Genomic DNA, 121,651 nt, shown 5'->3' with positions numbered 1-121,651 from the left:
GCAAGATAAAGGGAGAGCACAGTAGTCACAGCAGCCAGAGAGGGACAGCACAGACCACAGGTGCCACAGGAGCCACAGGAGGGACAGCACAGACCACAGCTGCAACAGGAGCCACGGGAGGGACAGCACAGACCACAGCTGCCACAGGAGCCACGGGAGGGACAGCACAGACCACAGCTGCCACAGGAGCCATGGGAGGGACAGCACAGACCACAACTGCCACAGGAGCCATGGGAGGGACAGCACAGACCACAGCTGCCACAGGAGCCATGGGAGGGACAGCACAGACCACAACTGCCACAGGAGCCATGGGAGGGACAGCACAGACCACAGCTGCCACAGGAGCCATGGGAGGGACAGCACGGACCACAGCTGTCACAGGAGCCACGGGAGGGACAGCACGGACCACAGCTGCCACAGGAGCCACGGGAGGGACAGCATGGACCACAGCTGCCACAGGAGCCACAGGAGGGACAGCACGGACCACAGCTGCAACAGGAGCCACAGGAGGGACAGCACAGACCACAGCTGCCACAGGATCCAGAGAGGGACAGCACAGACCACAGGAGCCACAGGAGGGACAGCACAGACCACAGCTGCCACAGGAGCCATGGGAGGGACAGCACAGACCACAGCTGCCACAGGAGCCACAGGAGGGACAGCACGGACCACAACTGCCACAGGAGCCATGGGAGGGACAGCACAGACCACAGCTGCCACAGGAGCCATGGGAGGGACAGCACAGACCACAGCTGCCACAGGAGCCATGGGAGGAACAGCACAGACCACAGCTGCCACAGGAGCCACAGGAGGGACAGCATGGACCACAGCTGCCACAGGAGCCATGGGAGGGACAGCACAGACCACAGCTGCCACAGGAGCCACGGGAGGGACAGTTCTGGCTCCCCACATTACAGTTTGCCCTCCCCCACGACACACCTGAACCTTACATTGTAAGGGGAAAAGCTCCCCACACAAGGGCAGAAGGAGACAACCTTGCCTTTGGTTAAAAAGGAAAGAGACAACCTCATACAGGAGGAAAGCCCAGACAGGGACAAAAATAGAAACCCTCAGAGACCCCAGCCGCAGTCTGCAAAGAGACCCCAGCCTCAGTTTGCAAAGAGACCCCAGCCGCAGTCTGCTCAGACGTGTGCCCACTGTTACCTCCTGTTAGAATGGACTTTTGCTCTAATGAAGTTGGCTGCTTGCTGCTTTAAATCTGCCTCTTGCTTTTATTCTCTGATCTAAAGAAGCTAAGAACCAAGGAATCCATAGCCAATCACAGCCCCACCCTCAGGCCTGAAGCTTGCTCTGGGAACTGGCTTCTCCTTTTCTGAGTAGTTTTATAGACCTATCTCTGCGTGTGGAATTTTGAGTATCTCACAGTCTTCTTTTATCTTGCCCTCACTCTGTCCATTTCAGTGCAAGTTGGCGGTTTCTGCTGGTATAACAGTGTTAAGAACCAGTGGGTCACCTATATATATAACAGAAATTCATCCCTTAGGCCAGAGCCTTTATAGATCCTTCCTGACTAGTCCTATCTCTGTTCCCGGCTTCCACTCAGGTGGATAAAGGGATCCAAGAGTCACGCTGCTAATTTCTTCAAAGAAACACCCTGTGTGATTGTGACTGAACATTCCAACTTTATGTTCCTTTTGAGACACTAGGGAAAGCTATCTAGTTATATCCTTACCTTTCTCTCCAGATCATGCTTTCCTGACAATGAAATTTTAGTGTCTTTTGCAAATTGAATAAGATGAGAATTTCCCAAATCATTAAGCCCTGGTGTAGCAGCCCATGCAGCCCATGGCTAGGAGGAGTGAGAGTTATAAGAAATACCTGTATAGCTCAATAATGGAACACCTTGGTGAAAAGGGCATGGAGAGGGATTTAGGTCTCCTAACAAGCATGAGAGCTCACGAGATGAGAGCAGTGGTGAATTGGCCGTCTCTACACCTGTGGTGTTAAGAGGCACGAGATCAGCCTTATATTAGGCTGGAGGAGAAGGCAGTCGGGAGCATGTGCATTCTATCATGAACCTGCTTCCTCTGACTCTTGTCTATTTTCCTGCCTGCAGAGCGACAGCACAGCATCGCTCTGCTGAAGATCACCAAGCTCTGCTAAAGACTAAGATCTATCTTTCTAAGAAGACTGCTTTACTCTAAGACACACTCTCTCTCTTTCCAGTTAAAGTAGGTAGCCCTCAGGCACCTACGTGACCTGCATCTGGAAGCTAGTTAAGCTGGGCCTGAGACCTGGCCAGTCCCAGGCCCTGACAAGTGATGTAAGGAGTGGGATAGTGAACACCACTCACACCCTGGCCCTCTTCGCTTAACAGTTCTCCCCTCAATTTATCTTTTCTCTCTTGCCTTTTACTATAAGTGGCATGATGAAACCAGGATTTATCTTTAACCTTTGACTCAGAAATCTCCTTAGCTAAGTATTAAAATATGTTGCTTGCAGATTTTGCTTTCTACATAACCGGGACAAAATTCACCTAAGCTTTCTGCCACTGTACGACAAGGGCCCTCTTCCCCAGTTTCTAGTGACAGCTCCTCATCCCAACAGGACCTTCACCTGCCTCTACTGCCCACATTCCTGCCAGCCGTGTGGTCCTGACGCTGCAGGCATTCCCTGAGACATGCCTCTGTCAGGCTTCTCACTTCCTTCTGAGTCCGCGCTAACAGTTGCTAACATCCACACTCCCACCAAGAGGCTGCTCAAGGCAAGCTGGTGGTATTCTACCTCGCACCTCAGCCCTCTTCCAGCCTCTGCCCAGTTTCACATTTTTTAGGTATTGTTTTTTTGTTTTTATTTTATTTATTTCTTTTATTGTTAAATCATAGCTACGTACATTAGTGCAGTCAAGGGGTACAATGTGCTGGTTTCATACACAATCTGAAATAATCTCATCAAACTGCAGCATTTTCTTAGTTATTGTATGTAGACATTTGTATTCTGCATTAAATTTTGCCTGTACCCATTCTAAGATGCACCTATCACCTTCCCTCCACCCTAAACTCCCCCCTCCCTTCCCCTCCCTTGGCCCTTTCCCCATAGTCTTGTGCTATAGTTGGGTTATAGCCTTCATGTGAAAGCTATAAATTAGCTTCATAGTAGGGCTGAGTACATTGGATACTTTTTCTTCCATTCCTGAGATACTTTGCTAAGAAGAATATGTTCCAGCTCCATCCATGTAAACATGAAAGAGGTAAAGTCTCCATCTTTCTTTAAGGCTGCATAATATTCCATGGTATACATGTACCACAATTTGCTACTCCATTCGTGGGTTGATGGGCATTTGGGCTTCTTCCATGACTTAGCGATTATGAATTGGGCTTCAATAAACATTCTGGTACAGATGTCTTTGTTATATTGTGATTTTTGGTCTTCTGGGTATATACCTAGTAGGGGAATTATAGGATTGAATGGCATGTCTATTTTTAGGTCTCTAAGTATTCTCCAAACATCCTTCCAAAAGGAACGTATTAGTGCGCATTCCCACCAGCAGTGTAGAAGTGTGCCCTTTTCTCCACATCCACGCCAACATCTCTGGTTTTGAAATTTTGTTATGTGGGCTACTCTTACTGGGGTTAGGTGGTATCTCAAAGTAGTTTTGATTTGCATTTCTCTGATGATTAAGGATGATGAGCTTTTTTTCATGTGTTTGTAGATCGTGCATTTGTCTTCTTTTTTTTTTTTTTTTTTTGTAGAGACAGAGTCTCACCTTATGGCCCTCAGTAGAGTGCCGTGGCCTCACACAGCTCACAGCAACCTCCAACTCCTGGGCTTCAGCGATTCTCTTGCCTCAGCCTCCCAAGCAGCTGGGACTACAGGCACCCACCACAACGCCCGGCTATTTTTTGGTTGCAGTTTGGCCGGGGCCGGGTTTGAACCTGTCACCCTCAGAATATGGGGCCGGTGCCCCACCGACTGAGCCACAGGCGCCGCCTGCATTTGTCTTCTTTAGAGAAGTTTCTCTTCAAGTCCTTTGCCCACCCTAAGATGGGATCGCTTGTTCTTTTCTTGCTAATACGTTTGAGTTCTCTGTGGGTTCTAGTTATTAGACCTTTATTGGAGGTATAAACTGCAAATATTTTCTCCCATTCTGAGGGCTGTCTGCTTGCTTTACTTAGTATGTTCTTGGCTGTGCAGAAGCTTTTTAGTTTGATCAGGTCCCAGTAGTGTATTTTTGATACTGCTTCAGTTGCCTGGGGAGTCCTCCTCATAAAGTATTCACCCAGGCCGATTCCTTCAAGACTTTTCCTTGTACTTTCTTCAAGTATTTTTATAGTTTCATGTCTTAAGTTTAAATCTTTTATCCAGTGAGAGTCTGTCTTAGTTAATGCTGAAAGGTGTGGGTCCAGTTTCAGTCTTTTACAGATCACCAGCCAATTCACCCAGCACCATTTGTTAAATAGGGAATCTTTTCCCAACTGAATGTTTTTAATTGGCTTGTCAAAGATCAAATAATGGTAAGTGGCTGGATTCATCTCTTGGTTCTCTATTCTGTTCCAGATATCTACTTCTCTGTTTTTGTGCCAGTACCATGCTGTTTTGATCACTATCAATTTATAGTATAGTCTCAGGACTGGTAGTGTGATTCCTCCTGCTGTGTTTTTATTGCTGAATAATGTTTTGGATGTTTGAGGATTTTTCTGATTCCATATAAAAAAAAGTATTATTTTTTCAAGATCTTTAAAATATGACAATGGAGCTTTAATAGGAATTGCATTAAAATTATATATTGCTTTGGGTAGTATAGACTGTTAACAATGTTGATTCTTCCCAGCCATAGCATGGTATGTTTTTCCATTTGTTAACATATTCAGCTATTTCTTTTCTTAAAGTTTCATAGTTATCTTTATAGAGATCTTTCACATCCTTTGTTAGGTATACTCCCAAATATTTCATCTTCTTTGGCACTACTATGAAAGGAATAGAGTCCTTGACTGTTTTTTCAGCTTGGTTATTGTTGGTATATATAAAGGCTACAGATTTATGGGTATTGATTTTGTAGCCTGAGACATTGCTGTATTCCTTGATCACTTCTAAAAGTTTTGTAGTAGAATCCCTAGTTTTCCAGATACATGATCATATCATCTGCGAAGAGTGAAAGTTTGATCTCTTCTGACCCTATGTGGAGACCCTCGATCGCCTTTTCTTCCCTAATTGCAATGGATTAAACTTCCATTACAATGTTAAATAGCAATGGAGACAATGGGCAACCTTGCCTGGTTCCTGATCTAAGTGGAAATGATTTCAATTTAACTCCATTCAATACAATATTGTCTGTGGGTTTGCTGTAGATGGCCTCTATCAGTTTAAGAAATGTCCCTTCTATACCAATTTTCTTAAGTGTTCTGATCATGAAGGGATGCTGGATATTATCAAAAGCTTTTTCTGCATCAATTGAGAGAATCATACGGTCTTTATTTTTTAGTTTGTTTATGTGCTGAATTACATTTATAGATTTACGTATGTTGAACCAGCCTTTAGAGCCTGGGATAAATCCCACTTGGTCATGGTGTATAATTTTTTTGATGTGTTTTCGGATTCTGTTTGTTAAGATCTTATTGAATATTTTTGTATGAATATTCATTAGTGATATTGGTCTCTAATTTTCTTTTCTTGTTGGGTCTTTCCCTGGTTTAGGGATCAAGGTGATGTTAGCTTCGTAGAATGTGTTGGGTAGTATTCCTTCTTTTTCTATATTTTGGAAGAGGTTTAGTAATATAGGTACTAGTTCTTCTTTAAAGGTTTGGTAGAATTCTGATGTAAAGCCATCTGGTCCTGGGCTTTGCTTTTAAGGGAGATTTCGTATAGTTGATGCTATTTCAGAACTTGATATAGGCCTGTTCAACATTTCCACTTTGTTCTGGCTAAGTCTTGGTAGGTGGCGTCCTTCCAAGCATTGGTCGATTTCCTTCAGATTTTCGTATTTCTGAGAGTAGAGTTTCTTGTAATATTCATTAAGGATTTTTTGAATTTCTGAGGGGTCTGTTGTTATTTCATCTTTGTCATTTCTGATTGATGAGATTAGAGATTTTACTCTTTTTTTCCTGCTTAGGTTGGCCAAAGGTTGATCTATTTTATTGATCTTTTCAAAAAACCAACTTTTTGATTTATTGATCTGTTGTATAATTGTTTTGTTTTGAATTTCATTTAATTCTGCTCTGATTTTAGTTATTTCTTTTCTTCTACTGGGTTTGGGGTTGGAATGTTCTTCCTTCTCCAGTTGCTTAAGATGTCCCATTAAGTTATTAATTTCCTCTCTTTCCATTTTCTTGAGGAAGGCTTGCAGTGCTATAAATTTCCCTCTTAGGACTGCCTTTGCAGTATCCCAGAGGTTCTGATAATTCATGTCTTCATTGTTGTTTTGTTCCAAAAATTTGGTGATTTCCTTCTTAATCTCGTCGTCTATAACCCATCTATCCTTCAGCATAAGGTTATTTAGCTTCCATGCTTTTGTATGGGTATGCAGATTCCTGTTGTTACTGAGTTCAACTTTTATTCCATGATGGTCTGAGAAGATGCAAGGAATAATTTCTATTTTTTTTTAATTTGTTGAGTTTGGATTTGTGGCCTAGTATGTGGTCAATTTTGAAATATGTTCCGAGGGCTGATGAGAAGAATGTGTATTCAGTTTTGTTGGGATGAAATGTTCTGTAGATGTCTGTTAAGTCCAGATGTTGAATGGTTAAGCTTAAATCTAAAATTTCTTTGCTTAGCTTGTTTTTGGAGGATCTATCCAGCACTGCTAGAGGGGTGTTAAAATCTCCAACTACTATGGAACTGGAGGAAATCAAGTTGCTCATGTCTGTTAGAGTTTCTCTTATAAATTGAGGTGCATTCGGTTGGATGCATAAATATTAATAATTGAATTAATAATTGAAGTATCCATCCTTATCCTTCTTTATTTTGGTTGGTTTAAAGCCTATTGCATCTGCGAATAAGATTACAATGCCTGCTTTTTTCTGCTTTCCATTCTCTTGGAGTACAGATGGACATCCCTTCACCTTGAGTCTATATTTGTCTTTTAATTTAAGATGCGATTCTTGTGTGCAGCAGATATCGGCTTGAATTTTTGTATCTAGCAGTCTGCGGCCAGGAGAGGAGCTCTGCACAGGGGCAGGAGGGTTCCAGAGGGCACACGGCTACCAGAGTCCCTGGCCAGATGAGCTGCCGGTGGGGAGTCAGGGAGGGTACAGGAGGGAGGAAGCGGGGTTGTGCGGCTCCCGCAGTTCCTGGTCAGGGTGTGTGGAGGCTCAGCAGGTGTAGCTCTTACCAGGGTCTGGGTGGGGGCAGATCGCTGATTGTGTGCAGCTCTTACCGAGGTCCCGGCGCCTACTGCTGGTTGTGCGCAGCTCTTACGGAGGTCTGGGCGCAGCTCTTACCGAGGTCCGGGCCTGATCGCTGATCATGGGCAGCTCTTACCGAGGTCCAGGCCCTATCAACGATCGTGCGCAGCTCTTACCGAGGTCCTGGCGCCTATCGCTGATCATGGGCAACTCTTACCAAGGTCCGGGCCTGATCACTGATCATGGGTAACTCTTACCAAGGTCCGGGCCTGATCGCTGATCGTGGGCAGCTCTTACGGAGGTCTGGTGCTGATCGCTGATCGTGCGCAGCTCTTACCGAGGTCCGGGCCTGATCGTTGATGGTGGGCAGCTCTTACAGAGGTCCGGTCCTGATCGCCGATCGTGGGCAGCTCTTACCGAGGTCCGGCACTGATCGCTGATCGTGCGCAGCTCTTACCGAGGTCCGGCGCTGATCGCTGATCGTGCGCAGCTCTTACGGAGGTCCAGTCCTGATCGCCGATCGTGGGCAGCTCTTACCGAGGTCCAGGCCCTATCGACGATCGTGGGCAGCTCTTACCAAGGTCCGGGCCTGATCGCTGATCGTGGGCATCTCTTACCGAGGTCCGGGCCTGATTGCTGATCATGTGCAGCTCTTAACGGAGGTCTGGCACTGATCACTGATTGTGCGCAGCTCTTACCGAGGTCCGGGCCTGATCGTTGATGGTGGGCAGCTCTTACAGAGGTCTGGTCCTGATCGCCGATCGTGGGCAGCTCTTACCGAGGTCCAGGCCCTATGGACGATCGTGGGCAGCTCTTACCAAGGTCCGGGCCTGATCGCTGATCGTGGGCATCTCTTACCGAGGTCCGGGCCTGATTGCTGATCATGCGCAGCTCTTACGGAGGTCTGGCACTGATCACTGATTGTGCGCAGCTCTTACAGAGGTCCGGGGGCAGATCCTGCGTGGGCACCACTGTGAATGGCCGCTTACCGCACTGTTCCATTTTTAGGTATTGTTAATCAGCAATAGGAAACTAAGATATTTCCCCTTCGCACCAAGTCTCTGAGGGGGAACCATGGTGGGAACAGGTGGGTACACAGCTCACAGTGGATAGCCTGGAGGCAGAGAGCTTAGGGCTCTCAGGTTGACAAGAGCTGCAGGGAAACCTGCTGACCTTTGCCCTGAAGGAGACAGTGTCTTTGGTGTACTGAACAGCAAGCAAGCCTGTTCTCTGCCCGGGAGGGAGACAGTATCTCCATCCTCCAGGCTGTTCGCTCTCCAAACAGTGCTGACCAGACAGTGAGACAGAAGCCATCAGGGCCTCTGCTCATAACACATACAGGGACACAGAGGTCCTGGGAGAGCAGCCCCCCAGACCTGGAATGATCAAAGAGTTTACTGTCTAAGTCATCTGGGAAGTTTTAAAAAGAGAAAACTTTAAAGAAATTGCAAAAGAATTAAGGTGATTTAAAACATGCCAGGATTCCTCTTGTAGAGGTGTACAACCAGCTCAGGTTAAATTCAATGAATTTTTTTTCCTTCTGAGAACTGCTGAGAAATTTCCAAAACATACACTGTGTATGTGAGCATTTTATCACCCTCAGAAATACCATTCATTAGTGGCAGAACAACAATTCATCTTGCCACCCAGCAAGTGTATGGTAGGAAGACCAGCTTCGCGCCAGGCCAGGCCTGTGGGCAGCTGCGGAGAGGACACTTCGGGCAGCCTGTGGTCAGAGGCAGTCTCTGCTGGTTCTTGTGACAGACTTGGCATGTACAGAAAAAAATTCCTTTTTTAAAATAGAATTGTGCTTTTGACTGAATTTTGCTGAATACATGCAATTGTGGTGAACAGCAAGGCTTGGGAGTTAATTTACAAATGTGTAGCTAGTGAGGGAACCCCAGAGAAACACGCCTGGCTCTGCAGGTGTGTGTTTACATGCCAGCACCTTGGAGACGGCTCTAGATCATAAAACCCAAAGACACGTGGGAGAGATGTATTTGTGTTCCCAGGATCCTTTCCATCTGGTCTCTGTGGAGCAAAGGTTTCCTTCCCCCTATTTTGCTTTTTCTCTTATACGTAAGCACAACCATTCCTCACCTAGAATGTGGATTTTGCATGTGTAGATTTTGACCCGGTTTGCAACGTTCCTTCATGGGTAGGAATTGGGATGTGAGGGACTGTGTGGTTATGTTTTGCTTTTAAAATGAATCATGAAAATCTGATTGACCCTGGTGTGTACTCATGATCAAATTAACGAAGATAAGCATTGAAAGTTCAATATGGCGCATGTTAGGCCACATTCCAAACCCACCTTCTCAGATAGCAGAGTTGCATCAAGGGACGTTTACACATGTGAGTCTGTCCCTGGGGTGCCCTTGGAGCCTGTGAGCTGCCCAGGTGAGTTGGGAGCCCCAGCCTCTGCGTTCAGGTGAGGTGCGTGAGGATGAATTGCACTACCGCAGTGGTGAGTTGAGAGGCAGCCATGACAGCAATAGTGTCTTAAGTCAGGTTCCACAGGAGCAGAGGCTGAGATGAGGACTCTTGAAGTGATTGTAGAAGCAACCATCAGAAGAAGGGGCGTGACGGAAGCAGTGAGGGCAGGGAAGCTGGCCGGGCACTGTCTCCAGGAGGAGCCCTGGGCGCTGTGGTGGGAGCGTAATTCAGCACAATCATGATGGAAAACAGTGTGCGGCTCCTCACAAAACTGAGAATAGAACCACCATGTGACCCGGCAACCCCGCTGCTGTGTGTATCCAAACGGGGGGATTCAGTTACTGAAAAGACACCTGCACATGTCCACTGCAGCGCTGTTCACAGTAGCCACGATTTGGAATCAACCTGTGTAAAGAAATCATGGTACACACACAGGGGAGTCTCACAGCCACAAAGAGGAGCCATTTGCATCAGCAAGGACAGAACCGGAGAACATCACGTGAAGTGAATGAGCCACATACAGAAGGGCACATCTCACCCGTTCTCACTCCTGTGTGGGGGCTTAATGGTAAAACAGACACGGAGACAGACAGTAGAGTGATGGTTACCAGAAGCTGGGAAGGGAGCGGGGCGGGGATAAAGTGGGGTGGTTAATGGGTGAAAAAACAGACAGAATGAACAGTAACACAACCAAGTGACTATAATCAAAAAAGAGAGTATACTTTAGACCAGGGGTCCTCTAACTTTTTAAATAGGGGACCAGTTCACTGTCCCACAGACGGTTGGAGGGCTGGACTATAGTTTAAAAAAAAAAAAAGCTATGAACAAATTCCTATGCACATTGCACATATCTTATTTTGAAGTAAAAAACAAAACAAAACAGGAACAAATACAGTGTTTAAAATGAAGAACAACTAAAGTTAAATCAACAAACTTACCAGTATTTCAATGGGAACTATGGGCCTGCTTTTGGCTAATGAGATGGTCAATGTCCGGTTCCATATTTGTCACTGCTAGTCGTAACAAGTGATGCAAGTGTGCATCAGTTAGTACCGAGACTGAAAGGAGGAGTCGAGAGACAGAGAGGAGGGGAGTCGGAGAGTGCGGCGCACATTCCACACATGCGCACTCTAGCAGGACAGGCAGCGGTGGCAAAAACACCCAGAGGGCCGGATCAGTGTCCTTGGTGAGCTGCAGTTTGAGGACCCCTGCTTTAGGCTAACAGAACTGGAGTGCTCCTGGTTGCCCCGATTACCCTGATTTGACCGATGCACACTGTAGGCCTCTGTCAAAACATCACACGCACCCTATAAAGATATTACATTTTTAAAAAATTAAAAAATAGTTTTAAAAGAGAATGCATCAGTGTGAGGAGGGCTGGACTCATGCTGGTCTCCCCCGAACCTAGGAGGGAGGTCACTTGGCTTGCTGCTATGCTGGGCAGGGGAGGTGGCACAGGTCACACAGAGCCTGAAGTCACGACTGGGGCACAAATACTCCATGAACTCAGTCCCTCTTGGAGGCAGGGGCAGGACCTTTGTACCTTCAAGCCAGTGAGAGTAAGGTGGTTTCTGCTTTGACCAAGGGAGATTCTTAAGAGGAGGGGGCACCAGCCACGGCCTCCCAGCTGGGCGTGGGTGCGGCTGGCAGAGGACTCTGTGACAGAAGATGATGATGGTGCACTTATTAGGTGCTGAGTGGCCCCTCTGCTGAGTTACTTTTGTGACCCTGCTATAAGAACTCTCAACACAGAGGCCCAAGTGATTCTTTTAAACGTAACTCGCCAGGTTTCTCCCTTCTTCAGATTTCTGCACTGGCTTCTCGTGTCACTCAGTGAAGGAGTCAGGGCCTCGGGGCTCTGTGTGACCTGTGCCACCCCCCACCCAGCACAGCCGAGGCAGCCCCTCCCAGCGAGCCAGGTGACCTCCCTTTTCTGAATGGACATTACGACCCCCCCAGGGCACCGCCACACGCACTGGATCAGCTCACCATTCTGGCTTTAAGCTTCCTCTCTACTGTGGCCCCCTGGGCACTTCTCTGTCCTTTCAGCTTGTCCTGCAGTTCACCCACTCTAACATGCATGTGTGCAAGTCTCTCACTGAGCTTTTTAATGCGTCTGTAATGGTGCTCAGCATCTTTGCTTGTTTTCCTTTGTGTAGTGTCTTTTCCAGTCTTCGCCCACTGCTCTGTCAGGGAGTCTGCTTTATCGCTGAATTGCGGGTGTAAGTCCTTTATCAGATTCCTCCCTGCAGGTCCTTTCTCTGTCTGTGGCTCATCTTTTTATTTGGAGAGCAGAGGGTCCTTGTTCATATGAAGTCCACTCCAACTCCCTTCTTAATAGGTCAGGCTCCTAGTGTCACCGCGAGGGCTGAACCAAAGTCAGAAAGGACTCATCCTGTCTAGAAGTGTTATACTTTCAGGTTCTCCGTGAGGTTTATGCTGAATTTGGAAGGGTTTTTGGTGTATGGTGGACATCTAATCATTCAGCACTATTTGTTGAACAGATCCCTTCTCCACCAAATTGCCTTTGCGTCTTTACTGGAACTCAGTTTGTCACAGAGGTGTTGCCTTTTTCTGGACACGTTCTCTCCTGGTCCGTTGTTCTCCCGGCCTGTTCTACACCAATCCCATACCTCTTCTTGAATAGCTTTATACGTCTTGAAATCTGAGGGGGTGAGTCCTCTAACTTTGTCCTTTATTTATAGTTGTTTTGGGTATTTGGCGTCCTTTGCATTTCTATGTGAATTTTAAAATCAATTTTTAAATTTCCTTTCTGACAGCCAGTTCTCCCCAAATCCCACCCATTTCCTAAGAGTCCCCCCCCCCAAGCAGTTTCCAGCTCCCGGGGCCTGTTCTCACCCCAGGTGGCTCTCCTCGTAGTTACCCGCATCTGGGTGCGTGCATATGCCGTGGAGTAAACCTGTGTCTGCTGAAATAAAGTTTTATACTTTGCAGGAGTGAGCCTGCGTTCAGAGACCCAGGGGAGACCTCAGTCTAACTCGTTCCTGCATGTCCCAGGAGTCCAGCAGTTAGAACTGTTCATCTCACTGCTCTGTATCTCCAAGATCTCACAGTCTTTATTTTCCTTTAATTTTCCAATATTTTATTAGGCAATTTTTCAAACATACAGGACAGTTGAAAGATTATGCAGTGATCACGCAAAGACCCACCACAAATGTTTCTCATTTTCTTCTTCACACGTAGGGAGGCCACAAGCTTTGTGCCCCTCATCACAGTGACCCCGATTCCTGTTGGGCGTGTCATAAACTGGGGAACCACCCTTCAGGCCTCCACTCTGCAGCCTTTATCATTTCTGTCAACACCTGTATTTCCCTGCCCTGGAACATACTTGTGATAATTCCATGCACATGTCTCAAACATCCACGTATTACCCACATCCTCTCTGATCACTAAATTCTTGGGGGCTGTCAGACCCTTAAGACATTAGCAATACCTTTAGTTGCCACCGTAGCAGTGCCTGGCTCACACCTGCTGTGTGTCCCCTGGCCCTCTTCACCCTATTCCAGCCCACTCGGGGCGACTGCTGTGTCCTTGTGCCCTGAAGCCTGTCACTCTCTGAGGACTTCTGTGGGCAGCGTTACCATGTCCTTTGTGAGAGGGGATTCTGCCCGGGGCCCTGGCAGCATGGGAACAGGTTTTGTCTGCTGTTTTAAGGAGCACAACTCTTCATACTTACCAGAAACAAAGGCTTTAGCACCTGGCACAGCAGCAGCGTAACTATATGAGCAGGAAACCAGCTTTCCCGTCACCCGCCTTGTGCCCAGGTGACCCTCGCCTGGGGTAATGGGCTCTCTTGTGAGCAGTTTAAGGCTCAGGACACTTGAGAATGGGTTTTTGTTTTTCTTCCTTAGTCTTGCCACATTTATTACACCTGGTGAGATTATATAATCTTGTTTATCTGCAGCACAGCAATTATCTTTACTAAAGTATGTTTAAAAGCTAGTAGACAGTTTGTCAGAAGATAGAAATGCTTTCGGATTTTCGTCCTAAAGTAGAATTTTGATTAAAGAAAATTCACATTAAAATTTAAAGTACGATGAAATGAAATTTAATAATGACTGTTAGTTGATCCCCCTAACCATGACCGCAGCCACGGTTGGCCATGACCCCCTCCTTCTCAGGGTGCCTGAAAGGCCTGTGTCCTGGTCCTCACCTGCAGCATCAACGCCCATCGCAGAACTGACTCCCCTGGAATATCCTGGGGAAACAGCCAGACGGACACACACGGGCTGTGAGCCTATGTATGCGTGTACAGAAGACAACAACTGCGTGAGCATAAAAACCCAGTGTGGCGGCCGGTGCAGCAGCTCACACCTGTGGTCCTGCACTTTGGGAGGCTGAGGCGGGAGGATCCCTTGAGCTCAGAAGACTAAGACCAGCCTGAGCAAGAACGAGATCCCATCTCTACTAAACATAAGAAAAACTAGCTGGGTGTTGTGGCAGGTACTGGGGAGGCAGAGGCAGGAAGGTCACCTGAGCCCAGGAGTTTGAGGTTGCAGTGAGCTGTGATGCCACAGCACTCTATCCATGGTGACGGAGTGAGACTCTGCCTCCAACAGACAAAACACCTGTTGTGAAAAATGAGTGTGGTAAGAGTGAGCTGGCCACGGGGGGTAGGGTGGGGAGCAGGGTGGCAGCAGAGATGGCCGTGAGAAGAGTCACAATTGGGTTAGAAGGAGGTGGAGCACGGTGGGCAGGTTACCTCTCCCCTCCCCCAAGATGTCCAGAAGAGGGTTTTTGCAGATGTGGTAAGTTAAAGGCCTTGATCTGGGGCGATGAAGGAGGCAGGTGCAGCACTAACCTGGGAGTTGTGTTTGGAGTGGAGGGAGCCAGCTGGGGAGGGTGAATACCCAGAGGGCGGGTTGCAGGTGTGAGGAGGGCGGGGTGGGGAGCCAGGAGCACAGGCTGGAAAGGGTGAGGAAGCGCCTCACCTGGAGCTGCAGCGAACCCACGGTCCTGCTGGTACCTCAGTTTAGCCCAGCAGGCATGGCGTGGTGCTGGCTGTCACCTCAGTATCCTTCCCCAGAGTCTTCCTCAGACCCCTCTCCTAAGCAGAGTCGCCCTGATCATCACTGTTTCCGCCCTTCATCTGCTCTTGGGGGGGGGGTTCTTATTTTAGGAGCAGTGCGGGGAGGTGGGGACCGTGGTGTGGGGACTGTGGTGTGGGGACAGTGGTGGGGGGCTCGGTGCCAGGTGTGCTCAGCCGAGACGAGCCCGGCCAGGCCCCGTCCTGCTCCCCCAGCCCTTAACGAACATGCACCTGCAGGTTCCTTCTGCTCTCATCTGCTTCTCTATAGAGTCTGTTTCCTTTTTACCTGAACTCACTGACGACTGATTTATTCTATAGTGAAACCTGTTGCCCCCTTTCCCCGATAGGTTTCCCCTCTGATTGATGCCGGGTCTCACCAAACTTAATCCTTAAAACCCTCAAAGTGGATATCAGCCGGGAAGATGTGTTTCTCCCATTGGTACTACTCAGGTGGTTGTTAGCGAAGCTTTCAGAAAACCTAGAAAGAGGAAAATGGAGCTTCTAGGGGGTAACAGGTTAATTAGGGCTAGGACCGAATTCCTTATCAGGCCGGACAGGCACTAAGAAAAACGTGGTTTCATTAAATACTCTTCTGTGGAAACTGAAAGGGGAGGCTGGTAATGGGTCCGAATCCTAAAACAGAGTTATCAGTAACATGGAAGGATTAGAAAACTCAAACTTCACTTTCCACCATTCACTGCAAAGGACTTCTTCAAAGTAGGATGACTATTGAATAGTCATATAGTTGCAAAATGTCTATTTTTCTCTGAGTAAAATTACGTTGATCAAATGCCTGCAGATCCAGGCCCTGATGAGAGCCCGGTGGGTGGGTGGGAAGGAGGAATATACTCAGTGTTTAGTAATGTCTTTGTTTTCTGTTGCCTTTAACTGAATACCTGAAACTGGGAGATTTACAAAGGAAAGAAAACTTTTTTCTTACAGTCATGGGGGCTGAGAAGTCCAAGGTCGAGGGCCCACATCTTAGCAGAGCTTTCCTGGTGGTGGGAACTCTGAAGCGTCTCTGGGAGGGGCAGGACACATGTGGTGAGGGCCGAGTGTCCTCTGATTGAAGCCACAGCCCTACCCCTGAGCTGTCAGTCCACAGTCATGAGGCCCAGCCCTCCTGGTAGGGTCACCTTGTCAAGACCCAGTTCTCAGCGTCACCACATTGGGAATTAAATTTCAGCACAAGTTGTGGTGAGGACACACATTCAAACCGTACCAAGTAACAGATTGGAATAGGATCCCAGTGCTAAATCCTAGACTTCTGGGGCTTGAGAGTAGATGTTGGTTACAGAAGGCTGGGCTCACGGGTAGTGGATCAAATCAGCAGTGGCTCTGACACCTGAAGGAGGTGTTGGTAGGAAGCCATCTGTCCCCAAAAAGCTCCTGAAAGGAAGTGCTGTGGGGATGTGGATAGGTTAGGAGTTGGCCGTGGAGACGAGCATGGTGGGCTTGTTAGTCAGGGGTATCCAAGAAGCAAAGCAAATAGGGTTGTAGTGTATGTAAATTACTCATGATGTCATGAAGGCAAGAAGTCCCTTTGATATGTGGTGTTTGCAAACTGAAGAACCAGGAAACCCAGGAGTAGTTCTCTCCACTCAACAGCCTGAAAACCAGGGGAGCTTAACTCTCACTTCAGGCCAAAGGCTGAGAACTTCGGGGCCCCTGGTGAAAGGCCTGGAGTCTTAAGGCCGGAGAAGTTGGAGGCTGATGTCTCAGTGCAGGAGAAGATGGGGTTCTAGTTCCGGCAGAGAGACAGCATGCATCTTTCCTCTGCCATATTGCTCTGTTTGGACGGCACCCCAAGGTGAGTAAGGACGATTCTTTAATCAGTCCACTGTTTCAAATGTCCAGGCATACTCAGAAACCCGTTATCTGGGTATCCCTTAACCCAGATTCTACGTGTCTGGTTGATATCTACAATTAACTCTCACAGGTATATCGCCCGTCAACTTGGGTACATATCTCCTTAAGTTGTGCTTAACCTCCAGATAAAGGCAACACAAGCTCGTAGCTCCTGCCTACAGCCCAAAAGGCACCAGCCCCTTCCCCAGAGAAGGAGGGAAAGCGCTCGACAATCTGTAACTTAGATTCTAAATTGCAGCCTGGGCCTGGTGGCTCACACCTGTAATCTCAATGCTCTGGAAGGGAAGGTGGGAGGATCACTTGAGGCCAGGAGTTTGGCACCACCTTGGGCAACATAGCACGACTATTATCTAGGCGTGGTGATGTCAGTTTGTGATCCCAGCTACTTGGGACGCTGAGGCAGGAGGATCACTAGAGCCCAGGAGTTCAAGGCTGCAGTGAACTGTGATTGCATCTCTGCACCTGGGGGACAGCGAGACCCTATCTGAAGAAAAAAAAATCCTAAGGTGTAAAGCCAAACGAGAAAGAGGAAAGAAAAGGTACTTGTTTAATGTATGCGCATAGACACACAAATGTATTCTTTACAAAATAGGGGAGAGCGCTCATGACACGGGTGGTTCCCGTCTCTGTGAGGGGCCGCTGCTGTTGGTGACTCCCTTCTGCCATCGCCGGCCCCAACTGCCCTGCACCCCGCACAGCTCTGCTGGCTGTGGTTCTTTGCCCAGCGGGGTCTGGCCATTCAGAGTCCTGCCTAGACTGAGCTTTGCAGTTGCCCACTGACCTCAGTCACAAAGCGCGGTAGCCCTAAGAGATGCCCTAAGGGAGCCCCTCATTCCAGAGCTTTCTTTTCTCCCCGTGGAGCAGAGGTCCAATGTCCCCTTGGTGGTCTGGCGGCACAGTGATCCAGCCAACACCCTAACTCCGGTCTTGGTCTGTCACCTCAAAGATGTGCATTGCCTAAATTGGTTGGTGGGTCTTAATGTCCAGTCTGATGAAATCAGTGCTGTCCCCTGGTGGAAACATCCCTCCCCCAGAAATAAGACCTCTAATGTGACAGAGTGTAAAGTCACAGTGACAGAAAGTGGAGGGTCCCTCAGGGTAAGGGTGAGTGGTGTCACTCCCATGTCCACAGGGCCCATAAGTCCCAAATATGGGACAAACAGCATCAACTACTGGGTGCTGATCCTGAGCACACACGGCCTTCTGGGGACCTTCTGTAAGGTCCCGTCACCTCACTGCTCTGTAACTGCGTCTTCAGAGGCACCTCTCATTCCGTCAGTCCAGCTGCTTCAGATGCTAGGGTCGGGAAACAAGTGGCTTCCACAGTCTCAGCCCATCACCACACTTTGGCCTGCAGTGAGCTTTCTGGTCTGTAAGTCCATGGATGGTAGTTTTGGCAGAAACAATGACTGCAGGGTAGGAATTCCATATCCAAAGTGTCAAAATACTGTTCCTTGGTGGAGTGGCCCCAAACTGCTACTGGGCGGCCCGAGGCGTGGTACCCTGGAGCTCAGCATTGGCCTCTGTTGCTGGCATGCTGGGCACTGGGCAGTGGCTGTAGCCAGGTCAGCCTTGGTGAGGGGACGTCCATCCTTGTTGCTGGCTGAGTTCATGTTGTTGTCCTCAGAACTAGATGCTCAGAGACTCAGAGATAAGCACTGCACTCAGAACGATGATTATGAGAGGGAGACCAAGGCGCGCTCAGGCCATTGGTAACTTCTCACATTTATTGAGTGTTTTTATACACAGCACTAGTCAAAAGAAAAAAGAAGGTATAGAAATAGAAAAGGAACATATAATGGAGAAATCATAAATACGGCTAAGAAATTCTTTGTTCAGCACACATGCTGCTGGACACACAGCTAGTTCTAAATCGAGAACCTTTGCTCAACACTTTGCTGAAAGCTTAACCACAACGGCTTCTAGCTGTCTTGTTCTTTATTGATTTGTTCCCTAAAACTTAAGAAAGAATAATTTGCTAAAAGGAGAATAGAGCAGAGCACTCTCTCCACAACCTCCACAGGTGCCCAGCCCCCAGCTGCAACCGTGCAAAGCCCTCAGTAACTTTCCTTTCTGTGAACATTTAACCGATTGTTCTTACTAGCCCAGGTATGTCCACAAAGAAAGGAGTTTTTCCATCTTAGGGCAACATTCCTCGGGGAGCACGTGAGGCCATGTCACTTGCTTTGGTTGGGGGGCCAGTACCTCTGCAAGTTCATGCACAACCTCCCGGCTGGCCACCAGGGCCACTTTGCTCATGAGCCATTGTGCGATGACAAAGGTAGCTGGGGAGAGAGGCTGGCTGGAGTCCACAGAACCACCAGAGCTCACTGCAGCCTTGAGCTCCTGGGCTCAAGCGATTCTCCTGCCTCAAGTAGATGGGACCACGGGTGTGTGGCAACACGCCCAGCTAATTTTTGTTTCTTAGAGTCTCACTTTATTGCCAAGGCTGGTTTTGAACTTCTGAGCTCAGGAGATCCTCCCACTTCAGTCTCCCAAGTGTTGGGATTACAGGTGTGAGCTAATGTCCCCAGCCCCAATCCCGCTCCACTGAGGTCAGTCTTGGTGAGCATTCACAGGGGAGGCAGGTATCTTCCCATTTTGTGCCCACTCAGAAGTATACCCACTTCCCCAAATTTCATCACCAGTCTCCAGCAATGCCCAGTAGCAGCCCAGGGCTCGTTCTCAGAGGGAAAGTAGGTGTCTGGCAATGGTGGCAGGGCTGGCCCCAAACTCCTGAAGGCCGAGCTACAGTTCATCTATAGGTCCTAACAGGTTCCAAACGTCACTCCTGTCTTCCACTGACACCTCAGGACTGCTGGGCCATGTGGCCTGAGTAGCAAAGCGGCCAGCACGTGGACAGGACCCGCTGCAGGGCTTCTCTGGGCCACTCAGAATGGCAGCTGTCTGGGTGACTTGGTGAATGAGCCAAGTGGGGACGTGCTGCCTGCAAATGCAGACAGGTCTGCTGGGTGCTGACCCCTCACTTCCCGGCTGTAGGTGGGGCCAGACCAGCGACTTGTCCACCTTAGTAGGAAGGGGTGTCTCAGCACATCCCCAGTGCTGGGCCCCTAAACTTCAGCTGGATTAGTTCCCATCCTCGGACTCGAGATGTCTGAACAACATGTCTGGGGGAGCTGCTCCTTGCCCCCAGGTCCAGTCAGCATAGTGTCATCAGGGTAAGGGCACAGTCACCCTGGTAAAGGGCCACCTGTCTCTTTGGGAAACTCTAGGAAAAAGATTGGCAGCTTAGATTCTCGGCAGTTGCTGGAGGCTTTCTTCAAAGGGTTCTGGGCCTGTAAACTGGCTCAAGCCTGGAAATGGGTTGAGGGGCCTTGATTCTGTGCTTATAATTCCAGCGATACTTTTGTTCATGTGACCTGGAAATTTCTGCTTACGCAGATTGAGTAAGAATTTAGAACCTGCCTCCGTATTGTCCTTCCAGGACACCGTGACTAGGTGGCCAGCAGGTCTGTGAGTCAGAGCGCTCTGCAGGTGGCTTTGCTGCCGTCCCTGTGGCAGCCGTGCCCACCTGCCTGGGTGGCTGAGTGCTGCCACCTGGCCCTGGTCCCATAGCGTTTGAGTTCCCCACCTGAGACACTGTAGTTCTGGCTGTAGGTCAGGTGTGGGCTGCAGATAAGAGCAGCCGGAGCTCCATGAACACACTGGGCCCCTTGGCTCAGTTTCTCACAGTATTGGACAGAGGCTCACCTCCTGGACCCTCTCTGCGGGGGTGAGTAGGTCTTAATCAGCCCTCTCATTCCTGTCTCCTGAAGCCTCTTACTGCCTCTGCTGTGTTACACCAAGGGAGACCTGGTTTGGCCAGCATGTTTTCCGCACCATCTTTTGATTGTGCCCCAGCCAGCCACTTACAGCCCTTTCTGAACCTGCACATGTGACAAGAACTCTCGGTGGTGGGCCCATGTCAACACATTGACCTGATTTGACGGTCCGTTCCTTTCCCCCTCATTCCACTGCTCGTCCCACACGTCCCCCAGACTTCTTGTGTAAGTAAGAAAACACAAGCAGTTTTGGAGTACCCTGCACGCCTCACAGGCCAGGATCTGCACCTCACCATTTGGGGCCTGCGGGACTTGAGTCCAGTTACAGGTCAAGGAGCAGAGAGGGCGGAAAGGGTGTGTCCTGAGAGAATCAGCTGTCTGCTAACGGCTGCCTGGGGGCCCATCGCTGATTCCTCAGCTCATGAAAGGAGGTTAACCCTTCAGACAGGTGGAGAGGCCGCCTGAGCTGGCAGGACAAATAGAGGCAGACAGAACTCATCAGAATTTAGAAGCCCAGCGTCTCCAGCTTCATCAGGGTCCTCCTGTATGTTCCATTCCAAATGACAGGATTTTACTCTTTCTCAATGTCCTCATTTATTTCATTTTTAATTGAAAAATTACATTAATGGGGAACACTGTGATGTTGTATATATACAATGTGTGAATAAATCAAGCTAACACATCTCTTATTTTTGTGGTGAGACTTGAAATTTACACTCAGCAATTCTGAAATATCCCTTATTTCTAACAACAGTCACCTGCTATGCAGATCTCAAAGATGTATTCCTCCTCCCGAGACTCTGCCCTCTGACCATGACTTTCCTATTCCTTCCCCTCCCCTGTCCTGACCCAGCATCAGGTGACAACCATTCTATTCTCCATGGAGTTTGGCTTTTTTGATGGCATACAGAGGACGTCAAAAGCATGTATATGCATTTTAAGAAATGAAAAACCATATTAAAATTGTAATACTCAATATAGACTGAAAACATTTATCTTGTGAATTATATTTTGTATCTCTTGTAATCGCAGAAGTCAAACCTGGCTGGAGAATGACAACTTTAATACAGTTTTGTCTTTTCTTAAAATGTGTATGCACTCTGGGTGCCCCTGTCTGTAGGTGGGTCCTGCAAAATTTGTCTTTCTAAGCCTGGCTTATTTTACTCAGCTTACTGTTCTCCAGGCTCATCCATGTTGCTGCAAATGCTAGAATTTTCTTCTTTCTTAAAGCTGAATGGTGTTCCACTTTGTGTAAAGCATATTTTCTTCCCCCGCCCACCCTTCAGAGCTCAGCTGAACTCATCTTGGCTACAGTGATTGCTGCACTGGATGTGGGATGAGATGTCTCCTTGACGTACCAAATTTAATTCCCTGGGCTATACACCCAGAGCTGGGATTGCTGGGTCACACGGAAGCTCTGTTTTTAGGTGTTTTAGGAACTTCCACACCACTTTCCATAATGGCTGTACAGATCTACATTCCCATCAGCAGCACACAGGGCTGTCCTCTCTCTAGGTCCCCACCAAAGTCTCTCCCGTCTTTTTGATAACAGCCTTTAACAGGCAAGAGGGAGAATCCCCTCGTGGTTTTAGTTCCCACACCCTGGTGCTGGGTGATGCTGAGCGTCTGCCCCCTGGACCTGTTGGACGTTTGCATTTGGATGTGGCTGTTTGAATCAGGCTTTCCTCCTGCTCCTGAGTGCTGGAGCCCCGTGAGCAGCGCGGTCTGGTCTGCGGCGTTCTTACTCCCAGGGTCCCTCTCCCCTCCGTCTCCTTTGCTGTGCAGCATTTTACTTTCATGCAATCCCATTTGTCTTTGTTGTTTGTGATTTGGTTGCCTAGACCAATATTGTGGAGTTTTGCCTTGTGCTTCCTTTCAGCAGTTTCAGAGTTTTGGGCATTCTACGTAAGCCTGTGATCCGTGTGTGTGGTGGGAGGTGAAGACCCCGTCTCCCCTCTGCGTGTGGCTGTCTGGTTTTCCTGACTGTGCTTACGCAAGACACTGTTCCCCGGTTGTGTTCTGGGCACTTTTACCAAGTCAGCTGTCTGGGCTTATTTTTGGACACTCCATCCTGCATTGTTGGCTGTCTCTGTACCCAGGCTGCGCCCGCACGTTGTGATGTCAGGGAGAGTGAGGCCCCCCAGGCTGTGCCCGCACGTTGTGATGTCAGGGAGAGTGAGGCCCCCCAGGCTGTGCCCGCACGTTGTGATGTCAGGGAGAGTGACGCCCCCAGGCTGCGCCTGCACATTATGACGTCAGGGAGAGTGAGGCCCCCAGGCTGTGCCCATATGTTGTGCTGTCAGGGAGTGTGACACCCCCAGGCTGCGCCTGTACGTTGTGATGTCAGGGAGTGACGTCCCCAGCTCTGCACTCTGTGCTCAAGATCGCTTTGGCCACTTGGGGTCTGTTTGTGGCTCTGTACATACTTTAGGATTTTTTTCCCCCTACTTTTGTGAAAAATATCGTTGGAATTTCAATAGGGAAAAACTATTCAAAACTATAATATTGACATCTTAAACTCTTCCAATTTATGAACATGCAGTATCTGTTTGTGTTTTCTTCCATTTCTTTTGATATTTTAGTTTTCACTATACAGGACTTTAACCTCCTTGGTTAAATTTATACCTATTTTTGTTGTCACTGTTGCTACTCACATTTTCACTCTAACAGTAGGCACCCGGAGACGGGGAACTCCTGGTGTCCGGCTCACAGCAGCCTCAGGCTCCTGTGCTCAAGGATCCTCCTGCCTCAGCCTCCCTAGTAGCTGGGACTACACGTAGGTCTTATTCATTCTGTTTCTCTGGGGAACCATAATACAGCTCAGTGGTGGTTCTAGAGCAGTGATTTTCAACTAGTGTGAGATCCTCTCATGGCACTCTAGCTTGGGCGGCCGAGTGAGACTGTCTCAGAAAAAAAAAAGAGATGGATGGATAAGAGAAATTTTTATGTGGGCATCAGCACATGTGCTTAGAGGCTGAGCTGCCCCTGCAAGCTGGAGGGCAGGGAAATGGTGTGTAGCTCCACCCACGGCCTATGGCCAAGAAACTGGGTCAAGTGTGGAGTTCGAAAGCCGGTACCTGGGGCTCTGATGTCCTGGGGCAGGAGAAGACGAGGCTCGCTCCAGAAGAAAGAGTACACTCACCTTTCTTCTGCCTCTTTGTTCCATCTGGGCCCTCGACCCTTTGGATGGTGCTCACCTGCTGGGCTATCGTCCTCCTGCAGTCCCTCCTGGAGCCAACCTCATGGACTCACCCAGAAATGACTTTACCGCTACCTGAGTACTTAAACCAGTCAAGCTGACACCTAAAATTAACTGTGACAGTGGGAGAGGGTCCATCGTTCCTGGAGCTCACATCTTCACAAATCCCTCCTGCTCAACACAGCCTGACCCTCTTTGGGGCTGTCTCCCGGCCCCCCACCCCCAATGGGGCGTGGCTATTTCATGCAGCTTGATGCTACTTTTGGACCTTTAATCTGTGAAAAGCAGGCCTGCCACCTTATACCACAATGAACACACAACCCTTGTCCAAACAGGACGTACTTTTTCTGTAAGGAACTGTTGGATGTGGACATCATCCTGTTGTGGACCGGCCAGGTCTGTGTTTGGGACAGATGGCTCATTCACATAAAAAATACACAACACACTAGAATAATAACCAAAATATCATTTATATAATTTAGAATTTCTTTCATGTAAAAAAAAATAGCAAACTTTAATGCTTTTACTATCCTTTTTAGAAAAGGAACATTACAAAACGCTGGACATTAAAACAATTGCATTTCTCGTATTTAACGACTCCCATGTCTTACGTTTGCTGCCCTGATATCACCTAGACCTAGTTTGCCTGTCCTTTGTCAAGTGACGAGGTAATTACAATTTACCTTGTAATTATCACCTCAGAACTACACTCACTGGCAGGTGGGTGGCTCCTGAGCACTTGAGAAAATGGCTGGTCCCGACTGAGGTGCTTGAACCTGATACTTCAGTGACCTAACTGTGAAAAATGCAAACACTCAATTTGTGTATAGACACTAAAATTTTAGGTACATTAGGTGATATAACTATATTATCAAAATTCTTTTCAATTGTTTCTTACCTCTTTAGACGTAGCTAGTAGAAAATTAAAAACTCTGTGGCTCATCAGACTTTCATCAGACATTGCCAGGCTAGAACATGCGGAAACAAAGCAGAACCTTGACTTTATCTGAAAACCTGCTGTCTGCTTTTGGAAATGGGATTGTAAAATAAAATAAACCAGCTACTTGTATGCATATTTGTAATTATTTTTAATCTGCCACTTTTAAAGTAAAACATATACATGTTGTGATATTCTGTTTAATTTTAAAGTTATAAAAAAGTAAAATTGAGATTTAAGAGATGCAGCTTGAAAGTTTTAAAATTGGATGAATCAAATTCCCCTACTGGCTTGGTGCCTGTAGCTCAGCAGTTAGGGCACCGGCCATGTACACTGGAGGTGGCAGTTTCAAATCCAGCCTGGGCCTGCCAAACAACGACAACTACAACAAAAGATAGCCGGGCGTTGTGGCAGGTGCCCATAGTCCCAGCTACTTGGGAGGCTGAGGCAAGAGAATTGCTTACGCCCAAGAGTTTGAGGTTGCTGTGAGCTGTGACTCCCTGGCACTCTACCGAGGGCGACATAGTGAGACTCTGTCTAAAAAAACAAACAGCAACAACAAAAACTCCCCCACTGCTTGTGAAATGTACTTTTCATCTTCCATCAGGTCTAAAAATGAGCCACCTATAGGAAGGAGCAGAAAGTGGGGAGAAAAGGGAACCCAGTGTTCACCTGCACAGGGAGCTACAGCTGTCGGCTATGTCACCGAGTCACTAGGACACCTCCCTCCCAGTCCACTGTCCCCAGCACTGCACGTTCCTCTGCCCGCTTCTCTGAGAAGGAGGATCAAATTACCAGCCCACGCCTGGAGCCAGGGGGAAAATAACAGGATAGGCCTGGTCAGAAAAGGACAGGGCCAAGTACACGTAATTTCCTCCTTTCCCCTTGTAGCACACAAATGAGGCCTCCTACAGTGAATCTTACTAGTTATGGTCATCTGACACACAGAAACCTGTCCACAAGTCATCTTGTGACTGGCTAGTGACTTTCAGTAAAATATACCATGATGCCATTTTTCCATATTGGTTAAGCCTAATTTATTTGGAAATGTCTTAAGTCTGCTTTCTGGTGACATGCTGGAACCTCGTGCCGGTGGTACGATCCACCGCCAGGCCCTTCATGGAGGTCAGTGCAACGGGCTCCTCTCGTACTCAGGGGCGCTCAGGTCCTCGGCGAGGGCAGCAGGCACCACCACGCCCTGCCGCTGCAGCTCCCGCAGCACGTCCAGAATGGAGTCCAGCTCCACGCGGAACTGGTCCACCTCTCGGTTCTTCAGCTGTGCGAGTCTTTTCCATTTCTCAACTTCTCTGTTTTGTTCAGTTTCTACTGCCTGCTGTGTGTGCTGAATTATCTGCAGATACAAAGACCCACACGCTGTTACAGGTCATGGGGGGCTGAGGACGCTTAATCTCAAGGAGCAGAAGTGGGACGGTGCCAAGCAAGGGAACTGGGGGTTCCTTTTGGGTCCACAGGCAGCCTCAGGTCTGCAGAGCACCCCGACTTCTGTCCTCAGACAGGACAGATTGGCTGGCTGTCACGCCAGTTAATTCACATGTTGAAGCCCTAACCCCTGGTGTGGCTCTATGTGGAGTAAGGAAGTAATTAGGGAAGTACTTTCACAAGTAATTAATAAGGTCATAAGGGTGGGGCCCTGATCTCAGAAGGTGGAGACCAGCCTGAGCAAGAGCAAGACCCATTCTCTAAAAAATAGCCAGGCATTGTGGCCGGCACCAATCACTGATCTGATAGGATCAGTGTCCTCACAGGAGACATCAGAAAGATCTCCCACCTTTGGGCTTCTGCTCTGAGAATTGATGTGAATGTGGCCGACTGCAGGCAGGAAGACCACCTGCCAGAAACAAAATTCACCAGGACTTTGATCTTGGAATTCTGGCTTCCAGAATTAGGGGAAAATATCTGTTTTAGCCCCAATCTATGATATTTTCTTATTGAAGCCCAAACTTCAGCACCAAAGCAAGTGCCTAAAAATACAGGTCCTTACTTCTGCTTTTTAATTTCTATTTATGTTTGTAATTCAGTATAATGATAATATTACTCCTACTAGGTCTATAATACTTTAAATAATATTTTATTTATTTACTTATTTATTTATTCTTTTTTTGAGACAGTCTCACTTTGGTGCCCTCGGTAGAGTGCCGTGGTATCTTAGCTCACAGCTACTTCAAACTCTTGGGCTCAAGGGATCCCCTTGTCTCAGCCTCCCAAGGAGGTGGGACTAGAGTCACCGCCACAACCCCTGGCTATTTTTAGAGACGGGATCTTGCTCTTGCTCAGGCTTGTTTCCAACTCCTGAGCTCAAGTGGTCCACCCACCTCAGCCCCCTCAAAGTGCTGGGATTACAGGAGTAAGACTAAATAATATTTCAATAACAATTTCTTATAGACATTTATTGAACTGACTTGGATATGAACATAACTCACAAAGTCCTGTTCCCAGGGTAAGATGCCTAATTCTTCAGGTGCTCATCAATAATTAGGAATATGGCAAAATTTCTTACTTCTAGATCTAAGGGTAAGCAATCAAATATTTGAGCTAAAAAGTCTTATTTTCCTTGCACAGACAGCACAGACGGGCGGGTGTGAGTCACCGGGGATGACAACACTGCACAGAAGGGCAGGTGTGAGTCACCGGGGATGACAACACTGCACAGACGGGCGGGTGTGAGTCACCGGGGATGACAACACTGCACAGATGGGCGGGTGTGAGTCACCGGGGATGACAACACTGCACTGACGGGCTGGTGTGAGTCACCAGGGATGACAACACTGCACTGACAGGCTGGTGTGAGTCAACGGGGATGACTACACTGCACAGATGGGTGGGTGTGAGTCACCGGGGATGACTACAATGCACTGACAGGCTGGTGTGAGTCACCGGGGATGACTACACTGCACAGACGGGCGGGTGTGAGTCACTGGGGATGACTACACTGCACTGATGGGCGGGTGTGAGTCACTGGGGATGACAACACTGCACAGATGGGTGTGAGTCACTGGGGATGACTACACTGCACAGATAGGTGGGTGTGAGTCACCGGGATGACTACACTGCACTGACAGGCGGGTGTGAGTCACTGGGGATGACAACACTGCACAGATGGGTGTGAGTCACTGGGGATGACTACACTGCACAGATGGGCGGGTGTGAGTCACTGGGGATGACAACACTGCACAGATGGGTGTGAGTCACTGGGGATGACTACACTGCACAGACGGGTGTGAGTCACTGGGGATGACAACACTGCACAGACGGGCGGGTGTGAGTCACCGGGGATGACAACACTGCACAGATGGGCGGGTGTGAGACACCGGGATGACTACACTGCACTGACAGGCGGGTGTGAGTCACTGGGGATGACAACACTGCACAGATGGGTGTGAGTCACTGGGGATGACTACACTGCACAGACGGGTGTGAGTCACTGGGGATGACAACACTGCACAGACGGGCGGGTGTGAGTCACCGGGGATGACAACACTGCACAGACGGGCGGGTGTGAGTCACCGGGGATGACAACACTGCACAGACGGGCGGGTGTGAGTCACCGGGGATGACAACACTGCACAGACGGGCGGGTGTGAGTCACCGGGGATGACTACACTGCACAGATGGGCGGGTGTGAGTCACCGGGGATGACTACACTGCACAGATGGGCGGGTGTGAGTCACCGGGATGACAACACTGCACAGATGGGCGGGTGTGAGTCACCGGGGATGACAACACTGCACAGACGGGTGTGAGTCACCGGGGATGACTACACTGCACAGATGGGCGGGTGTGAGTCACTGGGGATGACAACACTGCACAGATGGGTGGGTGTGAGTCACCGGGATGACTACACTGCACTGACAGGCGGGTGTGAGTCACTGGGGATGACAACACTGCACAGATGGGTGTGAGTCACTGGGGATGACAACACTGCACAGATGGGCGGGTGTGAGTCACCGGGGATGACTACACTGCACAGACGGGCGGGTGTGAGTCACCGGGGATGACAACACTGCACAGACGGGCGGGTGTGAGTCACCGGGGATGACAACATTGCACAGACGGGCGTGTGTGAGTCACCGGGGATGACTACACTGCACAGACGGGCGGGTGTGAGTCACCGGGGATGACAACACTGCACTGACGGGCTGGTGTGAGTCACCGGGGATGACTACACTGCACAGATGGGCGGGTGTGAGTCACCGGGGATGACAACACTGCACTGACGGGCTGGTGTGAGTCACCGGGGATGATTACACTGCACAGATGGGCGGGTGTGAGTCACCGGGGATGACTAACTGCACTGACCCGTGGGTGTGAGTCACCGGGGATGACTACACTGCACAGATGGGCGGGTGTGAGTCACCGGGGATGACTAACTGCACTGACCCGTGGGTGTGAGTCACCGGGGATGACTACACTGCACTGACCCGTGGGTGTGAGTCACCGGGGATGACTACACTGCACTGACCCGTGGGTGTGAGTCACCGGGGATGACTAACTGCACTGACCCATGGGTGTGAGTCACCGGGGATGACTAACTGCACTGACCCATGGGTGTGAGTCACCGGGGATGACTACACTGCACTGACCCGTGGGTGTGAGTCACCGGGGATGACTAACTGCACTGGCCCGTGGGTGTGAGTCACCGGGGATGACTACACTGCACTGACGGGCTGGTGTGAGTCACCGGGGATGACTACACTGCACAGATGGGCGGGTGTGAGTCACCGGGGATGACAACACTGCACTGACGGGCTGGTGTGAGTCACCGGGGATGATTACACTGCACAGATGGGCGGGTGTGAGTCACCGGGGATGACTAACTGCACTGACCCGTGGGTGTGAGTCACCGGGGATGACTAACTGCACTGACCCGTGGGTGTGAGTCACCGGGGATGACTACACTGCACTGACCCGTGGGTGTGAGTCACCGGGGATGACTACACTGCACTGACCCGTGGGTGTGAGTCACCGGGGATGACTAACTGCACTGACCCATGGGTGTGAGTCACCGGGGATGACTAACTGCACTGACCCATGGGTGTGAGTCACCGGGGATGACTACACTGCACTGACCCGTGGGTGTGAGTCACCGGGGATGACTAACTGCACTGGCCCGTGGGTGTGAGTCACCGGGGATGACTAACTGCACTGACCCGTGGGTGTGAGTCACCGGGGATGACTACACTGCACTGACCCGTGGGTGTGAGTCACCGGGGATGACTAACTGCACTGACCCGTGGGTGTGAGTCACTGGGGATGACTAACTGCACTGACCCGTGGGTGTGAGTCACCGGGGATGACTACACTGCACTGACCCGTGGGTGTGAGTCACCGGGGATGACTACACTGCACTGACCCGTGGGTGTGAGTCACCGGGGATGACTACACTGCACTGACCCGTGGGTGTGAGTCACCGGGGATGACTAACTGCACTGACCCTTGGGTGTGAGTCACCGGGGATGACTAACTGCACTGACCCGTGGGTGTGAGTCACCGGGGATGACTACACCGCACTGACCCGTGGGTGTGAGTCACCGGGGATGACTACACTGCACTGACCCGTGGGTGTGAGTCACCGGGGATGACTAACTGCACTGACCCGTGGGTGTGAGTCACTGGGGATGACTACACTGCACTGACCCGTGGGTGTGAGTCACTGGGGATGACTACACTGCACTGACTCGTGGTGTGCGCTGCGGCCTTACCTGCTGGAGTTCTTGTTCTCTTTGCTCGTGTCTCTTTTCCATCTGTTCAATTTTCTTTTCTAAGTCCGTGAAATGCTTCATCTCTGGAGTATGGTTTTCTTTGGCTTTTTTTAATTCTTCTAAGAGTTTTGTGATCTAAAATAGAAGTATGATGTAAATGGAAAACTACGATCAGTAGGAAATAAATAATTTTTTTAACAGGTAATCCTAAAAACCATGATTATCTGTACAAAACTTCCCTAGATTAGTGGCATCTCTCTTGGGTTGTTAATTAATAGTGTTCAATCACAAGTGATGATGTGTCCTAGCTCTTCTGAGTGGACCTCAGGGTTACAGGTGAATGGGCCACCCACCCACGCACCTGCTCCCTCCCACTTGTGCCAGTCTGGGGTGGGGCTCAAAATACAGCTGGCACTTTCTTTAAGGCACTCAGCTTTGCTACCAGGTATTTAATAAGGTTATCACTTTAAGGATAAAAAGAACACACTTAAAGCACCCAACACAGTAGAATAGTATTCCCCAACCTTTTTGGCACCAGGGATCGTTTTCATGGAAGACAAATTTTCCACAGAGCAGAAATGGGTGTTAGATTCTCATAAAGGAGTGCAACTCTGATCCCCCAAGTGCACACTTTGACGGTGGGGCTCCAGCTCTGGTGAGGACCTAAAGCTGCTACTGGTGACGGGGTGGAGGTCAGGCGGTGATGTGAGCGACACAGAGTGGCTGTGAGTCAGAGGAAGCTTTGCTGGCTTGCCAGAGGGTCACTGCCTGCTGTGCGGCGCGGCTCCTGACAGGCTGTGGACTGGTCAGCAGCCCCGGCGGGGCCCACAGCAATACATGCCCAGTGCACAGAGCTCAGTTAATATGCATGTATCTTCTGGAGGGGATTTGAGAGAATTTTATACTTGCATACTGGGCTTAGTGAAAAAATTAATTTCATTTTCTTTATACCATATCACCTTGAAAAGAAATTCCATCAGGAATCATGTTTTGCTAAATTGTTAACATTACCTAACTTGAGGACATGGGCTGTGGGGTTCCCAAGGCAGCTGTGTCTGGGCCAAGTCTAAACACGTGGCAGGGGCAGCGCCTGTGGCTCAGTGAGTAGGGTGCCGGACCCATATGCCGAGGGTGGTGGGTTCAAACCCAGCCCCAGCCAAACTGCAACAAAATAATAGCTGGGTGTTGTGGCGGGCGCCTGTAGTCCCAGCTCCTCGGGAGGCTGAGGCAGGAGAATCGCGTAAGCCCAGGAGTTGGAGGTTGCTGTGAGCTGTGAGGCCACGGCACTCTACCGAGGGTGATAAAGTGAGGCTCTGTCTCTAAAACAGGAGAACACGCAGCAAAGTTACATCGTGGTCACGTCCTGTGGGCTTCAGAGTTCTGTGTGCAGTTGGGCCCCTCTCAACTTCCTTGGCTCAGTATTCACTACTTGGTTTCTTTTAACATAATTTTTAGTCATCACTGTTTTACTAATAACATGTAAGGTTTTTGTGACCAGGCCCTGCCAGGCCTCCCCTGAGCTTGACAGACTGTCCTGTTGCAGTCTGCACAGTTCTCTGGCCAATGATGACATTGCTGTGATGTTCCACATTTAAAATATTTAGAATACCTCTCATTTAATTTGCATTTTCACTTTTACTCAACTAATTTAAGGTAGGAATGTTTTTATTATCATCATTGTTATTAGGTAACACTGTTTCCATATAAAACATGGTTGAATTTGTAAATTTTATCCATTTTCATTTGCTTGTTTTTTGAGCAGTTAGACAACAAATACAAGTTTTAATAAAATTAAGTGAGGCAATATGAAGTGTTTAGCACAGTGCCCAGTACGTGGACCATTATGAAAGTTGTAAGATAGATGAAAGCAAGAAATGTACAATTCGTGCAGCTGTAAACAAATGAAGCCCTCTGAGCAACGCCGCTGAGTTCAACGTGCCCAGGTGAGTCAGCGAGGATGCGGCTGCTGTTTCTTGGGAGTGAAATCGTGGACTGTAACACGGTGTCTCAAAACTTCTGTAGTGACCCATGTATTACAAAAGATGATTTTTCTGGAAACCTACCATTTTTATTATTTCTAGGATCCCTTTATTCTACAAAGTGTGAAAAACCAGAAAAACCTGTATATTTATTCTCTACCATTTATTATCCAAGGATTTATTAAATCACACAAGTAAAACAGACCTAACTGCATTATGAAAAGATCAGTGTAGAGATGCCGTAATCATGCAACCGTCTATTTCTTCAGTCTTGTTCTCGCAGTGTTTTAGCAAGGGTAGTTTGCCCCCACCACTAACATTCTTACTAGGACCCTCCCTGATGCCCTGCGGGTTCTGAGCCCTTCCTTCCAGGCTGCCCACCTGCCAGAGCTCCAGGCGAGGCTCAGCTGGAGTGAAACCTGTGGTCTCCAAACCTGCTGGACAGCGACTGCTCTCACTTCTCAGAAAGCTCTGTCCTGTGGTGCTGTTATCCAGAGTCTGAAATAGCTGTTTCATGCATTTCTCCTAATTCTCTGATTAATGAACTGAGGTGAATCTGTCCCTTTTATTCCAAATGATCACAAGTGAAAGCACAGTATACATTTTAAATCAAAGATAAGTTCTATTACAGTTTTGATTGCTTGTTTTAAAAATAACTTTTTAAGAGTCATAAAACAGTGATGATTTAGAAGTTTTCAGCATAGTTAAATATCTCAGCGTTACCGGAAAACGAACCATCTCCCACTCGGCACGGTCATCACGGAAGTCTGAAAGGGCTTTTCTGCATTTTGTTCTATGCCTTTGTTGCCTAAAATGCTCTCAAACCGCAGCCCTGTGAAGTCTCGTCTGGTGGACGGGGCGAGTCTCGCACGAGCCCAGGGCACCTGCTTTCGCCCCTGCTGGCTCAGGCACGTGCCACCCACTGCTGCTTCCAGCACTCTGACGAGGAGGTTAATCTCACGTTTTAGTGCTCACCACAGATTTTCAAACTTATTACTTCCACTTTCAACTGACTGCAGAAATCTTCAAGTTTGTTTCCTATATCCTAAAGCTGTAAAGAAAGGACTTACATCTTTATTAAGATTCTGTAAGACAACCAGAGAGTTGCTTACTATTTTCATATTTTGCAGTTGGTATACGCATTTTACTCATCATAGATTCTTTTCCATTAGTGAAGTTTTATTTTGTTTTTCAATCTGTATAAATATTTTATAAAAACCGTTTAAGGCTGTCCTATAGGCTCAGTGACTGCCGTGGCCTCGTCATAAAAATTATCAAAATTCTCATTGTAACTTATCTCAAATATTCTGTAACTGGTTGCTATTAGTTTATAAGGAAATAGTGGAATGATCATGGGGTTTATGGTCTAGGTTTAAATTCCTGGCTTGCCACTGTAAACTCACTAGCAGGGTTAAGTAAACATCTAGATCCAGGCAATGCACAGCCTCAGCTGTACATTTTAATGATATTCTTCCAAGTGGGTTTCAGGGAGGCACAAACAAAAGGAAATTCTCTCTTGGTCTACAACCGTATTTCTGATTTTATGTTTTATGCAATTTAGATGTTTCTTTAATCGTTGAGAAATCACCGCACTAATTCAGGAGCAGCCGTCACACACCTACTCTGCTGTGCAACCTGTGAGGAGAAGCAGGGAGGAGAACCCCTGCTCCTGGGGGCTGACACTTTATTTCAGAAGTCACACAAAACAAATATAAGGCTTGATAAAATCAGATGAGGCCACATGTGCAGAGTGCCCAGCACATGACAATGCTGTGACTCGTCACCACGTGTCCTTTAAGACTTGACTTTAACACAGCTGTCCGAGGAACCCATAGCCCACCTCAGGTTTGGGGTTCTCACTTCCCACGTCACTGCTCCTCGGCCATCTCCCCAGAGTACAACACACAGAATTCCCATCCTCATGACTACATCTTTCCCTAGACCAGAACTTTCTCGCTGGTGTGCCAGGAACAGGTCGGGGGGTATCACAAGATACAAATGGCTAGAAATGTTGGGTAATGACAAAAAGCTCAAAATCATTCATCGGCCATTAAAAAGTATATAGAAATTGAAATGATATGTGAGTTGCTGCCAACTGTATTTCTTAGAAGTTAAATAACAGACCAGAACCCAGTTGATGGTTGCCTTATCTATTTCTTTTCTTTTTTCCTCTTTCTTTCTCTCTGACAGGGTCATGCTCTGTTGCCTGGGTAGAGTGTGGTGATGTCATCATAGCGCACTGCAACCTTGAACTCCTGGGCTCCTGTCATCCTCCCATGTCAGCCTCTGGACTGGGTGCAGGCGTGCACCCGCACAGCTGCTGATGTCTCTTAGTAGAGATGGGGTCTCGCTCTTGCTCAGGCTGGTCTTGAACACCTGAGCTCAAGGGATCCTCTTGCCTCAGCCTCCCAGAGTGCTGGGATTACAGGAGTGAGACACTACCTCTGGCCCTGTTTCTTAATAATTAAATAGTATTAGGACTGAAGGAGAGAGAAGTATATTGCCCCAAACATGCCTCCTTGACATAAGAATCATTTCTGAGCTAAAGGCCATAAGACACAGCAGGTGCAGGGAAAGCCCTGTATCCTCTCCTCTACCTACAGGCAGGACGTGAGTACCTTGCACTGGAGACAACTCTAGACTTGCTTCAGCCCGGAGACGGCACCACAGAGGCTAACAAACCAATCTCCCTCCACTAGTTTCCTCTCACACATGACCTACCTAAAACCGCTTTCTTTTGTCCTGATGTGTGTCTGCACACGTGCTGTGCTCTGCTGAGCTGCTACATAAGCCAGTGGCCGTGCCGTGTGCCGTGTGCCGTGTGCTGACACAGCCAGCCCCTGCATCCATGTATGCTGACACAGCCAGCCCCTGCGTGCCGTGTGCTGACACGGCCAGCCCCTGCGTCCGCGTGTGCTGACACGGCCAGCCCCTGCGTCCGTGTGTGCTGACACAGCCAGCCCCTGCGTGCTGTGTGCCGTGTGTGATAATGCACTGGCTTGCTTTCCCACTGTTGTTCTGACTTTTGTTACAGCAGTCCATCCTAAGTAATGACTCATGAGGGCTGACAAAAATTTTTCCTTCTCAACAGTTGCTGGAAACTCAGATGGGACTTTCTGGGACACCCCCACTGCAGCACCTGAAGGTGGGATCCTGGGAAAACTGCCAGAAGCTGGTAGAGGTGAGTGTTCCTATCGAATCAGCTCTCTGGACCTGTCCACTCAGTCAAGACAGGAAGGCAAGAGTTTTCTTTGTCCCTTTCCTTCCAGATTCAGATTGGCAGGAGATTAAAATCTGTGAAAATTCTTTAAGTTGTGACTTTGCAGATGGGGTCTGGTGCTTGTTGGAGGCTGATGTCAGCCTTCCAGGGACATCCTTGTTTTCCTCTGTCTTTTGTGCCATTTGTTGTAAGAAGGAGATTTGTAGACACTGGTCTTCTCAGCCTGCTGTCCCAGCCAGCCTCACAGACTGGCGACTTCAGTTCTCACCAGACATGTGTCTATTTAGACAAACTTTGTAGATCTCTAAGAAAAAAAGAAAGATGAGGTTTCTTTTGTCTCATGTCCTGAGATGGCTGCAGGAAAGCAAGCCAGTGCATTAGCACATCTCTGGACTCTGCTAGCGGAGGCGCAAATACTGACTTGCAGGAGGCGGCCAGCTGAGTGGGGTGTGGCCGAGTGACAGGCGTCTTCCCCTGTCTGCCTGTGCTGGCTCTCAGGGCCTCTGGCATCTCCAGCCTCGCCGTGTGGTCAGTGCCGGGTGAACCTGCCCTGGCGGTGCGCACCTGGTGTCGCGGTCAGCAGGTCTGTGACGGACAGCTGTGGGAGACGTGAAGGATCGTTTCACAAACACTGATCTGTGGCTCCAGCAGCAGTGGAGGGCTCTGCTCTCTTAGGCTGCCTGTGGGAGAAACTCGGATCTTGAGGGGGCCTGCGTCTTTCCTAGCCTTTGTGAGGAAGCTGTTAGCATCTGTGACTAAGTAGTCAATAGCTTACTGATCTAGAATAGTGATTTTCAACTGGTGTGCTGTGAAAATTTTAAAGATCATTAATTATTTTTGAAAGAAGTTTAAAAACACAGTAAGTATATTCCTTTTTTTGACTCTTTTTTTGATTAACATAATTTAAGTGTGCTGTGGAAGTTTAACCTATAGGGTCAAGTGTGGTGTGAGATAAAAAAGGTGGAAAACCACTGGTCTAGTGTCACACTGAAATGAGTGAACCTTCAAAGGTTTGGGCTACCATGTCAAAAAATATTTCTTTTTGTGAAAGAGAGGACTTACCCTAAACAAATGTCCTACTGGGACCTATGATAACATAAGACATAAAAGAAGACACAGAGTGTCAAGGTCAATTAACAACAATCCAAAACAAAGGCCCCCCGTCAGAGCCCACAGGCTGCGACTCCTCCTACCACAGCTGCAACTCCTCCCACCATGGCTGCGACTCCTCCCACCATGGCTGCGACTCCTCCCACCACAGCTGCGACTCCTCCCACCAACAGGGTCTGGATCAAGACTCCTGGGCCCTGCCTTAAACCCCCTTCCTTAAAACCCAGCCTCATCCTCTGAACTAATTCCTTTACGTACTAAAACTGTTCCGATTTTTCCAGGAAATCCTTTACCTGCCCAGCTGCTTACTTTAATTTCCCTTCCCAGGAAGATTTACAAAGAGCACTCCTGCCTCCTCTCCAGGCCCAGGTACATGGGTTACCTGTGTACACTCTGACCCTGGACATCTCGTGCACACAGGCCCAGGTACACTGGTTGTGTGTGCAGATGCTGACACCAGACATCACGTGCACACAGGCCCAGGTACACTGGTTGTGTGTGCAGATGCTGACCCCGGACATCATGTGCACACAGGCCCAGGTACACCAGTTGTGTGTGCAGATGCTGACCTGGGACGTCACGTACAGATGCTGACCTGGGACCTCACGTACACAAAGGCCTAGGGGCTCGCAGCTGAGTGGGCCTTGCCACAGCATGCAACACCTTCTGCTTCCTGGGGCTCCCTGAGCAAAATCTGCCTGTTCTAGGCTTTCCCATAGTTTGGGCTCTTAATTTCAAAAATTCCTCAGGCTGTCCTCTGCTTCAGGAAAAGAAAAACTTAAACCCTAGGTCTCTCGTAATAACAACATACCCTAAAACTCCTGGGAGAAAATGTCCATGGCTAGCTCTCTCAATCTCCTGGAAATGTAGATCTTACCATGGCTTTGAAATGCAAACATCCAAGTAGTTAGCTAAAACAACTCCATAACCATTTGACATAGAATACAAACAAAAAACCCCCAAACTCCACATCCATGCAACATCTGCAGTTTTGGAATTTTGTGACATGGGCTAATTTTACTGCAGTTAGATGATATCTCAAAGTGGTTTTGATCTGCATTTCTCTGATGATTAAAGATGATGAGCATTTTTCATGTGGTTGTAGGCCATGCGTCTGTCTTTAGAGAAGTTTCTGGTCAAGTCTCTTGCCTACATTGAAATGGGGTTATTTGTTCTTTTCTTATTGATTAGTTTGAGTTCTCTGTGGATTTAGTTATCAGACCTTTGTCCGAAGCATAACCTGCAAAAATCTTCTCCCATTCTGAGGGCTGTCTGTTTTCTTTACTTACTGTGCTCTTGGCTGTGCAGAAGCTTTTTAGTTTGATCAGATTCCAGTAATATATTTTTGGTGTTGCTTCAATTCTGTGTGTGTGTGGGTGTCCTCTTCATAAAATATTTTCCCCGGATGATTTCTTCAAGTGTTTTCCCTGCACTCTCTTCTAGTATTTTTATACTTCCATATCTCAAGTTTAAATCTTTTATGCAGTTGAGAATCTACTATGAAATCAATATACAATCACCTACACATTCATGCAAATGGTAAAACATAACTATAGTCCAGAAAGAAGGGAAAAGGGGGGAGAGGGGAGGCCGGGAGGAGGGAGACTATTTCGTGGGACTTCACCTAATGTGCATAATGCAATGGTACATTTCAAAACTATTAAGAGTAGAGTATAAATATCTTACCATAACAAGAAAGTGCAGTTATGGTTATGTAATCAGTTCAATGTAAGCATTCCACGTTATACCCCATAAATGCATTTAATAAAGGAAAAAAAAAAACCCAAACTGCTACCCTTAACTCCTTTACCCAAAATTTAGTCCACAGCCTCAATAAAACTGCTTATGAAGGGAAAATAAAAAATGTTGTCTTCTCCACAAATACTGATACTAAGTCTAGCTATCTGAGCAGGTTACCTGAAATTATTCCACGTGACAAAACCACAATTTGCATCCAGCTGCTCTTTTACAATTTGCTGAGTTTCACATTAGTGTTCCCATCTGTTGACTGCAGGTTTAAAAGGCAGGCTACAGGGTCTCTGTTTGCACCTATGTTTATGTACAACTCTGTCTGCATATGTGAGTTTTCTACCTTCGGGTGGTACTGCCAAAGTAATTTGTGAAAGAACTCTACTTAGTTGTTTTAAAGAAAAAGAAGCACTTACATAAATTAAGAATTGAAGAATTCCTAAAACTTGAAAGTATAGAAACTAACCCCAATATTGTCAAGTTCACATGACTCCTTTGTATGTAAGATTAGTTTAAAACAGGCGTGTCTTCAGAGTTGTCAACACTCAATATAGCGCGTACACACAACTCTGATTCTCCCTGGGTTTACTAGTCACATTTGTTATTTCTATTAGGTGTTTGAGTTATAGAACTGGGGGTTTAACCTCAGGTCAGAAGTGCAAGTGTTAGCACGGCATCCGTTGCTCTGTGTGAATGGGGCACAGCAGTGAGGAGAGCGTGCAGCCTGCCGACATACCTGTGCTGGAGACTCCAACAGGGGTGGTTGCAGCTCCTTAAATTAGCCCACGAAACTCCTATGGCAATCCCAGCATAATTGTTTAGAACACATGAGTTAAGTAAATGCTAGTGGGATACAAATTTATAAATGAAATTTTCACTGATTATGTTTTATACTATGTTTGCAAAAAAGGTTTCCCTTTGGTAACTTACATACTTTGGGTTTTGCTCAGCTGAGTAATGGACATTCACTGGCTACATCATTTCCAAATATACTGAAGCATCAATTGCTGAACACAGTCTATCTACTTTGGATTCTTAATTTTTACAGAGAAACAAGAGATGTTTGGGTCCCTTAGTCACATGTTCTTGCCACGCTAAAAACTACTATAAAAAACGTGCTTCTAGAAATTATGAAATGGTGTTAATCTACAGAACGTCGGTATACGACAGGCCACAACTGATTAGTCTGTAGTTTTCACAAGAAATTAAAGTCAAAGGATTAAAACTTCTAATACATATAATTAAAACTATTAGAAATGATAGAGGAAGGAACTCTGTATACAAAATATGTAAGTCAAATAAGATGTATTTTAACTAACGGAACTGTGAGGTGTGACCGTGCTAACACAGAGTGTCAGGTTGTTCCAGATCAGCGGTTCTCAAGCTGTAGGTTGTGACCCATAGGAACTGTGTTAAAGGGTCACGGCATCAGGAAGGTTGAGAACCATTGTCCTAGGTGACAAGGGAGATGGAAGTCGGAGAGAAAGGGAACGAAGTATTAGCTGGTGAACCCGATCTGGCTAAATTTGAGTGCATTTATTAAAGGTGTTTTTATTATTTTTTATATATTTTTTACTGTTGAGGATTCATTGAGGGTACAAGAAACCAGGTAAAGATGTTTTTAAATTAAGCAGTCTTTCACCATCTCTTAAGTAATCTGCCTAGCAAATAAAGATTTTGTGCTTTACCAAGATAATTTCCTGTGTTTTGTGTGGTCTCTCTCAGGTCTTTTGACTACCTGGGAAGACTGGTTCTTACTATGTAACCTTCTGTATTTGCCTTTAGAACTTTTTTTTTTTTTTAAACAGTCCTACTTTGTCTCCATGGGTAGAATACAGTGATGTCACAGCTCACAGCAACCTCAAACTCTTGGTCTCAAGTGATCCTCCTGTCTCAGCCTCCCGAGTAGCTGGGACTATAGGTGCCCACCACAACGGTGGGTTTTTACTCATTTTTTACTATTTTTGGTAGAGACAGGGTCTCACTCTTGCTCAGGCTGATCTCAAAGTCTTGAGCTCAAGGTATTCGCCTGCCTTGGCCTCCCAGAGTGTTGGGATCACAGGCGTGAGCCACCCCTAGGGGAAAGGGACCCTCAAACCTTAGCTCCCCGCTTAGCATAAGGTGTGGCCATTTAAGGCAGGTAGCCATTTAGAGGAACTGGGCCGAGAAGTAGAATGAATTAAGCCAAGATTCAAACTGCAGACCAATGGCCAGGCTGCAGGTCTGGAGGTCAAACCACAGAAGGACAGTCATAGGCTGTCTCCGCACTGCTGCGGGCAGTAACTCGTGGATGTTGGGGAATGTGGACTCCACCCTGGCTAGCAGCCTCTCCGCAGGTTTAGAAGGCTCTGGGCTGTTCCTTCTAGGCTTTCCTATAGGTCCCGGGACAATGTAGGAAGAAGTGTAAGGAGGACCCTAAGCCCCCAAATCCTGCCCAATGCCCAGCTGGCTGAATGTGGGTCTTTCCCTGGCTCGGGGATGTTGATTAGGCACAGAACACAACTCTTCACTTTCCTAGCGGATGACCTGTGACCTCTGTCATGGCTCCACCGCCTCCGGAGCTACACTCCACCACACCCCGAATTGCTTAGAAAGAGCCCCCTGTCCAACATGGGGTGGTGGCCTTTTCCCATTTTTGGTGGCCACACGTCTGCCTGTAGACGCCACTGCTAACGCCAGCTGGCCTGGTTCTCTGAGCCGCCTTCTACCTTTCCACATCTAACAGCCACATCTGGTGCCTTTAGAATCTTTTAATTATTACTTCAGATAACTTGTTTCACAGTGACTTGTGAATCTATTTAACTGAATGTTTTAAACCTTGTTAACATTTTTGACAACTTCCCAAAATCAATTCTAAATTAAATTCTTCTGACTTAAAACTAATTTTGGGATGTTTCAGAGGGTCCCTGGAATATCTCAAAAGAACCTGTTCTCCTTATTTAAAGAAGAAAAAAAGAGAGAGAGAGACATTAAACTAATTAGGCATATTTAGTATGTGAAAATTGCCTGGGAATCATTGTCAAATAAAGATATTTAATCTTCTTTGAGTTATATTTGTATGGATATTTTATTAAACATTCCTCATGTTATGTAAATGATTCCTAAAAATCTGGTATGTCTTCATATTATCTCAGTAATAATTCTAGTTATTATCTTAAAATGTACATTACAGAAATAACTAAATTTCCATGTCCATTGCATTATAATGAACTCGCATCATGTATGTATGGAGGGAAATATTTTTCTTCCTGACAGTACTTAATCTAGAAATGGATTCAATTATCTATTCAATTTTATCTCCAAAACAAACAAACTATTCAATTTTATCTCCAAAACAAACAAAAACCCAACATCTCCCATCCAATTCCCAACAGCAAATAAAACATATAAACAACTTAATGCCTTAATACTTTATCTGGCAAAAGCAGACTTTATATAAAGCAAGTTATTAATGTTTTCTTGATGTGAGATTTTCAGGTTATGTCTATTTGTACATTTAAGTTAAATTTACACAAACATATGACTATGATTGAAATGCCTAAGAAAAGCTTATTTAAGCATAATATTTTGGTAATTTCTTACCTGTTTCTGCAGGATTTCTTCTCGAACTTGAGAAAGTTCATGAGATGCTTGTATGCGCTGTAGCTCGTTAACTTGATTCTGGAAATGCTTTACGAGTACCTAGGAAATTGTCAGAAGTACTCAGTAAAGCTTCTCCTTGAACACTATTTGCAAAATTTAACAAAGCCAAGTTGAGATTGGCATTTCTGACAACTTCTCAATTAAATTCTTCAAACTAATTTTGGGATGTTCCAGAGGATCCCTGGAATATCCAAAACAATCTGTTCTTACTCTCAAGTAAACCTCTCAAGAGGTAAACCTCTATAAAGTCTGAGCATTTGGAAAAAGGTAGGGACAATATTATCTTTACATTTTGTGATTAGTTTTAGTAGGGTAATAGTTTTTATTAAAGAGCTATTGGGTGGTGCCTGTAGCTCAGTGGTAGGGTGCCGGCCACATACACCGAGGCTGCCGGGTTCGAACCCAGCCTGGACCTGCTAAAACAACAGTGACAACCGCAACAAAAAAATAGCCGGGCGTTGTGGCGGGCGCCTGTAGTCCCAGCTACTTGGGAGGCTGAGGCAAGAGAATCGCTTAAACCCAAAGGTTTGAGGTGCTGTGAGTTTTGACACCACAGCATTCTACCGAGGGCGACATAGTGAGACTCTGTTTCCAAAAAAAGAGCTATTGACTATAACACACACGTCTGTGAGATGTCAGCCTCACATTTTTAGACAAAGCAACCAAATACATAAGCAGATACTTCCCAGAAGCAGCCCTGAGAACTTGGGGAAAACTTCTCTTTCTTGTTCACTTCTACCATGTTCAAGATCAGACTGTAACTGGCAACTTCCATTTAGCTCCCAATTTTAAAGTATATCACACTTGTAACTCTGGGGAAGTAAGATTTACCCTGGATGACACTGCTTTCCCCACTTCTACACTATTCCTTGTTACACAGTCACTTGATATAATGCTTACGACTGCCTTCTGATACCGTATTCCTATGGGGTGAACAAGCTAGACAGATTACCTATAAAGCTATATGAATTGTTTCTTTTGAAAAGCACTCTAAATATTTTTTCATTGATGTATTAACATTTTTCTGAACAACCTGAAATTAAGTTACAGCTCATTATATTTTACCCCTTAAATATTTTTCAATATGTCTATCTTTACAAGCATGTAATAAGGCATTTCTCAAAAAGCCACAATCCCATTTTATACCTAAGAAAACTTACAATTTCTTAGTATCTAGAAATCGATGTTCAAAATTCCCTAATTGAGGGATTTAAAAAAATCTAATTAGTGTAGATGCATAATCGTCGTGTTTGTTGATGGGGGGCACATGATGTTTCCACATAGCCACATAATGTCTAACAACCAAACCAGGGTAAATAGGGCATCTGTCACCTCAAGCACCGAAGGATTTGTCTTTAATTAAGATGGTGTCAAGAGAGGATAGTGAAATAATTCTTAAAGATTTCCCCCCAAGTTTTTAAAAATTAAAACCTACAGAAAAGATGAAGGGCATATCATAGATTCTTCAACTTGATTCACCACCGAACATTTTGCCACTTTTTTTCTTAGATATAACATTTGAAAATAAGTTGCAGATGAAAGTTCTACCCTTTTAATGCTGTTTTTTCAACCAACTAACAACCACAGAAGACAGGCCATGTGAAGTTTTTGTGGGTACACTCCCCCCAACAGGATACAAACCCCTCCCCGCAGGGTCCACCCCCACCTGTCATTCAAAAAGGAAGAGGCATTTATCTGAGGAGATGCTGACCAGCTGCCCACGTCCCCCATCGTAGCCCTTGGAAGACGGAGCTTCACGAGGCTAGAGCCGGAACCTCAGCTGGTTACTTCATTCCCAGGGCCTGAATGTCACAGATTTGAGTCACCATATTTTCAGTGAATGGAATGTAATGGCAGGAAGACGGCTGGAGGGTGAGCACTGGCCAACTGTGACTTGGGAACCACGGCACACGTAAGCTTCAAGAATCCGCTGCGATGTAGGCAGAGGAAGATTTGAGAAGTGCCGGTAAAAACCATAAAAAGGCTTATTTACATGGTAGAGTTTTAATACATGGTAATGGTATCTTATGTCAAAAACATCCATCCGATAATTTCCCATTTTTTTATCACTAACCTGAAAAACTTAACATTTCCACTTCCATCCAGGTTAATACGAAGGATGTAAAGTCTCCATTTTTTTTTTAATGGCTGAATAAGTATTCCATGGTATACATATACCACAGCTTGGAAGTGGAAGACATTATTCTTAGTAAAGGATCACAAGAATGGAGAAGCATGAATCCTATGTACTCAATTCTGATATGAGGACAATTAATGACAATTAAGGTTATGGGGGGGGAGGAAAAGCAGAAAGAGGGAAGGAGGGAGGGGGGTGGGGCCTTGGTGTGTGTCACACTTTATGGGGGCAAGACATGATTGCAAGAGGGACTTTACCTAACAATTGCAATCAGTGTAACCTGGCTTATTGTACCCTCAATGAATCCCCAACAATAAAAAAAAAAAAAAGGTAGAAAATGTATTGATAGGAATAAGTCAAAGTAAATAAGTTTTCTTCAAAAAAAGAAAAACTTAACATTTCAAAATGACTGCTCAGTTAAAAGTCCCCTTCCCTAAAAAAATCTCGTTAAAGTCAAAGATCAAAACAAATTGTTATTTACCTCTTGAGTTGCTATTTTACGATTTAGCTCAGCGATTTTGGAAGAAGAATTTTCCACTGCATTTTGGCAGAGGAGTTTCTCTATTTCCCTCTGATGCGCAGCTTTGAGGGAGGCAACGTGTGCGGCAGCGTCTTCCCTGACCCTGCAGAGGGAGGAACCACAGGTCAGTCAGAGTTAGCACAAACATGGGTCAGTAGGCTGGACGTTAAAGCAGCAGAGGGAGAGAGGGCACCGCTGCAACCTGCATCCTGTTAGGGCCTTGTACGTTACTGCCTGTGAGTTCTTATGACCATCCGTGAGCTGCTGTGCACCTGAGTTCAGAAGAGAGCGCTGCATCCAGGTCCCGCGTCAATTAGCAGGTGGTTAAGCTGGACCTCAAGGTCCAGGCCGCCACTCTACCCCCAGCCGATGGCTACACTGTCTGAGGGAGTCTAAGATTCCAGAATATCTGATTGAATTTAAAGCAAATACTTAACATTTTACCTTTTGAGATAAACTCAGACTTTTTGCCCAGATTCTCATCTAGGTGATCCCAGCTGCTCCCTCTGGACTCATCAGCGCTTTGTGTCTGGGCCCCACTGACTGACTTCTAATCCATAAATGACTCCAGGTTTAGCTGTGTGTTGTGGGAACAAGGTGATGTTAACGGTGATTCTCAACACACAGGGGCAGCTGATTAACTTGGATTGTAGGTATGAGTGACTATTCAGTTGTCTCTGTGATAAAATTTCTATATTCAGAGGCAGTTTAGTAAATGGAAAGTTACAAAATAAAGATTTGATATATTTCATATATTTCAAATATATTACATATATTTGATATATATGTAATAAGGATTACATATATTTGATATGTCTCTCATTGGAAAGAGTATTCAAAAATGACATGATTTTGTTCAAAGCAGACATTTTAGTAAATCGCTGTTGATTTACTACATTAGTATATTAACATAGTACTTCCCAAACCATAGACAAATTTGCCAGTTGCTTATTTCACTTTATAATATATTTCTGTGGAAACAGTGTGATGAGGATAAAAACCTAAAGCACCTGTGATATATCTGAATTGTTATAAAAAAAGAGCCTAAATCTGGGACTGGTAAGATTACTTCTCGGGCCTAGAGCTGAGAAACAGGCTGATGATACTAGAAAATTTTAAATCATATACAGGCAAATTCATGGGATAGACTTGAATTTTAAATTATTTCTAGGAAAAAAAAATGTGATTCTTCCCAAATAGCTTCATACTACTGCCATATTCAGAACTAAAGAAACAAAGTTTCCATTTGGAACCTGGCTGCCACGGCTGCGAAGGCCACCGCCACTTGGCCAGCTCGCCTTTGCAGGGTGCTCCCCAGGCTCACGCTACTCCTACGCAGGCTGCTGTGAGGACACAGAACAAGCTTCATCTTGTACCAGCTCGCAAGGACCTACGAGGCTGCTTCTGACTCACGCTTTCTTGGTACATACTAGTTAGGAGGAGCTGGGGTGGGTGCAGCACTTTCCCGGACTTGAGACACCAGGAAGACAATTCCGTGTTGGGAGGGCAGAGTAGTTACGGGATCCTAGTCGGTTTTACGCAGGATGACTGGGGAGGAACAGGAGTGGGGGGACTAAGTGGAGCAGGTGGGAAGGAAGCAAGCGACCCGAGAAGGACTCACAAGGAAGCACCCTGCAGGCCGGGACCCCGGTACAGAGGGGGTGAGGCTGGGCCTGACAATGGAAACAAGCCGTGTGTGCCACAGACAAGCTGGGGAAGTAGGCAGGGAACCTAGTTTATGGGTAAAAAAGAGAGAACTTGAGGTATTGTGGACCCCAAAAGAGGATCCTAATAAATAGTTGTAGGTTTAATCAGAATTCAGGGAAGAGAAAAAGTCTATAGAAGTGGCTCTAGGAGTCCCAGCTCACAGGCGCCACGGGAGTGGCAGAGTCCAGCGAGGGCCAAAACAGAGAGCGGACAGGGAGCCAAGGAGCTGACGCTGGTAGACAGAGAGCTGACCTTCAGAGAGGGGAAAGGGAAGTCACAAGTCTACAGAAGAGCAAAAGGAGTTTAGTCAGAGCTGCCAGGCACGGAGGTGGAGGGAGGACGAGGTTCGGGAAGGCAGCATGGCCAGCACTGTTGGGAGGGAGATGGGGACTGTCACTGTGCCAGGAGGGTCACTGCTCAGAGACCAGGCCTCAGGTGGGGACGGCGGGGTCACGTTTAAGAGGAAGCTTGAGAGAAACAGAAGAGGCTTCTTGTAGAAACTGGCATTGTAAGACAGAGAGGACTGGAACTCGGGCGGATCGGGTGAAAACACACAAGGATGTCAGGACTCCAGGGGAACGACAGCAGACAGGAGCTGCAGATGCCCCAGGGAGAAGGGGTAAGCACACGGGTTCTGCACGGCGGGAAGGAGCGAGGAGACACCCTGAGGAGAAGGAGTGAGAGCTCAAGGTCAGTCTGAAGAGTTATTTTTGGGATGGCAACCTTTTTCTCTTGGACTAGTCTAATATGGTTGTTTTCTGATAGTAGTCTGCCTTCCACAGTTATAAATGATGACATTCCTTTGCAAGAAGGGCCCAACAAAACATCGTGCTAACACCCTGGGGACACGCAGACAGGCAGGACTGTAAGAGGAGGACGGGGCTGGCTGCGTGTTCAGGCTCCAGGGTCCCGGCCTGACGCAGCCCAGGCTCAGCAGTGTAACGTACCTTCCTAAAGTTCACTAATAAATTCAGTTCAGGGTCAAACTAATTTTCTGAAGAAATACATCTTAAAATTTTTCAACTTTTTCCTTCTATTTCCCCATATATTTACAAATAGTTACAAATTTTACCTTTTCATGGAATTTTCAAACTGGTTCACTGCTGCTTCAGATTTCCTCTTCAGCTCATCCCTCTCCAAAATTAATCCCTCTCGCTCACTTTTCAACCTGTAGTTCTCCTGTAGAACCTCAGAGACGTGGGCATCAGTGAATGTGTGTGGGGTCCCGCGGACTGCACAGGCTCTGACTTTGCCTGTGTGCAGAACATCTTTCCTCGCCCTTTTGGCAGACGAGTCCTCCCTGTCTGCAGAGCTCTGATTAGACAGCATTGCTCTTCTTTCCTTCTGGAGCCTTTCCACGGTCTTGGAAAGGTCTTGTATTTCCCTCTTCTTTGCAGCCAGCTCTTCATTGAGTCTCACCAGTTTAGCTTTAGCGTGAGCCTGTTCCACCTGGAATTCTATAGACTGAAGATCTTTGTCATCTCTGTTGTTTTTCTTGAGTTCCAATTCAGCATTCCGATGTTTAAAAGAATCAGTTTCGGCCTCCAGGCCCCTTACAGGGACCTGATGGGCTTCCTTGGTGCCGTGGAGCCCCTGCCCAGGCGGCTTCACCCTAGAGGGCCCGTCCTGCAGGCTCTGGGGGGCCTCCTTGGACCTGCAGGCCAACAGCTGCTGCTGCTGCTCCTCCAGCCTCTGTTCATACTGGATCTGAAAGGAAAGAGTCCACGTGAGGCCGACCTGGGAGATGCTGCAGAGCTGACGGAGCCTGCATCCCCGGTCCCACCCAGCCTGCGTCCGGCCCTCGTCACACCCTCCGCTGGCAACCTTGTGCTTCCTGAGGGAGGCAAACGTGTCAGGTCCTACTCCTCGACTCTCTGAAGGGCATAACGTTCCGTATTCTTGATATATGTCATCTGATTTCATAACTGATATGCTGCTTCATAAGTTTTAACCTACATGTGTTCTTATACACCCAAAATTTACTTTAGCCCCGACAGTCCACTCACTAGAAGCGCCCTTCTCTGTGCAAACTGTCAGACACATTCTTTGAGGACAAACAGGCAGAGCAGTCAGGGTATGGGAGTCTCTGAGAAACATTTTCATCCTTCCAAGATCAAGTAATTAATCTCACAGAGTAAAGTGGCTTGGAATTTGTTTACTGGAGCTTTATTATTTCATTTGGTTTCTAATAAGTGAAAAATAATTTCCCCTGTGAACGGAGGCAGCTGCTCCCTGAGCTATGACAGCCGCACGTGGGGTTCCAGAGATGAGGAGACTCGGTTCTTTGACTACCTTGTAGCCTGGTGAGGAAAGCTTCCTGTGACAGCTGTGGCAATGGGCCTGTGCACATGGTGGGGGTGGGATGGGAGGGGACCACACAGACAGCACACTCTGAAGAGTGATGTAAACACGACTGAATGCCCGGTGTCCTGGGGACCAGAAGTGGACGGAGCAGGTGGCAGGCGGCAGGCAGGGAGCAGGGGAGGGGACCACAAAAAGGAACAAGTCGGGGCAGGTGGATTTGGACACAACATGGGATGGGCACGGAGTTCATGCCTGAGTGCCACTACTCGTTCAGTGAAATACTAGTAATAACTATAAGCATTTACTGAGTGTTCGCTGTACTCCGGGCATAGTACCAGGGCTTTGTTATATACTTTGACACTCAATCCTAATATCCTATGGAATAAGCATTCATTAATTAAAATATTTATTGAGTATCTACTTTGTGCCGGCCACCTCATGGTGAGTAAAAACAGACAGTCCCAGCCATCTTGGGAGTCCAGTCTAGATGGGGACAGGGGGAGAGGGACACCCCTGGTGACCTCATCTCATCAACATGGCTGCAGCTATGGTGTCCACCATGAAGCAGAGCTGGGGGCCGAGCGCCCCAGGGGACATCTGTGAGCAGGACCCCCAGGCTGCTGTGCTGGCCGCCTTTACACTCACTTTCATTTTCTGAAACTCTTGTTCCATGGTTCGAAGACTTTTCTTTGCTTCTTCATCTTTGCCCTCTAGATCAGCTTCTAGCTTTTTTATCCTTTTTTCCATAAATTCCACTGTGTTTCTATCTGCTGGGTCCCCAGCTGCTGATGCAGCCAGTATCAAAGCAGGTAACGAGTTGGGATATCTCCGCCTTAGAATCCCTTCCATTTCCTTGACCTAGGGAGATACTTTTGAACATAAGTAAGGTCACAAACATATGTAAAATCAGCTTTTTGTATAAACTTAGATTATGCTACATTAGTCACATCTAGAGTTCAGGACTGTTTATAGCGCGTCTCTGGACTGCATCTAAATGCACAGAAGCACAAATAAATTTTAAGTTTTACATACCTAGATCTCCTAATTATAAAAAGAAAACCTAACACAATAACGTCTAATAGCTGCTGGTTAATTCACAGAAACCCTCCCCTGTCCATCTGAAAGCATCTTTGGGCTTCTCTGACTGGCACAGATGTATAAACTCTTTGCAGTAAGCACAAAGCTTCCCAAGCAGCTGCCCTGCCTGCAGCAATTTTCACTTCTCTCCAACCCTCTACAAAGGCCTCCTTCCAAAGTTTATTTTAAAATAACTTCTTTCAATTGGCAATTAGCAATAGCATTTAATGAAGTCTTCATAAAAGATTGAAAACTTTTCACTGGGTCGGACAGGTAATCTTTCTGCAGGAGAGAAATGCACTGGGGTCCATGGAAGTTTCAGCTTTATATTATACATGCCTATGTGTGTGTACTTGCTTTTTAACAGATTTCATGATGAAGATACATTTCAAAAACATAAATACAGACGCTATATTCCTTGTTTAACACTTCTGTGGCCTGTGGGCACACAGCCAAATAGCGCAGAGCCCCCGGATCCAGTGCCTACAGCGGGTCTGGTGGGGCCGTCAACAGCGATAGGGCCTTGAGACAACTCCTCACCCTCAATCCTTCTGCCTCGTGGTAGGATGGGATGATAAAAGAATCAGCTTCAGGAGGTTGATATAGTTGGGGATGCAATGACTTTCTTCATGGTAATATTTGGCGAGTGCCCAGCATCCAGTGAGGGCTTGGTGTTATAATAAAAGTGTTAGCTTTTATTATAATTCCATCTGAAAAACTACTTTCCCAAGGTAAAATGGTTTGCTGGTGTTCAAAACCTTATTTATGGACCAAATATTATTCATTTTAGGCATTTAAGGGTCGTATCATTTGCAAAGTACCAGTAAGTACTTCCATTTGTGAAAACTGCTTATATATGCAGTGATATTCCATAAATTGGGATATGGCCAGATACAAATAGTAATAATTTTTTTCACTTGGAAAAATTTTAAAGGCTTGTTTCCCCTGGCGTTACAAATCTAGCGTGCACACGAATGTACGCATTTTCGCAGTAAACATACGGCTAGCTGGTTGTCTGTGGAGTCTGCGCATGCACATACATTACATACCTTAAAGGGAGAACCGGATTTTTAAAAACTTATTTTAACATTTTCAATTAATACATTAATTTAAAATTTAAGAAGTACTTTCAATTTAATTTTGATATCCTGATATATTACATTTTTGGGGAAATAATAGGTTTTATTTGTCTCTAATTTCCCTTTTTAACATTATTCTTCAGTCAGTGATTCCAAGTATGACTGGTGTATGAAGTAAAAAATTTTCAACAGTAATTGAAAATTAGACTATGAAATATTCTATTAAATAAAAAAGCATGAACAAATGCACACAATCTGAAATTTTCATTATAATAGTCATCTAATTGCCTCCATTTTTACTTATGTTGTATTTAGAAACAGTCATTTTATTTGTAATTAATATATTTCAGAATATGGCTGCAGAATGATTCTGAATGTATTGTAACATACCTTGATTACGAAAGATATATTAAGGTTTAAAACCATTAGGATAGAGATGCTCATGGAGACAGACTAAGATCTAAAATGTACATGCAGCAATCCAAGTACAGGAGACGCTCTCGCCTGACGAGCAGAAAGACGGGACTTGGGGTGGAAACCAGGAAGGAGGAGGGTCGCGTCTATAAAGCGGTGCACGCCTGCTCAGCTCTTGGAGTTCCATTCTGCTCCTAACAAAGCTTTACTTTTCACTCTCACACGTTTAGTCCCGTGTTACTGCTCTTAAAACAAGTCGTCTAACAGAGAAGTAGTTCCTGTGGTCTTTTTTCTCTCATTAATGCTGGATGGCTTCTTAGAACAGCTAATCTTAACCTTAAATGCTGACGAACACCCAGACAGTTCCAGACCACACTCATTTTAGAATATTTCCAGCTCTTCAAAGCACCTCTCTCCTGTTCCTTTCTTGGCCCCTGAACCAAACTCCCAAGCCACACCTTTTAACGTAGAAGCAGGTGCCGTAAAAGAGACAAAGGTGATTTCTGGCTTAGCTTCCCTTCTTCTCATGAAACTGAGATGATTCTCATCCCAGGGATGACCTCGGAGTTTTGGATTTGTGATGAAATAATAGCTGTCTGTTTAGGAATCATGCCCTGACTGTTCTAGAATCAGGCTCCCTTATGAAATGGGAATTCTTAATATTTACTTATGAATACAAATGCTACAATAAGGAGAGCTTTAAAAATAGAAAGAAAAAAATTACAATTCCACTTCCCAAAAGAATTGTTTCAGTGAAAAGATCTTTATTCTAATAAGCTTCACTCTGCGATTTTAGTAGAACTCTCCAGCCACACTGATGACAAAATATTTCTAAACAGTAGGCATGAGCTCAGTGAGATGGCCACTCTTTGGGAGACTGGAAGTTCGCGTTTCTGGGTGTTTGCAATGCTTCCCCGGCATTACTGCTCTGTTTCCCACTCAGGGGTCTCCCTTTTTGTACTTCTCGCTCCCCTATCTTTGTCCAGGAAGAATCCCAACTTTCTACCCAGAGTTTCAAAATCCTGCTTCCTTCTTCCCTGATGTCTAGTAGAGCTGGGGCACAAAATAACCTTTGGTTAGGGGGTCTACCTTCTTATAAATGAGGCACAATAGTCCAAGATTATTTACAAAGCTGTAGATTATATAAAATGATATTGTTGTTGCTTTTACCAATGTTACATTAAGACAAGAATTTCCAGGTTGACCACATCTTATGTGAGCTCTGAGAGCAAAAATGTGCTGTATATGAAATATTTCAATGAAAATTTACTTTAATAACCACATACTTGTCGCTCCAGATCCTGAATTTTTTTGGCATCGACTGCTTTATCTTTTAAGTGTATCTTCTGCTGAGCAGACGGATTCCCAGATTCAGCTTTTACTTTCTCAATCTGTCAATATACAAGTAACATGTTAAGAAGCATTTTTTTATTTTTGCAGTTTTTGGCGGGGGCCAGGTTTGAACCCACGACCTCCATATTTGGGGCCAGCACCCTACTCCTTTGAGCCACAGGCACCGCCCTAAGCATTTTTTTTTTTTTTTGAGACAGAGTTGCCCACAATAGAGTGCTGTGGCATCACAACTCACAGCAACCTCAAACTCTTGGGCTCAAGTGATCCTCCTGCCTCAGCCTCCCACATAGATGGTACTACAAGCACCTGCCACAACTCCTGGATAGTTTTTAGAGATGGGGTCTCGCTCTTGTTCAGGGTGGTCTTGAACACCTGAGCTCAGACAATCCACCTGCCTTGGCCTCCTGGAGTGGTGGGATTACAGACACGAGCCACAGTGCCCACCCTAAGAAGCATGTTTAAAACATAAAGCAAACTTCACGGTTTCACTCATACGTGGGAGCTAAAAATTGAAAGAATTGATCTCATGGAGACAGAGAGTAGAGTGATGGTTAACAGCTGGTGAGGATAGCAGGGGTAGGGCATAAAGTGGGGATGGTTAGTGGGTGCAAAAATATACTCACATAAAACGAACAAGGTCTAGATCTCATAGCACAACAGGGTGACTGTAGTTAACAATAAGTTATAGCGAATTTAAAAATAGCGAAAAAGAGTGGAATGGGAATGTTCCCAACACACAGAAATGACAAATGCTTGAAATGATGTATAAATGGACACGCTGATTATCCTGATTTGATTACTACACATTCTATGCCTGTATAAAACATCACACGTACCCTGTACATATATATACACCTATTATGTATCCAAAATAATTAAAAATAAATTTCAAAAACATAATGGAAAAGCACAGGGGGAGCATAATGTTGGATCATTCACTCCCTCCCTCCCTCACAGCAGACCCTCACTGAGCCCCTCCAGGGTCCAGCACCGCCCAGGGCTGCAGACAACAGCGGGTGGGGGACAGGACAGGTGGGTCCCCTCCCACAGTGCTTATGCCTAGCGAAGGGAGAGCTCTGATAAGTTACTAAGTAAAGTCAGTCGATCAATAAATGACTTCAGAGGGCGACACGTGCCAGGCTAGGAGAAGGAACTGTGAAGAAGCGGGGACCGGGAGCCATGGGGCTGGACAGGGTCGGGCGGCTGCCTCGGAAGGTCTTCCTGGACTGAGACTGGAGCTGAGACTTGAACAAGAAGGAGATGGGGCAAGCGTAGGGTCAGAGCAGTCCAGGCCAAGGGACCAGTGGACTGAGCTTCGCGTGTTCAAGATCAGAGGAGCCTGGTGTGGCTGGAGGAAGGTGGTGTGTGTGTGTGAGGGGGTGGGGGTGAGAGGTAGGCGGGGCGGGACCCCGGGGGCCTGATGTGTCGTGACAAGGAGCTTGCGTTTGGGCCCCGTCTGAGCTCACAGGGACTCTATACCCAAATGCACACCAAACCCAAACGAGTTACTCTAATGAACAGAGTTCAGAGGAATGATGCAATGACACAGCTGACTCAGAACTGTCACTGAGGACAACAGGTGCACTAACACACTCTGCAGTGGCCATTACCTCCAGTTTGAGCTGCTCAATTTCCTCGTTTGCTTCTTTAAGCCGAATTGCATCTTTGTCGAGCAGCTCCTGGTTCTCAGCATACCACTGCAACCTCTTCTGCAGGCGGCTGATTTCTTGTTTATGTGTTTCTTCTAAAATTTTTATTTCATATAATTTTTCACCTATAAGATAAAGTCACTCAATTTGTAATTATTCAAGATAAGAAAGTAAACCAAACTAAAAGATTTTAAATAAAAATCAATGTTTGCTGAAAGTATTATGTAAAAAAAAAAAAAAAAAAAGAGGCACAAAACAACTGGCGCCCAGAGCACCATGGACTTGGGTCTGCAGTCGGCAGGGACGAGGGGCCGCACGCACAGCCCAGACCCAGAGCACCATGGACTTGTGTCTGCAGCCAGCAGGGACGAGGGGTCACACGCACAGCCCAGACCCAGAGCACCATGGACTTGTGTCTGCAGCCGGCAGGGACGAGGGGCCGCTCGCACAGCCCAGACCCAGAGCACCATGGACTTGTGTCTGCAGCCGGCAGGGACGAGGGGTCGCACGCACAGCCCAGACCCAGAGCACCATGGACTTGGGTCTGCAGCCGGCAGGGACGAGGGGCCGCACGCACAGCCCAGACCCAGAGCACCATGGACTTGTGTCTGCAGCCGGCAGGGACGAGGGGCCGCAAGCACAGCCCAGACCCAGAGCACCATGGACTTGTGTCTGCAGTCGGCAGGGACGAGGGGCCGCACGCACAGCCCAGACCCAGAGCACCTTGGACTTGTGTCTGCAGCCGGCAGGGACGAGGGGCCGCACGCACAGCCCAGAGCACCATGGACTTGTGTCTGCAGCCGGCAGGGACGAGGGGCCGCACGCACAGCCCAGACCCAGAGCACCATGGACTTGTGTCTGCAGCCGGCAGGGACGAGGGGCCGCACGCACAGCCCAGACCCAGAGCACCATGGACTTGTGTCTGCAGCCGGCAGGGACGAGGGGCCGCACGCACAGCCCAGACCCAGAGCACCATGGACTTGTGTCTGCAGCCGGCAGGGACGAGGGGCCGCACGCACAGCCCAGACCCAGAGCACCATGGACTTGTGTCTGCAGCCGGCAGGGACGAGGGGCCGCACGCACAGCCCAGACCCAGAGCACCATGGACTTGTGTCTGCAGCCGGCAGGGACGAGGGGCCGCACGCACAGCCCAGACCCAGAGCACCATGGACTTGTGTCTGCAGCCGGCAGGGACGAGGGGCCGCACGCACAGCCCAGACCCTTCACCTTCTGGCAGAGTTGGAAGTGAAGACAGTTCTGATAAATCGATCATTTTCCTGCTGACTTTCATTACTCAAGTTTCCAGGGGAAAATAAATGTTGGATTCAAGAGATGAAAAAAATGCAAGCCTATAATTATATTACAAAGTAACAATGGCAAATACCTAATTACTATGTATTATTTTATTTACCACAACAAACTCTCATCTTGGATACTGTTATCACTGTTTTACAGATGAGGAAAGCAGCACCATCTTGTCTGTAAGTAGCAGGGATGAGTGTCTCTGCACACCTTCCACTGCAGCTCACCAGTCACAGAGCAGGTCCCCCCTGGGCACACAGGGCTCTGCTCTCCGACCTTTCTGGCCTGTGTCCGGCCACCGCACGTCATGGACGCCTGGAGCAGGCTCCTTCTACCCTTCATTTTCACGTCTTACGAGATGGCAAGGCCACCATACCCTGAACCCTTGTTTAACACCCATCTCCTCTCAGGTTTGTGATTTTTTTCTTATATTAAAGCTGCCCCCGCTATTGCCCTGGTGGGGACTGTGCCATCTTTATTTTTCTGCTCTCTGTAAAGCACAATGCGGTGGTGTTTATTCATTTGGCAAATACTTCAGAATTCACAAGGTTTCAGACCCACGGATAAAAAGACAGACCCTGCTCTCAGGAAGGTTAGAGTCCAGCAGGGGTGACAGCTATGTGAACAATTAGACATAAAATGCTATGAATCAAAATAATCCTTGATTTTCATTAATCTTGCAATTATTCCTATTAAAACCAATCCAATGCCTACACTTTTAATCCCTTTTTAGTAACCCAAAACATTTCTCAGATACTTTAAGGAACAGCATTTTGACTATATATTTAATTACTGTGCCTTGAATCCAGTGCTGGACACATGTGTGGGAGCTGAGCCCGCTGGGCTGCGACCCTACCTGTGGCCTGAGCAACCTCGGCCCCGGCCCGCTCCTTTTCCTTCTTCATCTTCTCCAAGTCGACCTCCAGACCTTGCTTGTCTTGCTTCAGCCTTTTGATCTCTTCCAATAAACCATTTTTTTCTTTCTTGACATTCAAAGAAGTACAACAGCAAGTTATTTCCAACCATGATAAACTGTGGTCCAGTCTCTCCTCCAGCCACCATAGATCTTGCTGTGAAACAGCTCCGAGTCTCAGCTCTGCTGCCACCGAGTGCCACCCACCCTGCCCAGAACCGTCAGTGGCTCCCACAGCCTCCTGGAGTTGGTCCCAACCACCTCGGCACAGCACTGAGGACCTGCAGCCCCCTGCCCAGCTTCTTCTGTGAACTGACTGTACTGATGACTCGTGAACTCTCTCCCCTGGACTGCTGCCATAGCCCTTCCCTGGTCTGTCTCTCCTCCCTTCAGCCCTTCGCGTGTGTTCTCCTCACAACACCCAGAGGGTTGACTGCCGAGTCAGCCAACATCACACCTGTGTCCGAGACACTGCTGGCTCCTATCAGGTTAACCCAAAGTCCTTACCATGACCTCCAGTGCCCTCCCAGGACTGGCTGCATCCCTGTTAACCCACCCCCATTCCACTTTAGCCAGAGGCTTCAGGACTGTGCTCTGGACGCCCAGCAGGCTGCTGCCTTCAATGCTCTGCTCCTGGGCAACCTGGCAGCTGCTCCAGCTGGTCATCTGGATTTCTGCTCAAATAAAGCCAGGAAGCCTTCCTGACTGCCCTGACTAGACCAGCAGACCATCCTGGCCACCGGCATGCTGTTTCATCTTCTTTACTCACCACCACCCCATAGGTCACCTGTTAACTTGGAAGCAGGATTTAATTTCACAGACTATGCACAAAAATGCTTCAGACCAAAAAAGGTAAAAGGTTTCTCAATATGCCCCACATTCCACACTACTGTGGCCTGTTCCTCTTCTTGGCAAAAATCATATTTAAACTTTGAAGCTCAGTTAAATTAAGCTGAGCTCCTCCTGACACCCCGAGCCCACGCCTGCTGCCTCTCTGTGCGGGGCATCGCTACTTACTGTCCCATGCACCCTGATTCACACTCGCCCCTTCTCTTCATTAGACCCAATGCTCTGTGATGCCCAGACTGATTCGTTACCTTCTGTTTACATTACTGAGCGCATGGTGTGTACTCAGGAGATGGCCCTGAAAGCCTTGGCCCCGTGGCCTTACACTTGGTGTAGTTAAGTTTCACAACGGCAAATTCTTACAAATTCTATATCATACTATGTTACAACTTAAAATTCAGTCTTAAAAAGACTGAAAAGAGTATTCCTAGCACACTGTGCAATTTTGGTATCAGGCTGCAGCACAGACTTAACTGCATCATTCTAGTGTGGGACCTGGGAACTCCTGTAGGTTTATTTTTTCAGAAAAGCACTGACTTTCCAGTTTTTGAATTTTCAGGTATCTTTCTGTGAACACCTTCTGCTTATTAATTCAATCAGTTTAGAAATGCTCTATAAGCCAGGTGCAGTGGCTCATACCTGTAATCCCAGCACTCTGGGAACCTGAGTGAGGAGGATCCCTTGAGCTCAGGATTTAAGACCAGCCTGAGCAAGAGTGAGACCCTGTCTCCACTAAAAATAGAAAAAATAGCTGGGCATTGTGGCAGAAGCCTGTAGTCCCAGCTACTCGGGAAGCTGAGGCAGGAGGATCACTTGAGCCCAAGAGTTAGAGGTTGCTGTGAACTGTGACACTACGGCATTCTACCCAGGGCCACAGAGTGAAACTCCATCTCAAAAAAAAAAAAAAAAAAACAACAAACAAACAGAAATGGTCTCCAGCAGTGCCTCCTTCATGAATTACAGAATTTCCATATTCAGAGAAACTTTAAACATCTTGTGTTCATGCTATCGATGTGTAAATGGACGTCCACTCTAGGCTTGTACATGTCTAGGAACTGAGACGGTCCCTTTCTAGGAAAGCCAGAATGCCCTGTCAGTCCTGAAGCACCAGCTGTGGCCGTCCGGACAGCTGTCCCTGGCAGGTCACTGTGCAGACATTCAAAAAGGTCTCTGCCTGCCTCTGATCTCACCTTCCACTACTCCTGGCTTCATGCACCTCTGCCCCAGAGGCCTCTGCTCCCAGGGAATACACACCCTGACTTGGGGCTCCTGCGTCTGCTTTCCCCAGTGGCTGAAGCCCTGCGGTGCCAGCCGCTGCTTCTCAGTTCTCACTCCAACACCTCCTGCAGAAGGAGCTCCCCCGTCCATCTGTGTAAATGCAGCCCTGCTTCTGCCTGCCTTCCATTACCCCCTACTTTTATTTTCTTTGAAGCATTTACTTCCATCTGTAGTTATGAATTTGGCTATTAACTGCCTGTCTCCCTGGGCACAGGGCAGGTGCTCCCTAAAGGCTCACAGGTGGATGTGGGGATGTAGACTGCTCTCCTCCCAGCCCTGCAACACTGGCAGGAGACGGCTCAGGATGTGGGCTTTTAGTATGTTTCCATCCATATTTTATAAAGTGCTAACTGACATTTTAAGAAAACACTAATAGGTACTAATTTTTTTTTTTTTTTTTTTTTTGGTTTTTGGCCAGGGCTGGGTTTGAACTCGCCACCTCCGGCACATGGGACCGGCGCCCAATAGGTACTAATTTTTAAGGCTCATTACACTGTATACAAATACGCTTGATATGATAATTATTTTATAGATTATGTCAAGAAGAATAATTTTCTTCTGAAACTATTTGACTTCAGAGTATCAACGTAAATGAAAAGATATATTATTTGTAATCCATCTTTCAGTATGTGCACACAAAAAAATCTCCAAATAATTTTTATGATGATCTTAAATTAACACTTTGTTTTCTTCTGATTTCTTTCAAGTTTTCTCGCCTTTGCTGCTGCTCTGTGTGGGGCCTCCATGGGGGTTTTCACTCTTTGTCCTGAGTAGGAGTTACTGTGCTCCTGAATATGAGACACATCTCTTATCACTTCTGGAAAATTCTCCTTATTATCTATCAAAATACTTAGACAGGTGTTAGCAGACTCATATCCTCAACATTTCTGGCATCTCCCTGTGCTCCACTCTCAGTCCCTGAGACCTGCCTCTCAGTCTGCCACCTTTTCTCCTGGTTGTTTATGATCATCTATTTAACTCTTCCACTTAGTTTTTAAGTTCCAGAATCCTATTTCACTCCCGGAGTTCTGTTTACTGTACCTTGAATTTTCCTGATCTGTTTGGTTCTCTTCTCACCTTTTCTCATTTGTTTTTTATATGTAATCATTTAAGTGTACTTACTGTACTGCTGCTATTCAATACTCCATTGAGGTTCTGATCCTGCTGTGAACCACTTCATGTCCTGGTGGGGGACTGTTTCTCTGGGCTTTGCACTTCACATTGTGACACTGTGAGCTGGGTGAAGGGCACAGACCTCAGAACTGGGGAACCTTTGGCTGTGGGACCTCATGTGGCCTTCTGGACCCTGAGTGCAGCCTTTTGACCGAATCCACACTTTATAGAACACATCTTTTTCCATAAAGAAATTTGTTTTGAAGTTTGGAAATCAGTTGTGGGGCTGCTCTTGGGAACACTGGAGGGCCACACGCAGCCTCGAGGCTGCAGGTCCCCAGTCCAGCGTCAGAACCAGTTTATTTTCTTGAGCACTGCAGGCAGGGTCAACTCAAACACTGAAACACAGACGCAGGCAGAGGAGGTGGCGTTCACCAGGGACCAGGAAAGCAGGTGCACCGAGCAGGAGAGGTCGTCCCCTCCGTGCTCAGAGGCCAAGCAGCACAGAAACGCCTGCTCGGCACCTCAGCTTCCCCTGAAGGCAGATGGAGGTTCTGCTGGAGGACAAGGGCCTTGGAAGACGCCATCTACACCTTGCTGTCTTGCTGTTAAAGCTCAGGCCTCATGGTTACTACCCTGGTGGACTGAGCGGAAGGTGTTTACTGCTGTTTTTATCTCTCCTTATTTTTAGCTCATAAAGATTTCTCTTAATTTCTTAAGAGCTCAGTTATCCAAGTACAAGATGCTTATTATATTTTATCTGTTTTTTTATGTGTGTATTTTAGTGGAAGTTTCCAAATTGATTTGTCATAATACTATATTCAAATTACAACTTTCAAAAGGTCCCTAATAGCAGCCTAGGAATAGAACTAATGCTATGCTTGAAAGCTGACCAGGTTCTCCCAAACCTTCCATAAAATACAGCAAGCAAAATAGATCTGTTTTAACTTGCTAATTTTTGAGACCTACTGATAACGGAGGATTCAAACATTCATTTATTCCTTCTATCTCCCTATGTGCCTATAATTCACGTGTCGCACGCACTCTCTCACACACTCACGCATTCACTCACACACTCACGCACTCTCAAGCACTCTCTCACACTCTCACACACTCACACACACTCTCACACACTCACGTACTCACACACACGCACTCTCACACACGCACTCACACTCTCTCACACGCACTCACGCACTCACACGCACACACTCGCACTCTCACACTCTCAAACACTCACACACTCACGCACTCTCTCACATGCTCACGCACTCTCTCATGCACTCTCACACACACTCATGCACACAGACACACGTATACAAACACACACACCTCCCAAAGAAAGTTCCCTAATGAATTCAGATATAAAGCTGCATTTTATATGCAAAAATCTGTTAATCATCAGCTGTTATACTATAGTATGTTTAGATTTCTATGAAACCTAACTTCATATAGAAAATTTCTTATTAAAAGTGGTAAATAACTGGAATAACAGACTGGAAGGGCTTTCCATTTAGTGCTGTGGTTCTTGGGGGAGGCGGTGGGAGAGTAACAGCCCCGGGGTCTGTGTGGAAGGCACCAGAGTAGCCCTGAGGTCACTGGGACTGGTCAGTGTGGCAGCTCGAGTCATTTCTGCTTAAAACCCAGTTAACCTGCCCCCGAATTCTACAGCTCCTCCCACTGATAAATACTGCTTTAGGAAATTCCGGGCCCTATTCTTTACGATGAAATTTAATAAAAACAAGGAAAGAACTCAGGGAGCAGCATTGCATCTCCCGTGTTAGGTTCTGGATTCAAATATTTATAGACTATGGAGTCTCTGTTCCCTGGAAGTACACAGCCTGTTTCAGGAGGCAGGTAAAAAGCAACTAACTTAGAAAGGTGAGCAGTCACCTCCAAATGATCCATCCTGCTTTCGCTGTACGCTATCCACTGAGGAGTCTGTCTAAAGAAGGGATACAAACCCCAAATAAAGCTGTGCCTGATGGCTCCACAGGGCAAGCCGAGGGAGGGACTGAGTTACCAGCCCTCTCCCCTCCCCAGGCATCCAGCAAATTACATGAGGATTTTTCTGCTTATCTGTGGTGGGGGATGTCATGGAGATTATGCACGAACCTTTTTCTTTTTTTTTTTTTGGCTGCCAGCTTTCGTTAGTGTTTATGTATTTAATGTGAGGCCCAACACCACACCTCTTCTGCCAGTGGGGTGCAGAGAAACCAGAAGGCTGGACACACCTGTGTGAGGTCTTGCATATACTAAATGCAGATCTTAGAGATGACTTCTCAATTTTTAAATGGTATGAATTTTATAAACAGATCTTATTTACAGACAATATGAGAAATATGTTTTTTATACATACAAGGTTTTTACAGTCATCTTTACTATGCTGAATAGTTAAAATCCTTACACACTTACCTGTACCACCCGCAGCTCTGCTAACAGATCCGTGAAACTCTGGTCTCTGGTGGGCTCTGAATCTTCACCTGCTTGAGCTCGGAAATTACTTTTGTGCATCTGTTCTCTGATTTATTTTGAAAAGAAAAAGGTTTTTTTTTTTTTTTTTTTTAAACAAAGTATTTTCAATACAATTGTTTAATGGTAGCTTAGGAAATAGTTAAGGATGTCAGGTTTAATGACTAATCAAAAGGAATACTGTATATTCAATTTCCTGAAAGTGATGTTTGAATCACTTACAAATACAAATTCATATGAGTTCAAATGTAAGTATGTTGAAAATATGTAAGTATGTACTAGTCACCTGACACTGAAAGGACAATCCACTGAACATTACATAACCTAAAAGTTACTAAACTAGAAATCAGTGTACAAATGAAAATACATAAATGTAAAATTAAAGGTTTATAGTTTCTAACAAAAAATAATAACAATAAAATGCTTGGAAATAGTCTAAGTATATTTGATGGTTAGGACTTCAAAAGGACTTACTTTAAGGAGGCTAACTCACTGAATAAACTTTGGTTTTCCTTAAACATTCGCTCCTCATTTTTCTTGTTTTGTTCTTGGAGGTCTTTTACTTGATAATACAATCTTTCATTTTCCTTTTTAAAAACAGAAAAAATTACATGTTAGTTAAAAGTCAGAGGTACTCAGATGACAGTATGATATATATGCTCAGAGTAAATATATCCTTTAAACATTTGTTTTTTCCTTTTTCCTGGAGACAGGGTCTCACTCTGTCGCCCAGGCTGGAGTGCAGTGGTCTAATTATAGCTCACTGCAGCCTCCAGGTCTTGGGGCCAAGCAATGCTCTCACTTCAGCTTCCTGAGTAGCTAGGACTATAGGCACATGCTATTGCATTCAACTCATTTTTCTTCTTTTTCTTATATTTTTTATAAGGACAGAGTTTTTCTATGTTGCTCAGGCTGGTCTTGAACTCCGGGCCGCAAGCAATCTTCTTGCCTTTAGCCTCCCAAAGTGCTGAGATTATAGGCATCGAGCCACTGCACCTGGCCTCTTCAAACATTTTTAAGGTCTTTTAAATTTGACTGCGCAAAATCTTTTTCAAACTTTTCATATTATCTCAGAAGAAAACTTGGCATTTAACAATAGTGCTTTCCAAAATGCTTAAAAAATTTCTTTCCAAAATGCTTCAGATGCTTACTTGAAAAAACAATTTGCAAAAATCCCCAAAGGCAAAGAGCCTCCTGTCAGCACAGCAAGCTGCACTTCAGTGAGGCAGGGAGTGGCTTAAGAAATCACCATATTGTGACCTCCTGGACCAGCTGTAGAAAGGCCCAATGGCACTTTTTATACCCTCTTCTGTGGCTGGCCTGGGAGAAGAAAAAATACCACTGCTGGAAGAAACTTCTAGAAGCCCAGCCTACAGCAGTGAGGTAATGAGATGTGGCTGTAATTGGTGGTCATGCCTGTATCTGACTGACTGTCAGCAGGGAGCGGAAGACCTGGCATCTCTGAAAGTCATCGGGAGGAGACCGAGCAGAGCACAGACCTGGCGCACCCCAGGCTCAAGCTGAAGTGTGACTCAGACCCGCTGAGATCAGCGGCAGAAGAGAAGGCGCCCATGTGTGCTTAGATACTCTGGCTTATCAACCTCGCCAAATTTAAGGATCTGATGAAAATGAAGGGCTTCTGAGGATCTAATGGAAACTCGAGTTTCACCACACCTGGACTAGTGCCCGGCAGACGGTCTGCACTTAAACACACGCAGAATTAACAGTTCCCCCCCCAACTACTCAGATACAGACATCTTTTTTTTTTGGGTGGGTGGGGGGGAACGGCATACTTATGGGTCTGGGAAATCTCCTGGAAAACTCCTGTTCTCTATGGCAAGATTCGAGTGGCAGGAGAAGAGCAGAAGGTCCTCTCTAACTCAAGGGCAGTGTGTTCTGCAAGGCCAGTCTGTGTCATTTAGAGCCGACATTGTGACACCCCGTGGTGAGCCTTTCTCTGGACTCCCGGCTGACAACATGTGCTGCCAGCAGGCTCCGTACTCAGGCTGGAGCTCTCAACAGAGAAGCAGTAACGAGAGGAGAGGAGAAGGGGAGAGAAGCAAGAAATAAGACAAAGTCTGATGCTGCAGGGGAGCGGCCCGTCCAGGCTGACAGAGGCTGCATAGTCCAGATTCTGCCACACACTTCAGGAATCTGCAAACACCCAGATCTTCTTACATTAAATTAAAAAAAAATGTTTTAACATTCAGAGCATTGTCAATTGATTTCAGATTCATATTCTGAACATGATAGCAAACTAGCCACTATTATCTACTAAAAAGGATTATAGAAAACTGATAAAGAAAAACAGGGCCATCACTAAGGAAGGTGGCTACTAAAAATAGAAACCGGTAACACTGACTGACTGGTCTTCGTGTGCTAGCTTAAGATGTACAGATGCTCCCTGACTTCATGGTGGGGCTACATACAGATAAACCCACCCCAAGTCAAAACTATCCTAAGTCAGAAAGGCATTTAATACCCTGGTAAACCCAATGCAAAGTCACAAACTTAAGGTGAACCCACCGTAAGTCCAGATGCGCCCACCTGTATTAGTACCCCCATTTCACAGGTGCAGAAATGGCTGAAGAGGTGAAGTGACCTGCCCAGCCACACTGCAGGTTGGAAAGCAAAGTCTTCAGACCACAGCCCGCCCGGCCTGGACAGTCACACCTGCTGATTGATAGACCACAGCCCACCTAGCCTGGACAGCCGCACCTGCTAATTGATAGACCACAGCCTGCCAGGCCTGGACAGCCGCACCTACTGATAGACCACAGCCCGCCTGGCCTGGACAGCCGCACCTGCTGATTGATAGACCACAGCCTGCCGGGCCTGGACAGCTGCACCTACTGATAGACCACAGCCTGCCGGGCCTGGACAGCCGCACCTACTGATAGACCACAGCCTGCCTGGCCTGGACAGCTGCACCTGCTGATTGATAGACCACAGCCCGCCCGGCCTGGACAGCCGCACCTACTGATAGACCACAGCCTGCCGGGCCTGGACAGCCGCACCTACTGATAGACCACAGCCCGCCCGGCCTGGACAGCCGCACCTGCTGATTGATAGACCACAGCCTGCCCGGCCTGGACAGCCACACCTGCTGATTGATAGACCACAGCCTGCCCGGTCTGGACAGCCGCACCTGCTGATTGATAGACCAGAGCCCGCCTGGCCTGGACAGCCGCACCTGCTGATAGACCACAGCCCGCCCAGCCTGGACAGCCGCACCTGCTGATAGACCACAACCCACCCGGCCTGGACAGCCGCACCTGCTGATAGCCCTGAAGAAGCGTCTCCTGTTCCTGGATTTCTTTTTGGATTTGCTTCAATTTTTCTCCAGTGATTGGATCAGTTATTTCTCCAAAACGTAACCACTTTTGTTTTTTGTTCATTTCTTCAAAGCTACTTAACTGAGAAAATGTAGAAATTGTTTTACTAGGGGACGAAGACACTGCAGTGAGAATAATGGAAATAGAAGAATAATAGAAAACTCAGGGTACTGAGACGCAAACCGTCTCGCAGCCGTGAGCACACCGGACTGTCCGTGACCCGCAGTCGGATCACGGCAGTGAGCACACCGGACTGTCCGTGACCTGCACTCAGATCAGCACTTGGGGTCTTGTGCTGGTGGCTCTGGTTAGTGAAGTGACTCAGAACCACTGCTCAGTGACACCGCTGATAGACCACAGCCCGCCTGGCCTGGACAGCTGCCCCTGCTGATAGACCACTGCCTGCCTGGCCTGGACAGCCACACCTGCTGATTGATAGAGCACTGCCTGTCCGGCCTGGACAGCCTCACCTGCTGATAGACCAGCAGGTCTGAACGTGTGCCTTTCATTTGTCAAAATGAGCCAGTTTAAATTTAGAATCCGCCCCCCCCATCCCCCCACCCCACCCACTGAGGGTTCAATTTTAGGCTCTCAGGCAGGGAGGCACTCTTGAAGCCATGTCTTTAATTTTAAAAATACATATAGTCAAACATCTCTAGGGATCAAGGATGGCAACGTTAGCAGGAACTATAGGACTTTTTTTTTTTTCAATAAATAAAAAGGAATACAGAACAATGTGTCCGGTACCTTGGTTTGAAGGAGATAATTATCTTGATTCAGTTTGAAGAGCTCTCTCTCCTGCTGTCTTTGTAACTCTTCCAGCTTACTCTCTAGCACTTTCTCTTTCTCGGAGAAAGTGACTTTAATTTGCTCAATCAGGGCTTGAGCGCCCCTCCATCTTTCCTCTGCTTCCTGGACTCTTCTAATCAGAAGCAATTCTTTCTCCTTATTCCCATCACAGTATCCTGTAGAATCCTTTCAATGAAAAGCATTATTTAATGGCAGTAGATTTATACACAAGACTCAAACATTGGTAGTTAAAAAACAAAACAAAATGCTAAAAGAATAAAAATGATGTGGTTAACAATATTCCAGTATGTAAAAAAACTAGTAAGTGTTCTCACTCTTGAAGGAAAGGGAATTTCACATATTTATTATATTTTATTTATAATTTAGTTTTAATATTTTAGAATATAAAAATTACAAACATTAATTTGAAACTTAATACCTACAGTCTGAAACTGAAGGCAAGCATCAGCTTCTGCGGGATCTCCAGACTTCTCAGGAGTAGCCAGACAACTTTCAATTTTGGGAACTGGTTTATTCAAAGCTGCAGGCTTGATGAGTTTTGTTCCTGATAAGATTTCTAAAATATTGTAAAAATAGATAAAAGCACCACAAATACAAAGTTGAATGTACAATCAAAATTTAGTAACAATGAGTACAAATAAAATGGGAATATTCAGCTAACACAAGGATCCCAGAATGGGCTGACCGTCACACTGTCACACAGACCTCTTGCCATGACTTTCATTGTGCTCAGAAGAACGGTCACTCTGGTGGACATCCACTCACCTTGAAACGAGTGGCTAACTGACCTCAGACTTATGTCCAATGACACATGGAGCTGAAGAAATGCAAGGAGATTGTGCATTGACATAACTTCAAATTTTGTTACTTTTTTTTTTTTTTTTGAGACAGAGTCTCACTATGTCACCCTGGGTAGAGTGCTATGGCATCACAGCTCACAGCAACCTCAAACTCTTGGGCTTAAACAATTCTCTTGCTTCAGCCTCCCAAGTAGCTGGGACTACAGGCGCCAACTACAATGCCCAGCTATTTTTTGTTGTTGTTGCAGTTGTCGTTGTTTAGCTGGCCCGGGCTGGGTTTGAACCTGCCACCCTCAGTATATGTGGCTGGCGCCGGAACCACTGTGCTATGGGTGCCGAGCATAAATTTTGTTACTTTTAATCAATTATTCTTCTAAATGTTCACATCAACAAATAAGAATTTCTAAGAAACAAGTGAAAGAGCAGCTGATGAATTTCCACAGCATTTCAGTCCAGAGGAAGTGTGCTTTCCAGAGACACTATTTATAAACAATGCACAGCAAGGTACCACCACGGGAATAATAACGAACCACGTGGAAGACTTTATAACAGCTGATCTACATCTGGTTTTGAAAGCTTAGCAATGGCTGGCATAGGATTCCCTTTGGGATGAGGCAGGTGGGGGCAGGTCAAGCATCGCAAACCTGAAAGCCCAAAACCTCGACATCCCCAGAATCTGACACTCAAAGGAAATGCTTAATGGAGCCTTTCAAAATTTGGATTTTTGGATTTAGCATGCCAACTGGCAAGTACAATGCAAATATTCCAAAATACCAACCCCCTGACATCTGAAGCCCTTCTGGTCCCAGGAATTTCAGGAAAGGCAGGTCTGACCAGCGGCATGTTGAGTTCGTGGCTGTGCCCTGCCAGTCTTCTCACACTGCAATTCTCTCAGTTAACAGGTGGGCCTTTCCACACTCTGCCTTCTGGTTCCGCGAATTCCTCCCCAGCTCAGGCTTCCAACCCGGGCAGTGTCTAGGCCTATCCCCTGCTGGGTCCTCAGACTGAGGTGCACTCTGGGACCCTCACCCCCTGCACCACGCACCCTCGGTGCTGGATTCCAGCAAGCCTGTGATTCTGCTAGGACTCAGGTCCCACCCGTCTGCTCCACTCTGTGCCATACCCCTGAGGTCTTTCTTCCTTCATGACACAATTTAAATTTCACAGTGAACCATTTTAATCACTGTTCCATCATCAGCCCCCTTCTTATAAATCAGCTCATTGTACTCACTTGATAAACCCAACTATACAACTCAGGTTAAACTCATGACCACTGATTTTGTGTGGACCCTCAGGACGGCCACTTCCCATCTGCTCTGCTCTCCTGTACCCTCCAGCGCCTCTGGCCTCCTTGCTCTGGCCCACTGGCACTGCTCTGGGAGGGCCCACTCTCCCTCCCTACATCTATCTCCCAAGCCAGCACGCGTCCCCCTTCCTAGCTGCCTCCACTGCTCCCAGTGTGGGAACAGTCCTGCCCTCCCACTGCCGCCCCCTCCACGCATCCCCGTCACTGTGCTTCTCCTTGAGAACGTGCTCCAGCAGGTCTTCCCTCCCTGTCTTCAGGTTCCGCACTTTGCTTTCTCCTGGGTCTTTAACTTCGTGCACACTGTCACTTCCCCCACTAAAAACCCGCAGAGCAGAAAAGCTTCTCAGGCCCCACCTCCCATGTCAGCTACTGCCCCACTATTCTGCTGCCTTTTACAGCGACTTTCCAGTTCCAGGGGAGTCTGTCTCTCAACCCACCAGTTCCTTTCCTCTTCCCTTCTTCTCCAGTAAACTGCCTTTACAGCCACCTCCCCATGGAAACTCCTGCTGCTCTGCTGATGCCTCCACCTTGCCAGACCCCAGACTACTGTCCTCACCTTTCTCCCAGACCCCAGAGCACTCTCTGTCCTCACCTTTCTCCCAGACCCCAGAGCACTCTCTGTCCTCACCTTTCTCCCAGACCCCAGAGCACTCTCTGTCCTCACCTTTCTCCCAGACCCCAGAGCACTCTCTGTCCTCACCTTTCTCCCAGACTCTACAGCAGACTCTGTCCTCACCTTTCTCTCCTCAGCAGCACACGAGAATGGGCTCTTCTTACCCACTCCTTTCACTGGGCTTTCAGGAGCCCACGTGCTCACGTTTCCCCAACCTCAGTCTCCTTTGCGAGTCCAGCCCCCTCTGCCTGCCCTCTACCGGCCGCAAGCCCAGGACTCGGGCATGGTTTGCTTTTCCTCAAGCCATGCTCCCTTCCTTGGCAGGCTCAGTCTTACGGCTGAGAAAGCGTCTTTACCAGTCTCTCTCGGCTCCCTAGTGACACCTGCAACCCCTGCCTCCCTTGTGAACTCCAGACTTCCATGTCCAGTTGCCCCCTTGTCATCTCCACTTGTGTGCTGAATCGATAACTCAAAATTATTGCCTCTCAAACTAAACCCCTCTTCCCCCATATGTTGTGCGTTCCCGTCTGTCCAGCTGGGACAACCCCATCTTCCAGTTCCTCCAGCCCCAGACCCAAGCAACCCAAAGCTAATTCTTTACATGTTGGTGTTGCCTTTTAAGCACATCCTTACTCAACCTCCTTGCCACCAACTGGACTAAGCCCTGTCCCCTGTGAACTGCACCTTTCAAAAAGGAAATACAGTCCTGTAACATTGATCCTCTTCCCTAAAGACAAAGACAGTAAAATAATCTGTGAATCCTGTATGTGCAGCATTCCATCATAAAAGGAGGCTATGATCACCTTTATTTCTAGTTTGACTTGAGGTGGGCAAGGATCTCAAATTTTTGCTCTTTATAGCAGCCCTGGAAGTTTTCTTTTCAAGAGTAGAGCACGTGTTGAGCGGCGAGCTGGGTCTGCCGTAGCCTGAGCTCCTGACAGACGCGTACAGTCCGCGTTGGGGCTTCTTCCGGAGCAGAGGCGGTGCGCTTCTGGCCTTCTTGTGGGATGCCAGCTGACCTGTCACCGCCCCTGCCTCTCCAGCTCCGAGCTGAGGCTGGTGAGTCTGCACACAACAAGCACAGCTCGTTAATATCTAAAGGAGTCTCCACTGTTACTGTAAATGAAGATTTAGCAGATGGCAAAAAACCAGTGATTATCAAATAATGCAGTTTTTCAAGGACAACTACTACAGCAAAGTCTTCTGAGTCAAGTGCATGTGAATTTTACTATTTTGAAGCACAGCTTCAAAGTCAGCACTGACACAAAGTAAAGCGAAATCACAAAGCACAACAGGCTTGCCAGACAGCAAGACGGGTCGTCACCAGGAGGAGCAGAGCAGGGCACAGAAGAAGAGATCTGAAATGACACAGAATCGTATCTTTCTTCCTCTGGACTTCTCAAGATGCTTAAAAAATGTATTAACACCTATCTTATTTCACAAAGAACTGGCAATGACTTCCAGTAACACATAATTCAAAATTACAACAGAGAACATTTGCATCATGGGAACAAGAAAGCAGAAGTGATAAAGGGCAGAGGAAAAGGGAACAGCAGGGTGCAGGTTCCCCGGGTCCCGACAGTCTCCCCTGGAAGGTTCCCCACGTCCCGACAGTAGCCTCCAAAGGACAGCTTGCCTGTGACACGGACTGCTGGGGAGGCTAACGGTGAGCCTGCAACCACAAATGAACATCTAGCACGTACAACTGACACCACTGGTTTACGTCTAGTGTGGAGGTCAGCATACAACTGACACCATTGGTTTATGTCTAGTGCGGAGGTGAGCGTACAACCGACCCCGCTGGTTTATGTCTAGTGCGGAGGTGAGTGTACAACCGAGCCCGCTGGTTTACGTCTAGTGCGGAGGTCAGCGTACAACCGACCCCGCTGGTTTACGTCTAGTGCGGAGGTGAGTGTACAACCGACCCCGCTGGTTTATGTCTAGTGTGGAGGTGAGCGTACAACCGACCCCGCTGGTTTATGTCTAGTGCGGAGGTCAGCGTACAACCGACCCCGCTGGTTTATGTCTAGTGCGGAGGTCAGCGTACAACCGACCCCGCTGGTTTATGTCTAGTGTGGAGGTGAGTGTACAACCGACCCCGCTGGTTTATGTCTAGTGTGGAGGTGAGTGTACAACCGACCCCGCTGGTTTATGTCTAGTGCGGAGGTGAGCGTACAACCGACCCCGCTGGTTTATGTCTAGTGCGGAGGTGAGCGTACAACCGACCCCGCTGGTTTACGTCTAGTGCGCAGGTGAGCGTACAACCGACCCCGCTGGTTTATGTCTAGTGTGGAGGTGAGCGTACAACCGACCCCGCTGGTTTACGTCTAGTGCGGAGGTGAGCGTACAACCGACCCCGCTGGTTTATGTCTAGTGCGGAGGTGAGCGTACAACCGACCCCGCTGGTTTATGTCTAGTGTGGAGGTCAGCGTACAACCGACCCCGCTGGTTTATGTCTAGTGCGGAGGTGAGCGTACAACCGACCCCGCTGGTTTACGTCTAGTGCGGAGGTGAGCGTACAACCGACCCCGCTGGTTTACGTCTAGTGCGGAGGTGAGCGTACAACCGACCCCGCTGGTTTACGTCTAGTGCGGAGGTCAGCGTACAACCGACCCCGCTGGTTTACGTCTAGTGCGGAGGTGAGCGTACAACCGACCCCGCTGGTTTATGTCTAGTGCGGAGGTCAGCGTACAACCGACCCCGCTGGTTTACGTCTAGTGCGGAGGTCAGCGTACAACCGACCCCGCTGGTTTATGTCTAGTGCGGAGGTGAGCGTACAACCGACCCCGCTGGTTTATGTCTAGTGTGGAGGTGAGTGTACAACCGACCCCGCTGGTTTATGTCTAGTGCGGAGGTGAGCGTACAACCGACCCCGCTGGTTTATGTCTAGTGCGGAGGTGAGCGTACAACCGACCCCGCTGGTTTACGTCTAGTGCGCAGGTGAGCGTACAACCGACCCCGCTGGTTTATGTCTAGTGTGGAGGTGAGCGTACAACCGACCCCGCTGGTTTACGTCTAGTGCGGAGGTGAGCGTACAACCGACCCCGCTGGTTTATGTCTAGTGCGGAGGTGAGCGTACAACCGACCCCGCTGGTTTATGTCTAGTGTGGAGGTCAGCGTACAACCGACCCCGCTGGTTTATGTCTAGTGCGGAGGTGAGCGTACAACCGACCCCGCTGGTTTACGTCTAGTGCGGAGGTGAGCGTACAACCGACCCCGCTGGTTTACGTCTAGTGTGGAGGTGAGCGTACAACCGACCCCGCTGGTTTACGTCTAGTGCGGAGGTGAGCGTACAACCGACCCCGCTGGTTTACGTCTAGTGCGGAGGTGAGCGTACAACCGACCCCGCTGGTTTACGTCTAGTGCGGAGGTGAGCGTACAACCGACCCCGCTGGTTTACGTCTAGTGCGGAGGTGAGCGTACAACCGACCCCGCTGGTTTACGTCTAGTGCGGAGGTGAGCGTACAACCGACCTCGCTGGTTTATGTCTAGTGCGGAGGTGAGTGTACAACCGACCCCGCTGGTTTATGTCTAGTGCGGAGGTGAGTGTACAACCGACCCCGCTGGTTTATGTCTAGTGCGGAGGTGAGTGTACAACCGAGCCCGCTGGTTTATGTCTAGTGTGGAGGTGAGCGTACAACCGACCCCGCTGGTTTATGTCTAGTGCGGAGGTGAGCGTACAACCGACCCCGCTGGTTTATGTCTAGTGCGGAGGTGAGTGTACAACCGACCCCGCTGGTTTATGTCTAGTGCGGAGGTGAGCGTACAACCGAGCCCGCTGGTTTATGTCTAGTGCGGAGGTGAACGTACAACCGACCCCACTGGTTTATGTCTAGTGCGTAGGTGAGTGTACAACCGAGCCTGCTGGTTTACGTCTAGTGTGGAGGTCAGCGTACAACCGACCCCGCTGGTTTATGTCTAGTGCGGAGGTGAGCGTACAACCGAGCCCGCTGGTTTATGTCTAGTGCGGAGGTGAGTGTACAACCAACCCCGCTGGTTTACGTCTAGTGCGGAGGTCAGCGTACAACCGACCCCGCTGGTTTATGTCTAGTGCGGAGGTGAACGTACAACCGACCCCACTGGTTTATGTCTAGTGCGGAGGTGAGTGTACAACCGAGCCCGCTGGTTTATGTCTAGTGCGGAGGTGAGTGTACAACCAACCCCGCTGGTTTACGTCTAGTGCGGAGGTCAGCGTACAACCGACCCCGCTGGTTTATGTCTAGTGTGGAGGTCAGCGTACAACCGAGCCTGCTGGTTTACGTCTAGTGCGGAGGTCAGCGTACAACTGACCCCGCTGGTTTATGTCTAGTGTGGAGGTCAGCGTACAACCGACCCCTGCTGGTTTACATCTTACAACCGACCCCGCTGGTTTACATCTAGTGTGGAGGTGAACATACAACTGATCACACTAGTTTAAGAAGCACACACCCTAATAGTACCTATATTCTACACATCATTTCAGTTCTCAACATGTCAAATCAATTTAGGTTATAAATACTTACTTTATTGATTTTGTCATCCTGAGGGAACAAGGAAGGACTAGCAGATATCTTTCTCCTCAGGATATCAAGGTACATTTTATCTACACGATCTTCTGTGGCCGGTGCCCCTGGGCAGCTACTTTCCAAACCCTTTGTTGTGTTTTGTAAAATCACATTCTCATCATTGTTGTCAAAAAATTGGTTAACAAGTTGTGGGTCTTGAGATATAACACTTGGGCTCCTATTAAGAGGCAAGGGGCTCACAAATTCAGCCACTTTCTTCGAGCTATAAAACAAATCAGGACACAGATCATGAACTCTCTATAACGACTCCTCAAATATCCGTTATACACACATGCGCTAATGACTCAGACTGAGTTACTAATGTAACATGAATTATGATTCTGGTTATCAGAGTATATTCATGTAGCATCATGTAACTGTTCCTAACTTCAGATAATAATTTTAGTACAGTATATACAAAGGGTGACACAGGTAACTCTGAGGCTGACTTTAAAGAGACACCAAACCAAATAACACTGGCTTGCTTTTGCAGACATGGTGAGAGGGGTGTGACAGCTCACAGGGGCTCAGATGCTGCTCCTCACTCGTCAGGAAAGGTCACATCAAACAGTTGACCATAAACATTTCCAGTGACAAAACAATAAACAAACGAAATCCCCAACAGCTAATCAACCTGTCTGATATACTCCAAAAAACTCATACCTGACAGGTTGTAAATCAAAACCACTGACCCCCAAGGAGTCTCTCCTGAGGGGTCTCATCAGTTCCTCTATCGTGGGCAGATCTAAGGGGGGAAAGCAGAATCCAAAAGGTTACATGTTATTCACCTTACACGGCTAATACCACCAGAATTATACCTCCTTTAACAACATAGTTAACAAAATGGCACGGGTGATAAACCTAATTTCCCATGGCAAATCTTCCCGCACCAGCAAAACCTCCTTTGATAGTTATCAAATATCAGATATATCATCTATATCGCTCAAATGTCAGTATCAAATATATTTCAAAGAATATCTATATACACATTTGCTAAGCATGCAGTTGATCTCAAAACACTGTTCTCCATCGAAAAACCCTAATAGCCTTAATGTATCTACACACAAAAGAGTAAAAAATGTCAACTTCAGTGACATCTTGATTTGGTGCAGGTATATTAGAGGAACTGAAATTTTATTCTATTTGACTCAAATTTCATAGTTAAACCATGAATTCTTATATTTCATTTAAATAACCCTTGAAGTTCGGAGATTGAGGAACACTCATCACAGCAAAGTGTATTTAAATTATACCACACTGAAAACTCTCCAGAGAGACTCGGCTGAGCGCAGGCTACCCGCCCATCTGTGCTTGTGTCTGTGCCGCAGCTTTACCAGACTCAGCAGTAGAGACGTTTCTGGAAGACGCTTCATTTTCCCGAGGGTGATCTCCCACTGAGCTCTGGGTATCTCCCACCGCGTGGCTTTCACTTTGCTCGTCTGTGTCCCCCACAGAACGGGCTACACGGCAGTAAGCCTGGTGCAGAGCTTCCGTGTCCCCACTGCTTTGTCCGTAAGAAACACCTGCTGAGATAAATGTAATCCCTAGGAATAATTATATCACAAATACATGAGCAATACAAAACACTAGCGTCAGTCCTCATATGTCAGGAAGGAAATCAGGCCGCAGGGGACCATGCCCCACACCGTAGAGAAGCATAAGCGGGGGCCTCGCAGCCACTGCCACCAATGTGGAGTCCCCCGTGTCCTCACGGGAAGCTGTGAGGCTGACTTCACTGGTCAGTGCCCTCCTCCCTACTACTTTTCACTAATACCTCTACATTGCAAAAACTGGTTTTAAATTCCTAAAATTTTAAGCAATCATTAACATGGGTGTCAGGAAGGGAGACTGGCCACCCTGCTTCTCACCAGACCAGTCTCCCGTCCTTCTCACCACTGCTGCTCTCTTGCTTCCTCCCTCGTCTCTAGGCCACTTGCAGTGTGCATTTTTTTTTATTCCTCTCACTTTGCAGTTCAGTATATCTGGTTAAAGCCTGCTCTAATCAAAAGCAGCATCCTGGCGGCTGCACCTCCCACCTGCTGCTCTTCCCAGCTTTGTGAGACGCCTGACGCTGATCCTCTCTGCCCACTGCTTGTTATTCCCACCACTTTGACGGCGACTTCTCCATCTCTTACTGTCTATGGCACAGATTTAGTCCTAGTTTTTGAACCTCTCACTATTTTCTGAGAGGCCTAATTCCATCAAGATGCTTAGCTTCAACTATCACCCATGTGCTCATGACTCCCAAATCTACTTCTTTTTTTTTTGAGACAGAGCTTCAAGCTGTCACCCTCGGTAGAGTGCTGAAGATTCACGGCTCACAGCAACCTCCAACTCCTGGGCTTAAATGATTCTCTTGCCTCAGCCTCATATGTAGCTGGGACTATAGGCACCTGCCACAACGCCTGGCTATGTTTTGGTTGTAGTTGTCATTGTTGTTTGGCAGGCCTGGGCTGGATTCAAACCTGCCAGCTCTGGTGTAGGTGGCTGGCACCTTAGCCGCTTGAGCTACAGGTGCTGAGCCAAAGCTACGTCTTTTGTCCATTTAACTTTTTCCTATCAAACTCTCTAACAGGCATTTAGATTGTCCTATAAGTAAATCACATCTAACATATTCATCACTGAATTCATTACATTCCCCACTAAAACGTGCTCATTACCAGTACTTCCTGTTTAATCTAATGCTCAGTCACCCAGCACAGGAACCTCGACATCACCACTCACTCCCCTTCCCTATTAACCTCTTTCCATCAAAACACAAATTCTAGAAAATAGAATTCAAAGAATCTAATGACAATAATAATCTCCTATTTTTAGGAGTATTTTCTTACATATTTTGTAACCTTCATTACTAACAAGCAGAATTTTCAAAATTAGAATGAGTCATAAAGAGTGGGGGAAAGAAGAGAAGCAGGGTGACCAGTCTCTTCCTGACACCCACGTTAATACTGCTTAAAAACAAAGTAGCATATACAGCCCCGTCTTCCTATATACAGAGAGTACCAATAAATGTATACACATTTTAAGAACGGAAAAACTGTATTAAAATTGTAATATTTGATATATAACAATGACAAAAGATGAATACAAGTCACATTTGAGCACTTCTTACAACTGTATAAGTCAAATGTGATTTGAGTATTACATTTTTAATACAGCTTTTTTCTTTCTTAAAACATGTATGCATTTTTTGGCGCTGTCTGCATACACTGTGAGTGGTCCTGCGTGCAGCTCTACGGGCTGAGCTGCACCAGTGCCTTGCAGTGAGAGCTTTCCAGCTGGTGTTTCAGGTCACCCTGGCCATTTAGAGCACACGCAGTAAATACTCATTGTTTAAATAAACTAAAAAAAAGGACTGGGGGACTGTTGGAGAATTGCCAGCAGTCACAGGTAGGGACTCTTCACGAGACACGAGGGAACCTCTTGCCTGTTAAGGTGAGCCTGCCTTTCCCCTGAGCACCTGCCGACTCAGAGCAGCCTGACTGAAAGAGGGAATGGACTTTCATGGTAAAGGAAAAGCACAGGGTGTTTTTTTACTCTACAAAAATATAGTCTGTGCAAGTACCTTCTAAGTATACACAGAAGATTTTGATGGTAAATAGCAGAGTCGCATTGAAGGCGCACACCTGACCTAGCAGGTGTGGGATACCACAAAAAGGAGGCACTTGGCTTTAAAGCAACAATAGAGCAAATATGCAAAAAGAAAAAAAATGACGTAAAAGTTTTTGTTTTTTTTTTTTGAGACAGAGTGTCACTATGTCGCCCTTGGTAGAGTGCTGTGGCGTCACAGCTCACAGCAACCTCAAACTCCTGGGCTCAATCAATTCTCTTGCCTCAGCCTCCCAAGTAGCCAGGACTACAGGTGCCCGCCACAATGCCCGGCTAAAATGATGTAAAAGTTAAGAATTAGAAACAAAGGATACAGAAGTATTAGGGGCTGCTCAGAAAACAGAGCAGGGAAAGGCAATTATTTTCTAACTTGAGCCATTAACCTAACTCATATTGAAAATAATTCCATGGTCATATATGAAACTTTTTTCATGCATTTTTTGAAGAGAAAAAGCTTTACTTCTCTTCCTTTACATTATAAAGAGAGCACTCTGTGCAGTTATTTTATGTATTATCACGAGTCAAAAGATCCCTGTATTTTTCAACTCTAGAAAGTTGAGAAGTGTCAAACCCCATTCTGCAGAGGAAAGGGTCTAACGTCACGGAGCATCAGTGTCATTCTGCGACTGTCCCAGTGACACAGCCACAGCACAGACGGCTCTTCCTCCCGAGACAAACACAAACAAGAGCAGGGCTGGACCTGGCCCAGTGTTAGGAAAACCTCGCTCTTGCACTTACTAACCTCTTTAACCCAAGAGAGCACAGAGAATTTCATAAACGAAACTATTCACAAAAGGGAATCTTTGATGTTTCACCTAAACCTTGCCAGCTTAATACTAGAAGAAACTTGGTACAAAAATACCAGGAAAAAAAACACTGAACGTTTCGGTTTAAATCAAGCACAGATGCTCATCTGTAAGACTTTCGAGAATATTTTTGAAATGCTAAGAAACGAAATTCAGCACCCCACAGGCAACGGTATTTCCGGTGTGACTCAGGCTCATCACTGTGGCTGTGCTCCTGCTTTCTGCACCTCCACGTACATCCCCATGTCGTATTCTCTCAGCCGAGCATCACGAGGCCTCACTTTCAGGCACCGGGTACCCAGCGCCACACAGCCGACGCACAGCAAGGCTGGGAGCAGAGTCCCAGGGCTGTGGCAGGAAGTTCACACTATACTACCTTCTAGTAATTAACTAATCCAATTATGTTAGAATCAAGAACATTTAAGAAACAGTACCAAAAAACTACAGCTTTATGTTACTGCTTGGATTATCTTAATAGGAATTTTACTTTTAGTAATAGGGTTTTTGTTTTGTTTTGTTTTTTGCCGGGGCTGGATTTGAACCTGCCACCTCTGGTATATGGGGCCGGCACCCTACTCCTTTAAGCCACAAGCACCGCCCAGTAATAGGTTTTTTATTTCTGAATTTTTCTTATAACATATAGCAGAGGTGCTCATCCTGTTTTACAAAATCATAGCTTTTCAGAGAAAATCATGGGTTCCAAAGATGTTTGACTGAAATTCCATTTTAAATCAAGCTTTAAACTTTAAAATTGTAATACAATCTAAAAGCAGCACAAATATACAACTTATGTAATGGTGACATTCTGAAGACATCACGTGATCACAATATTTTCGACAACTTTTGCTTCTCTTTTCCTTGTTCTCACGCACATCTCAAGAACAGTTTCTCTGGCCATCCTACTTGTAATGAACTTTTACGTACACACAAAACACGCTGATCACAAAAGTTGTAGCTTTGCCCTGTTAAAGAGCTCGAGCCACACATTGAAAACTGCAAACAGAATGTCAGAGCAAACGGACTCGGTCACCAAGTCAGCAGCAGGGCTGAGGGACGAGATCGGCACGTGCCTTCACCAGTCAGAGTTGGTGACTGTCTTAATGGAGAAATTACGTCTTACACTTGCAATCATTTAATTTTTACATTTAAAATGGAAGTTGACACAGTAAGTCAGAATAGTGGTAATACTTGGGAAGATGGTGACCAGACATGGGATACAGGCTGTGGGACACTGTGGTCTGGATGTGAGAGACAGGCGGGGGGACACTGTGGTCTGGACGTGAGAGGCAGGCAGGAGGACACTGTGGTCTGGACGTGAGAGGCAGGCGGGAGGACACTGTGGTATGGACGTGAGAGACAAGTGGGGGGACACTGTGGTCTGGATGTGAGAGACAGGTGGGGGGACACTGTGATCTGGACCTGAGAGACAGGCAGGAGGACACTGTGGTCTGGACGTGAGAGACACGCGGGGGGACACTGTGGTCTGGTCCTGAGAGACAGGCGGGGGGACACTGTGGTCTGGACTTGAGAGACAGGTGGGGGGACACCGTGATCTGGACGTGAGAGACAGGCGGGGGGACACTGTGATCTGGACCTGAGAGACAGGCGGGGGGACACTGTGATCTGGACGTGAGAGACAGGCGGGGGGACACTGTGATCTGGACCTGAGAGACAGGCGGGGGGACACTGTGGTCTGGACCTGAGAGACAGGTGGGGGGACACTGTGGTCTGGAGGTGAGAGACAGGCGGGGGGACACTGTGGTCTGGAGGTGAGAGAAAGGCGGGGGACACTGTGGTCTGGAGGTGAGAGACAAGTAGGGGGACACTGTGGTCTGGACGTGAGAGACAGGCGGGGACACTGTGGTCTGGATGTGAGAGACAGGCGGGGGACACTGTGGTCTGGACGTGAGAGACAGGCGGGGGGACACTGTGGTCTGGATGTGAGAGACAGGCGGGGGACACTGTGGTCTGGACATGAGAGACAGGCGGGGGGACACTGTGGTCTGGATGTGAGAGACAGGCGGGGGACACTGTGGTCTGGAGGTGAGAGACAAGTAGGGGGACACTGTGGTCTGGACGTGAGAGACAGGCGGGGACACTGTGGTCTGGATGTGAGAGACAGGCGGGGGACACTGTGGTCTGGACGTGAGAGACAGGCGGGGGGACACTGTGGTCTGGATGTGAGAGACAGGCGGGGGGACACTGTGATCTGGACCTGAGAGACAGGCGGGGGGAAACTGTGATCTGGACGTGAGAGACAGGCGGGGGGACACTGTGATCTGGACCTGAGAGACAGGTGGGGGGACACTGTGATCTGGACCTGAGAGGCGGGGGGACACTGTGATCTGGACCTGAGAGACAGGCGGGGGTACACTGTGGTCTGGACGTGAGAGACAGGTGGGGGGACACTGTGGTCTGGACCTGAGAGGCAGGCGGGGGACACTGTGGTCTGGACATGAGAGACAAGTAGGGGGACACTGTGGTCTGGACGTGAGAGACAGGCGGGGGACACTGTGGTCTGGACGTGAGAGACAGGCGGGGGGACACTGTGGTCTGGACCTGAGAGACAGGCGGGGGACACTGTGGTCTGGATGTGAGAAAAAGGCGGGGGACACTGTGGTCTGGACGTGAGAGACAAGTAGGGGGACACTGTGGTCTGGACGTGAGAGACAGGCGGGGGGACACTGTGGTCTGGACCTGAGAGACAGGCGGGGGACACTGTGGTCTGGATGTGAGAGACAGGTGGGGGGACACTGTGGTCTGGACGTGAGAGACAGGTGGGGGGACACTGTGGTCTGGACGTGAGAGACAGGCGGGGGACACTGTGGTCTGGATGTGAGAGACAGGCGGGGGACACTGTGGTCTGGACCTGAGAGACAGGCGGGGGGACACTGTGGTCTGGACCTGAGAGACAGGCGGGGGGACACTGTGGTCTGGATGTGAGAGACAGGCGGGGGGACACTGTGGTCTGGACGTGAGAGACAGGCGGGGGGACACTGTGGTCTGGACCTGAGAGACAGGTGGGGGGACACTGTGGTCTAGAGGTGAGAGACAGGCGGGGGGACACTGTGGTCTGGAGGTGAGAGACAAGTAGGGGGACACTGTGGTCTGGACGTGAGAGACAGGCGGGGGACACTGTGGTCTGGATGTGAGAGACAGGCGGGGGACACTGTGGTCTGGATGTGAGAGACAGGTGGGGGGACACTGTGTTCTGGAGGTGAGAGACAAGTAGGGGGACACTGTGGTCTGGACGTGAGAGACAGGCGGGGGACACTGTGGTCTGGATGTGAGAGACAGGCGGGGGACTTGTGGTCTGGACCTGAGAGACAGGTGGGGGGACACTGTGGTCTGGACCTGAGAGACAGGCGGTGGGACACTGTGGTCTGGACGTGAGAGACAGGCGGGGGGACACTGTGGTCTGGACGTGAGAGACAGGCGGGGGGACACTGTGGTCTGGATGTGAGAGACAGGTGGGGGGACACTGTGGTCTGGACCTGAGAGACAGGTGGGGGGACACTGTGGTCTAGAGGTGAGAGACAGGCGGGGGGACACTGTGGTCTGGAGGTGAGAGACAAGTAGGGGGACACTGTGGTCTGGACGTGAGAGACAGGCGGGGACACTGTGGTCTGGATGTGAGAGACAGGCGGGGGACACTGTGGTCTGGACGTGAGAGACAGGCGGGGGGACACTGTGGTCTGGATGTGAGAGACAGGCGGGGGGACACTGTGATCTGGACCTGAGAGACAGGCGGGGGGAAACTGTGATCTGGACGTGAGAGACAGGCGGGGGGACACTGTGATCTGGACCTGAGAGACAGGTGGGGGGACACTGTGATCTGGACCTGAGAGGCGGGGGGACACTGTGATCTGGACCTGAGAGACAGGCGGGGGTACACTGTGGTCTGGACGTGAGAGACAGGTGGGGGGACACTGTGGTCTGGACCTGAGAGGCAGGCGGGGGACACTGTGGTCTGGACATGAGAGACAAGTAGGGGGACACTGTGGTCTGGACGTGAGAGACAGGCGGGGGACACTGTGGTCTGGACGTGAGAGACAGGCGGGGGGACACTGTGGTCTGGACCTGAGAGACAGGCGGGGGACACTGTGGTCTGGATGTGAGAAACAGGCGGGGGACACTGTGGTCTGGACGTGAGAGACAAGTAGGGGGACACTGTGGTCTGGACGTGAGAGACAGGCGGGGGGACACTGTGGTCTGGACCTGAGAGACAGGCGGGGGACACTGTGGTCTGGATGTGAGAGACAGGTGGGGGGACACTGTGGTCTGGACGTGAGAGACAGGTGGGGGGACACTGTGGTCTGGACGTGAGAGACAGGCGGGGGACACTGTGGTCTGGATGTGAGAGACAGGCGGGGGACACTGTGGTCTGGACCTGAGAGACAGGCGGGGGGACACTGTGGTCTGGACCTGAGAGACAGGCGGGGGGACACTGTGGTCTGGATGTGAGAGACAGGCGGGGGGACACTGTGGTCTGGACGTGAGAGACAGGCGGGGGGACACTGTGGTCTGGACCTGAGAGACAGGTGGGGGGACACTGTGGTCTAGAGGTGAGAGACAGGCGGGGGGACACTGTGGTCTGGAGGTGAGAGACAAGTAGGGGGACACTGTGGTCTGGACGTGAGAGAGAGGCGGGGGACACTGTGGTCTGGATGTGAGAGACAGGCGGGGGACACTGTGGTCTGGATGTGAGAGACAGGTGGGGGGACACTGTGGTCTGGAGGTGAGAGACAAGTAGGGGGACACTGTGGTCTGGACGTGAGAGACAGGCGGGGGACACTGTGGTCTGGATGTGAGAGACAGGCGGGGGACACTGTGGTCTGGACCTGAGAGACAGGTGGGGGGACACTGTGGTCTGGACCTGAGAGACAGGCGGTGGGACACTGTGGTCTGGACGTGAGAGACAGGCGGGGGGACACTGTGGTCTGGATGTGAGAGACAGGTGGGGGGACACTGTGGTCTGGACCTGAGAGACAGGTGGGGGGACACTGTGGTCTAGAGGTGAGAGACAGGCGGGGGGACACTGTGGTCTGGAGGTGAGAGACAAGTAGGGGGACACTGTGGTCTGGACGTGAGAGACAGGCGGGGACACTGTGGTCTGGATGTGAGAGACAGGCGGGGGACACTGTGGTCTGGACGTGAGAGACAGGCGGGGGGACACTGTGGTCTGGATGTGAGAGACAGGCGGGGGGACACTGTGGTCTGGATGTGAGAGACAGGCGGGGGACACTGTGGTCTGGATGTGAGAGACAGGCGGGGGGACACTGTGGTCTGGACGTGAGAGACATGCGGGGGGACACTGTGGTCTGGATGTGAGAGACAGGTGGGGGGACACTGTGGTCTGGACGTGAGAGACAGGCGGGGGACACTGTGGTCTGGATGTGAGAGACAGGTGGGGGGACACTGTGGTCTGGTCCTGAGAGACAGGCGGGGGGTCCTGAGAGACAGGCGGGGGGACACTGTGGTCTGGACATGAGAGACTGGCAGGAGTCTGCTTGCTGACCACATGGCATGTTCAGATCTGAAAATGAGCTGGACTATTATAACACATGGACTTATCTATAGGTATGTTGTATGCCAATAAAAAAGTAAAAAGAAATAAAAATAAAATAAAAATAAAATGCTAGCTAGTATGTAGTATTGGTTAGTGACTTCCATTATTACTCTCTGTGTCCAGTCTGAACTGGTTTAGCTGGCCAGCATCTAGACACTCCAAAGGAAGCCGATAAAAACTATCCATGTAGTAAATAAAAATAATTTTATACTGTACAACAATAACAAAATACACAAATACAGTGGAACAATGATAGTTATGTGAGGATGTAACTAATCTACAGTTCCTATTTTTTTTTAATTTCAAAAGACCATCATTGTTCGCGTTAATTTTACAGAAAAATGTTACAAATATGAGTTTATTTATACTGATAAAATACCATTTTTACCTATATAGAGTTCTACATAAGATTTCAGCTTAAGATAAACGTTCCATTGCTTTAGAAAACTTTATAAAGGCTTTGTTTCCAAGATCTTTAAAAACTTGGTCCCAGGTATTTCAGAATTTCAAGATATGACCTAGCTTCTCCTACAGAGAAGGAATTATGAAAAGCACAGTTAAGACCAAAGCCTCATTTCTTGTATACATTGCAAATTTAACTTAATACTCTGGAAAGGCACAGAAAATTAGTTAATAATAACCACTAATAGTGCTGAACTTTCTATCAATAGCATTCATTCATTTATTGTTTATTTAAGGCTGTACTTTACTTGGCCTATTGTCACCATTATTTATTAAATATGGTAGAAAAGCGTGAGATTTAAAGTTTTTATTTTTAGTATAGTTACTGTGTACATCTTCCCAGATACGCAGTTATTTACTCCGCTCTAGAGAACGGCCAGCCCCTCCCACACCTGTACCTGCTCCCACTGCTTCTCTCTCAGTGGTTCCGGGTGCGGCTCTTGGCTCAGCGGCTGCTTCATCCTGTTCATCAAGGTTAACCTCAGCAGCAGAGTCCAAAGAATCAAGTAACACGACTGGAGAATATAACAGAAAAAAAATAAGAAATGTGGAGAAACTGGTTCCTTTGATCTAATAAAATTATTTTAATTATATACAATGTGTATAAAAACAAAGATACTCATTAAAATAGTATATAATCTTATATGTGTATCTATAACAAGCATGATTTATATATGTAACAAATAGGATTTTATTCCTATTTACAAGACAGTAACTAACATCAACACACACAGCTATACTTACATACAGATTTAATGTACATTTATACATGGAAAGCAAAGGAACCGAAAAAACATTCTCAAATATAACAGAATAAACCCCAGATTGGCATGAGAAACACATTACTGAGCAAAGGCAGAACTTTAATCCCTTAAAGAAACTTTAAAAGGCATAGAATAATTTATTCAGAATTATTTAGATGAAATTCTGAACAGACTAGATTTTTGCCACCTAAATATATAAATATACATAATATTTACCATTAGCCAGCATGCCAGTTTTCTCTTCTTCCTAAATTAAAAGAAGAAAATGATTACGTAAAACGAACACATCGTGAATAGTAGTGAAATCTGAAAGCCAGTGCTTACTGCATCACGGAAAGACCAGGAGCTGCACATCCTCAGCTTCCTCCCCACCACGTTCATCAACGAGACTGGCCTGACAGCACTTACAAAGTTCTCTCCACAGTTACCAAAGTTAATGGAGGCCTAAAAAGCCTTCCCTGCCTGAAGCATGTAGGTGCTGTCTGCTCACCTTGACACCTCACACCCAAGCCCTGCAATTGTACCACCACCATCCATCTTCCCTTGTTCAAAACTGGTGACCAGATAGACCTGATGCTCATTTCATCTACACTTCCAAAGACATGACTTTCCAAAGGCAGCCACCACATGGCAAGACAGGTGTTCCTTCACATCCTAGCTCCCTTAGGATTAGTCTCCAAATGATAGCACCTATCCCCCTACCTGGCTAGGCAGCATGCCGCCTCCTACCGTAACAACCCACCCTAGTTCCTTCCTATTTTGATTCTTACCCAGGCAGCTCTCTCTGAGGCTTCCACATTTAGGCTGATGCATTTTTACCCAGGGTATACTTTCCTAAAATACTGCACTACCATACTTTCTACTTACGTATTAATTTTCCATAAAATATTGCAATTGCTATATTCTAAGTGTAAATCTCATTACATTTCTTAAGGTTAGTCATCAGGCCACATTAATCTTTGTAGCTAACATCAACACAAACAGCTGTAAACGTCACCTGGTTTTTCCCTCAAACTGAGTAACACGTAAATACCCAAGGACAAAGTATCAAGTACATTTAAAAAGAAGAGTATTTATGTATACACAGAGAGTGTGTCTCTCTTATATTTAGAGACTCTAGATGTTCAAAATATCTAATCCTAAAATATGGGCCCAAAAGAAACTGTGACCAGATCAGGGCCAAAATAAGAAACAGCATTTTCCCCTCTAGCTGCTATTAAAAACCCCATGTGCCAGACGGCACACAGCAGTATTGGTGAGACCCGAGGGGAGAGTTAGAGCACAGCACTGGTGAGAGGTGGGGAGGGGGAGAGTTAGAGCACAGCACTGGTGAGAGGTGGGGAGGGGGAGAGTTAGAGCACAGCACTGGTGAGAGGTAGGGAGGGGGAGAGTTAGAGCACAGCACAGGTGAGAGGTGGGGAGGGGGAGAGTTAGAGCACAGCACTGGTGAGACGTGGGGAGGGGAAGAGTTAGAGCACAGCACAGGTGAGAGGTGGGGAGGGGGAGAGTTACAGCACAGAACTGGTGAGAGGTGGGGAGGGGGAGAGTTAGAGCACAGCACGGGTGAGAGGTGGGGAGGGGGAGAGTTAGAGCACAGCACTGGTGAGAGGTGGGGAGGGGGAGAGTTAGAGCACAGCACTGGTGAGAGGTGGGGAGGGGGAGAGTTAGAGCACAGCACTGGTGAGAGGTGGGGAGCGGGAGAGTTAGAGCACAGCACAGGTGAGACGTGGGGAGGGGGAGAGTTACAGCAAGCAATGGTGAGAGGTGCGGAGGGGGAGAGTTAGAGCACAGCAATGGTGAGAGGTGGGGAGGGGAAGAGTTAGAGCACAGCACGGGTGAGAGGTGGGGAGGGGGAGAGTTAGAGCACAGCACAGGTGAGAGGTGGGGAGGGGGAGAGTTACAGCACAGCACTGGTGAGAGGTGGGGAGGGGGAGAGTTAGAGCACAGCACTGGTGAGAGGTGGGGAGGAGGAGAGTTAGAGCACAGCACTGGTCAGAGGTGGGGAGCGGGAGAGTTAGAGCACAGCACTGGTGAGAGGTGGGGAGGGGGAGAGTTAGAGCACAGCACAGGTGAGAGGTGGGGAGGGGGAGAGTTACAGCACAGCACTGGTGAGAGGTGGGGAGGAGGAGAGTTAGAGCACAGCACTGGTCAGAGGTGGGGAGCGGGAGAGTTAGAGCACAGCACTGGTGAGAGGTGGGGAGGGGGAGAGTTAGAGCACAGCACTGGTGAGAGGTGGGGAGCGGGAGAGTTAGAGCACAGCACGGGTGAGAGGTGGGGAGGGGAAGAGTTAGAGCACAGCACAGGTGAGAGGTGGGGAGGGGGAGAGTTAGAGCACAGCAATGGTGAGAGGTGGGGAGGGAAGAGTTAGAGCACAGCACTGGTGAGAGGTGGGGAGGGGGAGAGTTAGAGCACAGCACTGGTGAGAGGTGGGGAGGGGGAGAGTTAGAGCACAGCACGGGTGAGAGGTGGGGAGGGGGAGAGTTAGAGCACAGCACTGGTGAGAGGTGGGGAGGGGGAGAGTTAGAGCACAGCACAGGTGAGAGGTGGGGAGGGGGAGAGTTACAGCACAGCACTGGTGAGAGGTGGGGAGGGGGAGAGTTAGAGCACAGCACGGGTGAGAGGTGGGGAGGGGGAGAGTTAGAGCACAGCACTGGTGAGAGGTGGGGAGGGGGAGAGTTAGAGCACAGCACGGGTGAGAGGTGGGGAGGGGGAGAGTTAGAGCACAGCACGGGTGAGAGGTGCGGAGGGGGAGAGTTAGAGCACAGCACTGGTGAGAGGTGGGGAGGGGGAGAGTTAGAGCACAGCACTGGTGAGAGGTGGGGAGGGGGAGAGTTAGAGCACAGCACTGGTGAGAGGTGGGGAGGGGGAGAGTTAGAGCACAGCACTGGTGAGAGGTGGGGAGGGGGAGAGTTACAGCACAGCACTGGTGAGAGGTGGGGAGGGGGAGAGTTAGAGCACAGCACGGGTGAGAGGTGGGGAGGGGGAGAGTTAGAGCACAGCACTGGTGAGAGGTGGGGAGGGGGAGAGTTAGAGCACAGCACTGGTGAGAGGTGGGGAGGCGGAGATTTAGAGCACAGCACGGGTGAGAGGTGGGGAGGGAGAGAGTTAGAGCACAGCACTGGTGAGAGGTGGGGAGGGGGAGAGTTACAGCACAGCACAGGTGAGAGGTGGGGAGGGGGAGAGTTACAGCACAGCACTGGTGAGAGGTGGGGAGAGAGTTAGAGCACAGCACTGGTGACAGGTTGGGGAGAGAGTTAGAACTGGGGGAGGGAGAGTTAGAGCTGGGTGAAGGAGATTTAGAGCACAGTACACCAAGCTGGACATAGTGACATGACTCCTTAGTTTAGCGTTCATACACTAATGTTACCACTAATACTGAGAAGTATTTACTGTATTTCACAAGACAAATTATACCAAAGAAAAATATAATTTAATATACCTGTTTAAAAATTCTTTTTAAAATTTTAATATACCAAAGAAAAATGTAATTTAATATACCCATTTAAATATTAGTTCTAAAATTTAATGAACTTTTCATTTCCTAAAGCTTAAATTATTTACCAAGTGAAATCTCTTACCAATTATCATATTTTTCATTAAGATTGAAGAGCTCAAGTACAACTTGAACTTTCCCTAACAAATACAAACAATGTAACCTAATCATTTGTATCCTTATATTAATCTAAAATTTAAAAAATGGCAAAAAAATGATTAAATCAGAAAAAATGGAATATGATCAAATTCCCACTAAATTAAAGCACTGTTTCTTGAATCACATATTGGAAATTGCCAGAAAATGGTTATGGGAAGTTGGAAAATACATCAACTCACAAAGATAGACACTCACCATCATAAGCAATAATAAAAAAGTATTCTTAATTTTAAAAGAGATTTATATTAAATTGCTATCCTGAGTTAAGAAAAGGATTAACTGAATGTTAAGAAATCTGCAGGTTCACGACGAGTGGTCAGCACTGTGAAAAACTCTGGTTCTGAGTCTCCGGAGGGAGACAGCCAAGCGGAAGGAGGCTTGCCTGGCTCGCGCGCACTTGACGAGTACCTGTCTGTCTGCAGGTGTTTTCTCTGATTTGGGATTCTCTTTGCAACTAGTCTCTTCATCTTTAGTGGTCAAAGGTGCATCGACATCCTCCTCATCTTCAAAATCATCACTGTAGTTTTCTGGAAAAAAAAAAAAGATTTAAAAAATATAAGGATCCCTCTGTCAAAAAAGTCAAGGAAAAGATTCATTTCCAAAGGAAGATGTCTATACAAGAATAATTTATTGAAATCTTAACATAAAAATACCTTTAAAGGATATGTATTTTTGCAAAGATTTAATGGGAGTTCAGTCTATGAGACTACCTTGGGTTTACTTCATTTTTTTAAACTTTTATATAGTTAGGAGTTTTGTGCTTTTATTAAACAACTGTAAATTAACTATATTATTAAACTAAAAATTTCTAGAGCCATCCAAAAGATTTTATTCACAGTATTACATTTAAAGTAAAACTCAAATATTTTTTTTTTTTAAGACAGAGTCTTGCGTGCTCTGTGCCCTAACTAGAGGGCAGTGCCATCAGCGCTCCCCGCAACCTCCCGTTACTGGCTATGCCGTATCTAGAGTGCAGTGCCGTCAGCGCTCCCCGCAACCTCGTGCCCTAACTAGAGTGCAGTGCCGTCAGCGCTCCCCGCAACCTCACGCTCCTGGCTTGCCCTAACTAGAGTGCAGTGCGGTCAGCACTCCCCGCAACCTCACGCTCCTGGCTGTGTCCTAACTAGAGTGCAGTGCCGTCAGCGCTCCCGGCAACCTCACGCTCCTGGCTGTGTCCTAACTAGAGTGCAATGCCGTCAGCGCTCCCAGCAACCTCACGCTCCTGGCTGTGCCCTATCTAGAGTGCAGTGCCGTCAGCGCTCCCCGCAACCTCACGCTCCTGGCTGTGCCCTAACTAGAGTGCAGTGCCGTCAGTGCTCCCCGCAACCTCACGCTCCTGGCTGTGTCCTAACTACAGTGCAGTGCCGTCAGCGCTCCCAGCAACCTCACGCTCCTGGCTGTGCCCTAACTACAGTGCAGTGCCGTCAGTGCTCCCGGGAACCTCACGCTCCTGGCTGTGCCCTAACTAGAGTGCAGTGCCGTCAGCGCTCTCGGCAACCTCATTCCCCTGGCTTCAAGCAATCCTTCTACCCCAGCCTACTCTGAGTAGCTGAACTACAGGTGCCTGCCAGCACTCCCGGCCTATTTTTCTGTTTGTTTTTTATTTTTTTGTAGAGACAGGGTCTTGCTCTTACTCAAGCTGGTCTGGAATGCCTGGTCTCAAGTGATCCTTTCAACTTGGTCTCCCAAAGTACTAGGATTACAGGTATAAGCCACTGTGTCAAGCCAATATTTTTTCTTCCAAAGACAAAAGTCTCCAAAAATTCTTGAAACTTTTAAAAAGGTTGAATTTTGCTTATTTTGTTATTTTTTTGTTTTGTTTTGGTCTCTGTAGGTAACTCTACTGTAAGGCTTAACATAGGACTTATAAAAGACCTACCTGACTCTTCTTTCGGGTAAATGCTGGCCCTATGTGACCTCCCAGCTATGTCCCCAATCCTGGGTACTTTTTGGCTAAAGGCTCCAAGTTATAAGTCAATCTGCTTTGTGGCAGAAGGAAAAGATGTCCCCTCTTAAATGATGCCATCAGTCTGCTCATGGGGAAATGGGGCAGGGATGATTTGGTCAAGCTCTCTTCATCAAGTTTTAACTTATGCTTAGCCCTTACATGAAAGGATTAACCAACATCTTTGGGATGTAGAAGGGAAACAACATTTTCGGAGTAGAACCAATCATTTTAGAAACAAATATAATCGTATTTGTATTTTGAAAAATCGCATCACAGGCTGGCTCGCACAGGGCTGCATAAGGTGTCAGAGTCTGCCTTTGGGTGGCTGCTTTTTACTCTTCTCTTAGAATGATGAGGACAATACGAACATAATTAATATTGGAGTTTGGAAGTAAGTTTGAAAGGGCTTAGAATCTAAATAGGGATGCTTCAGTGAGATGCAGTTACAGAAACATCTCCATTTTAGTTCACAAGATATGCAAAGTTGGGCCCACCTGGGTCCTGTAACAGGGAAGTGATGTGCTAGTAGGTCAGCTACACCAACACCCAGATTTTGGGGCTCAGAAACACACTTGTGGTTCTCTTCCACATGAGAAGGAGCTCTGGGGTTTTCTAAATTTCAGTGGACAGAATTAAATTTACAAGACATTTCTGAGCGATCACTTTCTGTCAGACCTGCTTCCAGGTGCTGAGACCAACATAAGACAATTAAGACTTTAACATTACAGGGGGATCCACCGATTTTTATGTCACCTCAGAGTCAGGCTTGCTTAGGAAAAGATGACGGGCGGCGCCTGTTGCTCAGTGAGTAGGGCACAGGCCCCATATACCAAGGGTGGTGGGTTCAAACCCAGCCCCAGCCAAACTGTCACAAAAAAATAGCAGGGAGTTGTGGCAGGCACCTGTTGTCCCACCTACTCAGGAGGCTGAGGCAAGAGAATTGCCTAAGCCAGGAGCTGGAGGTTGTGGTGAGCTGTGTGACGCCACAGTACTCTACACTCTACTCAGGGCGACAAAGTGAGACTCTGTCTCTAAGAAAAAGAAAAAAAAGAAAAGATGATGAACATGGAAAGGGAAGGCACTGGAGAGTCTGACACTGACTGCAGGAAGCGGCTCAGGACGTGGGGACCAGCGTCGGGACCCTGCTGTGTGGGGCACGTGGGGAGCAGCGTCGGGACCCTGCTGTGTGGGGCACGTGGGGAGCAGCATCGGGACCCTGCTGTGTGGGCCACATGGGGAGCAGCGTCGGGACCCTGCTGTGTGGGCCACATGGGGACCAGCGTCGGGACCCTGCTGTGTGGGGCACGTGGGGACCAGCGTCGGGACCCTGCTGTGTGGGGCACGTGGGACCAGTGTCGGGACCGTGCTGCCTGTGGCACTGTGCAGAGACCGTGTCAGGGACACTTTCCGCAGCACAGCACAGTGCTTTAGAGCTAGAAAGCCCCAATGCCACTATGCCAGACTCCATATTGAGAGTGGGGATGATAATACATGGGTCATTATGAAAGTTTTGAGATATACCTCAAAATCAAGAAACATAAAACCCACAGACGGACACAGATGAAGCCCTCCCAGCAACACTGATGAGTTAAGCAAGGTGGAACTTGCTCTGGGGAATCAGGGAGGACGCTGTCGACTGCATTGTTGGAAGTGAAATAATGGACCATAACACAGTCTGTCTCAAAACTCTCATGTGACCTGCCTGATACTTACCTCATAGGGCCACTGGGAAGATTAAGGCTAAAGTGTTTAGAACAGTGGTTGATGCAACACGCACTATGTGAGTGTTAGCTATTATATTTAATAACATTAATTACTGTTAATATTTTTAAAGCTAATTTTGCTCTTAACATAAATATAAAATTAATGAAGCCAAATCCTGAGTAGGAAATGTGCTAATCTACACAGAATGTTTTTCAAAACTACATTTGTTATTTTCACTTAGTAACTGAGCAGCCAAGGCAAATACGACATCCAACGCAAAGAGGCTTGAAGGGAGAAGGGAATGCCTCTCGGAGAGAAATGATGGACCAGACATAAATGGAAGGTCAACAGCATGTCAAAGATTTCGGAAACACACATCAGGCCAAGTCAGGTTTATGTAAAAATAAAAGAGCAAAACCAAACTGAGAAGGTGATTCTTGTCTGGAAGCATCAGAGACGACACCCAGGCTGCTCCACACCATCTGGAAACGACGAGGCCTCTGCTGTGGAGCATTCTGACTGTTCAGGCTGGATGATGTTACGTATTCACGGTGCATTTCTTTTTTATTTTGTTTTGTGTAGATAGAGTCTTACTCTTCACCAGGGCTACAGTGCCCTGCTGCCACAGCTCATCGCAACCTCAAACTCTTGGGCTCAAGAGATCCTCCCGCCGCAGCCTCCAGAGTAGATGGGAATGTAAGTGCCTGCCACAACACCTGGCTATTTTTTCTATTTTTAGTAGAGACGGGGTCTCACTCTTGCTCAGGCTGGTCTCAAATCCCTGTACTCACACAGTGTACCCCCCTTGGCCTCCCCAAGTCCTAGGATCACAGGCTGAGCCGCCTTGTCCCTGCCGCCCAAGTTACCCTCTACCCTTGTTAGCTTTAAAAATATTATTTGCATAACAAAAAACATTCTTAAAATTAAAATAAATTAAACCACATTCAATGTAAAAGATTTAACAGATCCTTTCCAGAGACATTTTTCACCCTTTGTAGGCAAATTCAGCTGCAAGTCTTTAACTTAAGTACGATGCAATCTAGAAGGACTTCCCTCTGCCGTGTAGGAGTTGAAGGGACTATATTCAGCCTACTCAGTAAATAATCAATACATTGGACAAAATATATAAAACAACTATTTTCAGATATTTGGCAACTGGCAGCCAAAACATCTGATTCCTAAGAAAAGATAAACAAGTGAGCTGGCCCTGTGATTTCCTGAGAGGCTGCACTCTGGAGTGGTGCAGGGATGAGGCCAGGACAGCCCCACCCGAGTGAGGACAGAGGAGAGCTCTGAGGGGCTGAGATGGGTAGAAGGTGCAGGGCAGTGATTGTTAGAGGAGCTGCCTGTGTAAGACAGAGCTCCAGAAACCTGCACAGGGGCCTCCTGGAGCAGAACACCAAGTTGATCATGCAGACAGTTAGCCAAGGACGACTAGGCGTTTCAGAGTCCACACAGACAGACACTTGCAAACACTAACCTGTTGGAGTGCAAAGTGTTCACTGATCACGGGGGCCCATTTAGTAGAAACCTCAAAAGGGGTTAGCAGGGTTAATAGCAGGGTTAACGCTGTGGTCCCCACCCCAGGCTGCAGACCAGTACTGTCCGTGGCCTGTTAGGAACTGGGCCACACAGCAGATGAGCAGTGGGCAAAGCCTCCCCTGTGTTCACAGCTGCTCCCGCTCGCTTGCAGCCCCGTCCCCTGCATCACAGCCTGAGCTCTGCCTCTTGTCAGAGCAGTGGTGGTATCAGATTCTCACAGGAGCAAGACCCCTGCTGGGAACTGCATGAGCAGGGATCTGGGTCGTGTGCTGACGCCTGGTGAACTGAGGAAAAATGCAATGTGCCTGAATCATCCCCAAACCAGTCTGTGGGAAAACCATCTTCCAGGAAATTGGTCCCTGAAGCCAAAAAGGTTGGGAACTGCTGGGTTAAATGACCCCAGGGCTAAACAAGACTTCCCCTAACAAAGCATAAGAAAAATCTGCAAAGGGTCAGGTGACAGGATCAGTTACTTCCCAGAACAGAGCTCAGCACTCATTAGAAGAAGAAAACTAGACCCAGATATTCAACAACGCAAGTTCACAATACCCAATATCCAATGAAAAAAACTGCTGGATGTCTAAGAAGCAGGGAAAAGTGTAACCAAGAGAAAAAATGGATAATACAAAGAGATCCAGAAATGAACAAATCCTGGGATCTGTAAAAAATGCCTAAAAGTAAGGACTTGAAAAAAAATGAACATAATGGAGAGGCACCTGTGGCTCAAAGGAGTAGGCCCCATATACCGGAGGTGGTGGGTTCAAACCCAGCCCCGGCCAAAAACAGAAAGCAGATGTTATATTTTAAGAATAGCCAGAGTATTTCTGATTTTCATGGAAACTATAAATCCACAGATCAGTGATGCTCAATCAACTCCAAACAGGATAAACTTACCAGAAAAGAAAACTAGGACATGTCACAATCCAGCTGCCAAGAAACGCAGAAAGAGGAATCCTGAAAACAGGAGAAAGGCACAAAGCACAAAGTGGCAGTGACTGCAAGTCCGGTAAAGCGGTGGGGTGGAGTTTACTTTGTTACAGTTCATAATAAAGTCACATGTTATTTAAAAGAAGAACTAGTAAGGTAAAGACATATATTGTGATTCTTTTGGCAACTAAAAAAATAAGGTATTAACTAAAAAGCCAAAGTAATAATAAAATACGACACTATAAACAGTCAATCCAACAGAACACAGGACAAAAGCAAAAACAAAAAAAAAGATAGAAAACAAATGGCAAAATAGCAAACAACTAACTATATTAATAAATACATTTTTGTATAGGAGAGAAACACTTCAATTAAAAGTCAGAGAATACATTGGATTCTTGCTTCTCTATTCTTGTGATGCTTTACTACGAAGAATTCTAATATGAAGGCAGTAGATGATCTAATACACGGTGGGGGCAGAGGAATGAGGGAGCAGGGAGGGGGCAGGTGTGTGGCACACCTCTGGGGGTGGGACACAATCATAAGAGGGACTTGGACAAATGCCATCACTGTAACCTAATTTTTTGTACCCTCAATGTATCCCAAACAATAAAAAAGAAAAAAGTCAAGAGAGTGAAAAAAAAAGTCAAACATAGATGTATTAAAAGTAAAAGATGGGCCAGGCATGGTGGCTCAGACTTGTCATCCCAGCACTCTGGGAGGCCAAGGCAGATGGACTTCTTGAGGTCAGAAGTTCAAGACCAGCCTGAGCAAGAGTGAGACCCCATGTCTACTAAAACAATTAGAAAAATTAGGCATCGTTGGGGGTGCCGATACTCCCACCTACTTGGGAGGCTGATGCAGAATGATCCCGTGAGCCCAGGAGTTTGAGGTTGCTGAGAGTTATGACAAGGCCATAACTCTATCCAGGGTGAGAAAGTGAGACTCTGTCTCCAACAACAACAACAACAAAAAGACAGAAAAGAAGAAAAGCTAAAAGATGAAAAAAGGTTATTTCTCCATGACCATACCTGGTGATTTTTGTCCAGGCTTCATAGATTCCCACAATCCTTGCATAAAAATCTCTTTTTCTGAGCCCACAGCGAGCTCACTGCCCATTCTCAACACACAGGTGCAGCCCCCTCAACACACGGGTGCTTGCTCCCTCAACACACGGGTGCCGGCCCCTCAACACACGGGTGCAGCTCCCTCAACACACGGGTGCCGCTCCCTCAACACACGGGTACAGGCCCCTCAACACACGGGTGCTGCTCCCTCAACACTTTCTCAACAGCTCAGAGTATAACGCAGGCAACCGCACCCTGCCCAGTCAAAGCTCTAAGACACACAACTTTCCTTTTAGTTATTTTTCTTTTATTAACATCTTCATTCAAAGCTATGTTACCTTTACAAATGCTATAGATTTTAAAACCAATGAAATTACCTGCCAGTTCTTCGTGTTTTGATTCATTCCCACGTTCTCCTTCAGTGAGTTCTACATTGCCTTCATTACTGAAAAAAATATTAACTTAATTTAGCATTGTATGTTAAGAATAAATTCTCATACAATCCTCTGTATATTTAAAAAAATCCCCCAAATTATTTCCTCCCAAGTACTCTTATTCTGTCAAGTTAAAAATTTGGGGCTGGGCATGGTGAGTCCTAGCATGAATCCAGGAGGCCGAGCAGGGACTTCCCTTGAGGCCAGAAATTCAAGCCCAGGCAACAGCAAGACCCTGTGTCTACAAAAAATTAACAAGTAGCAAGGTGTGGTGGTGTGCACCTACAGGCCAAGCCACCCAGGGCGGTCTGAGGGTGCAGTGGGCTGTAACGCACTGCCCTCCATCTGGGGAAATAGTGAGACCTTCTCTCAGAAAGAAAATTTAAAAAGCTAAAAATTTGGGAGATATAAGGAAAATGTTCTGAAAATAAAGCATCTTTAAAGCATAAGCAATTGTAGCTGCTCACAAGTAACACAAAGGGAAACACACATTTCCTACATTCACGTAAGTTTATACAGATGTGTGCGTTTACACATACACACACGATCTTAGGACCCAGGTGGCCCTTCTTCACGTCACGTAAGTTTACAGACATGTGCGTTTACACATACACACACGATCTTAGGACCCAGGTGGCCCTTCTTCACATCACGTAATTTTTTACAGACGTGTGCGTTTACACATACACACACGATCTTAGGACCCAGGTGGCCCTTCTTCACGTCACGTAATTTTACACAGACGTGTGCGTTTACACATACACACACGATCTTAGGACCCAGGTGGCCCTTCTTCACGTCACGTAATTTTACACAGACGTGTGCGTTTACACATACACACACGATCTTAGGACCCAGGTGGCCCTTCTTCATGTCACACAATTTTATACAGATGTGTGCTGATGAGCAATCTGAGCCAGAAGGAAGCAGAGGAGGAGCCTTAGAACAGGGGACTCAGCAAGAGGGTGGAGGAGCGAGCGTGTCCGGGTTGTATGTACTGGAGATTCTAGTTCCTATTCTCTCTTCAGTCTCACAGCCCTGCCTTTCATGACCTTGTAGGCCGGAGAAGCTCTGAGGCTATAAGAATGACAGGGGCAAACACCTCGCTCGGCAACCCCACACTACCCTGCACCATGACCGTCCTGTCCAGAGCAAAGCATCAATAGTTAAGACTACTGCTATGAAATGAGAGAAAGTTAAGAGAGAAGGCAAAGTGGCACACAGCTGTGGCCCCCGACCTGTGCATGTGTGAACCGTGTTCTCACTGCTCGAGAGGCGATCACCACGGACCCTGACTACCCCGCGCATTCTTGCTGAGTTGCCAAGAAGGCAAAGCCCTGACCGTTTTCACCAAACCACTTCCCACGTGTCTGTTGTGTGAGCAATCTTGAAAGATAAGGTAGCATTTCTACCCCGAGAGCAGCCTTGTTCCCCCTTGCTGGAAAGAAGAGTCAGTGCCCACCTGTCCTCAACCCGCTGCACCTGCGGGGTCCACCAGGAGTCCTTTGCTTTGCATGGGGGTCTCCTGGGGCAGGGGACCAAGCCCAAGGCCAACACGCAGGGGCTGCTTTTACTCTGACAAAACAGGCCTTTGGTTGTGACCTAGAAATCTCATGTTTATTGTCAACATCCATAAAATTGGAAGTCTGTTTAGCTTGTAAACAGGATAAAAATCCCAGACCCTGCAGTTTATGACATGAGATGTCCAGCTCATCGATGAGAAGCTGATCATCCTGAGGACAGAGCAGGCACTCTAGAACAGGGGTGATGTTCTCCTGACCTTTAACTTCATAATACTTGCGTGTCCTCAAAATCCTAAATAACATTATAATCTGCTTTGTATTTATAATAAAAAATCACATGAATAACTAAACCAAGGACACTGAAAGCCTCAGGAGTCACAAGTCTTGAGCACGTCCTGTGTGTGTGTGTGGGGAGGGACCCGCAGCCTAAGGCCACATGTGCCCTTCTAGGTCTTTAAGTGCAGCCTTTTGAGAGAATCCAAATTTTATAGAACACATCCTTTTATTTTATTTAAAATGCCTTTTATTTTATTTAAAATGCTAAAGAATAAAATCAGCTTTAATAATAAGTTCCCAGACTGACCAGCACAGTCTGTCACTGAGCCAGGAGGGCTGAGGTGACGGCAGCCATTCTCATGATTTAGTTCTGAGCCTCCTGGTAAGGGCTGAGGGGGTTGAGTACCCCATTCTGTTATCAGCTTTTGACAATGGTGCACTGTTTCTGGTTGAAGAGGAATTTGTGAACAGCTACACAGCTCGACAGTATTTTTGAATTCTCTCTGCGTAACAGTCTAGCACGTCATACCTACAGACGTGTGCATCTACACGGAAGAAAACACATCTTTTAATGAAGATTGGGAATTGCAATATTATCTTGTTTCTGCCAAATATAAGATGACTTGTTTGCTTTGTGGTACTGCAATATCAGCATTAAAGGAATCCAAAGCTCATCAGCATCGTGACATAAGTAAGGACCACACGTTGTTTAGAGGGAAAGGCGTGAAAGGTTGGTTGTATTGCAGAAATAAATGATGAACAGCTAAGCAAAGAAAATTCTTTCAAGCAGCAGTGAGATGTGGAAATAATGCCACTGAAACAACTTACAAATTAGCTGAGGTACTCGGGGAAAAGGGGGGCCATTCAGGAGAGAATGCTTTGTCCAGCTGTAGGGTGATGATGCTTCTAAGTGCAAGCTACTGCCTCTTCCAAGGAGGACATAAACAATCCCAGCACAAATTAGCCGTCAGCTCAACAAGCAACTTCAAGTAATACTTCAAAAGGAAAATGTATACAGTAGAATCTCCGTAGGTCAGCCTCCCAAGGGACTGCTCAACACAGGGAACGAGGCCTCTTGCCCTGGCAGGTACACATGGTGCATGTCCAGACTCTGGAAATTGGTCAACTTGAGAGGTGGCCAGTGCAGGGAGGTGGTCAGCTGTGGAGGTTCTGTCGTGTTAACGACTTCGGATGAATGAACTGATACCACTGACTCGACACAAGTTTCATTCTTCATCCAGGTCATAACAGAAGATTTTATTAGCTATGAAGAGTTACTTGCTTTGGGCACACACAGGAACAGAACCTGGGGAATAGATACCTTCAGCAATTTCAGGACTGGATTTGGTAAATTTAGCGAGTGAATACATGTACGCATGGCACACCTTCCATGACAGGAAAACATAAAGGGTTTAATGCACAGTTAAAAAGCTATGAGCAGATACAAATGCTCTCTTCCCTTTTCACTGTCTCTGGCATCAGCAAAATCTCTGTGCCGAAGCTGCTTCCAGTGATACTCTGCAGTAAGTTGTAAGAACTGTTAACTGTATTCCTAAAAACCCAACACAGCCCCGTCAGCTTCACGACATGCTACAGCTGGAGGACAAGGGTTCAGTGTGGGCCCACCACTCTAAAGGGCTTGGCTGTTACAGGGACCGGTGTAGCCAGAATTCCATCTTTGTGAGAACAGATAAATTTTATGAAGAACAGAATCACCAAGGTGAATTATTGAAGATTTCTGTAGGAATGCAGCATTTCTCTGTATCTTGTCAAAACAAACTGAATATTTCTCTGCAAAGTAAAACTAAGTCTATATGTGACATGTGGAAAAATCCAAGCATTTCAAGAAAGGCTATCTTTTTTCAAAACACTTCTTCAAAAGGAAATTTCAGATGAACATTTTCCCCAGTTCACAAAGGTCGCTGATGAGCAGGGCAATACACGCAAATCACTTGAAGAATGTGGCGCTGTCACAGCCCCAGTGACTGCAGAACACAGTGACAAGGGCTCTGACTCGAGAATCACAACATGACACTCGCATTAGTACTTCCGCCTTGCCGGGTCGATACCACCAAGGGCCCTAAGGAAGTACAGGTGGACGTGACTGACTTCACAGGAGATGGCATTTTAAAATCATTGTTTGATGCTAAGAAAGATACAAATGAAATACGGAAAAATGCAGGACAGCACCCAGGCCTTCAGCAACACAGAAACAAGAACTCCTGATCGCATGTTCTTACTTTCAACCACTTCCTGCTGTAAGTCTGCAGTCTCCTGCCCAACCCAGTCACGACACCGTGAGGGACCCCTGGACCTCCCGACCTCCAGGCTGAGGCCAGATATCCAAACGCTTTCCAACAAAAAGCAGACAGACCAAGTCATGAAAAGGTTAATTTTAAAATAGTTTTTATTTTTTGAAATTATTAATAATAGATTTTCACGAAATAATGTGAAAGATTTTCACATCTTTACAAAATAATGTACATTTTTAAGTGTATCCAATTGAAATTTCTTGAATGTGGCCTTATTTGATTATAGTGAAATTAATGTGGCTTCCAGCATGAGAAGGGTCCCACCCAGCTCCCTGTGTGTAAGACAGGAGCAGCTCAGCCAACTAGCAGGCCTTCCAGGGTGAGCGAGGGGACCAACACCACAGAGAGGTACAACGCGGCCACACTTGTCTCTGCTCCTTGGTTCTCAACTCCCTTTCCCTTTCTGTTTCTTTTTTCCTGAGTGTATAATAATAACTCGGACTCTCTTATTAACTTTATCTGTGGAAAGTCATTTAATAAATTACTTTCCTAGCAAGAACTTGCTGGCAATGTACTGCTAGTCTCACTGGATCTGGAGCATGAAATTTCAGACTCTGGAGGGGAATGAGCTCTACAGTACAGATAAGCATATTCTAGTCTAACATCAGAAAAACCCTGACTCTGATAATGAGCAGAGAATACAATTATAAAAATAAGATTTAATTTTGCCCATTACACTCTTTAGCTATTCACATCCAAGCCTACACTTATACCAACCTTCCAAAAACTAAGAAAACACAAAAATCATTTAAGAGTTTATAGTGTATTTATGTTACCTATGCAGAGCTTTAAGATGTGTGGAGTCATCAAAATCCAATTCCTCATTTAATCTTGAGTAATCGATGGGCAGCGTCATGCCCGTCTCTAGCCTGGAGAAGAACCTCTCTTTTTCCTCTTGTTCTTCCAGTGTGTCCAGACCCAGCCCAAGGATGCTGTGACTGAGCTCAGAAACCACCAGGCCTACAGAGAAAGCACAAATATGCCATTAACAGACTGAATTTGGATAAATTCACATTAATGATGCATTTTTCTTTTTTTTTTTTTCTTTTTTTTGTAGAGACAGAGTCTCACTGTACCGCCCTTGGTAGAGTGCCGTGGCGTCACACGGCTCACAGCAACCTCTAAGTCTTGGGCTTACGCGATTCTCTTGCCTCAGCCTCCCGAGCAGCTGGGACTACAGGCGCCCGCCACAACGCCCGGCTATTTTTTGGCTGCAGTTTGGCCGGGGCTGGGTTTGAACCCGCCACCCTCGGTATATGGGGCCGGCGCCCTACTCACTGAGCCACAGGCGCCGCCCAATGATGCATTTTTTCACATTATATAAATTTAAAAATTTTTTTAAAATACTTAATCTCTCATTCACCAAACACAGATTCATAGTCATACTGAATATGTAAGTTTAAGTCTTCTCTAGAGTTGTAATTCTCAGCCTCTAGGAAGACACTAAACCTGTCTACATGTTTTAGTAAAGGAGGCTTGAGAGAGTTAGGACTTAATTTTTGTGACTCTGAATGTAAGCATTGTCGTCAATGATGCAACTGTGACTCACGTTTCTTACCGTTTGTTTCTAAGCTGTCCACACTTAAGATAGAGGTTCCACTGCTTTTAAGAAACTGAATATTTTCAGCAGACTCCTCTTCTGTACCCACAACAGACTGAGAAATCTTCTTTGTTTTCAAAAAGCTTACATGTGTTCCAAGCTGTCCTAGGAATACAATTTAATATAGTTGACTGTTTTTGTTCAGAGAATTGTTCTGATCAGTATGACAACACAGTAATACTGTTACACTAATCTGTACAGCAGCTACAAAATAAAACTTGCTCTATCAAGTAAAAATCCACCAGACAAAAGACAAATTAAGATTCTATTTGATTGCAGCGTATCTTATTAAATAGGATATTTTAAGCATTTGCATAATGAGACAAGATTCTTACACATTATTTTGAAGCACAAGCACTGAATACATTATACTGTGCACCTTAAAGGGTATCAAAAGAGACTGGGGTAGAAAGTTTATTCAGAAAAAGAGTAACAGAGAACTTTTCAACTTAGAGAAAAATACCAACATTCAGGTATATGAAGGTCACAGAATGCCAAGCAGATTTCACCCACACAAGACCAACTCATGGCATTTGATTATCAGTTCCCAAAGGTCATGGGAAGCAGGAAAAAAAAATAACATATAAAGGAAGGAGTGCTGGGTGTCACAGGCCAGGAGAGAGTGGCTGGACACGCAAGGAAAAAAGAAAAATAACATATAAAGGAAGGAGTTCCGGGTGTCACAGGCCAGGAGAGAGAGGCTGGATATGCTCAAAGTGCTGAAGGAAAAAAATCTTTTTTTTTTTGTAGAGACAGAGTCTCACTTTGTTGCCCCCAGTAGAGCACCATGGCATCACAGCTCACAGCAACCTCCAGCTCTTGGGCTTAGGCGATTCTCTTGCCTCAGCCTCCCGAGTAGCTGGGACTACAGGCGCCCTCCACAACACCCAGCTATTTTTTGTTGCAGTTTGGCCCAGGCTGGGTTTGAACCTGCCACCCTCGGCATATGGGGCCGGGGCCCTCCTCACTGAGCCACAGGCGCCGCCCTGAAGGAAAAAAGTCTTACCCAAGAGGTCAGAGAAGGTGCAGGGCTGGGGTGGGTGGTGGCGTGAGGTCACCGGCTTTTAGGCTGAGTGAAATGAGAAACGATTAGAGGAAGCAGACGGCTATGACGTGAAGTCAACAAAATCTTTGGTGTAAGAACTCTTAGGAACTCGGATGACAGGTTACTACACGGATTAGCCATGTGGTTAATGACGTCACCAAGCATTAGGAGAAACGGAAACTGACAGTGACACAGCAGATAAAATGTGAGGAATGAGGACTAGCAGCCTGGAGACAGGTAGACAAGTGTGTGGAGGAGGGCCTGGGAGCAGCACAACACCCCTTCCCAGGTCCTAACAGGACACGGGGGACAGAAACGTGCAACAGGAGGGTCCACAGAGGAGCATCATGCATGAATCACAGCTCTGAGTGTTTTGCAGGAAATGTTCACATGGTAACTGGGGTGGGGAGCACACCATACCTAGGAAAACTGAGCACAGATCTTGGGAGGAAGTCACGCTTCTGCTAAGACATGAGGGGAGAGTAGAAAGTGACCAGTGAAGCGGGCCCAGGGGACAGCTACAGTGGGTGCAGAGGCTAGACAGGGGAGGGGGCAGGCTGCACGCGAGGTGCCAAGAGACCGGTGAGGCTGCACCTGAGAGTGGGGGTCGGTCTGGGGGCACAGAGCCTAGAACAGGAGGTCATGCTCCGGCTAAGCTGTCCCTCAGAGGCCAGCGTGGACTTCAGCTCTTTATTCCAAGAGCTGTAGAAAATACTGTAAAAGGGATACAATATCAAAATTTCCTTAAACTTCTATATTTGTTGTAAAAAACGAATACATGGAAAAGGTGAGTAATTATAATGTATGAAATAAACATTAACATTAGAAAAGGTATCACTTTATAAGAAACCTTATTAGGAGGTCATAAATTCTGATTTCAATTTCCTAATTTGTGACGTTTTGGGTTCAGAATCAATTTATTTTATGGCTCTGAGAGAATAACGGTTTTACAGGAAAAATATCTTCCACACAATTGCAGAACACCCAGACACGTACCTATAGACTTCAGATGAAAAGGTGTGTGCCGAGGCTGGGTGCTGCAGCGGCAGCTTGTCCAGGGTCTCACCCTGACTCTGAAGCTGGACTCAGGGATGAGACTCATATCAACCAAACTCACAGGCGACTGACATAACAGAAGCCAGGACCCAGTCAGTTATTCCTAATGAGGAGCATGGCCAGCAAAAGAACCAAACAGTTCACCCTCTAAGCAGAACATTTTATCCCGCACAATAGGAAAAAAGGCAACTCTAATGTAGAAGTTGCTTGACAGAGCGTTTAGCACTGGGTTGTATTTAGAATGTTGAGGCATTCCTCCTCTTCTCCAGGGGGGTGTTCAATTCTTCCCCAGAAGCTTCTACACTCCTGACAGCAGAAAACTGTATCCTAGGACTTACTGTTCAGAACATAATATAAACTCAATAAACATTTGTGATTGGACCAGGACCAGATTACACCCTGGGGCAGAGAAGCCCTCCTGTGCTAAGTAGACATTGTTAAAGTTTGCTTCTTGACTATCCTTCTTTGCTTATTTTAATAATCAAATATGTTTTTGATGGATATATTTTTTAAAAAAATCATTAATACCTGTAGTTGCCTTCCATGGAAGTCTTTATGGTATGGGAGCTATTTTTCCTCTTTAGTGTAAGTTTGTCTATTTCTGTTCTGATTCGTTATCTTCTAGGAAAAAAGGCTTTAATGTTATTTAATTGTTGACAAATACTTGTCAACAATTCCAATGGTACTTCATTATCCTTATTAAGAACCAAAAGAGAAAAAGATCCCAGAACAGAACTCTTCCATGTTAACGTTAACATTGCTGCATGGTTGGGAATTTATGAAAAAATACACTGAATTTTTTAGTGAGTCTTTACTTAATATACCATATTAAGAAGAACAGAGAGGTGACTGTCAATCTACTCCAACATTCATTTATTAAACACACTCATTGGGCAGCACCTGTGGCTCAGTGGATAGGGTGCTGGCCCCATTTCCCGAGGGTGGCAGTTTTGAACCCGGCCCCAGCCAAACTGCAACAAAAAATAGCCGGGTGTTGTGGTAGGGACCTGTAGTCCCAGCTACTTGGGAGGCTGAGGCAAGAGAATCGCTTAAGCCCAGGAGTTGGAGGTTGCTGCGAGCTGTGATGCCACAGCACTCTACTGAGGGCAACAAAAAGAGACTCTGTCTCTACAAAAAAATAAAAAATAAAAAACAAAACACACTCATTATCTAGTGTTGAGGGTCAGGGGATACAAGAAAAAGACAGCGACTCCTAACCTCCCAAAGTTCCCAACTTCAGGAGGAGCCCTAAGATTACAACCATTAAAACAATAACTAGCGCTAGACGGTGCTGTGACGTCAAAACAAAGGAGAAATGAACTGCGACCCAGAACCAGCAGAGCTAGTGAAGACCTGAGACAGGCAGTGATCCCGAACGCCACTGGGCAAGAAGCAGAGGGGAAAGGCGTCCCCAGGGCAAGAAGCAGGAGCTGAGGCAGAGGCCTGGCGACCGCGTCTGCAGGAGATAAAGACAGACGCTGGGCACAGGAAGCCGCTCAGTTTATGCAGAGCTTATAAATTGCACAAACCTCAAACCTCAGAAACCCAAACATCAGTATTATCTTCTTTATGTATTTATAGTGTAGCAACAAAATCCATATTTAAAAGTCTTGACTGACCCCTAGTGGTTAAAAGATCTGAAACTGAAACTCAGCAATCCTTACCACCGTCTTCAAAGTCCTCTTCAGTTACCCACCACGGCACTGTGCCTTTCTTCATTTCTTTTTTAGTTTGTCTAGGAGTTTTGTTTGAATTTTCAAAGGAATCATCTGAAAGCTGAATCAGATACAGGTTACTGAATTTTAAAATACATTGTTAATTTAAGAAACCCAGAGGTATAGTATAAATGATTCTGTTCTCTCACAGTTCAACAGTCATGAAGACAATAACTCAGTGGCCTACCAACTCCTAGCTCTACACATGTGTGGCCATAAGAACTCACACATCAAGCCTACATCTCTGAGTATCGGTTTTATAATTAAACAAGTAAACCAAGAGAACAACAACAAAGAAATCAAACTTGATCAAGAAATCTGTTCGGGAAGAAGGAAGAACAAACCTCTGCTCCATATACTCGCTGAGGAGACCACAGCATCCTCTGGAAGGAGAGTCCAGATGAGGGAGAACCGAGTTTGGGGTGGAAAGGGCGATGGAGTTGGACAAAGAAACCAGCCTTCTGTTACAGTGACTAATCAACGTTTATGTGCCATTTTTTGCTCTTCCGATCCAAATTCTACAACAATCCTAAATCACCTACTTTAACCCAAACACCATCCTCCCTCTTAGCCACTAACGTGATCTCCCTTTTCACTGAGAAAATGAAGACCACCAGTCACACCCACCTTCCTTCCCTCACCACTCACTGGGCTCACCTGTGAAGGCCCTGCCCACGCTGCTCTGAGCAGAAAGGTCATCACCCCTAGCCCGCAGCCAGGTTCTTCCTCCCTGTCTGTCCCATGTCCAGGTTCCTCCTCCCTGTGTGTACAACGTCCTTACCCTCTTTCCTTCTCCCTCTCTCTGAGCTCACACCTGCTTAGCACGGGACCTGCAGGGCCCCGCACAGCACCTAGGACCACTGAGGGATGAAGGAATGCACTCTCGGCTCTACTTTGGAATAAGACAAAAGCAAAACAAAATGGAAGACTTCCTTTCCCCTCTACTTTGCATTTACATACCAACTTCTGCGTTCACTGCTCAAACCCTTAAAATCTGCTTCCCATCCCAAACACTGCTCCTCCAGGCACCATCAGCTTCCTGAAGGCCACAGATAAAGTGCCACTGTCAGTCAGCCTCCCTGATCACACCACAGGACGCGCCGCTCAGGGCAGCTCGTGCTCTTGAAACTCCCTACTCCAAACTCCAGCAGCATCGCTGCTCCCATGTTAGCCGTGGTCAACTTGTGGCCGCTCCCACCAGTCTATGTTAACTGCTTTTGGCTTTTTGTGCATTTCTTAAACATAAGACTTTTCCAGGACAACATATGCTCTTGATCCTTTTCTACTTCATTGTACATATTTTTTTCTGGGGAAGAAACCAACATTTATTACATGACTGGATCTACACTTAGTTTCTCTCACTTGGTCTTTAAACAATCCTACAGAGATTAGAGAGAAAACCGAAACCCTGAGACATTAAACAACTGGCACAAGTGGCTACTGTCATTACTGTTAGAGAGTGGGGTCTAAACTCAGGTCTCTGACTCAACCTGCCCACTTTCCACTGGGCCGTGGAGTCCCCCACCTGGAGTCCTGTTATCTGGGTGACCTCACAAACCTCCAAGATGACAACATACACCCATTTCCACTTGCCAAACAAAACATCTCTACTTCAATGACTTGTAAGAGTTTCAATTTTAAAATGTTCATGAAGAACTCACTGTCCTCATGACAACTACGTAGGAAGAAGGGAAGGAGTTTCTGAATTAGTTGCCTCACTTTCCTCTTAGCCTCTGAATATTACTTCACCTTGAGACGTTCCATTTCTCGCTCCTCCCACATTTTTCCAGGTTCTCTGTAACAGCCATAGTACCACTGACCATGCAGGGCGATGACAAAGAGCAGAAAAGAAAATGCAGCATGTCCACCCTCCTGCCCAACAGAGGCAGGTGTTCTCACCTTCAACAGCCTTCCACAGTGCTGCCCGGATCACCTTCATCAAAACACAACACAACCAAAGAGCTGTTGCTCAGGTGTTCACACTGTCAGGAAGGAGACGGAGAAGCTGGAACCCTAATAAACTAACACACAGCAGGTAGGAACGTAAAATGTCAGAGACCCTTTAGAAGATAGATAGTCTGGTAGTTCTTTAAAGGGTAAATATAAAGTTACCATATGACCCAGCAATTTGGCTCCTATGCATATATAAAACAGAATGAAAACATACATCCACACAAAAAATCTTAAGAGATTTTCATAGCAGCATCATTCATAATTGACAAAAAGTTACAAGAACCCAAATGTCCATCACCTGATAAGCAGAGAGGCAAAACACGGTCTATCTATTACGATTAAATATGATTCAGCTATAAAAAGAAATGAAGGATTAATTTAATTAAGCTTGCTAGCAAGCTTCCTGCCTTTTCCAAAATTCTAGCCTGCTGGGTCTGTGAGTACTCTGAGGAAAAAATGGTCATAGAAGAGACTGTGGTAAAGACTCAGAAAGACAGAGCAACTGGGTCGTCTCCTGTCTAGTAAACAGGCAAAGCTGATACCCACTATGGAGATTTGCATTTGCCTGGGGCAGAGACCAAGGGAATAGCTCGAGCCCTGAGATATGGGCAGAAGAGCTTATATCCCTTATTGCAGAGGAAGATCCTCTGTGTTGGTGATGGGAGGAAACCTCTCTCCCAGCAATTCCTCAGAGGAGATTAACGCTGGTGGCATTTTACTCCACAGGGAACTAGAGGAGTTTAACACCTCCCTGGAAATCTGTGTGTGTGATCTCAAGTGGGAGGCTCTCCCAATACAAGGCTCAGATTTCAGATTTCTCACAGCTACCCTTAAGGTTAATAACAGGAGGAGCTGACGTGCTCCCTCAGAGAAACTGCTGGCATCTTTGTTCCTTCCCTCTTCTTACCCACTGGACAAACAGACGTCAATAAAAGTAGAGTGGAGCAAACACTCGGTGCCACTGGTGGAATCCCACAAGCAGACACTGGACCCTTGAGTCCCCTCCTTTATTGCTGTGCTGTCTCACTGCCCTTGTTTCTAACTTCATATTTCCTCAGTTGCCTGCGGCCAGTTCCACAGGTCTTGGAGGACCCTGCCCCGGGGGCAGGACCCTGACACCACATAATATATAATTCTGACTCTATGAAATATCCATAACAGGAAAATCTTCAGAGATGGAAAGTAGACTGCTGGTTGCCAAAGGCTGGGGAAGGGAGGAAGAGGAGCTGGAGGTTATTGCTAACCAATTTGGAGAATCTTTCTGGGTGACTGTGGTGATGGCTACAGAACTCAGAAAAGAGAGCACAACTCTACACTGTATACTTCAAATGAGTAAATTATATGCTGTGTGAATTACATCTCAATAAAACTATGTACTAAAAAGTTGGTACCACACCTCCCCTAAAGACAAACACATGTAAACTATGTCTTTGAATAAACTGTTTGAACAATAATTCATCAAAATGACCAAAGAAGTTCCTATGACTCTAAAATTATGATTTTCATTGTTGAGAATGAAACACTGCCTCACTCAAATCCCTGTCATGAGATAACAGCTTTTGAGTTGAGGGTGCTGTGAGAGGGGAGAAGGGAGATACGGAGGGATATGGAGGGGCAGGGAGGGGGGTAGTGCTGGCGAGAGTGCATGTTGGGAGGGTGGTGAGGGGTATACAGCACGCGTTCCAGAGGCCTGTACTGCTGACTGTCTTATTACAAGGAGCAGACTTCCTATAAATTTCATTTTCAAAATATACCTGAATTTGAGACTAAAAAAATTAACCTTTCAAAAGGGAAGTGACGCCCATTCTGAGTTCCTATTACATCCTGGCAATTGGTAGAGTTTTTTTTTAATCCTTAAAACAATCGTACAAAGTAGGCATTATTTTTCCAATTATATGGTGAAACTGAGGTTTTCTCTCACTATAGCAAACTCCCTCTATGAATAAGCATTACTAACAGTTACAATGTGACTCTTGAATGTTCCATAAAGGTCCTCTACTTATACAAATGCAGTCATGCGTCATTTAGCCATGGGGATATGTTCTGAGAAATGCCTTATTATGCGATTTCATTGTTGTGAGAACATCACAGAGTCCATATATGTACATGTGGATGGTACAGCCTCCTCCTACACACCTAGGTAACAGGGTGTAGCCTGTGGTCCTTGGCTCAAACCTGTGCAGCATGTTACCAGACTGAACACTGCAGGCAACCAACACAGGGCAAGTTATCTGTGTGCCTAAACATATGAGAGGAAACATGCCCATATAGGGGAGCATGTCCATGTAGACAGCATGCCCGTGTAGGGGACCACACCTGTATGGGGAAGACGTGCATATAGGGGAGCACGCCTTATAGGGAGCACACCCGCATAGGGGTGCATGTCCATATAGGGAGCACGCCTGTATAGGGAGCACACCCACATAGGGGCGCATGTCCGTATAGGGAGCACACCTGTATAGGGAGCACACCCGCATAGGGGCGCATGTCCGTATAGGGAGCACATCTGTATAGAGAGCATGCCTCTATAGGGAGCACACATGTATAGGGAGCATGCCTGTATAGGGAGCATACCCGCATAGGAGCACATGTCCGTATAGGGAGCACACCTGTATAGGAGCACACCTGTGTAGGGAGCATACCTGTGTAGGGAGCATGCCCATGTAGAGAGCACGCCTGTATAGGAGCACACCTGTATAGGGAGCATGCTCGTATAGGGAGCACACCTGTATAGGGAGCATGCCCATGTAGAGAGCACACCTGTATAGGAGCACACCTGTATAGGGAGCATGCCAATGTAGAGAGCACGCCTGTATAGGAGCACACCTGTATAGGGAGCATGCTCGTATAGGGAGCACACATGTATAGGGAGCATGCCCATGTAGGGAGCATGCCTCTATAGGGAGACACATGTATAGGGAGCACGCCTGTGTAGGGAGCCCGCCCATATGTGGAGCACACCGTATGGGGAGCACACCCATATAGGGCAGCCCTGATACAGTCTTATGGGACCACTGTGTGCATGTGTTCCATCATTGATGAAACCATTATGTGGAGCATGATGACTATACATTTTATCATTCAATGAGTATTATTAAACATCTTTTAGGAAATGCAGATACAGCAGTGATCATACAGCCATCGTAACAGACCACACACCCTTACAATGGGAAGCAGAAAACAGATTCACACAACAAAGTAATGAATATGCTCGCATCACATGTGGAATTAAATACACGGCACACTGAGAAGTGACTTGGTGGTACTTTTTACTGGACAAAGACATGTCACTACCCACTCTCTGAGGTCGTATAAGATCTTCACCAGTGAGGTGAAGAATAAGGGAACAGCTGGTGCAAAGTCCCTGAGGTAAAATGAGCTTGAAATGTCTGTGTAGAAAAAAAGGCCACTGTAGGATAAACAAAATGGATGAGAGGGAGAGTGATATAAAATCAGTGAGGTCCACATGAGCAAAATCATGAAGGGTTTAATGAGCCACAGTAAGGAGTCTGGGTTTTACTCTACATGTGATATGAGACCAGGTGAATTTTACACTGGGAGGAGCAGCAGCAGACCCACATAACACAGTTCTGTGGTGAAATACTGGGACACCTGAAGCAGACCCACGTGACACACTTGTGTGGGGAGATACTGGGACACCTGAAGCAGACCTACGTGACACACTTGTGTGGGGAGATACTGGGACACCTGAAGCAGACCCACGTAACACACTTGTGTGGTGAAATACTGGGACACCTGAAGCAGACCCACGTAACACACTTGTGTGGGGAGATACTGGGACACCTGAAGCAGACCCATGTGACACACTTGTGTGGCGAGATACTGGGACACCTGAAGCAGACCCACGTGACACACTACTGTGCGTGAGAGACACTAGACACCAGCTGGGATATGGGGTAGCTACCCAGCTGAGATGAAGGTGTACTAGCAGATGGTAAAGAATAGAGAAAAAGCTAGGGGAGGTGACAGGTGTATTCTGGTGGCAACACTGACAGTGTGAGAGGATGGACTTTATCTCTGAGGTGAAAGAATTAAAGGATAAGTTTTTATTGGACAAATTACAATATGTAGTAGCTTTTAAAAATACAAACTTACCTCTTTCATAAACTGTTCAAACTCTTTATCCATCTCTTCTTTGGAATAGTGAGCCATCATCAGTAATTTTGATATCCCAAAGTAAACATCCTAAAGCAGTTACATCACTGGAAGCACTAAATGACAAGAGACAAACGTCTTTTGGGGAAATTCATCAAATCATGAAAACAACCAGACTTAAACTGCAGACGGTTCTGTTATGATTTAGTATTATACACAGCCACAATTACTGACCAGTAAGGTCAAGAGATTCCTAATTCACTAAGTAAACAGGCTTGGAATAGCGTCTTTGACAGTCGGCCTTCTTTTCACTGTCCAGAATTATATTTTCATTGGTTGACATCATCATTAAAACCATTTCGGATACCTGCATTTTGTGTGTTTGTATATTATTTAATAACTTCTCTCACACATATCAGGTTTTTTCCCAATCCCTGTTGACAGTTTTGTAAAACAGTCTACAGAAAGGGGGATGCTTCCAAACAGAAAGGGGGATGCTTCCAAACACAAAGAGAATGCATTCAGACTTAGAATACTTAAAAGAATGAAATTAATGGAGGGCACAAATCAGCAGTTTCCAGGCGACAGACAGCCGACAAAGCCCCGCGCCCGGGTCCAGAGCGACGCAGACCCTCGCCCACCGGCCGGCCCGCCCTGGGACCTTCAGCGCCGGCAGCTCGGACACAGCCTCCTCCGCAGCGGCGGGCGGGCTGGGCCGGCGCCCCGGGCCGCACCTGCCGGTTCTCACCAGCACCAGCGGTCAGTCCCGGCCGCTGCGGTCCCTGTCCCCAGACAACAGCGGCAGAGGCGGCCCCGCTGAAAGGCCCCAGCCCGGCGGCGTCCGCCTGGAGGGGGATGTGACACGGCTGCGACAACACTGGGTCACCGGAACCCTCGTCCGGGGTCCACGGCCCAGCCCCGCCGCGGGGGCCGAGCGGGAGCGCCCCTCCAGGTCTCACCTGTCTCCGCGTCCGAATTCCGCGCCTTCCCGGAAGGCCTGCGGAGCCTGCCGGTTGCCAGGGCAACAGGCGCAGCGTGCGGAGTCACATGACCCATGTTGTCACTTGACGCCAGGCCCCACCGGACCGCCGTGCCTTACGACGCCTTTGCCAGCCCGGAGGGAACACGCGTGACCTAGGACGCTGGAGCTGGGGAGGGGCGCCGCGCGGTCGTGCCGGCCGGCCCGGTCGCCTAAGCACTGTATTCTCCTCGGAAGCGAAGGCGTGGGGTCTATTGGATTTCCTTCCCGAGCAAGGAAATCTGGCGGTGGTGAGAGACGGACCTGCCAGGAAGAATCGTGCCGCCGGGACGAGGGCCCCGCGGCGCCGCCTAGCGGGCGGGAGGCTGACGGTGCGCGGACGCGAAGCTGGTGGCGCGGGTGGGACGACGTCATCACAGCGCGCCCGGCCCGCCTCCGGACTCCGGGCCTCCCCTGACACCAGCCTCCGCCGCCGTCCCGCTGAACGGACTCTTAAAATTTTTTAGAGACGGGGTCTCTCTGTGTTGCTCAGGCTGGTCTTGAACTTCGGGTCTCAAAGGATCCTTCTGCCTCTGCCTCCCACAGTGCTGGGATTAGAGGTGTGAGCCACCGCGCGGGCCCGTGATCCTAAGATGCGCTGCTCACCCCACAGCGTCTCTGCTTTCCCGCTTCCCCCACTTCTCAGTCTATAGTGGCATTTTACTTCCTTGATTTTAATCTTTTTTCCTTTCTTACCTCTCTCTCTCTCTCCCCCTCTCCTCTTTTGTTTCTCTTATTTTCTCCTTTCACGCAACATACGCAGGCCTTTTGGAGATAGCATCCGGGATAGTGAAAGTAAAATCTACAACAATTGAGGACTCTGTTGGTGGTAGGCACAGTTCGGGACCTTATTTCCAGCCTGGACTTTTCATTTGACGGGTGTTTATTGCCATCCAAATGTGTAGAGGCCAGGACTGTGCTCCACAATACGATGTGAATAATAGATATTGCTGTGGTACTTAGTGTGCCGGGAACCAAGGTTTGGGAGCCTTTCCACCTGAGGCACAATTTGTGGTCTAAAGTCAAAATTGTGCTCCATATACAGTAAATGCTACAGATGCATAGTCACCGCCTTAGACTGGGCATTCAATACTAGCAATGTTAACCTCTCTTGTAAATTCTGCCCTTGTGCTACACAAACGCTATTTCCTATCTCCTCAGCCCTGCTCAAGAGTCTGTAATGAGCAGCTGTTCATATCTTGCCAGAGACTTTCCTAATTTTATCACTTGCAGTCCCGGGTGGTAGGCTCATGTTAACTGGAATAGTTGTTCCCTCTCACCCTGCCCCTTTCTTTCTTTATTGTCCCTTCCCCTGATATCACACATCTACTGTGAATCTATTACTATTTAAAAATAAATAGAATGGCCCAGGCCTCAGTCCTGGCTCAGCACACCTAGGAGGCGAGGAGAGTTGGAATGTTCACCCACATAGACAGAAAACTAGTTTCGGGACATCTGAGTAAAATTCATCCGCGTACTGGAGACAGGATAGCAGCAGAGTTACTAGAGGATTAAAAATGACCCTTGAGCTAGACAATCTACCCTGGAGGCTGTAACTGTTCCTCTCCCATCCCCGAGGGAACTTGGTCAACTACTTAGTTCTGTGGAGAGTTGTTCTATGATTTAGTGCCTCCACCCTGGTGACCTTTTTTTAATTTCCTTAATCAAAAGACCACTTGCATGAGTGAGTCATGAGACTGTTAACTCTTTTCTTCTTCGTTCTGTAAACATGTCCTAAAAGCTTAAGAAAACCCCCCTGAGAATTCGAATCAGGCCCTCACCTATCTGCTTAGCCACAGGCTGATATGGAGTCCAGTCCATCTCCCCAGGTCTTAGCAGACTTTTTCACAAAAGCTCTGCCTGTTGAGGGGACTCCACTCCACCACCTGGTTTTCCCAGGCCCCAGGTGGTGGAGTGGAGTCCCCTCTTGGGAAGTTCTCAATTCACCTTGCTGTGACTTCTTCCTGCATGTTGACAGAGATCCTGTCTTTCTTCAATTAAAAGCAAAAAAGTAATCTTTTATTTTTATCTATAGTGATGACCCATCTGTGTGTCAAGTTTGATAATAGTCATAAAACTTTAATGAAAAATAATTTCTTTTAAAATTATGTTTAAGCCTACAATTTTTGTTTCATATAAATGTAGTATACGCTTATTTAATTATATGTAAATTTAGAATACAAAAGTTAATACTGAAAATACATTAACCCTCTGTATCTAAAGATTTCCCTCTCTTTTCTGAAGGCATTCTGCTGGCTTTGCTTCTTAGCCTGTGTTTGAGCTACCATCACAATGATGATTGAGCACACAGCTCCCCTAAGTCCTTGCAGAGATTTGTCACCTTTCTAAAAGATACATAATTATTATTTGTAATCTGGAATTAATAGTTTCTTGTGGCATGCAGCTACACCCTAGTGTGGCGTAACTGTAAAATAATAATGAAAGATTTCAATTCTATAGCCTCCTGGGTTTCTTTCTCACCCATCCGTTAGGCCTCATTTATGTCAATTTGTACATATGTGTATATGTGTTTGTGTCTGTGTTAGCCTCAAGCCCTTCGAGAGAAATTTGAAGAGCAGAGTCTATAAAACAGATAAAAGCATTTTATTCATTCATTCATGTATTGGACACTTGGATTGTTTCCACATCTTGGCGATTGTGAATTGTGCTGCTATAAATATTTGAGTGCAAGTGTCTTTATAATGAAATCTCTTCTTTTCCTTTGGGTAAATACCTAGTAGTGAAATTGCTTTTATGACAACCTGGAAGGAACTGAAGACCATTCTCCTAAATGAAATATCATAAGAGTGTAAAAACAAGCACCACATATACTCAGCACTAAATTAGAACTAGTTAATTAACACTTATTACACAAATGGAAGCAAAACTCAACGGAATTCAAGTAGGTGGGTGGGGAGGAGGAGATGGGTAAATTCACACCTAATGGGTACATCGCACACTTTCTGGGTGAAGGGCACACTTATAACTTTAACTTAAAATATACAAAAGCAAACAATGCAACCAAAATGTGTGTACCCCATAATATTGTGATGTTAAAAAAACAAGACAGATAAAGCAGAGTTGCTATGTTGGGGTTCAGGTGTGAGATGGTTTTGAGCTCTCTCCAATTTTTTGCTGGCGTCAGAGGCTCCCAGAATGTCAGCGTGCTTTCTGTAACTGCTCTTTTAAGCTATATTACCTAACCCAGGCAATCACATAATTTCTATATGTTTGTATTAATATACCAATATGACATATGTATGAATTTACCACTAAGAGACATAGTTAAGTAGTATCTGTGTTTGTCTTTGTGTGTCTACAAAATTGTGATTTTTTAGCACATCTAAATGTGGGTTAAACTCATCTAATTATTAATGCTAACAAAATATTAGGCTAAGCCACTGTAACAATATTAGTCTGAAATTATTTTTTCAGAGTCTGTAAAGTCGTATTCACACACCTTGTGTGGCAAGAAAGATGATCAGTGAGGTACAAGAAGAAAATATTAGAACTTCTTTTCAATTTATTTTTATGTCAAAATTAAGAAATTAAAGTTTGACAAATATTGTGGGATAATGGCTATAAATATATTGGTTTATAAACAAATACTCATAAATTAAGGATCCTTGTTTGCCTCCAGCTGGTTTTACTGACAGGGCTGTGTGAGAGTCACTGGCTCATTGCTGGAGCTGGGCCTGACTGAAGTCTCATGATAGTACCGTGGGAGGTATTTATGTTCTGCTCAGGGTCACTGCCATATCTGCCCTTTGAGGGTACATGTTATAATGTGGTGCATAGAGTTAGTCACTGCTGCAGATACTCACCTGCTGGGAGCTTATCAAAAGGTGATGTGAATTTTCGGAAAACTTCTGAAGAATCATCCAAAGAGAGGTAAATACAAATTTACTGCACTATGTCTTATACGAGTAACTTTTTCCTGTCACTTCTCTACTAGTTATGCTATTGTGCTATCAAAAGAAAGTATGGAACTTATTACTGTTGTATTAGTTACTGGTGTGAGATTTTGCATGTTCCGTTTTCATAGCAGCAGGCAGAGTTAGCACCACCAGAACTAATGCTATCTTTTTCCCTTTTTTAATTTGAATCATTTTATGAGTCTCAAGATGCCTTGAACTCTATGAAATAACTGACCTGTTAAGAGACCAAAACAGCACAGAAGCAAGTGCTATAGTGATACAACCACCTGAAAATGCTATGCACCTGTTTCTGGTGAGAACCCAGGAGATGAAGAAGGTGGAGCAATAAATAATCCACCAGGTTCTTTGTTGTGTGAACCTGTGTGTCTTACTCAAGATGGCTCAGCTGCTGAATCTGCCACAGCTGACCCCTCCTACCCACCTGGAGGTGACTCTCTTGATAAAGAGGTTCCCTCTACATCCGCTGTGCAGCCACCTCCTCTATTAAAGGAAAAGGAAGGGACAAAAAATTGTTTGCAAATACAAAAAGCTGAACTTACTGTGCAGCCCATAGCAGGTAGAGTTACAGAACCACAACATGATTTCTTCCCATAGTAATTCTTGAACTTTTCCTTGGTGACCAGGTCATTAAAATTGTCACACTCCAACTTATATGCTGCAGATAAGGGTGCCAATATTGGCTTGGGTAGGTCAGAATTAAAATGTTTCCTGGGAATTATTTTTCTGAGCAGTTCTGTCTCAGTTCCTAGAAGGCGGATGTCCTGGGGACAAAGTGCAGATGTGCGTAATGTATTTGGTAGTGCTGCCGTGAGATGTGACCACTTTAATTATTTCTAATTTGCATGTTGCTGACAACACAAATTTGGACCCACTGGACAAGTTTTCCAAGTTGCGACCTCTTATAAGTACACTCAATGAACAATGTATGAAAGTTGTTCCAAATGGAACAATATTTCAGCTTTGATGAATGCATGGTCCCTTATTTTGGTCATTATGGGTACAATTTATTAGAAGAAAGCCAATTCTGTTTGGCTATAAGTTTGGGTGTGGTGCAACACGTCCCGCCTGCATTAGCGTTTCGGCCATACCAGGGTAAAAACCCAAATACTAAATACAAGGAGTGCAGGGTTGGTGTGTCACTTGTCCTCAGTCTAGTGAGGCTCTTACAGAGGCACAGCCTGTACTGTTTTATATTCAGTGACTTTTCACCAGTATTGCTCTTCTTGACAAGCTCAGTTCAGGGGACATCAGGCAACAGTGTCCACAGGAATTTCTATGTAGAGTCCTTGGTCTTGGGGTTCAAAGAATGAAACCACAGAACGTGAATAAGTGACAGGGTAAAGTTTATTGATAGGAAGAAAGATTTGATAAGCAACAGGGAGAACAGAGCCTCTGGTAGTGAAAGGGGGAATCCAGGTGGGAAGACCCCCAAGTCTTCAGTCTAGGGGGTTTAAATCCTATCCTGTAGGCAGGGATTTGGGGGAAGTATGCCGCTATTGGCCAGAGGTCCACAGGCAGAAAATGATCCTAAAATTAGTGCAGGAATGTGCAATCCTTTAAAGTTTTTGCCTCAGGCAAGGAATTAGGGTGTGTGCTCCCCCACTCAAGGAGGAACTGCTGGAACTTTCCAGGCTGCTTTGTTCAGGACCTTGCACCCAGGGCCCAGAGAGTAGGCTCTGTCCAGTCCTAAGTGGGGGAACCCTATGTCAACAGGAACAGTGAGGAAGGATCACACCGACAAAACTCCACTGGAATCAGATGTAACTCTAAAGAAAAAAGAACCAGGCACATTGGATTATTGAGTTAATGGCAAAGGCCATACTGTCTGCAGGTGGGATGATGATGAAGTCCCTGCTGCGTCATCCAGTGCGGATGTCAATCCCCTGTGTCTTGTCAACCATTATTCCTAGAAACTGGAAAAGCAGCTCCAACCTCAGCAGCCAGACATGATCGTGGAGTGTGACCATTGCGTGGAGGGCGCAGACAACTGATGACAATGCTGACACATGTTGGCCATCAATCCGTGAGGAGAGATGGTATCTAAGCCCCCTTCTGTTCTTTTCAAATTGGTCTTACGAAATGCTTGGAAACTGCGTGAAACGTGATGAGAAGCCAGGGAATTTTCTGGAGTTTTGTTGACATGTGGTATGCCATTATCTGGAGACCCATGGTCATCTCCCCGAACTTGGCCAAAGAGGACAAACTTCTCAGAAGTGTAACATCGACTCACGTTTTGATGCAGGAATCAGGTGATAGTCAAATGGGGAACGCAAACATAGTGTGCAGAATGTCAGAAGAGCATCACTCTTCAATGTGAAAAATGTGATGTTGCCTTATCTGTGATGGGTTCTGTGAAATCACTGAATAGCAGGTGTCACCACTATGTCACCGTCTGAAATAGGAAACATGATTTTATATATTATGTACAATGTAGCAAATGTTGTGCCTAGTGTTCCACTTTTGGACTGACATAACAATGGAATATAATAAATTTTTTTCTCTTCAAATTTTTATTTCTTGAATTTTTCTATGTATCATATATTAATTTCATGACAAAAGTTCAACAATTTCAACCTGCAGCATAAACGGGTAAGAACTCAGGCTTACTATATTAAAATATGTCAACAGAGTAGACATTTGAAGTTGTATTATTATAACTTAGATGTTTTGGAAATAAGAATAGCACTCTTATGGCCAGGCACAGTGGCTCACGCCTGTAATCCTAGCACTCTGGGAAGGTGTGGTGGGTGGATTGCTTGAACTCAGGAGTTGAAGACCAGCCTGAGCAAGAGTGAGGCCCCATCTCTACTAAAAATAGAAGAATTAGCTGGGCATTGTGGCAGGTGCCTATAGTCCTAGCTACTCAACTACTCAGGAGGCTGAGGCAAGAGGATCACTTGAGCCCAGAAGTTTGAGGTTGCTGCGAGTTAGGCTAAGGCCATGGCACTCTAGCCCAGGTGACATAGTGAGACTCTGTCTCATGAAAAAAGAAAAGAAAATATTAAAAATAGCATTCTTTTGATGTCTTAAGAGACTGATAAGGAAAAATAAATGTATCTTGTAGACGAAAAAAAGTTTTATTCCAGTCACAATCTGTGACCTTAAGCACATCTGGGGCATACACAGTCACTTTCTAACCTGTGCTATTCTATTAGTTCAAACTCTGATGCCTGATACTCTTCTTGTGTGCTCCATTGGCTATACCTGGAGATATATATATACCTGTCTGGTGCATCACATTCAGATCTCTGTGGCATCATCTTGGTTTCACAGCAATGATGACAAATTCTGATGTTGCCTTTCCCTCCTTTACACCAGTGTCCTTACTGGTTACTCTCCCACCTGCTGACCCATTCCCAAATATCTCACTTCCATCCAGGTCTGTGCCTCACATTCTCCTTTCAGGGGAGTGCTGGGAAAGACAGATAGGATTATCCCTAGAAAGCATAGCATTAGGGTGAGATTTGGGAACTGAATAATGCCCTAGGAAAATGGCTACGGACGAAGCCCCCTCTGCTGATGGAGAATGTGGTGGTGTTAGCCAGTAGCATGTTCCTAAGATCATCGCCTGAGGTGGGCTGGGCAGAAGCACAGGTGTAACGTGAAAGGTTCACTCACTCTCTGCAGCACTCGAATGGCTTGGTGGCAATGGTGACTGCTAGTATCATAGAGTGGCTGGATTGTATTCATTGATTTGGATGCCTTCACATAAAGAAAATGAATGGCTCCAGTCAGCCAATACACACCAGGAAGTCAGAAGCCTCCATCAGTATGTGAGGGAATCATTTTCTGCAGCTGCAGGTGCAGCCAAGTCTGGTGAGAATCAGGCCAGGTGCAAACTGTCTGATGACCCAGCTGCAAAGGAGACTGAGCCTCACCTCTCCAGGTATAGCCAATCAGAGCCCTGGGAGAAAACACAGACCCCTGAACTTGTAGTATGGGCATTTGGATGGATGAGTCTGCGAATCTTTAACTCAGATTTTCCTGAGCTCTCTATACTGGTGGAACAGTCCCACTCTCCTCACTAAGAACAGCATCCTCCTTTCTCCTGGAGACCTTGAAAAAACCTGGAAACTCTTACAGGAGGAAGGAGACTCACAGGCTGACACTTGTCTTCCTCAAGATCTGCCCTGTCACCATTCCTTGGCTTTATGCCAGTAACTTGGCTCAGGTCTGAACACCTGGGCAGGGAAATATAATTCTCCAGGAGGAAATGGCTTGCAGGAATTGCAGGTCCTAGATCATATGTACTGAAAGAAACCAGGGGAACACACCTAGGAGTGGAAATTTTGAGTGTTGGCTGGCAGGGGTAATACAGTATGGCTGTACAGGAATGAATTTGTTAAGAGGGGAGCCCTCACTCAGGACTTGGTGTCCCAGGGAGGACACTGCACCTGGTCTTCATGTTCTGCTGAGATGTTTCCTTGAGGCCTTCATGTGATAATGGCCACCAGGAAAATGAGATAGAAATGCTAAAATTGCTGTGGCCCAGGATAAAGGATGGTGTCAGAGGGCTCCTGGAGATGGGAGTGCCAGAGTGCATAGTTGTGATATCTAGAACCTGCCACCTTACTTTGTTCTCGGAGAGGATCCAGAAGTCATTCTCTTTAGTATAGGCAGAAAGGAACTTGCCTATGAGACAGAGGTTAGCTTCTTTGAAAAGCCTGGTGAACAGCTGAGGTGCTGTGATGGACCCCTGGACCATGAGATTCTTGCATGACAGGGGCAGCCTGGTCTCGTCAGAGAAACATGGTCAAAATCACTGATACCTGGCTTGGCACCTATAGCACAGTGGTTACAGCGCCAGACACCTACACTGAGGCTGGCAGGTTTGAGCCCATCCCGGGCCAGCTAAACAACAATGACAATTGCAACAAAAAAATAGCCGGGCATTGTGGCAGGCACCTCTAGTCCCAGCTACTTGGGAGGCTGAGGCAAGAGAATCGCTTAAGTTTGAGGTTGCTGTGAGCTGTGACGCCACAGCACTCTACCGAGGGCAACCCTGTCTCAAAAATAAATAAATAAATAAATAAATAATAAATCACTGAT

General features: G+C 46.9%; 1 protein-coding gene and 1 non-coding gene across 6 annotated transcripts; both read right to left on the bottom strand.

Moving 5' to 3' along the window:
* Positions 1 to 12,919: 12,919 nt before the first annotated feature.
* Positions 12,920 to 13,042, bottom strand: LOC128595250 (small nucleolar RNA SNORA11). The gene has a single exon (XR_008382891.1). It is a non-coding gene; the product is annotated as a small nucleolar RNA SNORA11 (small nucleolar RNA).
* An 11,080-nt stretch (positions 13,043 to 24,122) lies between these two features.
* On the bottom strand, positions 24,123 to 112,717 carry CEP162 (centrosomal protein 162). 5 transcript variants are annotated; one of them, XM_053602600.1, is made up of 27 exons: positions 112,606 to 112,717; positions 111,647 to 111,762; positions 105,527 to 105,638; positions 101,720 to 101,866; positions 100,938 to 101,121; positions 95,994 to 96,061; positions 88,837 to 88,955; positions 84,993 to 85,023; positions 84,405 to 84,527; positions 74,901 to 75,092; positions 74,230 to 74,311; positions 73,525 to 73,789; positions 69,826 to 70,087; positions 66,726 to 66,859; positions 66,241 to 66,468; positions 65,434 to 65,574; positions 62,633 to 62,745; positions 62,102 to 62,207; positions 56,393 to 56,519; positions 54,196 to 54,359; positions 52,519 to 52,623; positions 49,308 to 49,520; positions 47,431 to 48,065; positions 44,613 to 44,754; positions 41,935 to 42,033; positions 30,295 to 30,429; positions 24,123 to 25,925 (listed from the first exon to the last, which is right to left on the bottom strand). In XM_053602600.1, the coding sequence occupies exons 2-27, from the start codon at positions 111,704 to 111,706 to the stop codon at positions 25,701 to 25,703; spliced, it is 4,212 nt and encodes a 1,403-aa protein (XP_053458575.1). In that variant the 5' UTR covers positions 111,707 to 111,762; positions 112,606 to 112,717; the 3' UTR covers positions 24,123 to 25,700. The 5 variants fall into 5 exon arrangements, with proteins under 5 accessions (XP_053458575.1, XP_053458576.1, XP_053458577.1 ...); XM_053602601.1 differs by having other exon boundaries at positions 74,901 to 75,089; XM_053602602.1 differs by having other exon boundaries at positions 84,411 to 84,527.
* Positions 112,718 to 121,651: the final 8,934 nt, after the last annotated feature.

Source organism: Nycticebus coucang, chromosome 9, assembly GCF_027406575.1.
Source record: "Nycticebus coucang isolate mNycCou1 chromosome 9, mNycCou1.pri, whole genome shotgun sequence".
Taxonomy (NCBI): domain Eukaryota; kingdom Metazoa; phylum Chordata; class Mammalia; order Primates; family Lorisidae; genus Nycticebus; species Nycticebus coucang.
The sequence above is the reverse complement of the archived record's forward strand: the minus strand, read 5'-3'. Positions and strand labels throughout refer to the sequence as shown.

What these genes read in the sequence shown, in the direction of transcription:
- CEP162 (XM_053602600.1), bottom strand. Translation starts at nt 111,706, where the DNA reads ATGATGGCTCACTATTCCAAAGAAGAGATGGATAAAGAGTTTGAACAG. An exon ending in AGCAGTGGGAGCAGGTACAG is followed by an intron (nt 75,093 to 84,404) that starts GTGTGGGAGGGG and finishes CATTTATCTCAG; the next exon opens with CAGGTGTTTCTTACGGACAA. An exon ending in ATTATCTCCTTCAAACCAAG is followed by an intron (nt 65,575 to 66,240) that starts GTACCGGACACA and finishes ACATTTTCTCAG; the next exon opens with TTAAGTAGCTTTGAAGAAAT.